This window comes from Lygodium microphyllum, chromosome 17, assembly GCF_053477565.2.
Source record: "Lygodium microphyllum isolate KBCC chromosome 17, Lygodium_microphyllum_v1.1.10, whole genome shotgun sequence".
NCBI classification, from domain to species: domain Eukaryota; kingdom Viridiplantae; phylum Streptophyta; class Polypodiopsida; order Schizaeales; family Lygodiaceae; genus Lygodium; species Lygodium microphyllum.
Window position 1 is genome coordinate 22473219 of NC_141151.1, and position 105917 is coordinate 22579135.

General features: G+C 40.3%; 1 protein-coding gene across 1 annotated transcript; it reads left to right on the forward strand.

Moving 5' to 3' along the window:
* The first annotated feature begins 39618 nt into the window (after window positions 1–39618).
* Window positions 39619–89414, forward strand: STN8 (Protein kinase superfamily protein). The gene is made up of 4 exons (XM_087697169.1): window positions 39619–40482; window positions 70833–71006; window positions 87701–88105; window positions 88533–89414. The coding sequence occupies exons 1-4, from the start codon at window positions 39841–39843 to the stop codon at window positions 88878–88880; spliced, it is 1569 nt and encodes a 522-aa protein (XP_087553295.1). The 5' UTR covers window positions 39619–39840; the 3' UTR covers window positions 88881–89414.
* Window positions 89415–105917: the final 16503 nt, after the last annotated feature.

Genomic DNA, 105917 nt, shown 5'->3' on the forward strand with positions numbered 1-105917 from the left:
TGATTCTTATACATATTTAGGGGTTTTATTTATAAATCTCTATTTCTCTATGAAAGAGGTAGTTGAAACAAAACTTATACATGGATGTATGGTTAGAAAGAATGTCCTCACACATATAGTTCCAAGAGAATTGCACTAAGTGGCTATTGATACTCGTTGCATCCACATTCTTGTATGGAGTACAAAATTGGAGATCCTGCCTTGATCACCATAATAGAGTAGGTCGTAGATACGATGGTGGACGTTGATGGAGAGGCCACTTATATCCATGATTTCCAAGTTGATGTAAGGCATTAGTCCCAGGTGAGATTGTTAGAGTTGAGCTAAGGGATCCTTTGATAGTGGTAAATGCTCTTACTAGATTAGTTTCATTCATACAAAACTTATGGGAGCTCTCTAGACACAAATATGTATGATTGCCCCTTGAGCCCTTGTGAGAACTTCCTATAGAGAGTGATAGATCATGTTGGTATGCTCAAATGAAATTGTGATTTGAGTTAGATGGTCTTAGATGGATTGATTATCCAACATTTAGAACTCCCTTGATGCATCATCTCTTGCTTTTATTCAATGAGAGATTAGCATGATTATTAGACATGATCTTATTCAATTGGTGAGTAGGAGGACATGGCTGACATTGGTAGATAAGATGGGGATGAACATGGTTTTCTATCTAGATCATTTTATCCACACCACTAAGGATGGTTTTATTATACACCCAAGGCACATGGATACTCACATATCATGTGGGATTAGGTTGTTATTGGTCAAATATGCACCTCTTCACACTAGCTAGAGACCAAGACTTATGCGAACATGCACGTATGGTATTGGTCACATTATGTTGCATCGATAGATGGAATGATACTAATGTATGTTGTGTTGTGGTGAGCAAATAATTAGATGAAGTTTTGTGGAATTATTATTTTGGAGTGTGTAATTTAACACATGGAACTTTTGCACTCTACAACATGGAAAAATATTACTAAAAGAACTATATTTTATATGCACCTATTATTGCAAGGATTTTGTGAAAGCATATACACAATAGATTTATTTTGATGTATTTATTAGAGAAGATTGAAAAGCTATTAGAATAGGGTCTGTTTTGATTTATTTCCACAAAAGCAAGTTGTGCAACATGAGGAAAAGTAAGAAACACAAAAAAGGATGCTTTCAATATAATTTCAGTACAAAAGCTTACTCTAATATTATAAATACATGCATGGGGGAGGTGCTCACCCATGTATGGCGGGAGATTGTATCCTTTCTTGCATCATGCAAGCTTTTGGAGTTTTCTTTTCTCATGCTATTTGTTCACTTCTTATTTTATTCTCAATTATTGTCTATCATATGGTGAAGGCAAGCAACATTGGTATCAGAGCGAGCTACTTGGTCTATACGTCAACATCAACAAGAAAGACATCCAAGCATCTATAAGACTACATCCTCATCCACATCAAGTGTCACCTGAATAACCAATGGACAAATAGTTTATCCAAAGCTTTCTTTCTAAAGTTTGGAAGGGTCTTTCTCCAAGGAATTAAGGTTGAAAAAGATATTGCAAAGGTTTCATAAAAATACTTTTTTAATCTTTATTTTTCAAAACCCACACGATTGGAAAAAACACTTCCTTGGTGGTTTTGCAATCCAATGTGGTTATGTGCAAGAGAAGGAGCCGTCAAAATCAATGGATGCCGATCTATGCATGCTGCCTTGAGATCTTCAAAATTGCCCTTCAACCATTGTGACTTCGCCATCTCAGCCACACCATAAACGGATAGTTGCTGCCATCATTGCAGTCATTTTAGATCATCAAGTTTCTTTGTGATTTTAAGCTTTTTAAAAGCTTAAAGCTTTTTTGTAATGGGTAGCCAACTAATTCTTAAGAAGAGGGAGAGGCCATTATAAAGCCCCCCTTTCACATTGATATTTTCTTTTTGAGTTGACCTTTTTAAGGTTCTCCCTATGCATGGGCCTAACAGTGATTTCTACCATTAAATATATTTGTTATTGTGTGGGTATGGCTCCAAAATTTAATTATGTTCACATGCAGGGGGTTCTATTATTGCACACTGAATTATTTCTATTATGTCAGGTTCTTCTAACACTAACAATGTCAATATGGAGAATATGGAATCGCCTCTTTTGAAAATTTTCATACAACAAGAGATCGATCTTCTTCAATATTGTGTTTATGTGGAAGTTCCAAGAGTGTAAACGTCAATAAAATTCTATGGCTCAAGACAAAGATGATCGTATTACTCAAATCTTGAGTGGTATAGTTGATTCTCAACAAATAATAAATTAAAAAAAGGAGCAAAAATAAGTGGTATATCTTTCCAGTTTTCTAAATTTGATGGAAAACTAAATGGAGAATTATGTCTTAGTTGAGCTAGTTTGATGATTATTTTGACAAAGAAGTTTTTCCCGAGAATGATAAAAAGAAGTGTGTAACTAGTTATTTGACAAATAAAGCTTTGCTTTGGTGGAATGTCCTACACCATAACACTGATCAATCAAGGACATGGGCTGATTTTCAAGAAAAAGTTAAAGAATATTTTTCTTTCGCTCTAGTTTCATTTTCAAGCAAGGGTTCTAATTTATATTGACAAGAAGGTAATAATGTTTTCTACCTACACCAAAATATTTTGGCAGAGACTTTTGCTATTATATATGCTCGAGAAAGTTCCCAAGAGCGCATACCACCTACACTAAGGCATGGGTATTTGATGCATTGGTCATGTCTACACTATTATGTGGAGTATAGATATGGGAACCTAGCCTTCGTCACTACCTTGGTTCCATGATTTCTAAGATGATGAAATGTATGGCTTCGATTCCATATGAGATCATCTAAGCTAAGTTGAGCTTCCTTATTGTGATAGAGACTCTTACTAGATTTGTCTCATTTATATGTAGGTTGTGGGAGCTAGCTAGCCATAAAAATGCATAACTAGCCCTTGACTCCTTGAAAAAACTTGAAGTTGAGGTGGCACTTGATGTTGGTATGCCAAATGCCAAGCTGGTTTGAGTTACATGGCTTTAGCATGGACATACTACCACAATATTCTCTTGATGGATCATCTCACACTTTGAGCCACTCAAAGATCAGTGGGATCGTTAGCTAATAACTTTATTCAGTTAGAGACTCAAAGCAAATGCCTAACACCACTACACAAGTTGGATTTAAAGATGGATTATGCCCTCTACATTATTCACTTGAGATTCATGGATGCTCATCTATCTCATGGGATGAAATGTGTCATTCTTAAGTTCCATTCTTCATCACACCAATTAGATATTGAGATGGGCTAATATACATGCATACACCCTAAGAATATGTAAGATCTGTTGGAAGATCAAGAGACAAATGAACATTACATTTCCTATTACTTGGCCTAGTATGAGATTCAAGGCTCCTTTCATTGGATGTTCAAGGATGGTAATCTCTTTCTTTTGGAGACACGAGGGCTTATTTAAAGTTTGAGAGCCAACGAAATGAACTCTTCTCATGGATTCAATGTAAGGTTCTTCCTCATATCCTCTTCTCCTTAAATTTCTATCATTGATTAGGCTCGAGAGAGTGCATATGTATGCAAGTGAGGGAGTGCACTTGAAGGTACCATCTACCATTTTCTTAATCTTCCCATTATCTTCTCCTCTTCTCCTTTACTCACTTTGTGGGTAGAGAATGGACAAATAGAAGGTGGCACATTGAGGAGAGCTTACAAGGATTAGAGACCACCTTAAGCTTCCTCACAAACTAATCATAGGCAAGGGAGTCATGGTGAGCCTTTTGTTCATCTCTTGTTCTTCTTTTTTGTATTCTTTGCATCTTGGAAGTAGATGGAGTAGGATGAAAGGGAGAGATTGAGTGGGATGTGTGCATTGTAAATGAGACGTAGGAAGAGCAAAACTAGAGTGAAAACTTATAAACAAATAGGATATTAATCAAGTCCTTGTTGTCAAGCCTTGGTCAAAGACTGAGGCTTAATTATATAATGAGCATAGTATGCTTGGAATCCATTATGGTTAGTCTAGGATCAACTAGAGAATTATTAAAATATTGAAAATCACAAAAATGTTTATCAAAAGAGCAATTTCATTGCTATGTGAACTCATTTTTAGCATTTATATAGTTGCATTGATTCATAAGAAAGGTTATAAGACACATAGCCATTGTTTTTAGACTTTGCTTATTAGCAACCATTATTTGCATGCTAGTGAATATTGGCCACAAACACTGTGGAATTTCAATACCTTGAGTGAAAAATGTGTACGTTGAGGTTAAATATGCGTAGAAAAATATCGTACAAGGAGTCATTTCTTAGCCAAACTCTAATACAATTGTTACAAAGCAAATCATGTGGCAAAGGCATGATTTGCCATCCTCCATAATGGAAGTACTACATTAAATGAACAAAATAAAAACTACTATTAACTTTGAGTTCTAATCTCAAATGAGTGAAAAACAAAAAATCTATATATTGCCATGTTCTCCAGTACGTGCACAATCCTCTTGCTTTGATAAAGAAATATAGGAAAACGTTCCGATAATAGATCCAACATGTGAGAAAATGAATGCAATAAGGAATAACCACGTGACTCATGACTATAAACTGGGCCACAAAGCCTTTTGCATGTTGTTCCATTTGTCCATCTCTTTTGTGAGTTCCTTGATTCATCTTTGATTCAATGTCACACCTAACCCATCAACATATGCAATAGTCTCAAACTTTCTTAGGTGTTTTGACACTCATTCTCTAAGATCTATTAGGGGGTCTTTTATTAATGTCTTAATACATGTTTTGTTATGGTTGACTCTTGATGCATGTGCCAAGCAAAAAGCATGCAAATAGTTCAAAAAAGTGGTTTCAGACTTCTCATCATTTGCTAATGGTAGGATTTGTATCCTTTGAAGAGAGGTTAAGCATCGTGCGATCCTTGTTAGAATTTGGGAGGGCAATGCTCTTGATGTTCCCTATATGGTACTCATATTCAATCAACCACCCATGAGCGTTGACTTTTTGAAAAGCAAGAGTGCCATGGGACATCCTTGCCTGATTGATCTTCTTAGGGGAAAGGAGCAAAGAGTTCTCCATTAACAATACTCTTATTGTGCATATTTTCAAATAGTATGATTTATATTTTTGATGATTTTCCTACCTAACCTCATATCATAATGATTGAAGCATAAGATCCCACTCAATTTGGTTGCAAGCTTTGTCAAATTTGATATTGAGGAAGATGTAATCCTAGTTGGTCTTCTAGGTGTAGTCAAGACCCTCCCACAAAGCTATGATTACATCTATAATGTACTTGTCTTTTATAAAACCATTTTGTTCCTTTCTAGCCCAATAATTTAAATGGTTGCTCAACCTCCTAATAAGGAACATGGTGAAAATATTGTTGGCCAAGGTGTACACATTATAGTTCTCTAATTAGACAAGCACTCCTTCCCATCCTTCTCAGTGGATAAGCTCCACAACACCTTGGTTGATCAAACATGGTAATGCATTGCAAGTGATATGCTTTTTCCAAATTGCAAGAAAGGGAGACTAAGGACCTTCTTGAGACTTTGGAAGTGTTCATTTGGAGACCAATGAGCCTAAGGACTTATGCTTTGTAAAAGAGTTTGCAGTGTCCCTAATTTCTATCTCAATCAAGCATCTTAGCCAACTCAAGGGGGAAAACCTTCTATATGCAGAGGGCAATCTTGGCTTTGGTACCAATCTTATCATTGTTATTGTGAGAGGGATCACTAAAAGTCATGGATGGCTTCAAGTACTCTTATTGTCTAGAAGCTATAGTCCCATCCGCTTTTTCAAGCATAGGGACCAACTCATTTCCTTTCTTTTTTATAAGGAGTTTAAGGTTTTATTTAGTTGGACAATTAATTTTACTCAATCCTTGCTCTTTAAAAGATCTTGGGACTTTTTGCATTGATCAAATCTTGCCTCCTAAGTTTTTTTTTTCATTGAAAGGATCTTTTCTTGTAACATAGGTTCTCAAAGGGTGTTTCAATAGGAAATCGTCCATATCATGTGCACTCAAATGGTAAAAAATCATATTTACTAACATTTTATGAGGCAATAAAATGACCTCTTTTTCTTAGGAAACTTACAGGGTTTTTCAAATTGCAATTAAAAATTCCATTTTATAAATGTAATAATGTAGATTTATCTAATAAGATAAGTCTTCTATTGATCACACATCATACATTTACATTTTTTTAGGTGCACCCCTCGAGCTCAAGCTCCCCATCTTCTAGAAGGCTTACAATCTCTCTCTCTCTCTCTCTCTCTCTCTCTCTCTCTCTCTCTCTCTCTCTCTCTCTCTCTCTCTCTCTCTCTCTCTCCCCCAAAATTGGCCACATTGTCTTTGCTTCTCAAAGGACAACATGGGACTCCTAAGTAGCTACGAGCTCTAGCTAGGCTATTTTAGTTATTAAAATTCATTTCTTAAATTTTCTAATATTGTATTGTAAAGTGGACTATCAACTTGGTGGCAATGGTCTATTTGCAAAATGTTCTATGTCATTTTTGTGGCCTATCAGCTATGGACCTTGAGGGACTGGAGAGACTCACTCTAGTATCCAAGTGTGGTCATTGCCATCATAATAGCCTTATGCCACTAGGAGAGACTTGGGCACCCATCAAGCAGAGACACATTGTTGGAGGCAATCTAGCTTGCACCCCTTGGGGTACTTTTGTATCCTAGGTGGGGTGTTAAAAGTTTTCTTCTACAGTTTTTGATGTCATTGAAGGTGGATGGAGGCATATATAGGGTTGCTAGTTTGGGAGTTGCTCCATGGCATTAGATTCCTTTCCTAGGTGATCACCAATTGCTCTAACAGGACATAATTTTGTTTGTTAGCATGCATGACTACTTGGTATTTATTAGTAGTAGTTGTGCAATAGCACAATCCCTCTTGCTGAAGGCAAGAATTATATTGGCTCTTGGAAGGCTCAAGTGAACTCAGTCTTCCAAATGGTCAACTTGACATTTGTTATGGAATTTAAACAATCACCCTAGTAGGATATCCTATCCATTCTCTTCCCTATTAGGGAGAATTTAGAAGATCATGGGGGTGCTCTTTGAGCTCTATTGTCATCATCAACACATTTTCCCAATATAGTGTAAGTATATCACCCGTATGGATTGAGTTGAGCATCAAAAGGCACTAGTGAGGGCTAGCCCACTTGGCTCCAAAACCAAAAGGTTAGCATGTTATAGTCAGAGCTCTGATTAATGAGAGTGTCAAAACAAGGGTCCCTTTGCTAGTTGCAAGCCTAACTCTAAGGTAGGCTGGTGGCACTACTAATTCCTAGTCCTTGTCTAGATCATCGATTGTGACTACTATGACTATAAAGTTTCTAGGTTGACTCGGGTCTACATAGTTTTGTTTTTGAGACTTTGGTTGTGCATTGGTGGTGGCTAGAGTGTTGATGGGTTCTGAGGGGGGTTCATGGCAAGGGTGCCCTAGGGGGCAGTGTTTCTTGACATGACCACTGTTGAAGTATCTAATTTCCTCCCCTTCAAGGGCTTCTAGTTCTACATTCCTAGTCCAACTAATTGCACGAACTTGGCATGGTCCCATGCCCCTAAATTTTAGCTTTTTCTTGTAGCCTTAAGTGATTACAAGAGAACAAGGTCTTATTCATCAATGATTTTATTAATGGACATGTTTGTCAAACCATGCTTTGCAATGCGCTTTTTCAACTATCAATGCATGGGTAGCTAGTAGCATGGTCTTCATAAGATGTCCCAACTCAACCAAACAGTGAGCCTTGCCTTGTTTCCTTCCCATAGATTGCTATGTGTAGGTTGGGGATGGGGAACTCTATGGGCATGATTTTGACCTATAGTTCTCTTATATGCGATTCAATAAGCCCACAATGCTTCAATGAATTTGTTGTCCTACTCAGCTCGTGATGCAAAGGTTGTCTTAGTCCACATGTTGATTAGGGTTTTGTTGGTGGACTTAGATTGGCTCATGATTGGCTATTGGTCTCCTGCAAGTAGTAGGTGGGCAACTTACAAGGGATGATGTAACATTGAGAGCATATACTCCACGACAGTATTGATAAAGTGCATCCCTGTATCATTAATGATATCAATGGGACATCCAAATCGAGAGATGACCTATTACCATTGGAACTTAGTAGTGGTCCTAGTGTCATTCTTTCGTGTTGCCCTTGCCTTTGCCCACTTTGACATGTAGTTTGTAGCAACTATGATGTATGAGGCTTCTGAGCGTATTGAGCTATAGGGTTGATGGGCCCCATCAAGTCAATTTCCCACTTCTCAAAAGGTTAACATGCCAAGATTGGTACCAACTCCATGTTGTCCTTCTTAATTGGCACTTTGGTGTGCTAGCATTCATTGTTGCAATGCTTCACAAATTTTGCAGCATCCTTGAATAGGGTCTACCACCCTAAGATTAGAGCACCTTTTTGAGATATGGTTCTAGCATCAAAATGATATTCCACTATTCCTTCATGTGCTTTCTCAACATTTCTTCCATTTCATGTTCACAAATGTATCTACTTAGTACACCATCCTATCCATTACATATAATTGTCTTGCTATCAATTAATAAAGCCTAGTCTTGATGAGGAGGCATATGAGGTGGGTCTTTTCTATAAGGCATTTGGGTAGCCCATGCTATTTCACCACTTTGTCACTCTTGATATGTGCTTGGCCATCTAATGTTGTTTCCCTTTTCTTATAACCACATAAACTTGATTTCAAGAATGAGCAATAGCCATTGAGTGCATGCGAGAAGCGAGCTTTTTGAGCAAGCTTTTCTAGGCAACCTCCATTTCTTATTCTACATAGCCCATTTATTCCTCCTCTTCTCCTGGGCATATATGAGGCACCACTATTGCCCACCCCCCCCACTACCACCACAATCTCCACCATCACTTCTACCACCACCTCCATCGCCATTGTTACTACCACCTTCACCATTTCCACCACTACCATCCCCACCCATGTTTCTCCCCCCGTGTTAATTACCTCAAGTGCAACTCTCTCTCTCTCTCTCTACACACACACACACACACACACACACACACACACACACACATACACACACACACATATCTCTCTATTTTCCCTCCTCCCCATCTCACACACACACAATTAGCAACTTCTCACTTTCTCCCTCTCTTACACTCACCCTCTCTCTCACTCTCTCTCTCTCTCTCTCTCTCTCTCTCTCTCTCTCTCTCTCTCTCTCTCTCTCTCTCTCCTTGTGTCACTCGCAAATATACACACACACGCACACACACACTCTCTCTCCCTCCCTCTCTCCTTTCCTCTTCTCTCTATCTCTCTCTCTCTCAAATAGTAGCTCCTCTCTTTCTCCCCCTCTTACACACACACACACACACATATCTCTCTATTTTCCCTCCTCCCCATCTCACACACACACAATTAGCAACTTCTCACTTTCTCCCTCTCTTACACTCACCCTCTCTCTCACTCACACACACTCTCTCTCTCTCTCTGTCTCTCCTTGTGTCACTCGCAAATACACACACACACACACTCTCTCTCTCTCTCCCTCCCTCTCTCCTTTCCTCTTCTCTCTATCTCTCTCTCTCTCAAATAGTAGCTCATCTCTTTCTCCACCTCTTACACACACACACACACACACACACACACACACACACTCTCTCTCTCTCTCTCTCTCTCTCTCTCTCTCTCTCTCTCTCTCTCTCTCTCTACACACACACACACACACACTCTCTCTCTCTCTCTCTCTCTCTCTCTCTCTCTCTCTCTCTCTCTCTCTCTCTCTCTCTCTCTCTCTTAATTTTGCAAGGGTCATCCATCTATTTTTCACAACCCTCTTAATTTGCAATGGTCAAGGGTTTGGATGAGGTCCATTGTCTTAGACACTTTTAGTTGTTAATATCAAGACAAAAAGCATATCACATTGTTACTCCCACATGCATATACACATTCACATACCTCTCACTTTTATGTGCATGATTTGATATTAGATCTTGATATATCACTTCCATTGTGCGCACATAAGCAAAATTGCATCGCGCATGTTTTTGCTACTTTCAATTGAGCATTATTGTGTGGACTTACTACTACAAGAGAATATGATATCAAATAATTTGTTTGGGAGTGGGTATATGAAGGCATTATTTGGATTCCTCTGCATCTTCTCCATGCTATCATCTACAAATAGAGTCGTTGTTGGGTTGAAATGTGGTCAATCAATGCCATCAAAAAATTTAAGGAAAAGGGACTTTATGTAACTCCTTCCAAAAAAAGTGGTTATGTGAGTTACTCTGCACTTGCCTTGTCCATATTGAAATAGAAAGACAGGTGCTTGCTTTGACGACTTCACACATTCACTTCTAACTAGATGGAGTAGCTCACTTAAATTGTCTTTCTTCATAGAGCTCAAAATGGCAATGTCAAACAATGTAGATATTTTCCTTCAAAAACCTTGCGAGCCCTCGCTGCAAAATCAACCAATACCTCCCCACTTCTAGGGGCTTCACTGATAACAATCCCTTCTGCTTTGGCTACCCATGTAAAAGCACCCCATTCATATTGAACACAATTAATTTTTGGGTTGTGGGAGGTAGCTATACATGTGCACATGGAAGGTTGAGCACCAATATATTGGTATGACAAAAAAGAGCACTACATTACAATCAAATATTGTACAAGTTTATGTAAACATGTTACCTTTGCTCTTAGATATCCATATTGTGTAAAGCAATATAAACATGCAATTTGTCTACTGGAATTTAGCTCTACATATGCAAGGTCACAACATCACGCATTGCAATCTAAAATGGTATTTCTTTATTTTGTGTATGTTTGCAATGACAATGAGCTCCAAAAAGCCTTATCACATTGCATACCACCTACAATATGTGGTATTCATATAACGGATTATGAATCTACTAAATGTCTCCAAAACATCTCAGTTGTAGTTTACCAACATTGAATCACATATTGACCTTTCAACGGGGATCCTTCCTCTCTCTCTCTCTCTCTCTCTCTCTCTCTCTCTCTCTCTCTCTCTCTCTCTCTCTCTCTCTCTCTCTCTCTCTCTCTCTCTCTCTCTCTCTCTCTCTCTCTCTCTGTGCATGCAATATCACCCGCTTGCCCACCTCTATTGCTCACGCTTGCACCTCCCACCTACCACCACCTACACACTATGACCGTCTGGATGACCGTTGACGCTTGTGTGTGTGTGTGTGTGTGTGTGTGTGTGTGTGTGTGTGTGTGTGTGTGTGTGTGTGTGTGTGTGTGTGTGTGTGTGTGTGTGTGTGTGTGTAGCATTGCTTTTTTTCAAAAGGAATTAATAAATAATTAATTGCTAATTATTAACTAATAAATGGCTAATTAATTACTTGGAGATATTAAATTAACAAATAAGTAGTAATCAATGTAATAATTAACTAATTAGATAATTAATATTTCTAATTATTTAAATTAATATATTACTAATTAACTGATATTTAATTACTAATTTTAATTATTTAATGGATTAATTATTAATATATAAATTACAAATATATTAATTACTATTTAAATGATTTAATATTAATTACATATATTCAATTAATATATCAAATATTAATGTAATTATTTAATTGGTTATTTTAATTGATTAATCAATTACTAGTTAATTAGATTATCAATTCAACAAAGTAATTAGTTAATCATATATTAAATAATTATTTAGTAATTAGTATTATTAATTACTCAATTGATTAATATTAATCTATTAATTAAATTATTAGTAAGTTATTTTTATTAGTATTAAAATTAATTAACACATGTATAAATCAATTAATATGTAGTTAGATGGTATCAATTAGGTTATTCATTAGTTAATTAGTGTATCAATCAAATTATTAATTAATTTGTTAATTGATGTTAGTTAGTTTATTCATTAGTTAATACATATCAACTAATTAAGTAATTAGTTAGTATAGTAAAATCAATTAGTATGAAGTTATCCCTTGGTATATTAATATTAATTAACTTTTATATTAGTTTATATGTTAGTATTAATCATTTTATATAAATCAATGTATTAGTATAGTACTATTAATTAATTAGTTAAGATGACACTACATAAATATGTTAGTTGTATGGGAATTTTTTTGGAGGGGATAAAGAGAGAGTGCAAGTGCATGTAAATTAGGATCCTTTTGTCGACATTAGAGGGGTCATTAGTGCCTACATCTATGTTAGTTATTTGGGTTTAGGTTCTAGGGTATGCTAGAGAGAGTGCATGTGTGGGCCAAGATGGTTGAAGAGAGAGAGTTCATGTGGATTGGGATCATTCTATTGCCAAAGAAAGGATCGCCGACGGCCCCATATTTTGTGAAGAAAAATATGATAAGCATCCCTCTCCCCCCTTGCAACTCTCTCTCTCTTCGTATGATACATGTCTCTCAATCTTCCTCTCTCTCTCTCTCTCTCTCTCTCTCTCTCTCTCTCTCTCTCTCTCTCTCTCCCCCTCTAACTAGCTATTTGATATGCATTTAATATGTTAGAATATTAAGCTCCCGTTACTCTTTAGTCAGTCTAGCTTTATGTGTGTGACCGGCATTAGCTAGATACAATTGTACACATGTGTGACATTCAATAAGTCAGTGTAGTCAGTGACTTAAACCACAGTTAGTCTTGGTTAGTCATACCTATGTGTGTAAGTCTCTTTCAGTTTGTATGATGGATGAATAATGGAAGAAGAACAACAATGAGTTGAGGCTCATCTTTCGCTCCACTCTGTCTCTCTCCCTCTCTTCCAACATGGTATCTAAGCTTAAACATCTAAAGCCTAAAGGCTTGGTAGTGGCCATTTGACATCAAGACATCAGATCTGAAGAAAACGTCATCAAAGGAGACTGTGCCTACAGCCCGTTTTTTTGCAGAAGTTATATCTTGCTACATAAATGGTTTTTGGATAAACGGCTCTACCCTCCTGACCTTTTCGACGTGATCTACAACTTTGTAGAAGAAAGTTTTTTCAAATTCCTCACAGATTTTGAGATATTCAGCACAGACCTGTGCAAACTAGATGTTTACTGCAATAAACAACAGATGATTCCAGGGCACTGGTGGCTTTCATCCTAACAACGTATATGCCCTTATTATCATGCATTTGAGCATGATATTGGAGTGTTAAATGCTCAATTTTGGAGCCTATTTGTAGGCCAAAAACTGTGAACTAGTTGCTATCTTGAATTTGGAAACAATATACATATAGGGTTGAAGTATCTGTGATGCTTATTTGCTACTCACAAATGCTTAGATCATACCACTTGAGTGGTAGATGCTTTTTGGGATATTGTGAGCGCTGAAAGTCCAAAGTTTGGACTAATTTGTTGCTGGTTATATCAGGGTATTGACTAATTATTGTTTGTTGGAAGGATACCTATCATCTCCACTTGACATACATGCAATATATTTTGACCGGTTGGACATGTATCAACTCCTACATAGAGTGGGACTGAATGGGATGTTCTAGGGTTGTTTTGAGGTCTGAATACTCTTGTTTTAACAAAGGAAATACTGTTGGTTATAGCAGTGGGCTGGCTGTATTTGATACTGCTACTTGCATACAATACAAACATTACTTATAGGTTGTATACATCACTGAATACCTAAGCTGTAACTGTGGCAAATGCTCAAGGCATTGACAATATCACTCAAATTGTGGGAGAAAAGTTGGACAACAAAAATTTTGCTTTATGGAAGTTTCGTATGAATAATTTTTTGATTGCCAAAGGTTATTAGGACTTATGTACAGGTGATGAGGCTTAACTTGAAATGCATGAAAGAAATCTAATAAATGATTAGAAAATGGCTCATAAGCTATGGACTGAGAAAGCATGCAAGGTGTTACATTGGTTTTCCTTATGTATATTAGATGCTATGGTTATACAGATTACTGGGGATGCAGTTCTCCAAAGGATGCATGGGACATACTCATGAAGAATTATGAAAATGTAACACATGTAAGAAAGATTGAGCTAAAGCAGTTCAATAACATGTTTAGGAATGGCAGAAGCATTCAAGCCTACACTACAGAGATCAAGAACATAGCGGATCAGCTTGCCACCATTGGATCTTCAATGTGTGAGAATGATATAATTGCTGTGACATTGAATGGACTTGGCAAAGAGTATAAAGCATTTAATACGTCTATTTCTATGAGAGATGAATCCCCTGATTGGGATGAGCTGATTGCTTTGCTGATGCATGAGGAAGTTATGCTTGGGCTGAATACAAGTTCTAGTACATCTCAAAGTAGAGACACCCTTGTTTACTCTAGCCAACGTGGTAGAGGCGGTAGAGGGCGTGGCTCTTTTTGAGGTCGAGGAGACACTCGAAATGCTTATGGACAACATCAGTAGAATCCTTGGCATGGCACAAATACATAGGACTAGCATGGATCTAACGGATTTAGAGACAGGGGGAGATCACCCCATGGTAGAGGTGGTGGATCTGGTTCATGGCAATCAAATAACCAGTCAAACAAAGATAAGGACTATCATTACTGCGATAGATATGGACACATTGCAAAGGATTGTTACAAGAAGCAGGGAGATATGAAGGCAAAGGGCAAACAACATGGGCACTATGCATCTTCTAGCGATGCTCATGATGAGCAGGTTGACAGATTGTTTGCCATGCAGCATGTGTCTAAGAATGCATCTAGGCAGAATATAGATGAGAGATGGTACATTGATTCAAGGGCTTCAAATCATATGACACCCCATGGAGAATGATTTGATGAGATGGTTGCAGGTTCACATGGTTATGTGTGTATTGGGGATGACACCCAACATGACATTCAACACACAGGAATTGTTCAATTGTTAATGCCTGATGGCAAGAAAAAGAGCCTGCATGATGTACTACATGTACCTACAATAACTAAAGAATCTTTTGTCAGTTGGACAAATGGCATAGCAGAATCTACAGATGAGATTTAATAGAGATGGATGCTTTGTTGAAGAATATGGTAATGGCTGCAAATTGATTGTTAGAGATCGAAGAGATGGCAGAATGTTTACTCTTGATGCGTCAATTCCAGAATTGAAAGAAGCCATGTTTACACATGATGATGATGTTATACGGGATGTTGAGATATGGCATAAGCGGATTGGCCATGTGAATGTACAAAAGCTGAAATCTATGCAATAGAAGGAGATTGTGCTTGGACTACCTAAGTTCAAGTATCATGACTTTGGACATGTATTTGATACATGCTAGTTTGGAAAGCAAGTATGGTTTCCATTTATGAGACATGTACGGAATAGCTCACGACCCTTGCAATTGGTATATTCAGATGTATGGGGTCTGTCTCATAATGCTTCATTTGGTGGTGCTCATTACTATGTATCCTTCATTGATGATTTTAGCATGTATACTTGGCTTTACATACTGAAACATAAGGATGATGTGTTTGATGCATTCAAGGACTTCAAGAAGCATACTGAAAATGAATTGAGTTGTAAAATTTCATGTCTTAGATCTGATGGAGGTGGAGAATATGTCTCTAATTACTTTGACATGTATCTTGCTAAATATGGGATCAGAAAACAGTTAACTTGCAGCTATACACTGCAGCAAAATGGTATAGCAGAAAGGAAAAATAGGGTATTGATGGAATCAGTAAGAGCTATGCTGAATGAGAAGAGTTTGCCAAATGGTTATTGGGCTGAAGCAGTAGTGACTGCGGTCTATGTGTTGAATAGAACCCCTACAGCAGGGATTCATGATGTAACTCCATATGAGAGGTTGTATGGTCATACGCCTAACATTTCACACTTGAGGTATTTGGCAGCATTGTATATGTGCATGTTCCTGATGAAAAGAGGAAGAAATTGGATCCTAAAGCTGTCAAGAGTGTGTTCCTTGGTCATGCACAAGACCGGAAAGCTTACAAGTGTTATGTATCGTCTACACATGAGACATTGATTAGCAAAGATGTTTTTGATGAGTTGGCATCATGGTATAGTAATCCTATTGTAGTGGCTACTGATGGAGCAGCTAGCACTAGTAATGCTAAAAATACACCTACAGTGAATACATCTATGAGTGGTCCTACAGGTGATGGGTCACCTACAGTAAGTCCTTGGTCAGGACACTTGCGGAGTCATACTTCTATGTCCACTGACACGGATATGTCAGTGAGGGGGAGATTGGATAAGGAAAAAGAAAAGATGCTTGAGGATGCAATAGGTCCACTTATAGCAAGTTATAAGTCATCTAATAGCAACAGTTTGGATAGTGAGTTGGGCATTCTGTCTATTATGACGCTTAGAGCAAGGCAGAGTCGTTATGTACTGCCTCATGAGAGGCATGAACCACAGTTACAGAGATCTAAGAGAGTTAGAAAACCAGCTGACAGGTTTATATACACTGTTTATTTAGCCCGCCATTATGCATATATGGCTAGTGTGACAGGTTATAAAGAACTACAAAGTTTGATGATGCGGTTACAGATGATAACTGGTGTGCTACCATGGATGAGGAGTATGTACCTTGGCTGAAAATAAGACATTAGAATTGGTTGAGTTGCCTGAAGACAAAGTCCCCATTGGCTACAAATGGGTGTATAAGGTTAAGTGCAAGTCGAATGGTTCGTTAGAACGCTATAAGGCCAGGCTAGTTGCAAAAGGGTATGCACATCAATATGGCCTTAACTATGAGGAGACTTTCAGTCCGGTGGCAAAAATGCCAATAGTCAGAACTGTCACTGCTTTGACAGCATGGAAAGGTTGGAAATTATGGCAAATGGATGTCAAGAATGCTTTCTTGAACGGTGATTTGGTTGAGGAAGTATATATGGAGCAGCCTGAAGGCTATGTTCACCCGAACTTTCCTACACATATATGTAAGCTGAAAAAGGCTTCATATGGACTGAAATAGGCACCTAGAGCATGGAATGCTTAGATCAGTAGTTATTTACAGCGACATGGATTTAGATTGGGTGATGCAGATCACAGTCTGTTCACGAAGGAGACAGATCATGGATATGTGTTTCTAGTGGTTTATGTAGATGATCTTATCATCATTGGAGTTGATGAAGAGGGCATTGCTGAAATTAAATCATATTTACAGGCTGAATTCAGAGTCAAAGACCTTGGTGAACTAAAGTATTTTCTTGGGATTGAGGTAGTCTCTATGCCTCAAGGTATATGGCTACTACAAAATCTGTATGCTCATGACATGTTACATAAGTATGGTACGGCTGAATGCAAGCCTATGGAGACACTTCTTGATCGGAATGTCAAGCTGTAGATTGATGTTGGGAATGACATAGAGAATGTGACCATGTATCAACAGATGGTGGGCAGCTTGATATACTTAACTATTACACGTCCTGACTTATGTTATGCAGTGGGACTAATTAGTCGGTTCATGTAGAAGCCTCGCAAACCACATTTAGATGCACTCAGGAGGATCATGAGATATATGAAGGGTACTATAGATTATGGGTTGTTTTATGCATATGGAAAATCCCTTGACTTAACAAGGTTTACTGATCTTGATTGGGCTGGTTGTGCCTATGACAGGAGGTCAACCAGTGATTATGCATTTGGATTGGGCAATAGTATGATTAGTTGGCAGAGTAAGAAACAGCCTATTGTTGCATTGTCTAGCACAAAAGCTGAGTACAGAGGAGATGCCTTAGCAGCTTGCGAAACAGTTTGGTTGATGAAACTGTTGAAAGACTTGGGAATACAGCTGAAAAGCAAACTGAGATTGCATTATGATAACCTCAGCAGTGTTATGTTAGCTAGCAATCCTGTCTACCATACTAGGTCCAAACATATTGAGGTTCACTATAATTTCATCAAAGAAATGGTTCTTACAAGGCAGATTGACTTGATTTATGTGAAGATTGCAGACCAGGTAGTAGATATATTTACCAAGACACTTGGTAAAGAAAAGTTCATATACTTCAGACAGCTATTTGGAGTTTATCAGATGGTTTGAGCTTGAGGGGGAGTGTTATAATATCAAGCTCCCATTACTCTTCAGTCAGTCTATCTTTATGTGTGTGATCGACATTAGCTGCATACATCTATATACATTGTTACATGAGCAGTGATCGAGAGCAAGCCTCACTCACAACCCGATAACGAGACGTTAAGGAGTGCCAGTTGGGATAATTGATTTTGATGGATGCACAACACAACTTGAAAAATTCAAATATTTGACAAAACACCATGAACCACACATGAAAACAAGACAACACACAATGCCTCTTAAGATAATTTAAACCCAAATTCGGGTAGAGCATCACAACACCACAAAAAAAAAACCTAACAATTTGAAAATAAACAAAGTGAAATATATTTTCGTACCTTAACAACCTTGAGCCAACACTCGGCACTTGGATATCCAAAAGCTCCAACTTTCAAATTGGCATGACAAGAGCTCACTCTAGTATGCGACCCTCCACTCTCCTCTCTCACAAAATACAATTGTAATCAAGAGGGAAGGCCCTTAACTCTCCATTCTCATCTCCTTATATAGTTTTCTATCCACACTCACACACATTAGGCTTTTTGCTTTCAGCGTTTGGCTTTTGCTTTTCTACTGCTTTTCACTATTTTCATTTTTTCTACTCTATGTCTGTTTGCAACTTGTTTGGATCATAACTTCGTCATTTGAACTCCGAATATAGTTATTCGGATACTCAAAACAATCGGAACACATCTGATCGACAAGCCATCGTGGGAAGAATTACGAAAATCCATCAAAAATGGGCAAAAATACTGATATTCGTAAATCGCATCATTTTTCTCCATCTTTTATCTTGGATGACTTATTCCCTTCATTAGCCTATTGTTCTTGTAATCGCACACACTTTCAGCACATATGTCCTCTTTTTCTTTAAGAAATACTCGCTGATGATGTAAAACGTATAACCTTTTCCTTTGATCCTTGAGTCTTCAAAATAAACATTCTCTGGATATGAATCTGTTTTTTATGAAGTGTGCCGTAGCAGGAATATGCTATGAAAGAGAACTCTGTGCACAACCATACATGATTTGAGAAAACATGCAATTGATCGAATCCATGACATGCTACCATTCAAACAATGCTCACACAAAAAATATGGATGCACTGGAAGAATTGTGCCTAGCCTATCTAGATGTACTAGTGCGTCATGCAAAATGCAAACATAATTTCTTGATTAATTAAATCCTTATCCTCACCTCTCAACTCTCAGCAATAAGAATATAACATACTCCGCTCCTCCAATCCAATTCTCACAATCACTCAAGAAATGATGGTCCTCAAGATGTTGACCAGATATGAACAACCCATCTCACAATTGGTGGCGTCCTTCACGACCCTCGAACTCACCCAACCACTTTACACTCTCAACCAGAGGTTCCTAACTTTGTGATGAACATTCCAAATATCGTGCGTGCAAGAAATGTGCATGCTCAATGACAGGTGCTCTCTCATGTGCGCGTGCATCTAAATTTTACTGTATATAGTTGCAGCGAGCCTCATGCCGTGCTAGTGCTCAACGATGGTGCAAAACGTGCATAATCCCAACCCATGGCATGGAAGTATTTGATAAGAACAGGAGACGACCCTCGAGTGTAGTGCATCAACAAGTGCAACGTGAAGTGCTCGTGAACCCATAATCCCTGTGATGTGCAAGAGTCTTGACAAGAAAACATACCTTGCTCCACAATGTTCAGTAGCTATTGACAAACACAAGCTTCATCTTGCTCAAAAAATACCAAGCTCAAACAAGGCTATCAAGTTTCACACTCAACAAATCAAACAAAATGACAGACGCAAATCCTAAACTAGACAAACACAAAAAATTCAATTACGAAACAACAAAACAAATTGTCACGCAAACAACTAAGCTAGCAGAAATCAAACCTAACTACAATTTTACTAGGGCTTTTTCATTTTCACAAAAACGCTTGACAATGTGTGTGACATTCAATAAGTCGGTGTAGTCAGTGACTTAACCACAGTTAGTCTTGGTTAGTCATACCTATGTGTGTAAGTCTCTTTCAGTTTGTATGATGGAAGAATAATGGAAGAAGAACAACAATGAGCTGAGGCTCATCTTTCGCTCCACTCTATCTCTCTCCCTCTCTTCCAACATAATGCTCCACCATCTCAAAGTGGTTATATAAAGCCAATCAACCCCTATGACATAGCACCTCCCCCTCCCCCAAGTTGTGGAATATTTACTCAATCTTGCAAGTACATACACCTCTCTCCCTCTCTCGCCCCCTTCCCCCCTCTATACATGCACACACACACACACACACACTCTCTCTCTCTCTCTCTCTCTCTCTCTCTCTCTCTCTCTCTCTCTCTCTCTCTCTCTCTCTCTCTCTCTCTCTCTCTCTCTCTCTCTCTCTCTCTCTCTCTCTCTCTCTCATGCACACGCTTTATATATCCTCCTCTCCCTCTCTCCCTCTCTCACATATGACACACACCCACACAGTCTTTAAATGACACCCATATTTGACATGCGTATTCGTACATGTGTAAATAACTTTGGAAATGGATCCAATGTCAAGTGCTATACCAAACACCGAGGTTCACATATATGTATCCTCCCTCTCTACCAAACCTATTATGCACTACACAAGTAATCAATTCCTGATGTTGAAGAAGGAAGACATTTGCAATGGCATTGGCTACCCTATTCTTACTATCACCCATGCAAATGGCCAAATACAAAGCATGCCAATCCATTGCAATAATGATCATGAGGCTAGCCATGTATATGTTCTGGATACCTTGATCTTACAAGACTATCTTGTCAAACAAGGAAATGGGCCTAAATTGCAGCCTTCCCCCACCATAAACCTCACCTAGAGCCCTTGCAGCATTGGAAAACAACAATCATTGTAGAAGCCTCACCACCCCCCTAGTGGACATTATAAAAAACAAAACCATCCCTATCATGCTTGATGTGTAAGAGGAGGGGATACGACAATCCTCTTATGATGTAAGTGTGGTTGAGTACATAATGTCTTTGGGGGGCCGACGCCGAGTGTTATGTCATTTGCTTCAGAATACGAGCGCTCTAGAGAGAGTGAAGGAGATTCTAGTTTTGTACTATGGCAATGTGGCGTACGAGGTTCCATCAGTAGCAAACAATGTGTCCCATGGAGGGTATGGAGCAAAAGTACGCTCGCCATTACTAGACAAAGGCCGCATCAACATTGATGGCATTCCCTGGTACTGTTTACCAAATCAAATGCATTGGAGGACTAGAGTTTCCAAATAGAAATTGTGTTGTTTGATCAATTTCTGGCTCCCCAAACTAGGTGGCATGGACAAGTACAAGATTCTTCATTCGCTCCACTATCATTAAAATGATTGCAAAGTTGCAAGACATGGTTTTGGTATCCTATTACAAGTAAATCATACTAATCAAGTCTGATCACATGCATGCATGCATGTAAACTTAATTCTAGCATACCGATTGTTGAAATGTTAGTTGATGGTCTCAGAAGCCTTGGATGCTTCTATTATAAGAAACCCCCCATCCTGCTCTCCAAGTGTGAGTGTGTAGTGTATTATGTAATGTCAATGAGTCCAATGTCAAGATAGTTCATCCATTAAGGCACATGTAACCATCCTACTCTCCAAGTGCGAGTCTGTAGTATATTATGTGATATCAGCGAGCCCAATGTCAAGACTGTTCATCCATCAAGGCACACATGACATGAGGTGTAAAGAGGCACATGCAGAGCTAATGTCAAAGAGGTGAGAATGACCATAGAAAAAATGGTAAGAGACTTTAGTGTAGCTTGACCTCGACACTTGCAAATGACGATGGCTAGAAGGCTAGTGATGAGTGCCTTGGTTTGTGAGCAAGGTGTTCCCATGTCCGACATTGAACTCTTGACAATGCTCAAGGAACTCCAAACACTCATTCAAAGGAACATGTAACATATTATTCCATTCACAACATATCCCAAAATATCATTAAACCGCCATGTATATGAAGATCAATATTCCGTGCATGTAGATTCAAACACATAGTCTTTGCAACACTTGTTGAGCGATTAGGAATGGAATCTCATATTCTAAAGTTAAAGCAATGTTGTGCATAGAGATTTTTCCATGGTAGCCTATTTTGTGGGCAAGCCATTGATAGTGATAGCATGTGCTTTATATTCAAAATGTCAATGACTAGGCTAGCCTCAAGGGTTGACTTAGTGAATCATATGCGAAGGAATGGCACTAGGGACCTACGCAATAGTTGGATATGCTTCGACCACATGCATCGCATTAATGATTGGACCACCATGGCAACACATGTGTATAACCCAAGGTAGTTTCCCTTACACGATTCTACCATCACAACACGAACTTAACAAACATAGTTCTCTTTACTATTCCATTTCTGTCTTGTGTTTCTGTAGTGTACAAGAGTTGATGACTTTGGCAATATGTGAGATGAAGGAAGAAAATATAGATACACAATCACTTTTTTGGACAAAGACGAATGAAGTGATGGAGAAGTGTGGCCTTTGAAGTGCTGCTTTTTGAGGATTCATGATAGACGAGGTAACCACCAAAACTAAAGGGCCATCTGCACATTGTTCAATGGTGGTCTACAGACAACATAATGCAAGGAAGGAGAGATCTTTCTTATTTCATTCAGAATAAATTCTTGAAATACACATATCACAATATGTGTATAAGAGTTTTCAATATGAGCATAAGCGACTGTGCCACATGTGGAGATGTGCAACCACGGAAGATGATGCAACAATGAGATATTGATTCATTTGGGCTTGGTAGGCCTCAAGGAAAGTTGTGGATTGCAAATATACCAGCAATGGATTGTTGGTTTAGTTGGTGGCATATTAGATATCCACATTAGAGGCAATACTTTGCCGATGTAAGAATAATTCGCAATAGTAGGATGTGAAGTGTAGTGAATTTGATTTCTCACACTCCATACCCTCTTATACTACATTTTTACCTAGGTGGTGGAGAATATTGCTCATACGCCAACCACGAACCTAACAGAGCCAATGCATGCAAGTTGGTTGGCAAGGGAGGGATTGAATGAATCTATCAACTTGTACAACACATGTGTTAGTGATTTGGCCAATCCTCTACTACAGAGCACAAAACGACATGCATTCATTGGTGGAAAGTTCCATGGTGTAGGTCCCAGTGCAAAGAAGCTTTTGAGTCGACTGGAACAAGGAATTAGCCCCACACCTTGAGCAATAGCAAGGATGGTTAAGGAGGTGGCAGGAGGAATTGAATTGCATCAGTGTCCTGATTTTCAAGGGGACAATGTGACTGTAGCAATAAAATGTAAGGTTGATGGGAAAGTGGGGTCAGAGAAAGCCAACACCTCTCACATGTTTGAGTATGTGGCCGAAGAAGAAAGGACACAAGAAAACTAAACTTTGGGACCCTTTACCTTTTGAACAATCAATGGTAATATAACCAATTTCTTACATGGTGGTGGAGTCAATCCTTCATGACACTGTTTATAAGAAGGATTCCACCTCACAATCATGTGCAATGTCAAGGATGGTTGGGAGTTAGAGAGGGAAAATGCAAAAAACCAATAAAAAACATGACACATGAGGTGCTTGCACCTTCATTTTGTGGCCTCATGGAGTGGTCCGGCTCAAGAGGAGAAGCTAGCAATCAACATGGAATGTCGCATTAGTTCATGTGGTTATATAATGATAGTGTGGACCATACATGGAACATTTGTTCTTCCGTTCATCATGCATCACCCAAGGTTCCATAACTATGGCTAGTGGCATGAGGCACAAATTTGACAATAGAAGAAATCCACATGTTGGAGGGTGGTGGATTTGTTTTACAAAAGACAGCACAAGAGGTGTATGCTAACGAGGGCTCGTGTAAATATCGAAGAGATGTTTCATAGGCTACAAGGAAAATGATAGACTCGGCATTGGCTCTAGATGCAACTATGAAGGGCCATATAGTGGTGAAGCCCTTGAAGCATGAGCTTTTCAAACTAGAGACACCTAGCTCAAGTGTCTTGCAGGAGTGTTATGATGTGCACAATGCAAAGAATCCAACATGTAATTGCTGGGATCTCATGGGCTGTGTCATAGAAGGAAAATCATATTTGACATGCAAGCACATATACTATATGTACCTCCGAGTATTTAGAATGAATGCAAATGCCAACATGTTTATAGACCAACCCATACTCACTGAAGAAAACTTGCACATTGTATTTGGAAGTAGAACTTTCCCAACACCACCTACATTCTGGCCAGCAATGCAACGCCAACGCTACCTCTTAGCACAACTACATTTTATTTTGTCAAGAAAGTACAATTATACAATTCAGTTGGATAGCTTATGTCAAAATTTTAACAAGCCTTTAGTGACCTTGTCTCTCTTAATTTGTCAAGAAAAAGCACTATTTCCAAAGTTAACGCAATATAAATATGCATTTGAATTGTTTGTATGAATTGTCTTGTATAAATGTACTATTTGTTGGGGGGAGGGAGGGAGGGGAGGGGGGGAGGGGAGGGAGATATTTGTTTGTATGAATTGCCTTGTATAAATGTACTATTTGTTAGGGGAAGGGGGGGAGGGGAGGGAGATATCAATCCATTACAATTAAAGTTCTAAAAACACAGAGTGGCCACACATGTGTTTGCATTATATGAGAGAGAGAGAGAGAGAGAGAGAGAGAGAGAGAGAGAGAGAGAGAGAGAGAGAGAGAGAGAGAGAGAGAGAGAGAGAGAGAGGTATTTAGGATTTAAGAGAAGTGTTTGTTACAACACATGCCATAATCTGATATGCGACATTATTATACGATGTGGATTGATCGCATGCATGAGAGAGAGAGAGAGAGAGAGGGAGACAAACACGAAGAGTGAGTGAGTGACTGAGATTTAATACATACATATATGTGTGTATGTATATATATGAGATAGAGAGACAAAGACACACACACACACACACACACACACACACACAGAGGTGGACCGTGGTGTACTTTTTTGGGGTGATCTCATGAATGTACCCACGTTATGTGCTACAGAGAGAGAATTGGTTACATGAGATGTATTATTTGATCGAGCGTGTTAGAAAGAGAAAAAGGGAATACGCACATAGAGAGAGAAACTAAGAAACTGAGAATGAGAGATGAGAGAGAAAGAGAAAGAAAGAGAGGTACACAAAGTGAAGATAGTGGTGGCGATCGTGGAGGTGGTGAGGGTAGTGGTAGTGGTGATGGAGGTGGTAGTGGTGGTGGTGGTGGCAAAGATGGTGGTAGTGGGGGTGAAGGTTGTTGTGGTGGCGGTGGCGACACTGGCACACAACGGTGGTGGTGGTGGAGGTGGAGATATTTAGGGGGTGGAATAAGCGGACTATGTGGAATAATAAATGGAGGTTGCCCATAAAAGTTTGCTCAAATGCTTGCTCAAAAAGCTCACTTTTTGCCCTTCCCCTAGCCATATGGTGATACATCTTTTCATATAGGGTTTCTTCACAAGATAAAGCAAGGCTCAATGATGTATCCAAAATGTGAATGGGATAGCTAGCAAGTAATGACAAAACTTCTTCATAGCACATACCATACCTAGCCCCTCCTGCTCAATAATAGAGTAGTTCATATCAAACTTATGAGTCATCCGCTAGTAAAACTCACTAGAAAGTCCATATTATGTTTACCAGTGCAAAGCACACCGCTCTAATCATCGTAGGATGGATGCACTAATGATAGAATTTAAAGAGCTTTGTAAGATTTCTAGCACTCCTTGGTCTACTTCTAGTTCACTGAGATCTTGTATAATGGTCTAGCAATCAATGCATAGTTGAGCACAAAGCGTATGTACTAACCAATGTGGTCCATGAAACACTACGTGCCCTTGGCACTTTTTGGTGGTGACAACTCCACAATAACTTTGATCTTAGGCTTATTGGTGGCTGTTCCATTCTTGGGTACTTCATGGCCCAAAATGATATTGTGCTTCCCTCAAAACTAGCACTTGATAGGGTTGAGTGAGAGTTGATATTGCCTACGTTGCTCAAAGACTATTTGAAGTTTGCCTAAGTGCTCGTCCCATGAGGAGTTGATACAAAGGTCATCGACAAACACTTTGAGGAGTTGCGGAGCATGTCCTTGAAGATTGTGCACATTAAGATTTTGAAGGTTACTAGTGCATTTGCCAACCTGAAGGGCATAACTATGTGCACGAACACCACCCCCATTATGTGGCAAAGGCTATCTTGTGCTTGTTGTCCTTTGTGAGGTTTACCTCCTTGACCTTTTCTGGTTCTTCTATGGGTTCACTAGATTTCCCTTCTTGCTTTTGTGTCAAGAATTACAACTATGCGATCTTCTTTTTTGAATCATATGAAGCACTTACAAATAACCTTTGGCTTCTTTCGATATTCCTCTTTAGAGTCTTTTTCTTTTGTGTGTTGGGGTCCCACACTCTAAATCTATCAAGTTAGATTCTCGAACTAAGTCTTCTTCATTGTCCTTTTCTCCCCTGACCTATAAGAAATTTAAGAGTAGGAACCAAGTCTATGGGCTTGAACCTTGTTTATTTGTGATCAAGGACCTCCAAATGTTCTAGCCATTCTAGCTTTGACTTCACTTTAACTACTATAGCATCCACTTTCATCTTCTCGTGCTTGGGTTGTTCTATCTTCTTTCTATCAGAGCATACTTAGTTGATTTGCAGTCATCTCATCATCATCCTTGTTGGTCAATTTTGAAGAATTCCTCATCGTTGTCACTATATTCTTTGCTTTCAAGTTCTTTCTACTCTATAGAGAATGGGTATTTTCAACCTATTGTGCTAAGCTTTGCCATGTGCGCAATGAGTCCCTCACACTCTTCCTTCCTCAATCCCTCTCTCACTCACTTGCCCTCTCCTTCTCTCTCAATCTCTCTCTTTTCCTCTCTCATAATGGAGGCAACATTCAAGAACATGATGCAAGAGTGTAATAGATCAATGAGCTTTTTGTATAGACAACAATGAGCCTTTCGTTATTTTTTCGAGCTTATATACACTGAGAATTTATAGATCTTCCTTTTACATTGTGTAGAGGTGAGCTCAAGCTCAACCACCAAGACCCATGAACCGCTTATTGTTTCAAGCATTCCAAGCTGAGCACTAAAGGCTACCTCTCACATAGCCAACGTACTATCTATCTCCGAGTGTAGTGAGCTTAGCTCCATTCCCGATTGAGTTGCCTCCTCTCCCAAGTATTCCGGTAGCTCCACGATCCAAATGCAAGCTTCCTCAAGCTCCACGCTCCAAGCTCCATTGCCGCGAGCAAGAGAAGAGAAGAAAAGAGAAGAGAAGAAGTGAGGAGAAGATGGAAAGCTTCTCCACCATGGTCCCTCACCCTCACACACTCACTCACTCACACTCTCACACTCCCTCTCTCAAGCACAAGCTCAAGCAAGCAAGAAGAAGAAGAAGAAGAAGAAGAGGAGAGCTACTTTTGGCCACACACAAGAATGAGCTTCTCATTCACTTTTCAACTTTATATACAAAACCCTAAATCCCTTTTGGACGGTCATCCCCTTATCCCCTTTTTTACATGGCTAGCCATGGCCTTGGCCCTTTTCCCCATTGTCTTTCTATTTTCTTAGCTTTCTTCCTACCATCAATTTACCTTTACAATTTGCATGGGTGAACCTAACACTCTTAAAATAAATCATGGTGTGCGCCTTACGCTCTTTTACATAAGTATTGACTTGCACTTTTTCTTGTGTGCCTTTCTCCTTGATTTAGGACTTTTCTACACTCTTGGGTTTCCATATTTTTCTTGGCACGCCTTCGTCTTCCGTTTCACTTTTGCCTTGGCCTTGTCTTCTGCTTTAGATTTTTCAGATTTTTCACCTTGTTCGTCTGAGGGTTAACACATTGAGACCCCAATTTGTGGTTGGCTCTTTGAATGGTCTCTTGGCCTTGAGACTCTAGCTTTTAGAATCACTCTTCCATTGGATTCATTTATAACTTACACAAGTATATGGTTGCAACCCAAGAAATTACATTTTGACTAATTAATCCTTTGAAAATATTCCAAATTTTTGTTGCCTTTGTCCTTGCACTTTTCTTCACCGCCCTTTTGTTTTGGTCGTTGCTCTCTTTTTTTGCGCTTCTTCCAATATGGGTTGACAAATGGGGAGGATGGTGGTGCTACCAAGGGTGGCTAGTAGAAAGGAAAGGCTACTAAAGGATACAACAAGTTCTCATCTGAGAAACTTGTGAGAACTTATTTGGTTGATTACAACTTCTATGCTAGTATTGATGGTGTGTGTGGATTATTGTCTAAAGGTTGTGATGGATTCTATGAGTTGGCATCAAGAGTTTGCTGAGACCAATCTGGTCACATGAAACATAAGAGGTGTTTGCTATGAAATGTGAAAACACCTTTACGAAATTAGAAAGTATTAAGTTGCATAGTTTTCCTCTAGGAAATCAAACTGAATGAGGCCAAAGTAAATGTTCCATTTCATGGTTTTCTAATTCTATAGGTGCATGTTGTAAAGGAAAAAGTAGGACCTTGATCACTATGAAGAATGATTATAACCCATATTTGTCTTGGAAAATCAACAATTGCACTAGGTGGTGGTAAATAGCTAAACTAGTGGTGAAGCTCTTATTGTAGCTTTGGTGTACACTCTAAATGCATCTATGAGTAGCGGTGAACTTTGGGGCTAGATTAAGGAGGTCATGGCTATCCAGGCTACCTTGCTTGCCAACATGACCTACATGGATGGATATCTTACACATGGTGCCTATTGCTAAAAAGAAGCCCTTACTAGAGCTTTGGCGTACTTGTTGAAAATTTGAACAAGCCCTACATGGATGGAGATCGCATACACTGTGACTATTGTTTACTTTAACCAAAAGGGAGGCATGTGATGATTGTGTCAAGATGCATGAATTATGTGATTTCACCTAAGTATCCCAACGTGGAAGTGACACAAGATATATATGACATAACAAGCATATTTGTGATTCTTGGAGAGGATATTGATTGGATAGAACATATGCCAATCTTGATGCACAATGGCTAAGCAATGGTGCAAAGGTGAGAAATCTTGTAAAAAGAAAAATGGGCTATCATCATGTTCCAATCTTGTTGTCATTTAGAATGCTTATTGTTGGGGAGAACATCCAATGGTGTCCCCCTCAAAACCCCCCTCGCCCCTAAATTCAAAAGTTCATTCTTGCATGATCATTGACTGGTGGAAGTGCTCAAGAGGGAGTGGTGTAAGGCAAGAGAACCCCTAATGCAGCCAACATATAAATGGATGCAATGCATGGGGGCCATAATAAAGGCTATGAAAAACATTGAAGAGCTATTGCTATCGTCGAAAGGAAGCACTAGGATGTGGTTGTCTGATCTTGTGCAGCCTTGCATCCTTTTGTGTATGTCTTTGCTAGCTTAACATCATGCTATTATAATATTAATATTCCTAGGCTATAAAATATAGTTATACTTATTTGAACCAATCATATGTGTGCACATGTATGTGTGCGCATGTCAGGGCTTCCATATATACACACATAAATACATGCACATATACATATGTATATATATAGCTATACTTCTTTGAACTAATCATATGTGTGTGCATGTTAGGATTTTCAATATACACACATAAATACATGCACACATACATATGTATATATATTAATGAGAGAGATGGAGAGAAAAAGAGTTTTTTAGTGACAATAGTTTTTGAAAAAGAGAAATATAGGAACAAGTTCTTAATGAAACACGCACGTGCATGCATGCATGTACATACACATATACATAGAGAGACAAATACATGTGTGTGTGTTTAAAAATTTCTTTTAACTTTCACTTACAATACTGCATTTGGATCTTTACTACACATTAATAGCTTTGGATCTATCAAAACACACACACACACACTATATATATATATATATAGCTTTGGATATATATAGCTTAAAACAATTATAGCAACTCTCTCCTATAATACTACAATACTACCATTGGGCTTCTCTTACATTAATAACTTTGGACCTTTATCAAAACATACACACACACACACACACACACACACACACACTCTCTCTCTCTCTCTCTCTCTCTCTCTCTCTCTCTCTCTCTCTCTCTCTCCAACTTGAGATCAACTTCCTCTATTTAAAAGTCTTTGGTCCAAGTACAATTAGACTAAAAAGTCACATTTTGATTATAACTTCAATAGTATAAACTTTTTTAAATATTCATTAAGTCTTTATTTTTCGACATACACAATGCAAAAGACGATAGTCATTATATGTTATGTTAATTATTAGTTTTCTATGTTATGAGAAAAGAAGTCTCAAAAGATAGAACTACTTATTGTCCATAAGATCCAAACGTTTCAATATAGTTTATTCAAAAAGTCTCAATCTACTATGTCTTACATTAAAACATACCATAAATATACACATAATTTGATATTCCTAACTAGTAATTATTTTTTTAATCTTTTATCTCATCAAGTTTTATTTTAAAATTTTCTTAACATCTTCTGTCTCTATTGAGTCCTAATGACTCTAAAGAGAGAGAGAGAGAGAGAGAGTTGAGAGAGATACACATAGTGAGAAATGAAGTTAAGGGCCATAAACAAATACATACATATACACATATAAAGAGAGAGGTGCATATACACATGCACTACTTAATTTATTGCTTAGTTAATAATTTAATTACTATTTATTTTAATTAATTACTAAATAAAATATTAAAAAATGGGAGAAGAAGAAAGCGAGATAAAAGAGAGAGAGAGAGAGAGAGAGAGAGAGAGAGAGAGAGAGAGAGAGAGTGTGTGTGTGTGTGTGTGTGTGTGTGTGACTTGCTTTACACATAGTGAGAAATGAAGATAAGGGCCATTAACAAATACATACATATACACATATAAAGAGAGAGGTGCATATACACATGCACTAATTAATTTATTGCTTAGTTAATAATTTAATTACTAGTTATTTTTAATTAATTACTAAATAAAATATTAAAAAATAGGAGAGAGAGAGAGAGAGAGAGAGTGTGTGTGTGTGTGTGTTGCTTTAACTTTTTTTTTGGTCAAGAAGGGGGTTGCTAGCAGCTCGCTAAGAAGAGAGAAGAGGGTTGCTTGCAAACCCTTCTCGAGATGAAGTTTTTTTTCACAAGTCTTCTCCATCATTTCTTCGAGGGGACGTGAATTTTCTATTCGTCGAACAAGGGGTTGCCAACAATCCCTTCTCAACGAAATTTTTTACCTCTCTAATTTTTCTTTTCACTAAACATGGAGTTGTTAGCAATCCCTTCCTAACCAATTTTTTTGCCGAGAAGGGTTTTCCAGCAACCCTTGTTTGGCGACAAAAAATTTCACATCCCCTTAGAGAGTGATGGCAGGGAGTTGTGATATATACATATATATATATTACCAAGAAGGGCTTACTAGAAACTCGTGTTTGGCAAAAAAAAAATCACGTCTCCTTAGAGAGATGATTACAAAGTCACATAATCTCTCTCTCTCTCTCTCTCTCTCTCTCTCAAAATGAGGAAACTACCATAACATTTAAGTGAACAAATATTTTTTCTTCTAATTCACATAGAAAATAAAGAGAATTTCAAACCAAATGAGATTGAGCCTCAAAAGTCATGCAAGTTAGCAGTATGGAGACTTCTCTATAGGCATAACTTAGTATCCTTCTATTGAAGTATATTTGCAATGGTATTTTGTCGATGTGTTCTCTATATGTAATAGAATTGTGAATGGTAGGTTGATGTGTGGGCAATTGGAGAAGGGGGTGCTGCAAACTTTGCCAGGGAAATGCAATAGATTAGGTGCACTTGAAGGAGGAGTAGATCATATAGAAGGATCACTAGATTGAGCAGCAATGGAATGAGGAGGTATAATAGAGATGTTCTAGCTTTCTCGACTACCTAAAGGTGAATTCCCCTCTAACAAGAATGCATTACACAAAAAATATTCGAAGAAAAAAATGTGCAAGAGACATAAGGATCCAGATTCTTGGTAAGTAATTCCACATGTATTCTTTAAAATATGTCACGCTTTTGTGTCTTCTTCTAAAGAGAATATGGCTAATTGTAGAAAATTGGTACCTCTGGTGCATTTGTTCTCATAATTCATTCTTTAGTAAGGAGTCAAGGTGAAGCCACAATTTCTAAAATGTTTTGATGATATTGATTAGTCACACATTAGCCCTACAATGATATTATTTGTGGATGATAGCATAAAGAAGATGCAATGTAACCCACCTAAATCCTTTACATATCCATTTACATTTCAAGAAAATCCGAGGGATACCATCCCTCAAACACATGTTTCCTTATTTGATTGAGGAAAATCCCTTCAATATTATCTTCTTGGAATACATACTTTCATGTTTGACTGAGCTAGCATGTTTTCACGCGAGTCTAGGAGTTTGTTAAAGAACACCCATTTCACCCTCTAGCAATGGACAACTAGATTGATATTTAATATTTGAAATAAATATGTTTATTTACTTTGCATATAGAAGTTTACTAACTTGCAAATGCATTTGTGGATTTAATATTTTTTGGGTAGTTTATGTAGTAAGTTCATACATTACAATGTGAAATATATCACTATATTAAAATATTTGATTATTGAAGTTTGTAGTTTAAAATGAAGAATTCTTGAAATGAATAACAAGTACAAGTAATAAAGCAATATGAAGCTATATTTTATGGAAATTGTGAAGCAATTGCTTGCAAGGGTCTATTGTAAATGAATGCATAACTTCAATCCATATGCAAGTTTAATCAAAAGAGGAAGAGAGAACAATGTGCAAGTATAAGTCGATGTGTGTGTAGTTTGCTTGTGTGTGCATAATTAAAATACTAACACATCAAGATGTAATTATAAAATGCATGCAAAGAAGGGAGAGAGGGAGGATGTGAATGTATATGTAATGTGATATCTCATATGTATGCATAATTAAACCACTAACATTGTGATAATATTATCAAAGATAAGCAAATAAATTTAATCTAGTGATGTAAATAAGTTAAGGAGAGAGAGAGAATTACTAATGCATCATTAGAGAGAGAGAGAGAGATGTTATTGAGGGAAGTGAGATATTGGCGGTTGGTCTCCAATATATGAGAGAGAGAGAGAGAGAGAGAGAGAGAGAGAGAGAGAGAGAGAGAGAGAGAGAGAGAGAATCAAATGTGGTTCTTCTAATAAGGAGGAGGAGAGTAAGATGTGGCGATGCTAGTGGTGGTAATGTTATTGAGGGGAGTGAGATATCGGTGGTTTGTCCCCAACATATGAGGAGAGAGAGAGAGAGAGGAGAATTGGTTGTGTTTCTAATGAGGAGGGGGAGAGTAAGATGTCATGGTGATGGTGGTGGTGCTAGTGGTGGTGGTGGTGGCAATGGAGGAGCAGCATTGATGTTTGATATATGCCCTAAAGAAAAAGAGGACCAAGTGGACTGTGTGGAATGAAACTCAAGGTTGCCAAAAAAAAGCTTGCTTCTCACATGCACTCGGACGAGGAGTATTATTGTATTAGATCCAAGGATCCAATCAAAGGTGCATTGTAATTGTTTAATGATGGCCCTAAAACCCTTTGTTCAATGCTCTTAAGGCTAAACACAAGAAGAAAACCATTATTTTATGCGAGGATCAACATGACAACCTTGTTGACATATGATGAAGGAGTTGCCAAGGTTTTCAAGGAGCATATTGCTGCAATCATTGGGAGTGAGTCCCCCACTTATCGTAGACTATGATAAGAAGGTAGATGAGCTCTTTCAATAGGTTCTATTGCCTATTCCTTATGAAGTTGTGCTATTGCCAGAGAAGTGTTTCATTGTAAGGAGATCAAGTCACCTCTTGATGTATGAAACATGGTAAATTAACGGTGCCAGATGGCCTTCCCACAGAGCTCTCTCAACAAATTTGGAATGTATGCTCTATGGATTTAATTGATATGCTCAATGTAGCTAGAAAGTCTAGTGTATTGCTAGAGGAGTAGGGAATCAATTAACTATGTTCCTAAGACTAATGATAGAAGTAAATTGTCTCCTTAGAGACCACTTACAATGCTGTCCCTCTCTTACGAAAAGCTTGCAAAACTGGTAGCATTGAGAGTTAAGCACTTACTAGCTAGGATTGTCCACCTACACATATATGGTTTCATCTTTGGCCATAGGATTCAAGTTACAATATTAATTCCAAACTTTTTAATTAACCATGCATTGTATATGCAAGATGCCATTGTCTTGGTCAATGTGGACTTTAACAAAGTGTATAATAGAGTGAGCTGGTGCTTCGTTATTTCTATTCTATAGGCCTTTAGCTTTGGGCCATTATTCATAAGGATGGTTGGAGCATTGTTCAATAATACCCCTACATTGGTGAATATCAATGGTCTCATCTCTTCCCTATTCCCGCATGGACATTTATTAAACATGGAAAAATGGTAGTCATGAAATCTATTCTCACCTCATCTATAATATATATTGGCTTTATTATCCCTTTCAACAAATAGCTCACGGGAGTGTATTGAGAAGCTAGTAAAGAGATTCATATGGTCTCGTGATGAGAAAAGAAGTATATATTGAATTTATTGGGCCACATTGACTATTTACAAGATAATAAGAGCCTTTATGGCCTTAAGTAGGCACCTAGGGAATAATACCACAAGTTTGATGCTTTTATGCATTCACTGGGATATAGTTATAGTGCTCTAGATCCGTGTTTATACACGAAGAAGGCTCATGATGGAAGCCTTATGATTTTGTACTTTATGTGGATGATATGCTTATTGCTGGGATAGCCCATGATAAGCTGGATGCTTTGAAAACTTAGTTCAAGAAGAGCTTTGAGATAAAGGATATGGGAATAGGCCTAGCATATTCTTGGGATACATATTACATGAGATCACTCTAAGAAACTCCTTTATATGTCATCACAAAAGGAGTATATCTAGAAAGTCCTTGAGTGGTTTCACATGCAGGATGGTAAGCCTATCAACTGCCATCTACTTTCTCATGTGAAGGTTAGTTAGGTCGGCTATTTGTAGTCTGATAAGTACAAGGCTGAGATGGCCAGTATCCCTTATGCCTTCGTTATGGATAGTTTGATGTATGCCATGATAGCCACTCGTCTTGATATAGCATTTGCAGTGGGAGTTGTGGCATGCTACATGGCTACACTTGGCAAATGGCATTGGGATGCTGTCAAGGGTATCGTGAGATACTTGAAAGGCATAGCAACTATGTGCATATGTTATGGGTGGCCAAGATATAAGAGTCATGGGGTACACTTACTTTGATTATATAGGGTATGTAGATAGTAGAAAGTCCACCTTTGGCCATGTCTTCATCTTTGCCAGATGTGTTGTTTCTTGAATGTCTAGGGTGTAGAAATGCATGGCCCTCTCTTCTATCGAGGCCAAGTATGTTGAAGCCATGGAGGCTTGCAAGGAGGCTCTCTAGTTAGGCAGACATTGGTATTATTGACGTGATCCCTACATTGCATTTGAATTGTATGAGTATTATCTAGTTAGTAGCTAAGAATTTGGTCTTCCATGTGAAGACAAATCACATTGAGATGCACTACCACTTTAATAGAGAAATCATTGGTACGCAAATCGGATGTTGTATGCACGCGTGGTGAACATCGGAAGGTCCCCAAGAACAAAGAACTCTACCAAAAGCTCATATTAAAGCAAGAAGAAAGATTTGCATGACATGAGACAAATAGAAAATTAGGTATAATCTCCCCCCATGCCTTGTGTAAGTGCTCCATAAGGCATATATTTATAAATTTATTAATCTCCAAGCTAAAAATTTACCCAATTTATTAACATGCTTTGGCTTTTTGTGTTTGCTTTTGCCCAAATAAAGGATGAGCGGTTGGGTGTCCAAAAAGTCAAGCTGTTCTCAAATACAATGTCCAGTAATGAAATATTTAAGCCGAGCGCTTATGCGCATACAAAATAATAAATGTTTGTCAAACGCTTCAATAAATAAGTGCGCCTAAATAAATATTAGCGCCGCGCCTTTAATAATAAGGTGCGCGCTATCAGCAATAATAATTCCTTCTAGGTAATCTGAATACATGCCATGGTTCAGTGCTTCCCAATGCCACTATTGCCTGCTCTATATATCAAATGAAGCATTCACAATTGTTAGAAAATAATAAAATTAAATCGACAAAAGTGAACACCTAGTAGTCTTCAGTTACAAAATAAATAGGTTGGAACTCTTTCCTAACCTTAATTTAATATAAGTATTCTCTAAACTCATAAATGTTCATTAATTTAAATATGTATTTTGTGAAACCACCCACAAGCACATTAAATTAATATGACGCTCGAAAAGGACATGCGTCCTTGTCAACTTCTCGCACAAGGAATCCACCTTGTGTACGAGCCTCGACAAATAAATATAGTTTTATGGAATCCATCGTGGGATAAAAAACCTCACTGAATTCACCCTGGTCTCATGGAATCCACCATGGAATATGCCTCCTGGCATCAATCATTGAGGACAAGTCTATTGAACTTGTCAAGATCTCAATAGACTAAAATTCTACAGATCTAGTTGAAAAGCCTCTTAGGGAAAGTTGATGGATGTTGGATGAGATGATGGCTTTTCTCATTATGCTGTACTTATGTATATTTGTAATTTGTCACTTTTTTTTGTTCTCTCCTCACTGGGGATACATTTGCCTTTAAGTGGGAGGTTGTTGGGGGGTAAAAGCGCCTATGCCTAGCCACCTATGTGTTACTACACTAACAATATCCACACGCTCGTACACATTGCAAGTGGTGGATGCCAATCATTGTCACTTTATTCTTTATTCTTTTAGTGACATTTGAATAAAGAGAAGGCCGATCACATATTGTAACTATTGGATTTCTCACATATTGTGTGTGTCCTTCTCTCCCTTGCTCTTGCTCCTTCTACCATTGCTCTTTCTTCCACTTGTGTGCTTCACTCTGAGCTCACTCCCTTTAAGAAAAGAGTAAGAAGAATCTGGAAGGCTATCCAATCTAACAAGCTCAATGTATTTATATGTTGGCTCGTCATGAATAAGCTCTCAATGAGGAGTTACTTATCTAAAGTCTTGAAGTTTTCCTTGTATTGTGTATTGTGCAAAAGAAAAGAAGAAACCATAGTCCATCTCTTTTGGGATTGTATACAAGTTAGACTTGTTGGGAGGAAGGTCAAAGCTTGGTTAAAGGCTACCAATTTGAAGGATTTAGTGACTAATATGAAAATGGCATTTTTTGATGACAAGTGTGTGGGATTGATGGGACAAAATGAAGCTCACCAATGTGCTTAGAGTTGGAGTATTATGGTTTATCTGGAAGTGCAGGAATAATATTGCTTTTGGCTCTAGATCTTATGGAACCCCAATGGATAGGATTAACCATATCAGGGATAACCTACGAGCCATTCTTTCAAAAACTCATAGTTATGCATTGGATATTTAGATTGTTTTGTAAACAACTTCACAAGCTTAGTACTTAGCTCTCTACCTTAATCATCAATGCAAACATATTCTAATTATTTTATTTTAGTGAAGTTGTCACTCCCAAATATCTTTCTAGCCTTGAGAAGTCAAAACCAAAGTGTGAAGCTTGAAGAAATAAAGTTTCATTTTCTGTCGAAGCTATTCACACATACTAAAATTTTAACACTTTCAATAGCTTTCTCACAAAAGTATTGGTTGCAATTGCCACATAGGATTTGTGGTTCCCTTGTTGGTTAGGCGCTGATTTAGGGAGGGATCTTATAATGAAGAGAGTACATCTCACTACTATATAATTTTCGCTATAGGTTCAGAAAGCCTTGAACCTCCAGAGGGCTTCATGACCTACCCCTTTTCCAAACCTCCATTTTTCAATTAAAACCCTTTCCGTTCCCCTCTTTCTCATGCATAATCTCTCCTTTTCTCTTCTCCCTCCCTTTTTTTTATTAAAGCTTCCCCCCCAACCCCCCCCTCCTTTTTTAAAGATTAAAACCTTCCCCTCTCTCTCACTTATAATCTCTCTATTTCTTTTTCCCCTTCCCTTTTTAATTAGATTCCTTCCCCCTCCCCCTCCCCCTCCCCCTCCCCCTCCCCCTCCCCCCCCTCTCTCTCTCTCTCTCTCTCATTTGTAGGGCCTAGGTTCTCTCTCTCTCATTTAATTAAATCAATCTTCTTTTTAATTCAAAACTCTCTCTCTCTCTCTCAGATTAAACTTTGTAAAATTAAATATTTTTAAAAATTTCTTTTTAATTAAAAATTTTTCAAACGTAGTTTTTCACACACTTTGAGAGAGAGATAAAAGAAGAAGGATAAAAAGAAGAAGATGAGAGATTAGGGGGGGAAAGAGGAAAGAGAATAATATTTTTTTAATTAAACATTTTTCTTCTCCCCTTCCCTCCCTCTCTTTCATGTGTAGGGCCTAGGTTTTCTCTCTCTTTCTCTCTCAGATTAAATTTTTTAATTAAATACTTTTAAAAGTTTTTTAAATTAAAAAATTTTGACATAGTTTTTCATGCACTTTGAGAGGGAGATAGAAGAAGAAGGAGGATTAAAAAAAGAAGAAGAAAGAGAAAAAGACGAAGAGAGGGGGAACATAGAGAAATAGAATTATAGAGAGAGAAAATATAAAATTTAAAAGAGAGAGGAAAATAAAAAAGGAAAAGAGAGGAGAGAGGGGGGAGAAGAAAAGAGGGGAGAGAGACAGAGAGAAGAAAAGGAGAGAGAGAAAAGAAAAAAGGAAGAAAAAAAAAGAGAATTTGAACATAGAGAGAAAATTATAGAGAGAGGAAATACAAAATTTAAAAGAAAGAGAAAATAAGAAAATTAAAGAAAGAAGAAGAAAAAAGAGGAGAGAGAAGGAAAAGAGAGGAGAGGGGGGAGAAAGAAGGAAAGCGGAGAGAGAGAAAATATAAAATTTAAAAGAGAGAGAGAGAGAGAAGAAAAAAAGGAAAATTAGAAGAAAGGGGAGGACAAGAAAAGGGGTGGAGAGAGAGAGAGAGAGGAGAAGAAGAGAGAGAACTATATATAGGGAAAAGATAAAATTTACATATTTTAAGAGAGAGAGAGAGAGAGAGAGAGAGAGAGAGAGAGAGAAAGAATATGTAGAGAGAATTATAGAGAGAGAAAAAATAACATTTATAAAGAGAGAGAAAGAATAAAAAATAGAGGAGAAAGAGAGAGAAGGAGGAGAGAATTAGACAAGGAATTTGGAGGGGGAGAGAGAGAGAAAAAAAGGGAAAAGAAGAGAGAGAAAGATAAAAAGCCAATTGTTGAGCGAAGTTCGCACGACAACTTCGCTTGCTGCTTCTTCATTATTGCGAAGTGACCTAATGCTCCATGAGCACATATATAAAAATATTGATTACAATTGCCACATAAGGTTGGTGGTTCCCTCGTTGGGCGGGTGTTAGCTTTGGAAGGGATCTTTCAATAAAGAGAGAGTATATACATTGCCACATAGGCTCGGTGGTTCCCTCGTTGTGCGGGTTCTAGCTTATCAGAAAGGGATCTTACAATATGAAGTATAGATATTCTATATTTTTGCTTTTTCTATTTCTTGGTTTTTATGGTGGTGCGATCGGCAAGCACCTTCTCTTATCCCAACACGCACACCAAAGCCAGCTTCGATTTCCGCTCGCTCTCGCTCGCTCTCTGACTCATATTCTCTGTCTACCCACGCGTCAGCTCCAGCCATACTGGAGCTTATTCCTGCGAGCTGCTGGAGACTCGAGAGTGTATAAGTCTCGAGCTGTGACCTCACCATGGTGCATTGCAACACACCTGCATGACAAATCAATGGCCTCGCGCATAGGCCCCGTCACCTCCAGCATGGCGGAGCTTCCCTTCGCCATCGCCATCCCGTCCGTCAAGTCACCCTCGCTGGCGCTCTCTGCAGCGGCCAAGTGGCGATGGCAGGCCCATAAGCTCTCCGTGAAGTCCTGCCGGCACCCTAAAGCAAGCTGTGTCTGTACCCTGGCCCTGGGAGACATTGTTACGGACGCGCTTGGGGGCCTGCCCTTAGTGCCTGTGGATGACATACAGCGCGTTCTGCAAGAGGACACCGCCGTAGCTTCGACAATCAGGACCGGTATAAGCACGATCGCTGCGCTTCCGGAGTCACAGAGATGGCAGTACATCGGGACCTCAGTTGCAGGATGGGTGTACCTGACCGCGAGGCCAGGAGTTCTCTGGGGGGCCCTTGATGCTTTCATTTTTTCCCCCCTTCAGTTCATAGCAGACAAATTGACAGGCCGCCGGAACTTGAAGAGAACAGACTTTCTCATTGAGCAAAGAATTGGGGAAGGCTCGTTTGGCACTGTGTTTGCAGGTGCTATGGTTCCTCGCAATGTAGACACCAATGAGGAGCTTGGCAGAAGGTCAAGGCGTATTGAAGAGTATGACAACTATAAATCCTTCCAGAAAGTCATTCTAAAGAAGGTTTGAATTTTTTGATCAGTTTTCAGAACTACTCACTTGATTTTGACATCTGCTTCAATCATGCACAAGCTTTCATAACCATTCACATAGCCACTTTGAGCAATGTTGACACAAGTATTGGACGTCATTGCGTGTGTAGTTGAATCTTGCAACTTCTTGATGTGAGGTGGCCATTCTGTTTCTCCTCCATCGAAAACAGCTCATTGCCATGGAATTAGGTTTGTGTTCTTAAGTGCATTTTTCAATCAGCTCACTCTTTGAGGTGTGAGAACCTTGACATATATAATCAGCAGGCTGTACATGCATGACTGAGACCTGAGGTGAATTCAGTCAGCATAATGGAATGGTTCCCTGATGAAGGTACAAACTTAAGGGAAAGGTTGTGTTGCTTCACTTTCTCTCTAGTATATGGGAGTGGGCTTCAACATGCTTTATCTTGCTTTTCAAAATGGGGTTGCCTGTAACTGTAGTGGCACTCTAGTTGTCACAATATAACACTGTAGGAACCTCACATGGGAATTGCAATTGTGCTAATAAACTCCTCAAGTAGATGGCCTTGGTGGTACTATCCTATGAAGTTCAATATGTAATGCACTTGGGCATTACCCACATACATGTGCTTGTATCCTGGGTATTGCATATTGGATGAGATTGGCAAAGGTGAATGATGTGGTTGAGGGAGCATGTGAGAAGCAAATTGCGTGAGAGGTGAGAGATGCGTGCAAAAGGTGAGACATGTCATGGTGTGACTTGAAGATGGTGTGCGAAAGATTGTGGTAGTAGCATCATGGCTTGATTGGTTGTGGGTTGCAAGTCATCACTTCTTGGAAGTAGATTGATGTTTCGGGAAGGCGGAATATTAAAGTGTGGATAATGTGGCACTTTATTAAAACGTAAAAGCTAGCTGTTTTCATAAAAAATAAAAAATTATCGATTTGTTTTTATGAGTTGGCTACAAGTATGCTTGATGCTGTATTAAATGGTTGTTGGTGATTGTTGTGGATCATTTTCAATGTCAACCTGGAGTGGATCAGCAATCACACATCTTCTTTTTCTTTCTCTCTTCATACCAAGTTGCAAGGAATAGTAGAGAGCAAGTGTACTAGCATGTTGAAGTGCATATGAGATTGAGGCGAGCTAGATTATTCATGGCTTGATTGAAGTGAAGATTGTTCAAGGTACATTGAGATGGAGTGAAGGGTTGTCCCAGATAGGATAGTTAGGCAATTACGTGGATTCAAAATGTTGGTTCATGCTTGGGTTCTTGGAGTTGTTATTTGTAGAAATCTTGATTTGACCGTTGTAATTAAGATTTGAGGATTTCTTCCGCCTTCTTGGGTTCTCTCATCTTCTATTGAGCTATGCATTAGGACTAATAGTTTGACACAATAGTCAGTCTGGCTAAAGATTGTTAACAAACATGGATCTTGAACATAGTTTAGCTATGGAGGCTTGAACTCGTAACCAAGAGATATGAAGAAGACTAATGACTAGACACAGACTTTTACTCAAGTGAATTAGGTTCCAAGATAGATTAGCTTGGACTCATAAATACAATCTTGAGTGGATAAAGTTACAGGCTCTAAGTACAAACTACAATAGCATTCATTAAAAAAAATGGACCAAGTACATGCTTTTATAGCTTTCTAGCTTCTCCACTATTCTCATTGTGCATATGGGATTCAGGACAGCTCTTCCTGGAGTATACATCATTTGTCTATTTCTCAACACCCCCCCCCTCAAATGATGAGTCCCTATACTTGCTGGCTTTCCCTCCCCCCCCCTCTACATGATAATATGGCTTGGAAGACTAGCTCATAGGCAGCCTAGTCAAGTTAAAGCTTGAGACTTTACATTTTTGGCAAGGGTTTTACAAATCAAATGCACTAAGGGAAACATAGAGATCCACTATGGGAACAAATTCCTTAAAAACAATCTGTCAGAGTTGTTGATGGTAGCGGAAGTATCTTTTTCTTCTTCTTCTTCATTCATGAATTGACTTTGATGGTGGTTATTCTGCATCTGCTGTGCTTTTTTCTTGTGGAAGCATTCACTAACAATATGGCCAGTTTTATCACAATAATGACATGTCATCCGACTCCTGTTGTCGGTATTGAATCCTCGACCTCTTTCCTTGGGTCCAGTAGCTCTTCTAGTGTATAAGAGGTTTTCCCTTGAACTGGTATCTTTTACATCTTTGCTTTTTCCATCAAGTAGTGAGTGCTCAATATCTTTGAGTGAGAGACTCGGAATATTACTTAGAGTGGAACAAGGTTCTCATATGGATCATTGTTTACACTTGCAAGCAGTACGGCTATTGCTTCATCTTCATCAATATTCTTCTTGAGAGTTGCAAGTTGGGTTTTTAGGCTCTTGAACTTGTTAATGTGCGTGGTTAGAAGCACTGCCTTTGATATCTAGTTTATAAAAATGCATGAGTCTCTTACTCAAAGATATTGAGCACTCACTGCTTTCTTCATCAAGCAGTGAGTGTTCAATATCTTTGAGTGAGAGACTCGGAACATTACTTAGAGTGAAACAAGGTTCTCATATGGATCCTTGTTTACACTTGCAAGCAGAACGACTATTGCTTCATCTTCATCAATATTCTTCTTAAGAGTTGCAAGCTGGGTCTTTAGGCTCTTGAACTTGTTAATGTGCGTGGTTAGAAGCACTGTCTTTGATATCTAGTTTATAAAAATGCTTGAGTAATTTTACCTTTGAGTTTTTTGCTTGGGTACCAAATATTCTGTCAAGTTTCTTCCAAGCGTTTCTAGCATTTCTAATGCCAAATATATGATGTAGCATATCATCACTTAGTCCCCAGGCAATGATGTCTAGTGCCTTGTTATTCATCTTCTTCCATTCTTTGGTTTTGAATTGGTCTTCTTCAATGAACCCGTCTTCATCATCTTTCTTCTTGTTATCTTCATTATCTTTAAACAAGTCCCACAAGTCTTTCCGCATAAGATGGTACATGGTCTTCTGTTTCAAGTCATGAAAGCCTTCACTATTAAACTTTGCTATCTATTCCACTTAGTCATCTTAGTAGGAGGTCTTACCATGAGAACTCTCGGGCAGTGTCTATCCTTTTACAAGAAGATTGAGATTTACAAGGGGATTTGATAATTGTGACTTTAAATCATTACACAACCTGAGAATGTTCTTCGAAATTGAAATCAGAAGGTGAGTTACTTTTGAGTAAGCTGAAAGACTCAAGTGCCAAGAAGCACTATTTGAGTATCAATAAATACTATGTCTTGAAGATCTTGATATTTGACTCGATGTTACTAGGTAATCTTTGAACTTCCTTGGATTCTTCCAGATTTGCAGTTGGCTTCAGAGATAATTTCAAAGTGATCAAGGTTACTATTGATGATGCCAATGAGAAAAGACAAGGTTGCCAAGCTTTTTAATTTCCTGGCTATGGCTTCCACTGTTTAGGGTTTCAGACAGCCTTGATTTTTTTGTTGTAGCAGAAGCTAGGTGCAGCCATTTGGGCCAAGGATTGGATAGGGGATAGCCTATAGTATAGGCTTTGAATGTCCCATATGGGCAAGACGAGTCGCAGCCTCCACACATCACGCAGACTGTACGACTGTCATAAGGCGCAGCAGAGACAATGATGTTTGATTTTCGTAATGCTGGGCTCCACGATGGATATAATGTCACACTCTGATGTGATAGGGAGTTGCATTGGGAGCAGAGGAAGAGCTTCTCAGAAGACATCTTAAGTTGAAATTGTCTGTATGATAAGATCTAAGAGCTCCACTGAAGGTAGGGGCAGTCTGGCTATGGTTGCCAAGAAGAGGTGTGTGAAAATAAAGTAGGAGATAAACTCAACCACTTGTCCTGAGCTGGAGTTGAGCTATGATAAGCTGGAGAAGTAAGAGGAAGAGCTAAACTGAGCTCACCATGGCTCTGATACCATGTTAACAAGCATGGATCTTGAACACAATTTAGCTATGGAGGCTTGAACTCATAAGCAAGAGACATGAAGAAGACTAATGACTAGACACAGACTTTTACTCAAGTGAATTAGGTTCCAAGATAGATTAGCTTGGACTCATAAATACAATCTTGAGTGGATAGAGTTACAAACTCTAAGTACAAAGTATAATAGCATTCATTTAAAAAAATGAACAAAGTATATGCTTTTATAGCTTTCCAGCTTCTCCACTATCCTCACTGTGCATATGGGATTCAGAACATCTCTTCTTGGAGCATACATCATTTGTCTATTTCTCAACAAAGATGTAGCTGCAATCTCTTGTTTTTTGCTTGATCAAGAGATGGGAGCCAAGCTCTAGGAGATGTAATTACTATGAGAATGTTGATTGGCATTCATGTCTTCAGTATTGGTGTAGTAGTGCAGGATTAGTTTGTGACTGAAAGACAATTCATAAGTATAAGTAGCACAAATCTTCCTAACTACATGTGCACATGGATTTTAGTCAGATTGTTTTGATGCATTAACATATTAGCCAAGATAGAGACTGGATATGAGAGGTCAATGTGGCTGGAATGAGCTACAAGAGTCTCCCAACTACTTGGCGTTAGTTATGCTCATTGAAGGGAGGATCTTTTGAGTCCTTAGTTAGCTTCATTGTAGGAGTTACCTATTGGCCATGTACCATGTGGAAATCAATTGAAGAGTGTGCTTTTGTTGCGACACAAACATATCTTGAGAATGTTGCAGAATCTCCATATCCTAAAAGTATGAGAGAGGACCAATGTTGATCATCTTGAAAGCGGAGCTAAGCTTTGCTTTAATGTACTTAATCTTGGATGTGTTCGAGCTCGCAATCAAAAAATCATTAATGTACAAAAGCATGTACCTTATACCTCCCTAAAGTAGATCATCTGTATTTGATCTAAGGGGAAGAAATGGAAATCATTAGCTAAGATACAAATTGGATAAGAGAGGTTAGTGTAGGTGTGAATGAGCCACAAGAGTCTCCCAACTACTTGGCAATAGTTATGTCGTTGAAGGGAGGACCTTTAGACTCCTTAGTTAGCTTCATAGTAGATTCTAGCTATTGGCCATGCACCATGTGGCTTCTAATTGAAGAGTATGCTTTTATTGTGATACAAAACTATCTTGAGAATGTTGCACAATCTCCATGCCCAAAAAGTATGAGAGAGGACCAAGGTTGGTCATCTTGAAAGTGGATCCAAGTTGTGTTTTTATATGTGCAATCATGGATGTGTTTGAGCTAGTGATCAAAAGATCATTAACATACAAAAGCATAAGCCCCCCAAATCTGGCCGACCAACATTAGAGAGTGGCAAATAATTAGGTTGACTATGGTAGATGTAGTCGGCAGCAGCAACTAATAATGTTGAAAACGTTGACGTGGCAGTCTAGAGCCCTCACAATGTGGTAGGGGCAACATAATTACTGAAAACTATTAGACAATCACTCCTAAATTGGCTGAAAGAAGAAATGGAGACTCTAGAATGAGCTGCCTTCTCCATCAAAGCACATGACAGACATTTTAGAGCTCCTAATGTCCCCGTTTGACTTAGATTGAGGCTCATAGGCAAGAGATGACAATACATGACAAATGTGACTACTAACAAAAATATGGATGCAGCCTATGCAATGGTTAAGTATACTCTTCAGAGGTCTCAAGAGAAGGAAATGAAGGTAGTTGATCACCATAGACATGCTTTGTTGTTTGCAAAGGGTGATCATGTGTTTCTGCGTTTTGAAAAGGGAAGGCTGAAAAAGATGAAATGTAAAGGGAGGTTGTATCCAAATGTAAGTATGCGATATTATGGGTTCTTCTAGGTATTGGAGAGGATCAACAATGTTGCTTATAGGCCGAAATTGCCTCCATACTAGCGGATACACAATGTCTTTCATGTGAGCTTGTTGAGGCCTTTTTACAATTATGTACTTGAGGATATATCTTTTGAAATTCAGCCAGAGGTTGAGGAGCTGGATGAGATATTGGTACTTGAGTAGATTTTGGCATTTAAAGAGAGAAGTCAAGGGTAAAGTTTCCAGAAGGTATTTGGTGAAGTTTTATAATTATTCACCAATGGATTCTGAGTGGATGACTTGGCAGACATCCTTAGTTGTTGTAGCTTAACCTCGAGGCTTTTCAATTAGAGCAGACCTTAGATTGGGCTTAGTCAGGTTGAGCAAAGCAAAAGTCTAGGGCTTTGCGTGATGCTCAAGGGGGAGGTAGCATTTTCACTCTAGTGATGGAAAGCTCTCGTGTATAGTGGATCTCAGATATATTCAACATGCATCCAGGGTAGTGTGTTCGTAGTGTGTTTGCCATAAGGTCACTATTTAGTGTGCTAGTCACTGCAATTTGATATGATAGCTCTTGATCCAAGAGAAAAAGCAAAACTTGTAGTGGAATGTTGAGTGTCGACATCTCTAGCCCAATTGGAGTCACTCCATCTAGCTAGAGTGGCTCCCTCTTCGTACAAATTTCCGAAATGTAGTGAAATTCTAGGACTAGAATTGAAATGCATAAATAATCAAACTCCTATATATTTGTTTGATTTTAACGGAGCTCACAACAAGAAGATGTGAAGTGGAAAACAAGGAATGCTTGCACTCCCTCTCTGAACTTGGGGGTTTTCTGAAGACCCAACAATCTTGTGTGATAGAGCATAGAAGTGTGAGACAAAGGCTTTGTGAATAGATCTGGTGCATTGTTCTCCATGGGATAGTAGATCATTTTGAGTTCGGACTCTATGATTCCCTCTCGAACATAATGGTATTGAACCTTGTGTTTTGGATTGGCATGAAACACGAGGCTCTTTACCAAACCAAGAGTACTCTAGGTATCTACTTGTAGCACTGTAGGTTCTATGTATGGAAAGCCAATCTCTACTAAAATGCAACGGAGCCATATAGCCACCTACGTGGTAGAGCAAAGGGTATGATATTTGGTCTCCATCGAAGATAAGGCCACAGTAGGTTGCTTCTTGCTACTCCAAGAGATAGCTCTTGATCCAAGGGAAAAAGCAAAACTTGTAGTGGAGTGTCGAGTATTGAAATCTCTAGCGCAATCAGACTCACTCCATCCAGCTAGAGTGGCTTCCTCTCCATACAAAATTCTATAGGATTGAGTCTTCTACAGGTGGCATAGAATATGCAAAGTGGCTCTCTAGTGAGCCATCCGAGGTGTCTTCATAAAAGAAGATAGGAATGCCACCATATAGGAAATATCCAGCCTTGTATAAATGAGCCAAATAAGAGAGCGAATGAGGCAATTGTTTCAAGTAGTATTTGGAAGAAGATGACTTACAATAGTCAACTTGGACTTTGGGTCCATGGGGAATGAAATGGGCTTATTTAAATCCAAACTTTGAGAGAAGCTTGGATATATACGTGTGTTGAGATGAAATTGCCTTGGAATGAATAGATACAATGTTCAATCGAGAAACACACTATGCAAATTGAATTCAAAACCTTGAACTCCTGTGTCTTTGAAGGACCCAGGTAGAGAGTATGAGCTCGAAGTGTGTCGTACTTTGTACAGATCCCGAAATACAGCAGGCAGCCTCCGGATGTGATCGACTACAAACACAAATTTGGAGAGTTTGGATCAGGGTGAACACGTAGTGGCAGCGACAGCTGTTGGCTGGATAACAGTTTGTTAGTTGCCCTTGGAACAGTAGGTGACTGCTGGAAACCATCAAATGCAGGCTGAAAGGAGCTTGGCGCTATCTAGAGCTTGGAGACTAAGGTGATGGCTGTCAAGCAATGGAAACAGGTTGTAGAGCTGTTGCCAGCGGCAAACACATTGATAGAAGGCTGAAAGTTTGATTGCGAGGTGCTGATGATGACCTGTCACCACCTCAAACTCAGGTATCTGCTAGGGAAGTGGGCACCAATAGGAGGAAGACATGAAAAATGAGATGGGATGAGTGGATAGGCTGCCTCCTATTCGTAGATGAGTGGATTCTCCCAAGTTAGGGTTTGGCTTTTGGGACACAAATACTCTCTAGGAAAGTTTGGTAATTTAATGAAAAGTGTAGTAAGGAACATGTTTTGGGGTAATTTGAAAGAGCTACTCAGTTTATAATGCATGTTTTAACTCAGCAAAATCCATTTGAAGTAGAAGCACCATTAGAGAAGGGTTAGAGGCCATAGCCTCATCAAACACAATATCTTGACTCAACACTATCTTACAAGGCTTGTAGCCTTTCATTACCTGATTGTAACCAATAAAGATGTGCTTCTTGGACTTTCTGTTGAGTTTTCCCCTGTGTTTTTTGTCGACATGGACATGGGCATCACATTCAAAGATGTGAAAATGGGAGATGGATGGCTTCTTGCCAAAGAATGCTTGATAGGGAGTCATGTCCTTCAAAGTTGCGGTCAGAGACTTCTTGTGGATAATGCATCGTGGTAGAGATTGCCTTCCTTCAAAGTGTGTGAGAAAGTCCTCGACACTCTAGCATCTATCTAGCCATTTCCACTATGGTTTGATCTCGTTGCTCCAAGATATCATTCTTGGATGGTGTGTTCAGATGGGAAAACTCCATTTGAATTCCATATGCATGTAAAACTTACCAAACTCTTTGTAGCAAAACTCACCTTCATGATTGGCTCGAACCCCTCAAATTGAAAATTGTTTGCTTTTTTAGCAAACACTTTCCACTTGCTATAGCTGGAAAATATCTTGGATTTGTACTCCAAGAAAAAGGGCCACATGTATGTGGAAAAATCATCAATAATAAGTATTAAATATTTAGCCTTTGCATAAAGGGGAATGATTCCCACTTCTTGAACTGGCACTAAAGAGTTGCCACCAATCATGACGTTGCCCCCTATGGAATGAAGGTCTTGGATCTAATCTTGATGATAGGCTAGGTGAGATGATGTACCGCTATCCACAAGCCAGGGCTTCTCCAAGGAGGAAGAAGCAAGAGCAGTGTTCTCAACCTCAACAAGATGGGACAAAGATTGATTGTTGGTGTAGCCTTTGTCTCCTCGACACCATCCTTGGCTCTAGGCTTCAAATGGGGTTATTTTTGCTAATACTTGTCTTCAAGGTGTGTGCCTTTACCATAGTGTGGGCACTTGGTCTTCTCTTTAGACTTCTCATCCTACTTGTCCTTATGCTCCTTCTTCTTGTTCTTGTCCTTCTTGTCCTTCTGTAATGTGCTTGGTTGAGGACCCCCTCAACGACATGATTTAGTGGCCCATCAAGAGATCATTCTAAGCGACGCCGCCTGATACTCCTTAGAATAACATAGGGTTTGTTACCTATGCTCTCTCAAGTCCACTTTGCAATGGAAGGTTCTGGCCGTAACCCATAAGGATTGACTTGAATTTGGGTTCCTAATTCAATGCTAATGTTACCTATGAGCTTACTACCGTCGGCCCTTGAGCCATTGTATTTGCAAGTCAACCCAACCTAAAGCAAATCAATGTTGCACCTGGTTCATAGTGAGTGAGAAATGAGGGGGAGTGATTCGTGTTGACCTCTATCCGTAGGATATAGTCTTGACTCTGGTACTCTAAAACGACATTGATCGGGATCTAAGATGACATGCTATGCAATCAAGTACTCGGCTCTTTCGTAATTACATTGCCTTGAAGGAAAAATCTTGGCTCATTGAGACCACCCATTTGTAGGATGGATCCGTCTAGGATCTTGCCCTCCCGCTTTCCTCAAGGGTGTGTTTTGGTTATCTAATTATCCTAACACACTTGTGTTTGACATGTAAAGACAGCTTTCTTAATTAACCATTAAACACTAGTTTCTTTACGTAATTTATTGTCATAGACACAAATACAATGTTAAACAATCCTTGGAAAGGAGTTGCAAAACAATGTATTTATTGCATCTTCTCCAAAGCGTGATGCCACCTTGGCATTTTGTCTCTTAATTTGGGACTTCCGCCCAAATCTTAGGCACATGATCCACCAATTCACCCTTATTTAGTGTCAGAGCCTTCCAGGAAGTCCATCTTGGGATTGTAGGGGTTAGGCTAGTCCTTGATAGACCCAAGGGATTTATGGCTAGAGCCCCTTGGTACCCTTGTTGCTTTAGCCTAACATTCTCCCCACGGAGGGACCTCTCGCATTTGGGGCCGGTCCTAGCCTCGAGCGCAGTCATACCAGCCCCTTGATGAAGGGCTCTCGCCACTTATCTTGGCGGAGGTTTAGTGCATAATTAGAAATCCACCCATACATGGGCCACAAGAACTTTTGTACAAATATACAACCAAGCAATTAGACTATTATTATCAGCTAGGAAAACATTCCTTTTTCATTGCATAAATCCAAACAACCATTTTGAATACTCTTTATGAATCAACCAACTTATCTTGGTTTCCTAGAACAATAAACCTTATCTTAAAGTAATCACTCCAACAACCTGAAACGATATCCTTATTTGTAAAACAAGATATGAATGCTTTAAGACATAACAACTAACCAACCTCTTTGAGTATTTCTCAAGGGAATACTCAAGGGATGATACACCTCACAATATATTCCTCCTTAAGGACATAAAATTCAGTAGTTTTTTGACACATGAAGATCATCCAACTACAAGTTCCTATTTGCTAATTTACCTTAGCTTCATGTGTTAGTTTCCCCTTTCCAATGACCTTTTAATACCATTGGTCTAAACTATTCTTATTCAATTCAAATCAAGATAACACACCTCTAAGCTCTTTTTTTTTTGTCACAAGCATTCCTTTAAATGATTCAACAATTTATTATCCACAATCCTTTCGTCATTGTATTAAGAGACATCTACCTTTATTTATATCTTCCACCTAGGTCACTAAGATTCTCTATAACATGACCAATTTGAGTATTTTTTGGCAATATGAGTTGCTACTTTTACAAGGCTGTTCCATGCACAACTCATTGTGTTTCAATCCCATGAACAACCTTTATTTCTATGCAATAGCAAAGTGGTCTAGATATTAAGGCTATGATTTATGGGATAAGAAATTCTTTGATTAGGACTATATGACAAAACTCAGCTTTATAACCAATCGAAATCAATGAAAAGGAATATAGGGGGGGCATTTGGGTCCTTTGCGAATCCTGGGTTGATTGTTGCTTGGTTTGATGGAGTAGCTAAGGTGTCATCTTAAGTTTCCAATCCCCAGAGCAGTTTTGCAATAGGAGACCTTCGCTCTATCTCTCTCTACTTCTCTTCCTCTCTCTCTCTCTCTCTCTCTCTCTATCCCTCTTCTTCTCCCTCTCTCTACCTTCTCTCTATGTCTAACTCTCACTCCCTATCTTTCTCTCTCTTCCTACCCATCTCTTTTTCTCCTCTATCTTCTCCCTCTCTCTTCTTCTCTCCTTCTTTCTTGTCTTTCTTCTTGCTCTCTACACTATCTCCTCTTTTTCTTTTTCTTCTCTTCTCTCTCTTCTTCTCTTCCTCTACTTTTCTCCATCTCTCTCTCCCTATATGCCTTACCTCTTCCCTCTCTATCCTTCTCTCTCTCTACTATAGCTGCATTGTGTTCATAAAAAATAGTGTGTGCTTTAAGGCTTTGCCATAAGCCTTTATATAGGCTTAAGGGGGGAGGTGGGCAATAATAGTCCCCCTCCTTGCTGGTAACGTCAACTTCCTCTCTTCATTGTAGACAAGGCTGCATTTGCGTGTTTGATTGAATGGCCGAGGGGGTGTCAGTTATTGTGGTGTAACCTGCGTGTGATGCTTTCAAAGGGGTGGGAGTGTGCCACTCAATAGCAGTGCATGGAGTCAATTGGTGCATCACAACGGTGGTGGAGTTGATGATGAGGGGTTGACGGCGATGACGGTAGGTAAGTTTCTCTTTTTTCTTTACTTTAAAAAAAGGTTTTTAAATCTTAATTCCCCCCTTCCCTCTAAGTCCCCTTTCATATGCGAGAGCGGGGGGTGGAGACATTACATCCTCTTTCCCTCAGAGAAATCGAGATGTCCTCATCTCAAGAAAAGCTTATGGTTATGTTTTCTCGAGGACAAGTTTTTAGGGCATCTAGGATCTCTGTGGGTTAGTATACAGTATGCTTCTGTTACACTACTCTGATCATGTAGCACTAGTCTTAGCCTCTTAAGTATTCAAGTTTTTAGGGCATCTAGGACCTGTTGGTTAGTATACATTATGCTTTTGTTGCACTACTCTGCACTAGTCTTAGCCTCTTAAGTATTCAAGTTCTAAGCAAACTCACCATGATAACATTAACCCATAGTTTTGTCTCATTTGATGTTTTTGCTTTGATATACCACATGTAATATGTCTGATTGAGGATCCCTTAGTGACATGATTTAGTGGCCCATCAAGAGATTATCTTAAGTGATGCTGCCTGATACTCCTTAGAATAACACAGGGTTTGTCACCTAGGCAAACAATCCTTTGAAAGCAGTTGCAAAACAATGTATTTATCCTGCACCTTCTCCAAGGTGCAATGCCAACCCGACATTCTATCCCTTAATCGGAGACTCGTGTTCAAATCTTAGGCACACGATTCACCAATCCGTCCTTAACTAGCATCATGGCTTTCCAAGAAGTTCATCTTGGGCTCGCAGGGTTTATGCTGGTTCTCGATAGACCCAAGGGATTTACAGGCAGAGCCCCCTGGCACCCTTGTTGCCTCCTAGCCTAATGTCCTCCCTACGGAGAGACCTTTTGAATCTGGGGCTAGTCTTAGCCTCCATTGTCGTCATACCAAACCCTTGGTGAAGGGCTCCTACTATTGACCTTAGGGGAGGTTTAGTGCGTAATAAAAAATCTGCCCACAAGGGCACAAGAACTTCTGTACAAATATACAACCAAGCAATTGATCTATCATCATTAGCAAGGAAAACATTCCTTTTTCATAGTATCAATCTAAACAACCATTTTGAATATTCCATATGAATCAACCAACTTATCTTGGTTAGAAAAACCGGCTCTTTTTTATAATAATAAACTTTATCTTAAAGTAACCACTCCAACAACCCAAAACAATATCCTTAAAACAATTTGTAAAATAGATACGATATTCAATTTCCCTTGGGTTTGCTCTTGCCCTTGGTATTTCCCTAGGATTTCTGAGATATGGACGCTTTAAGACATAACAATAACTAACCAATCCCTTTGATTATTTTTCAAGGGATGGTACACCTCACAACATATCCCCACTTAAGGACATAAAATTCAATAGTTTATTGACAAATGAAAATCATCCAACCGTAAGTTCCTATTTGCAAATTTACCTTAGCTTCACGTGTTAGTTCCCCCTTTCCAATGATCTTTCAATACCATTGGTCTAAACTATTCATATTTGATTCAAGTCAAGATAACACACCTCTAAGCTCATTTTTTTTTTTGTCACAAGCTTTCCTTTAAACGATTCAATAATTTATTATGCACAATCCTTTTGTCATTGTATTAAGAGATATCTATCTTTATTTCTATCTTTCACCTAGGTTATGAACTCTCTACAACATGATCAATTTGAGTCATCTTGAGTTTTTGATCCCCGTAGCACCTTCGCAAGTCTCCAAGGGTTATATGTACAGTTTGGCTTTTCAACCTTCGTTAGGAGACCTTTGCTCTCTCTCTCTCTCTCTCTCTCTCTACGCCTCTCTTCTTCTCCCTCTATCTCTACCATTTTTCTCTCTTTACCTCTCTTCTCTCTCTCTCTCCCCCTATATATCTCTCTCCTCCTACCCATCTCTTCTACTCTCTCTCTCTCTCTCTCTCTCTCTCCTATCTTCCTTCTTTCTCTTTGCACTATATCCTCTCCTTTTTCTTCTCCTTCTACTATCTCCTCTTCTTCTCCTTTTCTCTACTATCTTGTCCTCCTCTTCTTGTCCTCTTCTCTTTCTCCTCTTCTCTTTCTCTACTTCTCTCCCTCTATCTTTTCCTATATGCCTTACCTCTTTTCTCTCTATTATTCTCTTTCTTCTCTTTCCCTATGTGACGAGGACGTGAAATGTACTGCTTTGCTTAGCATTTGATTAAAAGTTAACCAAATGTGCTAATATTGCTTGCATTGAGGTTTGCACATGTGAGGTGCAAGTTAATCATTTCACAGTGTGGGACTTAGAACCTCGAGATATTGGTTGGTGCCAAAGGTAATAGTTATAATAAGTTATGCTTGATAGGTACTAGGTGGTGCTCGGGGTCAGATTTTGGCCTAGACCAATTTATTAGCCATTAATGTTAGTGGTGACATTAGAGACTAGGTATTAATTAATTATTAGTATCGGTCTAAGGGCTAATAATTGCTCAGGGATACTTGGAAGATAAATTGGCCTAGCTAATTTAATTATTGGTTGGTGAAATTATTTTTTTGAGCATTAGAATAATTATCAAATTAATTTTTAAAATTAATATTCTAAAAATTAAATTATTTGTGAAAATTTATTTAATAAGTTCAAAATGTTAAGAAATGAGATTAAAAGGTTTTCAATTTGGCAAAACTTGCCCATGAAAGTGGGAAAAACGTTTTTAGGGACTGGTGGAAGTCTATTCTAGCCATTGTGAGAGAGAAGGAGGCTATTAGAGAGCAAGGAGAGTTGCTGATGTGCTTTGCAGTCTCAAGATGAGTCCTTTAGCATGTGATAGCAGTTTGGAGCTCGCTAGGAGTAGGTGATAGCAATCCAAGGTCCTTTTGGTGTAGATGATAGCATATAGGATGGGACAATAGTCTGTCTAGTAGTCCTAAGCTGTAGGTGACAATTTCCATGGTTGTTTGAGCAAGGCAACATCAGTTTTTCAGTGTTTCTTGCAATGAAACTCTGAAATTTCTCTCTTTACAACATTCTTGCTCGTCCCTTAGCAATCTCTCAAGTTATCTCAGCATTTTTCAGCAGTGTGAGCCATCAGAGGGGAAAAGATTTCAGTTGATCTCTGCTGTAAATCCTAACTTACAACAAAAATTAGGGTTGACAGCCTCCTCGGGATGCATGCTCAAATTGAGGGCATATGACTTGAGTTCTAATAGCCGAAATTGAGGAATTTTAGGGAGATTCAAGAGGCCAACCAGCCAATATTCGATTTGGGGCTGAATTTGTCTTTTGAGGAGTAGGGTGAAGGTTAATCCCCAAGCAAACGAAGGGGTAAATTGGTTTGGAGGCTTTTGACAGCAAGAGACACTTGGAATAGCGTAAGAGATCGGAGGATCTTAGTTGTACTCCTTCCATTTGCAATATAATATAAAGAAATACTGCAAGGGGCGTTAACTTTGGGACCAACAAGGTTTTCAATGTCGAAGATTAAAGTGGTAAAGTGTGCATTTTCAGTTTACATGAATTTTATGCTTGCTGTAATTAGTGCTTAATCAGGTTATTTGCCTTCCTATCCAAGGAGAAAGACCGGTATCATAGTTCCATTGCCGGGATACCATCAATGCTCTTGACTTGGTGGGCTTGAGGCACTTGATTAAAGGTCACAAGCTTTGCTCTAGTGCTGAAATTGTATTCAACTGAGCATTCCAGCAAGAATGTCTTTAGATAGTGAGATGGGATCAAGCGGGGATGATGTCTCTCGATGAAAATTCACAAAATGTTGGGAAAAATGGAATGTTCGATCTTGGATAAGGCACATAGCATGGACAACAAGCTGATAATGTTGGTTTGGACCAAAATGTGGGTCCTTCTAGGCCTTTAGAAGTTGATGATTAGCAAGAGGAAGAGAAATTTGATGACCAGTTTAAGATTAGTTGAAGACAGCAGCTAAAATGTAACCCACTGTGTTTGGCAACGTATATATGCAACCCACTGTGTTTGGGACTCATGGTATTAATGCTGGTCATGCAAATGCTTCGTATAGCGTTGGCCATGAGGAAAAATGCAGCTAGTAATGCATGCAACATATGGGAAAATGTATCTTGGTATGGCTGGTAGTATGCAAATTCTCATGCACAGTTACATTGCAATGGTTCAAAGTATGGAAACAAGAATGTTTCCTAATGCATTTGCAGCTCCTAGTATGTTAGGTACACACGAGGGGCTAGTCAACTAGATGCAATGTTGCATATTTGTTAAGTTGAAATTGTAGCAATGTGAAAGTATAAAGTACTGCGGTGCTTAAGGAGAAGAAAGGCCTACAACCTAGTGGAGATTTTGAGGCAAGTAAAGTTAGAGGTAAAGTTTTTATATGTTTCTTGGTGAAGCTTCAACATTGTTTCACTAATAGATGCAAGCAAAGTGGATGGAAGAGGATGACTTGATGGACCATCCACAGTTGTTGCAACTTTACCAAGATGCCTTTCAGCTAAAACCAACTTTGGTTCGGACTCAGCTAGGTTCAACAGAGTAGGGATTCGGAGCATTGCGTGATGCTCAAGGGGGAGGTAGCACTTCCACTTCGCCAATTGTGGACAACTCTCATATGTGGTGGATCTTGGATATATTCAATATGCATCCAAGGTACTTTGTTGACAGTACGTTTGCCATGAGGTCACTACTTAGTGTACTAGTCATTGTGAGATGTATGTAGATGAGTGTGAGTTTCGCCTGGACATTGAAACTATACTTTTGCATTAGTTTATGATTAGTTGGGCATGAGTTTTTACTTCAGTTTTGGGATCAAATTTTGATCAGTTTCAGCTTAATTTTTGGTCAGTATGAGAACCATTTACAGTCACTTTTAGGATCAGTTTTGCATCAGTTTTTGCAATCAGTTTGTGATGAGTTTGAGGTCACATTTGCAGCAGTTTGTCATCAATTCTCAGATCAACAACTGATCAGTTTTCACTAGTTTATAGCTAGTTCCATGGACAACAGCACCTTAGTAAATGCCATTTATAGTTTTGGCCATGGTTTATGCTAAGAATATGCTTTACTTTGATTTTGAAGTCAGAACAGTTGAGAAACATGAGTTATGGATGTATTCAATGGGTTTCTAGCAATAGTTCTGGACTGATTTTCAGTTTTATGTTATGTATGTGTTGGTTAGAAGTTTTCAGCAGATTTGGAGCATATGGCATGGTTGGACAATAGTGATCAATGTTGTGATTGTGATGCCGTATGGAAATTCCAGTGTAGTATGTTTTTTCTTTGGCACAATGTAGTGCAATCAAGGACGATTGTAGAGATTTCAAGGGGGTTGTTTGTGTCAAGGACATGCGATTTTATTGCCTTGCTTAGAATTTGATTAAAAGTTAATCAAATGTGCTAATGTCACTTGCACATGTGAGGTGCAAGTCAATTATTTCACAATGTGGAACGTAGGACCTTGAGATATCAATTGGTGCCAAAGGCAATAGTTGTAATAAGTTATGCCTGACAGATACTAGATGGTACGTCGCGACAAATTTTGGCCTAGACTAATTTATTGTCCACTAATGTCAATGGTGACATTAGAGACTAGACATTAATTAATTAATTAGTGCCAGTCTAAGGGCTAATGAGTGCTCAGAGGTTCTTGGAAGACAAATTGGCCTAGCCAATTTAATTATTGGCTAGTGAAATTGATTTTTTGAGCACTAGAGTAATTATTAAGTTAATTTTTAGAATTCATATTTTGAAAATTAATTTAATAAACTAAAAGTGCTGAAAAATGGGATCAGAAGGCTGCCACTTGGCAAAACTTGCCCATGCAAGTGGGAAAAACGTTTTTAGAGGTGCTGTAAACTCTAACTAACAATAAAAATTAGGGTTTGACAGCCACCTTGGGATGCGTGCTCAAAATTGAGGGCTTGGGACTTGATTTCTAGGAGTCAAAATTGAGAAATTTTAGGGAGATTCAAGAGGTCAGCCAATCAATATGAGATTTGGGGATGAATTTGTCTTTCAAGGAGCAAGGTGAAGTCCAATCGTTAAGCAAACTAAGGGGCAAATTGGTTAGTTTTGACAATGAGGCACTTGAAATAGTGGAGGAGATCCAAGGATCTCAGTTGTACTCCTTCCATTTGCAATATAAGATAAATAAATACCGCAAGGGGTGCCAATTTTGGGGCCAACAAGGCGTCCAATGTCTGAGATTAAAGTGGTAAAGTGTTTTTTAAACCTTAATTTTCCCTCTTTCCTCTGAGCCTCCTTTCATATGCGAGGGCAGAGGGTGGAGACATTACACCTTCTTGTCCTTCTTGTTGCCCCCTCCCGAATCTAAACTTGCAGCAAAAGCATGACTAGTGTATTCGGCAGATCCATGGATCTTGTCTCCTTGTATCCAACATCCTGTTTCAAAATGAGTGGTTCAAGCTCCTCCCAAAGAATGAACCCTGGTGGAAATAAAATTTGTGTAGAAAACATCACTTGGGTGATCGGAGATGAGTCGAGAGAGTCATAGCCATGTCTTCAGATGATATTTTCCTATCAAGGGATCCAAGCTTATTCCGTAGTTCTCTATTTTGTTGATATGATCCTTAATGGAAGGAGTATCATCAACAAACAATATTTAGAGTTTCTCCTCAAGAGTAATGTGGTCTGCAAAGGTCTTCACTTGGTACAAAAAAGACAACTTGGTCCAGACCTTCATTGCGGAGTGGATTCTTTTGATATGCACAAGGATTGAATCATCCCAGCTCATAAACAAAAAGGAGCGGGCTTGTGAGTTGAGTTAAGCGGAAAGAGCTGCCTAATTGATAACTGATCCAATATTAAGTCAAAAGTATCTAAGATGCACTTCACTTTGCACGACCAAAGGGAGTAGTTATTATCATTTAAATGATTCTTCTTGGGCAATGTGGGAAGAATAGATACTTGTACATAAGGTGTTATGATGGCTAAGTTGTCAGAGTGAAGCAATGCGGAAGCGAATGACCGTGACAAGGAGTGAACACAGAGAGAGAGAGAGAGAGAGAGAGAGAGAGAGAGAGAGAGAGAGAGAGAGAGAGAGAGAGAGAGAGAGAGAGAGAGAGAGAGTATGATCCTTAATGGAAGGAGTATCATCAACAAACAATATTTAGAGTTTCTCCTCAAGAGTAATGTGGTCTGCAAAGGTCTTCACTTGGTACAAAAAAGACAACTTGGTCCAGACCTTCATTGCGGAGTGGATTCTTTTGATATATACAAGGATTGAATTATCCTAGCTCATAAACAAAAAGAAGCGGGCTTGTGAGTTGAGTTAAGCGGAAAGAGCTGCCTAATTGATAACTGATCCAATATTAAGTCGAAAGTATCTAAGATGCACTCCACTTTGCACGACCAACGGGAGTAGTTATTATTATTCAAATGATCCTTCTTGGGCAATGTGGGAAGAATAGATACTTGTACACAAGGTGTTATGATGGCCAAGTTGTCAGAGTGAAGCAATGCGGAAGCGAATGACCGTGACAAGGAGAGAGAGAGAGAGAGAGAGAGAGAGAGAGAGAGAGAGAGAGAGAGAGTATGGTCGTCGCCTGAGGGTTTCACCCTCCCGTCGGCCGTCTGACCTACGGGTCCTGGTCGCCATCGTCGCCCGTCCGCCTGTGTGTCGGGGTCCCTGCCGTCGCCATCCGACTTGGGTGTCGTCGCCTGTCAGCTCGCCACAGAAATGCGAGAGAGAGATAGCGCGTGCTTCCCCGCCTGCGATTGTGGCCTTGGTCGCCCTGTTCCTGCTCCGCCAAAGCCGCCCCGCCCCGCTGACTATCCCTTTGTGGCTGCCGTCCGTCTACGCCCGCCTGCTGTGGCCAAGGCTTCGCCCCGCTGCCAGCGCTTGCAGTGCCCTGCTGTTCGTGCTTTCCCCACGGCCTAGCTTACGCCCATCAGCTGCCACCGGAATCTGCAAAGCAGTTGCCGTCCTCTCTGGGTCCTGGTTGATGGCGGCCATGTGACCTGCCCCTTCATCTTTGTCGTCGTCCCGTCTTAGCTCAGGTAACAGATCAAGTGTGACGGAGCAGGGTAAACAGATTTCTTCTTCGCCTCAGCGAGAATTAGTATTTCGTGACAGAGGAGAGAAGCATGGCTGGCTTGGATATGGCTTTTATCGACCAAACGGTAACAGCCCTTGGTTCGGATTCTGATAGAGAGGAACCAGAGGATATGGTTCCTTGCACAGAGGAGATGCCTCCTGCTCCTGACTTTCAGCCTGCGGGCAAACGCTCCAAGCATACGCTCGAAGAGACAATGGGTCATCAGGAACGTTCTTATGCTCAGGTTGCCTCTGACTCTGTGGATTCTTAGGACATTGACTGGGAGCATTTGCTGGAGTTTGCCAACACTCTGCTTGGCAAGTATGTCCAACATAATCATGAAGCTTTTTCGGACTCTGGAACTGAAGATGTTCTGGAAGCCACGGTAGACCCGAAAACTGTCTTGCGTTCTTTTTCGGTGTTTTATGACCGGGCGGTTATTCTCTTCTTCACTGGTAGGATTCTAGTGCTTTCCCATATTCGCCAGTGGCTGCACCATTTACTACAGGGGGAGTGTGTTGAGGAGATTTTTGTTGGGCCCGAGGCTTCTATGAGGTGCTGTTTAAATCTGAGAAGCATCGGGTTGATCTTCTGTCTAAACTGCCATTGTTCTTTGATCACCGCTTGGTCCATGTTGTGCCTGATGGCAGACTTTCAACGCCTGCTTCAACGTGAATGCTCGGTGTGGGTTGAAGTGGAAAATTGCCCGGCTGTCTATTGGCCTTTGTTAAAGGATGCCATGGCCGCTGTGGGAACTGTGCTGGTCCCCTCGAGCCTAAGGGCCATGAATCGCAACCATTTATGTATGTTATGGGACACTGCTAGGAAAAGGCCTGCTTGGCTTCGTATTAATTGCTCTGGCATGCATCCTTTGCACTTTTGTTTGAAATGGGGCAACTTTGTAGGACACTGCTTTTCGTGTGGAAAATTGGGGCATTTTATGGCCGAATGCCCAGAGAAGCAACCGTTTTCAGATGCTGAGAATGTTGTGTTGCCTATGGAAGACATGGTGCTTGATGCTCCATCACAGGATGCAACCCAGCCACCTAAAGTTCTGGATAAAGGTAAACAACCGGTTTCGGGTTTGGATTCCCGTGGCAATGACTAGGTAGAGGCTCGTCCCAAAAAAGGTAAAAAGGTTGACACTGGCTTGGCGGCTACTGGGCCTAATGTTTCACAAGATTCCATGCGCACGTATATGCGCAGGAAAGAAATGTTGTCTTCCGAGCATGCTGCGCATACTATGGTTTCTTCTGCTCCCCGTAATCAGTCTACTAGGACAGTCTATACCGACGGTCCAAAGGGCCCACCCGCTAAGTTGGCTTTTGATTCTCGAGGGAATGTGATTACACCATGGGGTCGTCGTTATCCCCGTTCCATCCTCAAGACAGTGGATATTCTGTCTATCTCTAAAGCTGGCCGTCAGAACTCTTTTGCTGTGTTAGCTGATTTTTTGGATGAGGGTGTCCTTGATATTCTAGCAAAAAAGGTTAAATCGAGGTAAGTGGTGCCTCGTTCGTGATCTTCTCTTTGAATACACATGAAGATAGCCACGTGGAATGTGCGAGGCATTTGTTCTTGCCATAAGCAACACGCCATGTGGACTATATTGCATGAGAATCAGTGGGATATCTTGTGTGCGGTAGAGCACAAGAGTCATAGTGAAACTGGAAAAGTTGTGGATTGCCATGGGTTTCACTTGTTTTATGCAGGGACACACACCGGGCATTATTCTAGTGTGCTTATGATTGTACACGAGAAATATCAGTTGGTTCTTATTAAAAATGATGTGCATGGCCGCTTTGTGGTGGTTGAAGTTTTATTTGAAGGAGAGATCTTATGGTTGCCAGGCCTATATGCTCCGAATGACCCTTTATCCCGTCGGGATCTTTGGAATACCTTGAAGACCTCCTTGTCACTTGGCAGACGAGGTTTTTTGATAGGAGATTTCAATATGTGTGTTGATTCTTCGCAGTCCACTTTAGGGCATTCGGTGATGGACGCTCCGGAAAGTCGGGTATGGCATGAGTTTGCTCTTGCTGTACTTAAGCAAGATCTATGGTCCTGGCTACACCCTTCTGCTACAGGGTTTACTTTCCACTCGACGCAGTATGCAACTACATGGTCGTGGTTGGACCGCATGTACATTATGTAGGATAATGATTTTCTTCCTGAGATGCTGGAAATGACAGTCTTGTAGCAATATGCCTTGTCGGACCATTTCCCTCTCCAGCTTGAGATGCTTGCACAACCCATTGCACCTTTTATGAAATTGCTGGATAGACTCCCTTTACGTTTCATCTCCTCTTATTTGAAGCATTCACTCTTTCAAGGTTATATGCAGCAAGTGATTGATAGATTCTTATTGGACTTCGCCTCGGAGGGCACTGCTTCTTTTGAACGATTGCTCTCTAATGTGCAGCGGATTGCTCGGCAGTATGGGATCCACCATGCCTCTCTTTGTCAGCGACGTCGACACGTAGCGGAGGACTTACTGGCTTTGGTTCGTTCGCTGCTGGTGGACACTCCAGATGATGAATTTCTGCTGTCACTGGCAATGCGTTTGGCTAACCTTATTAAAGAGTTTCAGTTGAAATCTTATCAGAAGGCCAAATTGCAAAATTTGACTGAGAATTTGCAAGATAGTGCTTGTCAAACTCATAAGTTCTTTCGCGCTCTGCATGCCTCTCCTGCTCGAGAAAATATGACTAGACTCTAGACTTCAGAAGGTCAAATGGTCACTGACCCTTAGACCATTGTCAATATGTGCATGAATTATTTTCTAGATCTTCTTGGTTCTTCTCAGGCACCTTCTGATTAGGTTGCGCATGTACGTTCAGTCTTCTATGATCTAGTCCGACATCAGGTTCCACTTGATATGCAAACTACTTTGGAGACAGATATTTGTGAGGAGGAGGTTATGGATGTTTTGTTGCACCTGCCTAAGGATAAAAGTCCCGGTCGGGATGGTCTCACCAATGAATTCTTTGAGTGTTCTGCTACCCAACTGGTGAAGCCATTGACGGCTATGTTTCAGCAGGTTTGGGAAACAGGGTTCGTGCCTTTCTCATGGAAAGAAGGGCTTATCAAATTGCTTCCAAAGGTTCCTTCACTGTCACTGTTGCAACATTGGAGGCCAATCTCTTTGATGGGTTCGATGTATAAAATCTTTTCCAAAGTACTGGCGAATCGGCTCCACAAGCATCTTCCAGCCATTGTGCATCCTCTTCAATATGGTTTCATTAAGGGCCGCAACATTCTGCATAATATCTTAAATGTGCAAATAGCTATTGACTATGCAAGGCACTCTAGTCAGGAAGTGGTATTGGTCCAATTGGATCTGGAAAAGGCTTTTGACTATTTAGACTGGTCTTTCATTGCAGAACTTATGTCTACCATGGGCTTTGGCACTCGGATGTCCCGCTTGATCTACACCATAAGTGCTGCGGCTTCTTCGCGAGTTATGCTAAATGGTGGTGTTACAGAGCCCTTTGTCCTTGCACGCTCTGTGAGACAGGGTTGTCCTCTGAGTCCTCTCTTCTTTGCCCTGGCGACTCATCTGGTTCTTTCGATGTTATCCTCCATGGCAGCTTCTGCTCAATTGGCCGGATTGTCTCTTTCTTTTGGTCAGCACTTCATTAGTCAATCTTTGGCTGACGACAGCTTAATGATTTTACGTGCGGACAAGGATAATATTCACAAAGCATTAGATGTTTGGACGCTCTTTGGCCAGGCTTCTGGTCTTTGTATCAATACTTCCAAATCAGCCATTCTCAGTTGCACGGAGCTCGATTTACAGTCACTGGACTGGCAGGGTCAGGTTATTCCCCGTGGTTCCATTGTCAGGCATCTTGGGTACCCGTTGGGTGTTGATGTTCGGCCCAAACAACTACTACAGTGGATTTCAGAGAAATTGGCGGCGAAGTTTCTGTATTGGAAGTCGCAAGCTTGGCCCTTCCATGTTCGCCTCAAAGTGGCTCAGATAATTATGCTGCCAATGCTCACATATTTCTTGCCATTGCTGCCTTGGACTCCTACCACTTTGAATGCTCTCACGCGGCCCATTCGTTTCATGTTATGGAAGAAGGATTCATTGCAGGCAGGTATTTCGTGGATTTCGTGGTCGCATACATGTACTCCCAAACGCTTGGGTGGGGGGGCCATTTTGGATGCTGAAACTCATATGCTGGCCCTTCCTTGGTCTCTTTTTCGTGCCATGTGTGTGGAGCATCACCTGTGGGCCGTGATAGCCCGTTATTTTCTTGAGGACCGCGGGCTTCTGCATGGTAATACTCAAATTCGAAGCTCCTGGTGGCATGTTCTTAATGTAGACTCTCGGTTTTCGAGTCCTTCTTCATCCCTGCTTATTCACTTGGTCGGCTCCTGGCAATTGGTTCTCCAGAAGGCGCGTTGGCATCCAGCGGAGGCCCGCTTACATACTAACTCTTTTCAACTGGAATTGTTGGCAGCCTCGAGATTACTTTCATGGAAAGGCAAATAGGAGCTCAGGCCAAAATTTAACCGCATGGCTCATTTGGGCTTGACTTCTGTTGCAGATGCCACCCTTGCCAGTCGTAATGTCTTCATATCGTTTCGCATTGCCAGGCGGCTTTTCCGAATCCCTCGGGGATACCATGAGTTGTGGGAACAACTTTTGTTAGTCCTCCAGAGCAGGCAACCCTTTCTTGCCCTTGCTGTGGATCGCCCTTGGCAGGATTGGGTCCTGGCAGGCCGGTTGAATTTGGAAAAGGCCTAGGCTAACCAAGTGTACCATCTTCTGATTAAAGATCATCAATGGCTTGTCACTAAAGCCAATACTGTATGGGGGTTGCGGAAATCTCAGTCATGGTGGAAGGCAACTGTGATGGAGGGCTGGGTGAACAAGACACCTTTCAAATGCAAGGTCTTTCTTTGGAGGGTAATGATTGGTGGTCTTCCTCTTGCCTCCGCCCTTTCCAAGTGTCGAATCTCTAACGGCGATTGTTTCTTCTGCACCACTATGGTGGAATCGGCCCGTCATCGATTTATCTCTTGCCCTCTCGCTAAGAATATCTGGTCGTTCTTGTCAGCGATTTGGAGAGCGGTGGTTGGTTTCTCGCTGAGCCCTTTCGATTGGGTTTTTGTACGCCCAAAATACCCCACACCGGCACAGTTGCATATGAAGATCTTGTTCCATTTTCTTAGATATTGGGGATGCTGGCACATTTGGACCACTCGGAATGCCTTTCTTTTTGATTCGGCATCTAATGTTCTGAGACACATTGCCAGGCTTAAAGGCCTTTTGCTTTGGCAGATAGATCTCATTCGGCACTCTGACTTGCTCCCTCGGGAAGACTTACTTCCCTGGCATATGGCAATTTCCACTGTGTCTTTGCCATGACTTGTGTATCGCTGTCCGGGTTTTGTACTGACAGTTGACACACGCTGGCGTACAGCCATCGTGTTTCTTGTAATCATGTAAACTTGTACCTTTTTTCGTAATTAATACAATTACCTTTTACGAAAAAAAAGAAAGAGACAGTGAAACATAGAAAATCTGCAGTGAAGAATGCTGTATAAGAATGCAGAGTTATACACGGGTGCAGAGAGAATATCTGCGTATGTCTCCGCCTTGAGGCCCGAGTGCTGTCTTTGTCAGCAGCAGGCTGTAATCTTTCTGATACAAGTGAGTGACAATGTGCTGGAGGGCTGCTATAAATAGCAGAAAAGAAAAGGCAAAAAAGGACCAGGTTGGCAGCATTAAATGCAGCTGACTGGTGCAGAACTGTCCGACTGCCCTTGCTTGGCCGACTGCAGACTGCCACATGGCATCTGCCTTGGCTGTTGATGTGGCTGTTGACGTGACTACTGTGCTGTCCTGCTCTGGCCTGCTCTGCACATGGTAACACTCCTAGCTGTCTAGAGAATGACAATCTCTAACACAAGTGGGGGTCATTCACTAGGAACCCGTGTAGAAACAAAGAGAGAAGTGTTAGTAGTCTAGTCAGCTCATGTGTGAGTTTGGGCCATGCTTGACATTATTGGGTAATTTAGGCATTTTATAGTGGTCATTTTAGTGATTATTTAGGCATTTATTGCTGGCCGACCAACTTCGGAGAGTTGTGAGGGATGATGACCGTATCACCGATACTAGAAAGTAGCTAAGGAAGGGGCAATCAAGCTCTTTGCGCGGTTTGAAGAAGTGGGTCCCTTCCATGTCGCGGACTTCTCCTTGGCCGAAAGATCGGAGTCGGAGTTTGAGGAAGAGGATGATGCGTTGGAGGAGGCTGCATTCCGCTTCGTTGTCTTCTTCCGTGAGGTTGCTAACTCCTTGTAGTCCTTTCGCAAAGTGACTCTTCTTACCACAATGATAATATTGGGCCGTCGACTTCTTCTTCTTGTCACCTCTCTTTGAAGCTGTAAAGGTCTCACTGGTTCCGCCATAATGAAATGAGAGCCTCCCCTATAAGCACAAAGATGTCTTATGCTTAAGTAGCATTGAGGACATATGTAAAGCTCACATGTGTAGAGGATGTCTGTGCCCTCAAAGCATTTGCCACTCCATCAAACTTCGGTGGGAGCTTGTAGAGTACTGTGCCCACTAGATGTGCCTCTAGAAGGGCAGACTGCATGTGTCGAAGCAGGTCCTGTACCTGTGTAACACGGAGCAAAAATGATTGAATGGTGTCCTTGGACTTAAACTTCATCTACTGAAGCTGTCCACAAAGGGTCATAAGACACATAGGGGAAGGTGCCACGTACATTTGAAGCTTTGATCATATCTCTAGTGATGTCTTGTAGGAGGTAACCATCGGTAGAACTTCTTTAGAAATACACCGAAGCAATGTAGAATACGCACATGCATCGTTCGAATCCCATGTAAGCACAACTTCCTCATGGTTCTTCTCATCAAAATCTCCGGGAAGAGGAAAATGACACCGGGACCAAGGAATAGCTCCACATACAATGTACCAAATTTTCTTTGGCACAAACCAAGCTTTCATCATAGCACTCCATGTAAGATAGTCAAGTCCATGCAACTTATCATCTGTAGAAGTGCACGGAGGAGCCATTTGGAGAGGAGAAGAAGAGAAGATAGAGGATAGAGGGTATACGGAGAGGGAATACAGCCAAACCAACAGCAAAGACTTCACAAAATGAGAATTCACATGCAGTGTAACCAAAAATCTGACAGAAAACGAAAGCCAACTGTTGCAAAATGAAGAAAAAACAATCAAAAACTGTTAAAACGGCTTATACAAAGAATTGCCCAGCCACGGCTAGGGGCAGAAGACAAAAAATGCAGGCTGGTGTAGCATTGAATGCAGCAAACTGACGATGATAGGCTGAAATCCAGGTGCAGGCTGAAAATGCAGGTTGCTGGTTTGAAAAAAGCAGGCCTGATCAGCAGGGGGAGAAAGACTTGTAATCAACAGAAAAATTGCAAGAGGAACTGAGATCTTGCAATCTGATACGATGTTAGAAGTGGTGCAGCAATGGAAGCATAGACAAAGTGCTGAAATAAATTGTTGAACACAAGACAGAAGAGAGAGGAAACAAAAGAACAAAATGCGTACAACAGTGAGTCAGTGGCTGTGTGGGCATATGCACTGGCTTCTCTCTCCAACAAGAAGAACACCTGAAGAATGATGATGACTAAATGAGAGGAGGAGGAGCCATTGAATACATAGGCCCAAAATATGCCAAATATGGCAGCTCGTCGCCAGCAATAAATGCTTAGATAATCACTAAAATGACCACTATAAAATGCCTAAATTATCCAGTAATGTCAAGCATAGCCTAGACTCACACATGAGCTGACTAGATTGCTAACAAGAAGGTGGGGATATATGAGGCCAAGTTTGCTCCCATCTTCTAGATGTGTCAAAGTGCCGATCTCTTTTGGATTTGGGCTTTGGTCCTTGGTTTCTTCGTGTTATTCCTTATGATCTTGACGATCATAACCGTCTTTGCAACGATCCAATTGACGAGAGCGTCAGCCTTCTAAGCTTTGACAGTCCTCATTATTGCCATTAGACCAGTTGAACTGGTAATCTGTCTATCATTCGAAGTATCTGCACAAAGACAAGAAAATCTGCTATGTTTTGATGTTGGGCTGCCCTAACAGCAGAGTGATCTGCTACACTGTTGCAAGACAGCCTGTAGATGCTCCACACATGCGAGAAATAGAATGAACACTGCAAAAAAGTCTGTATTTTCAGGTTGCTGGGGGTATAGCAGCAGTTGCCCACTTCTTGATGGCTGGAAAACACAAAAACCTGCACAATTACAGCAAGATATGTGTGGTCTCCTCTTTGTAGAAGCTCCGGGTCCTCTGCTTTGGCGATGATAGCATATGAGAGTGCACAAGGGAAGAGAAACTTGAACATGAAGGGAAGAGAGAGACTGATATGAACATAGAGAAGAGAAGGAAAAGGCTGTGCTAATCTGAAAATGAAATCTGAAGATACAACAGACTGTCCCTGTATGCAGCCCAAGGCATCAATGAAGGCACCGGATCAAGCTGATGACGAAGAAAGTGGACAAGCTGGACAGAGAGTGTGCTGGCTGCAAAACAGAACGAGTGTGGGGCTGGCGGGGGACTGCTAGTTATAGCAGCAGCCCTAGAAGATGGCCAACCTGCAGCAGGCAGCTGCAAGTAATCAGCTGACCTGCATAGTGCAGCTCACCAGCCCCAAAGCAGCTGCCTATAGTGTAAACACAAATTGGCTCACAGTCCAGCAGTGTGAACACTCTAAAACACACCAAAAACTAAAATGCACTGAAATGCTAGGGCTGGAAACGGAAATGCACAAACAGTCAGAGCTCGTATGTCTCTGTCAGACTTTGACAAAATTCACAACCAGGAGATGACAAACATCGAAAAGACAAGAATGCTAAAAATGATTTCCCAGCAGTTCTTCATGTGCAGTGGTCCTCTTGGCTTTGAATCATTTAAAGAAACAGGAGTGCTTTGTCAAGAGAATTGATCTTGAAAAGAGGGAAGTTGAAGAAATCCACAATCAGAAATGTCTTGTTTAAAAGTTGCTAGAGCAGTAGAAAAGTCTCATTCTTATTCCATCTGTCTTGTATATGATCTCAACCTTCATTTGAGACCTTGAATGCCTGAAACTGAGAAGTAGTTGCCATTTTATGAATGCAAAGCCTCTAAAAAATATCCAAAAGATGTGATATCTCTTAAATGTGTGCTTTGAGTATTTGTATGTGCACTCTTTTGGTTGGCATTTCTAGTTAATTACATACAAACTAGTGTTTTTTTTTCCAATTTCAGCCTGCAGGAGTGTTGATTTTCCGTGCATTGGAGAGGTTGGACTGTAGTTTTCTGTTTGAGAGGTTGCTCTCAAGGTCTATGGATGAAGAGTCACAAAGACTTGTGCTGGGATGCAAGACTGCTTGCTGCATTTTGACTTTTATTTTTGGTCTTGAAGGAAAGATGCATATTACTGGGGGACGGGGTTGGCCTTGTCCATTTCAACAGCTTACTGCTGTTAGTGAGACATCCATACAGCATTTATTCTTTTTGGGATACATGGTCAACCTACATCTCAGGCTTTCATAGCTGAGACTAGCAGAAACTTAAGTCAATGATGGAGGAATTGGAGTCGCATTATGGGTTTTTTGGCTATTATGTGGGTAATGAGGAAGATGATGTTGGGTCTGTAGGTCTTTTCAGCATGCAACCTGGTAAACATGACCTGCCGGGGATAGTAATGCTCTTATAGTTCATCTTTTTCATATATGTCAGATGCTACATAGTGGATTTTTATTTTTCAGATTGAAGTACTGTCCAACTTGTTAACTGTGAGAAGATCATGTAAACCACTCCAAGGTAACCTTTGCTTATTGGTCAATATATTCCAGATCAAGTGTTTCTAGAGATGGGCTCTTGTAGGACCTGCTATTCACCAAACTGAATTTAGAAAAAACAATGAGAAACTGCCCAAAAACTACTGAAGAATCTAGACCATCATAGAAATTCCTCACAACTGTTGAAAATTACAAAAAGTTGGAAGTTTAAGCTCTGTGACCTTTGTACAAGTGAACTATTGAGCTGGAATGAATCATATAAAAGGTTTGCTAGGTAGAAGCCATAGACGTAAATGGGCAGCCATTTAAATAGGTTAGGAGGGAAGCCCTGGGGCCTCTGCTTTCTAGTAGTGCCGGTCTCTTCACTTGGCTTTGCTTGAAAGCACAGATCTTGCCATGTTGATTTTTTTTTAGGTGACCCAACTGTGCTTCCCATATAGCTCACCTCACTAGACATCTCCATGTGTTGAGTTATTTGGGTGTTCATTTATGTAAATGTTCTATGGCTTGTTTGAGTTGGGCTGGCAAGTGTGTGTTTGGTTTATTTACTTTGGACCAATTTTGCAGTGTATAGTACAAAAAAGTTTTCATCTTCACCACTTTTTGGTGGTTGTTGTTGTTTTCTCTTTTTTTTTTGGTGGTTGTATCTAAGAGGTTGCAGACTACTTGCATTCTCTCGATTATGTCAATGTGTTTTGCTCTACTGGTATTCTATGAATGGAACATAATTTTCATATAGGATGCAGACAGCCTTAATATGAGTGTGTAAGTTGAGCTTTGCATTATGCAGGTGAAAGTTGGAATACTTGGAGCTGAGGAGTGTGGAGAAGTTGAAGAATGGTTTAATTATCGTATGTCACGAGCTGCACCCGATGTTTGTGCAAATTTCCTCGGGAGCTTTATCGCTGATACGACCCGTGGCCAGTTCACAGAGGGAGGAAGATGGTTAGTGTGGAAGTTTGAGGTGATTTGGGTTTGAAACCTTGAAACTTTTTGGTCTTCCTTTTTTCTTGTATGCTTAAGGTGGTGCAATGCTTGAATATGATATTGATTTGATTGCCGGAAAGTTCCATTGACTATATGAATGAAAGGCATCTGATCTAAATGAATGTACAAAGATTAGAAGCGTTAGATGAATGTGTGTTTGAGTTGTTAGAAGCGCAAGATTTCTTGGTAGTTGTAATACATGTTGGTCGGTAGTTAGTTGGATGCTTGATAAAGGCTTCTCAACAAATCAACGGACAGACTTGTGGTGTGAGGGTTAGTCTTTTTGTATAGAATTGAATAGTGACTGAGCTAAATTCCTCACATCATCCACTAAGATAGAATAGCAGAACTCTTAAACTGCTTTGTATAGGCCTGGGTCAAAAGTGTAGTCCCGTTGTTTGGTATAGTCCAACTAATTGGGCTGATCACAATTACACACATACACAACATCATACAAAATTTACATCAGCAAAACACAAACAAGTTGATTGGATTGTTTCACCCAGTGAGTAGTAATCATGAAGTGATTATTTTAGAGACCTGTTAAAGAAAACTCAAGGCTGAAGCATCCTGCAGGTTGCTAGGGTGGCAAGCAAACTCATACAGGAGTTTGGTACATCGTGAATCTTATCCGAGATACTAGGGACTTGGATGTCCCAATGCCATTGGGCATGTGCCATGAGTGTTGGGATGTGTCAAGCATGGAACACTGAGCCCTGTAAAGAACTTTGACCTTTGGACAGTCACATGAAATCCTTCATACAATAACACTTTGAAGTATCTAGCATTCTGAGGCATGTGCAAGACCAGAACAAATAGGGGGTTGCAGTGCAATCAATGCTGAGCTAGATTTAGAAAGATTTATCCTCATGAGATTGATAATAAGTAGGTCCCTTTGTTTGTATAGGCTTCTCTTAGAAGCCTTGCAGGTTTTTCATTCAGGACTAGTAGTAGTAATGAGATCTTACATATCCCTAGCAAACAATACTAGAAAAGCATAAAATGTTAGTCAAGTATATTGTCAGACCATGTCTGGTTATTGATCAGGCAAAGTGAATGATGGACTCGAGGATTGATAATCTTGACGTCCCTTATGACTTTGAGGACCAGTCTGATTAGGAGCAGATTACTTGATATTAACCAAGAAAAACTAACTATTTTAAGATGAACAAAGAAGTTCAATTATGGAGGTATCTCATGCACGTCAAGATTCAGCCTACATGATCCATAAAATAACTCCAAATAGGATAAAGAGGCCATATGATGACATTTAGTGGGCACCCATTGGATCTGTTTTATTAAGGTGATTTTGTCAACATTATATTACACTTAAATTAAAAGACGTGGGGCAATTTGATATTTTAATTGAGTAGACTTAGTTAGAAATGAAGGGTTCACAAAAAGAGTGACAATGAAGAGCCAATAGAGTGATACTCAAGGATGGACTGTTTGAGGTTTTACATAATCCAAAACATAAGAAATCTTACATGACTCAATTGTTTAACACACATTAAAACATATATTTAGTATATATGGACACTTGTTTCATAGCTTCAAGTGGCTAAAATGATGCATCTTTTGTGAAAAATTTTCATTATTGGGGTGGGGCACAATTTGCTTTCAAGGGTTATCACTTTATTGGCCCCTTTACCTTATCCATTTAGTGGAACCCAAGTTGGCTCTTGGATAAAGGCAACCAGTCCCACGTATTTGACCAAGTTAAAGGTTTTGTCACAAGCCACATGCTACTTGATCAAAGGACTATTTGTCCCTTGTGTTTGATGAAGTGAACATGTTGTAATAAGGCACAAGAAACCTAGGAGTCGATTTGAAGTTTCATGATGTGCAAACACATGCTAATTGCTCTGTCTCCTTTAGTGTATGCAATATGGGCTCCTGCAATAAAAATGCCTAAAGAGTCAAGGAGGATAATTGCTTGTTGAATTGACTTTGCACACAATATTTGCACTACATCTAATTGTAGGGAACAATTAATCTTGTGATTTGTGAGCTATGGAAGTTCGAGTGCTAAAGTTGTGCAGTGGGTAGTCAAGAACCATATCCAAACAAGATGTAGAACACAGCTAATTTGTTCCAAAATGGTATGGAAAATGGAGTGAGAAAGACTATAGGTCATATCCTATTTAACTTGAAAATCTTTATATGGATGTATCTGAGAGGGAAGTAATGGTGGGATGCAAGGTAGAAACTATGGAGTGCAAGAGGGTTGAGAAAGAGAACACAAGAGAGTTATGTGGGTACAGAATGAATGGCACCCTTATTCTTTATTATTTTCACATGTACAATTTATGCATATACAAGGGGTGCACGCCTGCTATAGGCCATTGGCTTTTATCCTAGCAATCTCCCATTTGTGAGAAGATTTGCAAAGTTATCATCCGTTTGAATCTTGACAAGCTCAACATGCTTGTTCTCAAGCACCTCCTTGATGAAGTGATACTTCACTTCAATGTACTTTGTCTTTGCATGCAAGCTAGGGTTCCGTGCCAAGTGAATGGCACTTTGAATATCACAATGCAATGTAGGCACCTCTCCTATAATGCCAAAGTCTCCCACTAGATGAGTAAGCTATATAGTTTCCTTAAAGGCCTCAGTGGTTGTAACATATGCTGCCTTAGTGGTAGGTAAAGTTGTACATGGCTACAATTGAGAGACCAAGAGATTGCACCACCTGTGAAAGTGAAGATAAAACTTGTTGTAGAACTGTTAGAGTCTATACTCCCTACAAAATCATCATCTTCATATTGAAGAATAGACGAATCCTTCCTTCCAAAGCATACACACATAGATCTAGTGCCATTCATGATTCAAGTATCTTATGATACTCTTTAGTACCTCCCAATGCATCTTACTAGGATTTGCTATATATCTACTAACCACTCCTACTGCATAGGCAATGTTTGGACATGTAGCAACCATAGTGTACATCAAACTACTAATTATGGAAGCATACGGAATCTTGGCCATTTCAGCCTTTTGCTCATTTGACTTGGGGTTGTTCTCTTGGCTAAGTTTTAAATATAGAGGCAATGGAACTCTGATAACCTCGTCTCCATATTGAAATGCTCCAATACCTTCCCAATGTATTTCTTTTAGGATAAATAGAGTATCTTTTTGTCTCAATCTCGCATAATGGGCATATGAAGAATGTGATGAGTATTCATTTCAAAGGTTTCATGCAACCTTTTCTTTAAAGCATCCACATTGATGACTAACTTTCCAACAATCAACATGCCATCCACATAAATAATCAAGATCATAAGGCTACTATCCCTAGCCTTCATCGTGTATAGGCAATAGTCAGTCTCGCTTCTAGTGTACTCTTGAGATTGCATAAAGGCATTGAACTCATGACACCATTCCTTGGGAGTTTGCTTCAAACCACATAAGCTCTTATGCAGCTAACACACCAATTGCTTCTTGCCCTCCATAATAAACTCCTCAGGCTACTGCATGTAAATATCCTTATGCAAGTCCCCATGCAAGAAAGTGGTCTTTATATCCATCTGAACTAACTCCATGTCCTGTTTAGCAACCGAAGCAAGGACTGTACAAAGGATGGTCATCTTGACTACGGGTGAGGATATCTCATCAAAGTCAATTCCATTCTTCTACTTGAATCCTTTGACCACCAATCTTGCCTTGTACTTAGGCAATGCATTGGATGGAGAACACCTTTAGCTTGTAGACTCACTTACATGGCAATGCATGTTTACCTTAGGCAAAGGAACTAACTCCCAAGTAGTATTCTTTTTCAAAGGACTAACTCCTAGGTTATATTTTTTTTCAAAGAATCCATCTTTGACTGCATCACTCTCTTCCAATTATGATTGTCATCCCTAGTCATAGCATCAATATAACAAAAAGGCTTACCATAATTTGTGGCCATAACATAGTCTATAGACGAAATGTATTTATTTGGCAGTTGAGAAACCGTCAAAGACTTGTGTAAAATTGGCTTAATAGGAGTCGTTGGCTGCCCTACTTGTCTATCTTGTAAGACATGAGGATGTCCACCATCTCATGGCACTTCCACCTTAGCATTAGTAGGCTGTCCTAGTTTTGCATCATGTGAAACATGTCATATAATATGCTTAAGTGCTAGTTGCCATCCTCTTGAAATATCACTCTGTGGATCTCAACCGTTTTGATGGGCTACTTATGCATCTTATCCTCATGAAATATGACATCATGGTTGTGTATTAACTTCTTTGATTCAAGATCCCACAAGTGATAGCCCATTTCACCGGATTCTCCATAGCAAAGAAATAATAGCTAGGTCTCTTGCCAAACTATAACTCCTCTAGTATCTTGTTATCCAATGGCTTGCTAGGAGACTTATTGATCAAATACATTGTTGTTTTTACAATTTTAGCCCAAAATCCATCAGTGAAACTAGCATTAGAGAGCATACTACAGATCCTTTTTTGAATGGTCTTGTTCATTTACTAGGCCATGTCATTTTGAGTAGGATTCTTAGGAGTTGTCAACTCTCTTTTGATACCACGGCTTGCACAAAAGTTCATAAAGGCATGCAAGGTCTACTCTCCACCTTTATCAGTCCTCAAGCACTTAAGCTTCTTGCTTGACTGATTCTCTGCAAATGCCAATAGTTTTTGAAATGCATCCAACACATCACTGTTCTTGTGAAGAGGATAAACTCAAATCTTCCTTGTGGCATTATCTATAAAAGTGACAAATTATACTACTTTTTCCAATGAAACTATGGGTATTGTGTCAGAGTGCAGCGGTGCGGAAGCGTAGGACTGAGAGAGAGAACGCAGAGAGAGAAGGGAGAGAAAGAGACAGTGGACAATGAAGATCTGCTGTATAAAGAATGCTGAATACAAAGATATACACGGGCGCAGTGAGCTGGACTGCGTGTCTCCACCTCGAAGTCTGCTGCAATCTGCACTGTCTGCTGTCTGAAATCTGTGAACAGAGACAGAGACTGCGCGTCACCGGTCTGTAATCTGCGTCAGAGAAGAAGTGTACAGACTGCTGAAAGTGTCGACTATTAAATAGTCGAAAATTGCCACGAACTGGGGCGCCAAAAACAGGGCGTAGCCTGGAAACAAGTCGGCTGCATTAAATGCAGCCGACTGGGCTGCAACCAGTCGGACTGCCACGTGGCAGTCCGACTGCACAGTCCGACTGTGCAGCTGCCCTCCAAAACAGGCGATGATCTGGACAGGGCAGAAGCCTGAGGGATTTGGAATGTTGCCGAAGTAGAGCCTGAGGAAGCGCCTTCGTAAACAAATCTGCAAGATTGTCCTCCGTCTTGCAATACTCCACAGTGATGGTCTCATCCAGAAGCTTTTCTCAGATGAAGTGGTACTGAATCTCAATGTGCTTCGTCCGGGCATGAAAAACAGGGTTCCTTGCCAAGGCAATGCAACTCTCATTGTCACATCGCAGCAATGTAGGACGAGACTGGGGGCACCCAAGCTCCTCCAACAATCTCCGAAGCCACACAACCTCGCATGTGGTGGAAGACGCGGCCCGATACTCCGCCTCAGTAGACGAAAGGGCTACCGTGGGCTGCTTCTTGCTACTCCATGAAATAACACCTGCACCCAAAGTAAAGCAGTAACCTGTAGTAGACCGCCTGTGGTCCACGTCAGCGGCCCAATCCGAGTCGCTTCAACCTGCAAGTACAAGATCTGACCCATCTGTCCCTGCAGGGTAATGAATCCCCAAATCAGACGTCCCCCTCAGATACCGAAGTATCCTCTGAGCAGCCTGCCAATGCACCGTCTTAGGTTCACTCATGAACCCTGCCAAGAGCCCAACAGCAAAACATAGATCAACCCTGGTGTTGAGAAGCCAAATCAAGGACCCTATCAACTGTCGATAGCGGGACGCATCCGCCAAAGGAGAAGCTGAATGGGAAGTGGCCTTCCAGTTCGGATCCATAGGTGTAGAGAGGGCCCGACAATCTTCCATCTCAAAAGACACCAAGAGCTCCTGTATATATCTCTGTTGGGAGATAAAGATCCCCCTCTGAGACTGATAAATCTCATGGCCTAAAAAGAAATGGAGTAGCCCCAAATCCGTCATCTCGAACGTCCGATGTAAAGCTGACTTTGTCTCCTGGACTTGCTGTGCATCATCACCTGTGACAATCAAATCATCAACATATAATACAAACAGCACACAACCATCCTCGGAAGTGTGAACATACAGCTGCGAATCGGCCTTGGACCGCCGATATCTCAACTGAGACTGGAGGAACGAATCAATCTTCTCGTTCCAAGCTCGCGGGGCCTGCTTGAGGCCATACAGGGCCTTTTTCAACCTGTAGACTTTCCCATCTGAAGAACCAAAGCCAGGAGGTTGCTCAACGTAGATCTCCTCCTTCAAATCACCATTCAGGAAGGCCGACTTCACATCCAACTGATAAACAGGCCATCTCCTATGGCCAGCCAAAGCAAGAACAGCTCTAATGGTTGCCATACGAGCTGTGGGGGCAAAGGTGTCATGACAGTCAATCCCTGGGCGCTATGCAAAACCCTTAGCAACAAGGCGAGCCTTGTGCTTATCCAAAGTACCATCACTGAGATATTTGGTCTTGAAGACCCACTTGACTCCAATCACCTTCTTCTTCGGGGGGCGTGGCACAAGTGACCAAGTGCCATTCCTCTCAATAGGCTCCAACTCAGCTTCCATAGCTTTCTTCCATGGGGCGGACTGTAAAGCCTCCTTCACAGAGGTGGGCTCTCGATCCTGCATAACACGGGACATCAAACAATAGTTGGAGCATACAAGCTCCGAAGAATGCGCCTGGTGCCTCCGTGACCGCCGCGGACCATCCTGCGGTCCCCACTCCTCAGGAACCCCCTCGATCCCTGAATCACGGAGTGTGTCACGGGCCCAGCGAGGAGGAGGCCGAACCTCCCCTCGTCGTTCTCCATCAGCAGAAGACTCTGGAATATCCACTGGTGGAACAGTAGACTCTGTGTGAGAAACAGAATCATAATCAAAAGGCACGGGCTCCAGTGGAACTGTAGAAGGAGCCCAACTCTCCCCTGGATCTCCAAGAACGGGATGCTCCTCACCCGTTGAAGAAGCCGGAACCTCCACAAACCGCACATCACGGCTAGTGTACACATCCCGCTTGACGGGATCATACAGTCGATAGACTTGGGACTGGGAGCTGTAGCCAACAAATACCTGTTTTCGAGAAGCCGCTTCAAATTTATCACGGTGAGCCTTGGGAATGTGAACATAGGCATCACACCCAAAGACCCGAAAGTAAGAAACATCTGGCTTCGTCCCAAAATAAGCCCACGGCCGAAGTAGGGGATCGATTAAGGATGTGGACTGCAGTAGCCATGGCCTCGGCCCACAGAACCTGAGGGGTCTGTCGGTGCTCCATCATGGTGCGCGCCATCTCGATCACACTGCGGTTCTTCCGTTCTAGAATACCATTTTCTTGAGGAGTATTGGTATTGGCAAACTCCTGGTGAATTCCTCTATCTGCACAAAACCGAGCAAATTCATTAGACACAAATTCACCTCCCTTGTCGGATCGCAAGGTCTTCAACTTCCGGCCTGATCGGTTCTCCTCAAAGAGAAGCCAATCCTTGAAGTGCGAGAAAGCTTCTGACTTTAGTGCCAAAAAGTAGGCCCATGTCATCCTGCTGTAGTCATCCACGATCAGCATGAAGTACGAGCTCCCACGCAGGGACTCATTCCTCGTAGGGCCACATAGATCCGTAGATACTAGCTCCATCGGTGAAGTAGACCGCCGCGAAGCTGTGTGGGGAATGGCATCTCTATGCTGCTTCCCCCGTATGCAGGAGACTCATGGCTACTGGCTCACCACTATATCCGGCAACCCTCGAACAAGCTGTCCACGTGACGCCCTCCGAAGATAGTCATAGTTCAGGTGACCAAACCGAGCATGCCATAACTCAGACTGTGACTGTGAGGTAAGAAGAAGAGTAGAGAGGGCAGTGGAAGACTTCAGTTTGTAAATGCCGTTCTCCTCATATCCGGATGAGAGAACCTTCCTCGATCCACGATCAAGGACTCGCACAGTAGAACTGTCAAACTCCACCAAAAGACCAAGGGAGCAAATCTTATGAACTGAAAGGAGATGGTACCCTAATCCAGGTACATGCAAAACCTCTGAGGTATGGGTGCCACCTCGTCCATCTGGAATAAGCTGCATCTTACCCCGTCCTGCAACAGAAACTGAAGAGCTGTCTCCAATGAGAACCTGCCCACGCGAAGGTCGCAGCTGGGCAACACCATCTGATGAAGGAGTCATGTGCCGTGAGGCACCACTATCAACAATCCACTCTCGAGCCTGGGGAGCCGTCATCGCAGCATCAGAAGCATTCGGTGAAGCGTCCTCAATGACAGCTAGATGAAGAAATGCAGCTGATGAGGGTGCAGCCACTGCTCCAGAATCCTTGGTATCCTTCTTCTTGGTGTCCTTCGTGTCTTTGTCAGGGCAATCTTTCTTCCAATGGCCAGTCTTTCCACAAATATGACATGTGGAGTCTTTGTCCTTGTCCTTGTCCTTGTCCTTCTTGGACTTGTTATCCCCCTTCTTCTTCTTTTGGTCCTTCCCCTTCTTCTGAGAGGCTTGACCTGTCAACGCCTCCGACTTGGAAGCATTCTGTCCCTTTAACTGTTCCTCTTGGTCCAAGACCATAGGAACCAACTCTTCCCAGCGAAGAGTAGACTCTCACCCCGAAGTAATGAGGGCAGAGTAAAATGTACCGAATCGTGGCGGCAACTGGGACAATAGTGTGATCGCCATGTCTTCGGAGGAAATCGGCTTCCCCGCATTCTGAACCTGCATCTGTAGCTGCCTTAGCTTGTTAATGTGCTCCCGTAGCGAAGAAGACTTGTTTACGGACAAAGTCCGCATCTGAACCTCCAAAGAAACCCTCTTCATCAGGGTCATCCGATTGTACATTTGATCAAGCTCCAGCCATATCTCACGAGCCACCGTCAAGTGCTCGATGTGAGCGATCACGGCTGTAGTGCATGATAGGAAGAGAAAGGATCGAATCCTGGCATTCAGTTTGTCCCAATGAGACTGGGCCCTGGCCAACTCCGTACGAGCATCGGAAGAGAGTTTGGACTCATCTCTTACCGAAGGCCGGTCAATATCCTCCTGTACCAACTCCGCCAAATCATAGGACTCAAGGATGGCCAACATCATAACGCGCCAAATGCGGTAGTTGTCGCCGTCGAGCTTCTGATCTGTAGGAAGAGCCGGTAAGACAGGCACCTTCCGGTCCATAATCGCCTGGAACTCCAAGTCCATCTCTGTAGACATCTTCACCTGCAATGCCTTCTCAAATGCAAAAGCAGCCCCCTCTGACTGGGTAAACGCAGCCTGCTAAGGCTCTTCCGCGTCCTGAAGTTTCTTCACCCGCCGGAGGCGATAAAAAAGCAAAACCTGCACTTTTAGACTGAAAACTCAAACTTCCTCCGCGTCAAACAGCAGTAAACAGCAGCAAATCCACCACCTGTACTCCTTTCCTGTGCGCCCACACTCGTTTCAGCCTTGTTCCAAGGTGCAGCCCTCCTGTCTGCCCTTAAACGCAAAAAACGCAAATTTGTGTCGCGATGGAAACTCCTCTTCAGGTTGATTCTGCGCTCAGTCAGCCCTCAAACACTGCTCTGATACCATGTCAGAGTGCAGCGGTGCGGAAGCGTAGGACTGAGAGAGAGAGAACGCAGAGAGAGAAGGGAGAGAAAGAGACAGTGGACAATGAAGATCTGCTGTATAAAGAATGCTGAATACAAAGATATACACGGGCGCAGTGAGCTGGACTGCGTGTCTCCACCTCGACGATGCGACCTGCTGTCCACCTCGAAGTCTGCTGCAGTCTGCACTGTCTGCTGTCTGAAATCTGTGAACAGAGACAGAGACTGTGCTTCACCGGTCTGTAATCTGCGTCAGAGAAGAAGTGTATAGACTGCTGAAAGTGTCGACTATTAAATAGTCGAAAACTGCCACGAACTGGGGCGCCAGAAACAGGGCGCAGCCTGGAAACAAGTCGGCTGCATTAAATGCAGCCGATTGGGCTGCAACCAGTCGGACTGCCAGGTGGCAGTCCGACTGCACAGTCCGACTGTGCAGCTGCCCTCCAAAACAGGCGATGATCTCTAACATATTGTTCCATGCAAATCACTATGAACCAAATCAAGTCATTCTGATCTTTTACTTCCTCTACTTCTCTTATACGATATTTTAGTTTGTGTTTCAAAGAGTGAATATTGATAAAACTCATAATTACCAAGATAAAAAAAAGTTAGACAAGGGGCATAAAGCTTTCATATTGAGTAACTGACATTTGTTTTCAACGACGATGCCATAAATAAATAGATGGCTATTTAGTGATAACTAGAATATGATCTATACCACCAAAAACATGTAAAGGATACAAAGTACTAGATTTCAGTCCTTTGGTCACAATAAAAGATCTCTTGCAAATCTTCCACACATGATTACCAAAGGTCACTCTATAATCACAATCATCAAGCAATTCTATACAAATTAAACTTTTTGTGAAGTCTGGAATATGCCGTACATTTTGCAAGCCAAAAGAAGAACCATTTGGCAATGACAAATGTATATCCTCAATGCCAACAATATTATATGCATAGTTATTTTCTAGATGGATGTATTTTCTCTTTCCAACATCATAAGTAGAAAACCACTCCTTATGTGGAGTAACATAAGTGATGCTCTAGAATCCATACGCTAGTTTTGAGACATGTCACTATTCATGGTAACCAAGAATGCGTCACCAAAAGAGGATACAAATAAAACATCACCCTCATCTTGGCACATGCATTAATCTCCTCAATCTTTACCTTGCTTTTCTCTTTGCTATCATTCTCATTTGCCTTCTTGCCCTTTTGCTTGTTTTTTCATTTGAAGCAGTCATTTTTATGTGTCACTTCTTGTTATAGTAGTAGCATTCAGCATCCTTTTTATTACATGACTTACCTTTTGACTTGTCTACTTGTCAAGATCCAAGGCTCGTGACCACTCGTCACTCAACATTGGCAAGAGCATGGCGGAAATGGCCGTTGCCGTCCCCTCTGTCCCCTGTTACTATGGTGAGCTGCTATCCAAACCAAAATAATTTTATTCTGTGTAAAAGTGAGAATTGAAAACTGCACAAAATCAACTCTTTGATTGCTTAGATTTGTAGCTCTCATCGTGCTCCTCATTTTGAGCTATAGAATTGTTAGAAGTGGAGCAGCAATGGAAGCGTAAACATATACTGTAATAAACTGCTGAAACACAATACAAAAGAGAAAGGAAAAGAAAGAACACAATACAGATGAGAACTCAGATGTATGCTCGGGAAATGGAATCCATATATCAGACACGAGACTGTCGCATACAATAGTGAGTCACTAGCTGTGTGGGCACTGGCACAGACACCTCTCTCCACGGGACCTCTAGGTGGTGAATTGAACTAACTGAGGAGGAGCCCAGAATATATATAGGCATAAATAATGCCATAAAATATGTCAAGTCGGCCAGCATTTAATGCTGGCCGATTGGCAGCAATAAATGCCCCAATAGCATAAAATGCTACACACTAAAAATGCCTAAAATAACTACATAAAGTGCCTAGCCATAATACATCTCAGACTCACACATGAGTTGACATACTCTGCTAACATCCTCTCTCAAATCATGGGTGATTTGATACAATACAATGGCACTATGAGAATGAATCAAAAACCATACAACATAGAACCACCAAGTAGAACCATGGATACCCAAGCAATGGGTGATCAAGCCACCACCAAGGTGCCTCGAAGAGAACCTGATGTCGATGTCGATCGCTCATCTCCTGAAGATAGAGAAGATCATAGCAACTCTCAATGTCTCTCAACGATGCCTTTGATTTAGCACACATGACCATTTTGTCACCAATGCCGCAGTGCATAAATAACCATGGATTCCCCTTTTTTGGATAGACCGCCAAAGTGTCCCCTCATGTGAGCTCCAGATGAAAGCCACCCGCTCTCTGTCAAAAAATCAGCCCATCATGAATCTAGATGTCAATCCTAGTTCCAGGATTTGTACCTGCCAAACTGTGGTCGATGCGTCAGGGATGTCCCTCTTTGGATTTTGTGCATTTGTATAGAAATATAGATGAGGCACGACTGTCCCATATCACCACCCTCTCACACCTCCTCTTTGGCACTGGAGAGTCGTGAGGGATGACCTCATCACCACCACTAGAAAGCAGCTGAGGAAGGGGCCACCAAGCCCTTGCCACGATCCGAAGAAGAGGATCCCTTCCGTGCCTTGGACTTCGCCTTGGCTGGAGGATCGGAGTCGGAATCTGAGGCAAATGATGACTCATTGGAGAAGTCTGTATCTTGCTTCATTTTCTGCTCCTTTTTCTTCTTGGAAGCCGCTAACTCTTTGCAGTCCTTCTGTAAATGGCCCTTCTTGCCACAGTGGTAACACTGGGCCTTCGACTTCTTTATCTTCGAACCCCTCTCTAAAGTTGCAAGAGCCTCACTTGAACCTCTATAATGTGACAGAAGCCGTCCTTGTAGTCGCAAAGTTGCCTCATGCTCAAGGAGTATCGAGGACATATGAAGAAAATTGACAGGAGCCGTAGATGTTTGCGCCGGTAAAGCATTCGTCACTCCGTCAAACTCTTGAGGAAGCTTGTAGAGTACCATACCAACAAGATGTGCCTGTGATAGGGCAGATTGTATAATGCGAAGCTGGTCCTGGATTTGGGTAACTCGAAGTAGGAATGATTGGATCGTATCTTTGATTTCAAACTTCAGTTGTTGGAGCTGGCCATAGAGAGTAATAGCCCTCATGGTGGAAGGAGCCTCGTACATCAACTGCAACTTTGACTATACGTCTGAAGCTGTCTTGTAGGAGGTGACCGCCGGTAGGACTTCTTTGGAAATACATCGAAGTAAGGCCGAATAAGCACGGGCATCATCCGAATCCCATGTAAGCACTGCTTCCTCATGGTTGTCTTCATCAAAATCACCTGGAACAGGAGAAGGATGTTGAGGACGTGCAATATCTCTACCAACCATGTACCATAACCGCTTCAGGATAAACCAAGCCTTCATCACCGCACTCCATGTGTAATAATCAGGTCCATGGAGCTTGTTATCAATGGATGTGCATGGAGGAGCCATCTATAGAGGATTTAGAAGAGAAGTAGAGAAAATAAGGTATTTGGAGAGGGAACATAGCCAAAACACGAGTATAGATTGCAAAAAACAAGAGTTCACATACAGTGTGTAACCCAAAATCTGACCAAAAGAAGACAAAAGCTGTTGCAAAAAGTCAAAAAATCAGTCAAAAACTGCCAAAAACAGCAAAAACAGCCCAAAGGTAGAGTCACCCAGCTAGGAAGGAGTCAGGAATACCAAAATGCAGACTGAGTATTGCCACAAATAGGTTGTAAAACTGTCACAGCAGCTTGAAAACTGAAAACGCAGGCAGTAGAGGGGCTATAGACAGCAAGCGATGGCAAATCTGCAGAAAGCGCAAGGAAAACAGGTCGCTTGTATGGAGCAGTAGTCACCTGATCAGCGAGGGTGAAAACAGTCCTGAAATCAGCAAGAAAACACAGCAGGAGCACAAATCCAGAAATCTGATACCATGTCAGAAGTGGAGCAGCAATGGAAGCGTAAACATATGCTGTAATAAATTGCTGAAATACAAGAAAAAAGAGAGAGGAAAAGAAAGAACGCAATATAGATGAGAACTTAGATGTATGCTCGGGAAATGGAATCCATATATCAGACACGAGATTGTCGCATACAACAGTGAGTCACTGGCTGCGTAGGCAACAACACCGGCACCGGCTCCTCTCTCCACGGGACCTCCAGGTGGTGAATTGAACTAACTGAGGAGGAGGAGCCCAAAATATATATATGCATAAATAATGCCATAAAATATGTCAGGTAGGCCAGCATTTAATGCTTGTCGACTGGCAGCAATAAATGCCCCAATAGCATAAAATGCTACACACTAAAATTGCCTAAAATAACTACATAAAGTGCCCAGGCATAATACATGTCTAGACTCACACATGAGCTGACATACTTTGCTAACAAGAATATGCCAATCCAATATTGAATGTAAAAGTTATGGCTAAAATATGAAAGTGTTGTCAAGCTACCATAGTTGTCCACGACTTTTGCAACATGCTTTGTATCCACTCAAAATGGATAGAATGGCTCTAAAGTGAATGTTTGAAAGGTATTCTCACTTTTTCCTTTGTTGTACATACATTTGAGAGAAGAAAATAAAAGAGTTTGCTTGTTTCTCTTCTCTTGGAAAGCTTCAATGTACATCAATCTCTCTAATCATCCAAAATCTCTTTTTGAGCATTCAAAGCCAAGTTGTTTTGCATCAATTCCAGCTGCTAATGGCTGCCCAAATGCAATTGAATTGGGCTGTTGCAATCCCAAATTAGGCCTCAATGGCTTAAGCACTTGCTTGACTCAAATCCAGATCCCAACAATGAGAATAGTAGCTCTATCAAGATGCGGACAGCAAGTACCAATGTTAAAGAAGAAGCTCAAATTCTCAACCTTTGCAACACTTCTCGCTCCAAGCATGAGCTTCCATGAATACCGAATGTTGCTCTAATACTAATCGAGAGGGAAGCTATCGCGGGATGCAAGGTAGAAGTTATGGAGTGCAAGAGTTGAGAGAGAGAACAAAAGAGAGTTATCTGGGTACAAAATGAATGGTACCTGTATTCTTGGTTATCATTACTTATATATGAGTGTACAGTTTGTACATATACAGGGGTGCTCGCTCGACTATAGGCCATTGGCCTTTACCCCAATAGTATCCATTCTAACTTGTGAAACATGAGACTTTCTCAGGATACAAGCATGCATGAGTAGGCTATATGCAATTGATGGCTAGACTAACCGACCGTACCTCTACTCCAGCAACATGCATGTCACATCGTAAAAGTGTGCCTACCACATCCCCTCCTGGTAAACTTGCTGGTTGTGCAACTTGCGATGCTTGCAAATGAGCTGGAGCAGGATTTGCCAAGGCAGATGCTTGCAATGGTGCTTGCTAGGTGGGAACTCTGATGATGCCATTCCATGGATGAACATGAGAAAGGAACTCAACCCTGTGAGCCATGCAACCAATATTCTGATGGGTGTAAAGGCAAAAGGCAGAACTCATTGTGGAAAGTATACATTAGATTTGAGGCTTTTCTGTAATTGTTGGTTGAATGAAGAATACTAATCATATGTGCCCTTTAAATGAAGAGAATAGATTGACTGAGTGACATAGAGTCTTATGGTGGAACATTTCTGTGCAGCACTTCACAGCAAACAAGGTCAATGTGATGTCCTATACACCTCCATGGAAAGAGCTTGTGCCAGTAAAGTTTGGCACATGAACGGACCTCAGGCTGGTGGATCAGAATCTATGATATGTCCAAAATATGAAACGTGGCTCTAAAGTAAAAATTGTTCCTGGTGATGAACTTTGCAACAATAAAAGAGCTTCCTCATGGAACACGAGGGAAAAGGTTTCACATAAACTTTGGCAATGTTGTGAAGATTTTTGGCTCTTTGGCAAGGTGTAAGGCACATGCCCACCTTTTGGGCTTCTACAATATTCTGAGCATTGTGGATCTACAAACAGCTGGTGTTCATGCTGCCTTCCATTATGCTAACTTTCAGCCTTTTATTCCAGCATTGCAATTATCAGTTTGTGATACCTTTTCTCCAGGAGAGAGAGCTGGCTAAAACTTTGTTGCGTTTTCCCTACGTTTTTAACATTCCTTGGCTGTCACGCCCTTATCCTGCTTGTAAATTTACTGGTTTCACACACACACACACACACACACACACTATATATATATATATATAGAGAGAGAGAGAGAGAGAGAGAGAGAGAGGTGTGCGAAAAAAAAGGGAGGGAGGTGCAAGCGCAGTTAGCATGTGTTTATGTATGTACATATAGGAGAACCTGAAATTTTACCATAGCACCCAGCATAGTGATCATGCTACAACAAATGAAGACTTTGTAATTACGCGACTCATGTCTATGAGATGAATTATTGCAGAACTGTGCTTTTCTTGTTTTGGAAGGTACTTGACAGTAATTGGAAAATTTTCTTATGGGGTACAATGTTTTTGAAAGTTTGCATTGAAGTGAATTTAACCTGTCCAAGCATCTGAGACAACAATCAACTGGATTCAAGCTATATTCATATAATGCTAGAAAGGATATTCAAATTTCATTACCTCAGCAAGCTTCTACATACTTCTAAGAAGATGGTTTGCTCCTGATCGTCACTGATATACTTGATGTATTTGACACCAAACGTCTATATAATATTTGCTCATGGTCAAAGGATGAATGATACTTCAATCAGGCGTGTATATTTGTCACATTTGTAATCTGGGAAAATGGTTAAATATATGGAAATACCTTACTATATGGCTGTGATGTAAGCTGTTTCCCTGGATTCAAACTTGTATTGATGTGTTGTTGAGGTTCTTCATATTAAGTGGTTGTGTGTTTATTTGTCAATGGCTGCTGTGCTCTGCACTTGATCATGGATGGTGTTGATGCTAAAACACAGCATATCACTATAAGACTTCTAAGCAGATGTATTTGTTGTGTAGGGAGATTCGACTTTGGCAGATTTTATGAGGGACCGTAAGTTTCCAGAAAATCTGTCAGAGGCAATGTTTGGGGCAGGCCTGAAGAATCGGGATCCTGTGCAGCGAAATGCCCTGATCATAAAGAAGATTACACGACAAATTATCACCTCATTGAAAAAGGTTCATGACACAGGCATTGTGCATCGTGATGTGAAGCCTTCAAACCTTGTAGTAACAAACAAGGGAAAAGTTAAGCTTATCGACTTTGGAGCAGCTGCAGATTTGCGAGTTGGTAAGAATTATGTTCCAAATCGTGGAATGCTTGATCCAGACTATTGCCCCCCTGAGCTCTATGTCATGCCTGAGGAAACACCAACACCACCTCCTGCACCTGTTGCAGCTGCTCTGTCACCCTTTCTCTGGCAGGTGAGTATTAGCTATATATTTATGTTAAGAAAACTGTCAATCTCTGCACCTGTTGAAACAGAAAGTATTCATGGAAGCAGTGACTGGCAAAATGTCCTGGAAAGGTCATACACAAAACTCCAGGCATTAGCATTCAAGAATGTTCAGGATCATAGTAACATTGTAGTCAGTAGTTCTGAAGGAATAACAAGAAGGTGCAGACCTCTTTGCCTATGACAAACCAAAAGAGAATTGAAAACTTGTTAGAAAGGATGAGAAGTGGGAACAGACTACAATGGGCAGGCTTATATTTCCTTTCTGATGTTGGTGCCCCTAAAGTTGTCTACTTCATGTAAAATCATAACATATTGCACATGAAAGTTCCTTTTATGTAGCGTTTAGACTGCAAAGTGAAACCTGTATTCATTCATTCGTCAGTGTCTCGCAGTTCAACAGTCCAGATCTCTTTGACATGTATTCTGTGGGAATCATCTTCATGCAAATGGCTTGCCCTGGTCTGCGGACATCTCTAGGTTTGCAGTCATTCAAATCAGAACTTGAGGGAGCAGGTTATGATTTGAAAAAGTGGAGACAAAACACTAAACTAAGGCCGAATTTGGATATCCTTGATATGGATGGAGGAAAAGGTTGGGACTTGGCTACAAAGCTTATTTGTGAAAGGGGTTTCTTGCGGCGAGGTCGGCTCTCTGCTGGGGCAGCTCTGAGGCACCCATATTTCTTACTTGGAGGTGATCAGGCAGCAACTGTTCTTTCCAAGCTGTCTGTGACAAAATAGTGAAGGAAGAGCAAGGATGCAGCATATGTAAGTTTGGTCCGACACACTGATGTGGAGTTCCTGCTTCTTCTTGGGCAAGAAAAATCATGTGCAGCATGACATTGGAATGTAAAAAATGTGACATATCCCCACAATTTTGGGCATTTCCTCAATTTGAGATTGGGCAGTTTGTGATGTAAGCTCTGTTTCAAATAATGGAGGTGCCAGTATCAAGTGGTATGCATGCATGTATATGTCATGGTGAGATATCTCTCTCTCTCTCTCTCTCTCTCAACGAGTAACTCTGTTAATCTCTCTCTCTCTCTCTCTCTCTCTCTCTCTCTCTCTCTCTCTCTCTCTCGCTTGCCTCATGGGCATTTTGGGAGCCCAATGCCGACATCACCACCATCTTCTCGACCATGTCTAGCAGGCATGGCGCCAGCTTTGTATCTCTACAGCTGCTTTGCTTTACCATCATTTCTTCATTTGTCTCCTCGATTATTATTGTGTTGAGTTGTGGTAATACAGAAAAGCACTATTACTGTTGCTGGTCAATGCTATGGAGGGAGGCAGTCAAACAAATATTCTTGCAGTGGTCTCTGGAATAAGTGACAAATAAATACTTCACAAACAGCCCACAATGCCTGGTATCATACCTAATATAAGTTAAGGCAGAGGAAACAAACCCAATATTTGGAAGGTTTTCCCAAAGAGCGCGAGGGAAATGATGCTTGCAAATAACTTGAGAGGGACTCTAGTAAGCTTGTGAGTAGCAGGACAGCATGATACAGTTTCCTGAGGAGACTGACAACATGCACAAATCAAACTTGGCACGTCTCGCTTGGCCAGAAAATCGCCCCCAAGCACTCTGGAGAATTGGTAGAATCTGAAGACGGTACAGTAGGCATCACTTTGAATTTGGAATCTGATAATGTTGGCTAAGTACTGATGGGCGATGGTTCTACCGACCAAACATCTTTATAAGAATGCCATGATTGGAGAGGAAGCCTGCCTTTTCATATCTATCCGAGGGTTTTCTTCTAGTTCAATGATTTGACAATAAGCTACAAAGTATTAGCATGCTTAAAATCCACAGTAGAAAAATGATATACCGATAAATTGCTTTAGCAGTCGACGTTGGGAGAGTCAATGGCATGGCACTAGGTGCAACATGATGCAGGTTCCAATCTGCGAACTTGTACTGATGATCTAGAGAAGAAATTGGTTGAAATGGCATCAAAAGCTCTTTGACCTTGCATCATGCCGACTAATAATGCATGGCCAAACCATACTTGGCAGAAGCAGCTCCGAAGAAAAAGCGCACAATCGTGGTCATTCACCACATATTGTATGGTAGCAGTGCCTCTTGCAAATGAAGTACACTCCCTTGGCTTCTTACACAACGAGTGGTTCGCTAAAGATTTTTGCTCCAATAAATGCTTTCCATGTGCAAAGAATTCGATCATTGTGTTTGTGGAGGAGTTCGTTGAGATGTAAAAGGGTCTTTTTTCAAAATGCAAAAATTGGGCAGGCAGGCATTTTACCCTCATAAGTGATTGAGAATAGCTTTCTAACGAGTATCCGATAGCTAAAGATGGTCAGTGGCGTAGGTACACATTTTAACAAGCTTGAAGCCTGAGACTTTCAAGTCACAAACTCTTAACGATAAGTGTAGTTTGAATGCCAATGCATGGCAATGAATGATCAAGATACTACATCCACCGTGCATCCAAGGAGTCGTCCCTTTTTGTGAGCTTTCATTCTCCTTAAAAACTTGATGGCCACAGACATTTGTTCCAAATGATGAGAGCAAGAGTTGGATGTAGGTCATTACGATGGATCTGACAAGCGAGGTGGACAAATTTTATGTAATGTAAGTTTGACACAATTTTGTTATGGACTATGGAGACATTTATTGCATCATGTGATTCCAGCCCCGTGGATATGCCACGTGAACCAAACAGCCTTAAGATATTTCAATATGCCAAAGTAGCCCACACCAAATTTGTTCTATCCTTTCTAGCAAGCTATATTTATGGAAATTAACCTTCAAACATGCTGCCAAACCAAAAGTTTGCAATGTTTGGATGAGAATGGTAATGTCATGTTGATCATTCCTAGGCATAAAGTAAGAATCATTTGCATATGCTTATAGTAGAATTGATGTGTGGTGGTAACTCCATACTTGACAAAGTACTTGCGGTGGTCAAATGTTCCAAGAATGAAAAGGATGTTGCATATATCAAAGCACTCATATGATAGCTATGGTGAACAAATTTGCTTAAGGACAATGAATTAGATAATCCAATTCTTAAAATTGCTTTAGCTTTAAGAAAGGTTGAAAATAACATTCTCTAATTTGAGGTTGGAACCCACTTCTATCAAAATTTGAGCTATGTTATCCCATTCATCACAAGACTTATTAGCAATGTGAAAACCATATTGAGTGAGGCAACCCATCATTGAGAGACTCTTTTATGATTGGCCAACATTTTGCTAGTTAAATTGTATAAAATTGGCATTAATGTTATGCGCCCCTAGTTAGAAATCAATTTTCACCATTGTTGTTTGGGGAACATTGACCTTATACCTACATTACTCGTACACAGTATTGTCTTTGAGGAAATTCTGGGAAGCCATGAAGCATTCCACTCTAGGTGATTTCTCTATCCCCATTGAGTGCAAAGCCTTGGCCAACTCGACATAGCAACAATGTTCTCTAATCACGAGGCATCCTAGTAGGAAATAACGAGTTGAACAAGTCAAGGAGTCCATTCGACTTCCACTCTCTTGGATGTGTAATACAAGGTGTAGTACAAACATCTATCCAAATAAGCATTAAAGGTTGTAGCACACATAAATGACCACCCTTAACGAAACCAACATGAAAGATGTTGTAACTAGCAAAACGAATGAGAGAGAGAGAGAGAGAGAGAGAGAGAGAGAGAGAGAGAGAGAGAGAGAGAGTTGGATTGTTACAAATAACTTTTTCTTTGCTATCATTGTGCAGCTTCTAGTCTTTTACTTCACACAATTAAAATAACATTGAAAGTGTAAGCTTGAGTGTAACATTTTTTTGCATTTGCACTAGCACACTTTATGTTAAGACTTTTTGAGTTTGAGGCTACTATACTAAGATAATACAAAAAATGTTGATAGATCCATAGTCACGCTCCACCAAACACACGCATGACACATGTACATGTACATTGAACATGAAATGATGGCAATGTACAGTGTGCTCCATGAAAGCCTCCATATTGTGTAGCCCTAGCAATGCCATGGTGTTATTTAGATACTATATATGAGGCAAAGCTACAGTGGGAGTGGAAAAAGAGGCAATAAGGTGTAGAAAGATAAATAATGATAAAGGAAGAAGACATTCACTAAAAATAACAATGAAGTATCATGCAAAAGTTAGAAAATGAACTGGGCAACTTTCTTGAATTTATTTTAAGCTCCACTTTGTGTAAGCTTAAAAACTAGCACCAAGTCCCACTAGCTCAAGTGACAATGAGATGGTGTGTTAAACCCAAGGTTGAGGGTTTCATTCTCATGGGTAGTGGTAAAAGCATCTTGTATCTTGTAGAAAGTGATTATGGCTCCCCTTGGTTGGTCACCAAGATGGATGTTGTGATGTAACAACGTGTTGAGTTGATAGTGAATGGCTTGGGTACCCCTTCGATCAAGAATGTACACATCAGCTTGACAGTGGTTGAAGGATCTAAAGTAAAACTAGTGGGTATACTAAAGGACTAGTAGTATATAGATTATAGGAGTGGAATTCTCAATCAACTTTATAATTATGGAAGGGTTGACTATGACTTGCTCCTTAGACAACCTTGGATGACACATGCTAGACTTATAGAGAACTAGTGAAATGGCATATCGTTCTTTGAGAATAGGATGGAGGAAGTGAGCCAAAATGGAATGTGGAATACCTCTTGTGAACCTACATGTAATCTCAAGAATCCTCATATGTTAGAGAGATGATACTCTAGCCCCTAATCTAGTTAGTAGATCCACATCTATACCCTAAGACTAGCAAGATTGGATATATATTCTTGCCACCTTACCATTTATGAACAAGGGAGAGTTCAAAGCTACTAGTTGCGAGCTTAACATTAGAAGATTTGAGGATAACAATCAAAGACTCAACCACATCACAATAAGTGAAAGTAGATATAGAAAGTGAGGGAAAAAAACATTCCAATCCTCACGATGAAATCTTTATACTATCTAGGCAAGAAAGTGCTCTCCAAATCCTTTAAACATGTACAAGCTAAGTACTGCACGAAAGATACTATGTAGATGGCGATCAAGAGATAATGCTTTAGCACCTTTGTCACCTAGAACAACTCCTAGAGGCTAGCAAGTGGGATAGACTAGGATCTAGGACCTCAAGTTTTGATACAATTGTGCCCTTTTGGCAAGCATGAACAGAAACATAGAGAGGTTACTAGCCTATGTGACAAATGCTTTGAGTGCCTAGGAAATAATTGACTATGACATGAATGGTCACCTCATTGAACGAATCCAAGTTGATCCACAACCCAATAGTTATTTGGATGTACCAATTTGAGTAGGCAAGAAAATGCCTTTCAAATCCTTTTAAACATGTATGAGCTAATGCTACATAAGAGACACTATGTAGATGGAGATCAAAAGATAATGCTTTAGCAACTGTGTCCCCTAGAACAACTCCTGGAGGCTAACAAGTGGGATAGTCTAGGATTTAGGAACTCAAGTTTTGATACAATTGTGTACTTGTGGAAAGCATGGGCACAAGCATAGAGAGGTTATCAGCCTATGCGACAAATGCTTTGAGTGCTTATGAAACAATTAACTATGACATGGACGGTACCTTAATGAACGAATCCAAGTTGACCTACAACCCAACAATTCTTTGGATGTACCCATCTAAGTAGGGGTAAATTGAAATGAGATTTTGAGTGGTTGGAGGCTATGGAAGCATTAGATCATAATGAGGCTGAAACCAAGAATAGAGAATATCTCTCCCAGATGTGGAAATTGAAGCAAATGGGCTACCAACAAAAGATGATTCCTTACCTAACTCATCTACCTTCAAGGTGGATAGTAGTACAATTCAAATGGATAAAGAGGTAAAAAAGGGACTTACATGTCCATCTATGATGATGAACCAGGTGTAGAGAAGACAAAAGAGGAGAAGGATTGAATGAAATCAAACGAGTGAAAGAAAAACCCAAGAATCTTCCTAAATGCTTCATGAGATACAAAAAGAGATATGATAATAGTAAAATTAGGAGAAAAAGAAGAGCGACAACCAACAAATTGATTTGACATCACACCTTATTGGGAAAATAATATTTGTTCAAATACTTAAGGGTGGACTATCCAAAAGGTCCATTGAGAAGGAAAAATTCAACTAATTGCTAGATCTCTATATTAATTGGGTTAGTATGGATATTTAAGAAGATGTACATGCAAGCACAAGATTGATAGTATTCTACATTAAGCACATGGAGAAATAGTAGGAGGTTGTTTCAAATATGAGACAACATTGTGGAAAGTACTACAACCTAGTCTTAATATCCTACCTTATTGAAAGATGTAGCACACTTAGCCAAGAACTATGACAAGAGTTAGAGCACTAAAGTGCCAATCATACATCATAATAAGAGTAGTTTAAATAAAGCTAATGTGCAAAATCTAAAGTTAGTCAATTTCAGTCATGGATAGTAAAATGGTGACATCCTTTTAGCTTAAACCCATCCAATGATAGGCCTAAAAAAAGTAAAGCACACTTGATTCCCCATCACTATTTGCAACCATTTGAAGATGTGCTAGATCATATTTCCAACCTATTGACATAGCAAAATTATACAAGACTATATACACTATGCTTATTAAGGTGAAGCAAAAGACAAAGGCAAGCATTTAGTGGTGCTTAAGGTTACCAACAAGGGCATGACAAAACGAAATTAACATGAACAAGACACAAGAACCAAATCAAACCGAACCTTGAGCATGTGTAATCAAAATTGTTGGCAATAAAAATTGTTTACTTCCACATATTGAAAAGACCATTGTTTACACTAGTAGGTGACCTACAAGAAAGTTTATATATTAGTCTAAATTAGTATATGTTTCTCTTGATCTCTCATCCCTCCCCCTCTCTAACTCAAAATTATTCTTTCTCACTCTTGTTTACTCATTCTCTCGCACACTCAAATTTTGCCCTAATATTCTAGTTTGTTTCTTATATCCTCTACGTGTGTGTGTGTGTGTGTGTGTGTGCATACATACATACATACATACATACATACATACATACATACATACATACATACACATATGTATGTATGTAGACTAAACTTCTCTACCTTCTTTAACACACACACACACACACACACACACACACACACACACACACACATGTATATCTGTGTGTGCAGACTTAGCTTCTCTCCCTTCTTCAACACTCTCTCTCATGTTGGGGGTAAAGGCGCATGTGCCTAGCTATCCATGTATTAGTTACACTAATAGTACCCACATACCTGCACACCTGTATACTACGATAGCGAGCACCCATCTCACTGTCACTTCATCCTTTATTCTTTCAATGACATTTAAATAAAGGAAAGGCTAAGCACACATTGTGACTGTTGGAGTTTCCACATCTTGTGTCTTTCTCTTTTGCTCTTGCTCCTTCCACCATAGCTCTTGCTTCCGCTTTGTGCTTCCACTTCAGGGCTCACTCCCTTCAACTCGTATTAGAGCCATCTTTCTCAAGAGCTCAAGCTCGAACTCGGCATTTTCTCAGCTTGCATTCAAAGGTTTCTTCATTGAAAGCCATGGCTTTCCATTCGAATGTATGCTTTTGATACTCCGTGTCTTCCAAGCAACTTCTAGCTACATTGGACCTCTTCTAGGCCTTTCTTGGAAACCCTTGGATCTTGCCTTGCCCCCCATTTGCCTCAACACACCCTGCAATGCCCCTAGGATGGCTCAAATTAATTCAATTACTCCCCTAGGATAGTGACCTAGCCTGTGGCCCAGATCAATTCAACTACTCCTCCAGCCTCTAAAAGACTCTTGGTACTCTTGGCAACCATGGTGATCATTGGCAACACCTCCGAGCACTTGTATTCACTATTGGGCATCGGTCTTGAGCCCTACATTCAATATCATTGTTGTTCATAGTTTTGGGACAGCTTGCCCTGAGTTCTACGGTGCCTCTACATGCTTATATTATGCTTCTATTGATTCTCATTGGTATCAGATCACTTGTGGATGCTATGTCAATGCATTGGAGATAATTTTGGGTTGATTGGAGCACTTTATTTGCTTAGTTTGGACAAAGATTTGCTACTATTCATAACAACGTTGAAGCTTATTTTATCAGTGAAAGCATATGCCTATTGCTCCTAGGTGCTTACCGATTATTCGGGGTGATGTACTGATGCTTATGGTTCATGTTACATACTTGGTTATGCTCCCAGATTGCTTTTGAGCTGAGATTGGAGCTTTGAATCTTGACATTGGCGGCTATTCATTGTTATGTATGGTAATTTAATGCTTTAGTAAGAGCTTTGCAAGTTACTTGGGTCGAATGCTCCCGCTTATACGCTACTTGGATCTTGGGTGTATGGATGCCTTCCACATGATGTTTTAAGCTTTGTTTTCTCAACTCACATTTGGCTTTTTTTCCAGTGGGAGCCGCTACTTAAGACTTGGATGTTACATTAAGAATTTCATTATGCAGTTGAGCTTGAGGGTCTTACAGTGAGATTGTGGGACTTGGTGATGTGTACATGCTCTTGTTATGCTTTATGTACACAGTTGATGCTTAGTGGGCTGATCTGACATTACTTTTGGAGCGGTACCTATCTCTGCCCCACGATGTTGTCATAGTGATGTAGTGGTTGGTTATGTATTGAGCTTCCATTACATTGTTCAATCCATTGTGCCTTTGGTTGATCTCTTCTGTTACCTGTGAGACCTAAATCACGTGGCAAAGATGTTGAATGCCATCATTGTGGTAAGAAGGGTCACTTTAAACGTGACTGCTAGAAATGGAAGAAAGAGAAAGGAAAGGGCAAGAAGCTTCTTCTCCTTCTTCTCATCCCTCTTGTCCCCCTGCTTCTTGTCCTTGGCTTGCACCTTCTTCTTCTTCCCTCCACCTATACCTGCAATAAATGCCTTGGTGGAGCCAAAACCACTAGCCCCAATTTCACTGGGTCACTTGTCATGATTTCCCTTGAGAAGAAGTTGTGGATACTCAATCTTGACGATTTCTCCTCTATGAAGGAGCATATCACGAAGATGGAGGACATGAGAGGTGAGCTTGCCTCTCTTGGTTGGATGACATCCTTTAAAGACATGGCTATGACTCAATTGCCATCTCCTTGGTTCGATGTCTTCTACACTAGTCTTATCACATTGAGGACCTGTGAGACACTCCAACTCACAATCTGAAGGAGATCCAATGAGAAGACACAAACAAGAAGAGAAGAATAATTAAGAACCAAAACAACCTCACATGGAAGGAGAGAGCAAATCAACCAAAAGAAGTGGATCAACAACATCAAAAATGAACTCAAGGGAATGTCATCAAAATTACAAGAGATATGGACCAACACGAAGAAGGAAGAAGAGCAGAAATCAAAGTAGAAAGCGAGGAGAAAGCAAAGAACTCCAGGAAGAAGAAGAAGAAGAAGAAAAAGCCCATAGAAATGAAGATGAAATTAAAGACTCTAGTTTTAAAACATGAGTTTGACACATCCTGCTAACATATCCAGCTCTAGCCAACCAACTCTAGCTAAAGAGTGAAACAGGCACCTTTTGGTAGTTATTAGCAAATTGTGAGCCTTTAATCCTAGGGGAGGAACCTAAAGAATGAAGTTACACTATGCCTAGGTGGGGAGGTTGTTAGGATTAGCTTGCCCAATTGAGTGAGCACTTGTTTGCACTCAAGGAGTTATAAAATGTACCTAGCTTTGCAATAAGTAAGACACTAGTTTTACTCTTAGTATGACCCTTAAGTGGTGTTGAGACCCATCTCTCAAAAAAAGACGTTTGGCCAACTCGACCACCGTTTTAAAAAAAAGGTCGTGGCTACAAAAGACAAAACAACTTGATCTTTAAAAGAGATAACCACAATGTGCTAAAACTTTAGGCTACGAAGCCTTACCAAAGCTAGGAGTTGCAACACTAGCAATGGTAGTCATAACACAAACATTTGCCGACAATAATAGTGACTACCATAGTAATTCCAATAGCAATGATGGTGCTATACAATTAATAGTAATTTCTATAGCACTAGTATTGTTGATGGCATCTATCATGATCTTAATGGGTAAAGGTGGTGTAATAATTATAATGCTAATAATAATTACATAGTAAAAACAAAAAATGATAGACCTTATAGCAAGCTTAAAGCCTCTTGCTATTCATCGCCATCTTAGTGTTGATCTCAAGCCACCAAGTAGATGAAACTCATAGAGTTTGAAGGCAATGTAGAAATCATATCTATGAAACCAAGATCTGCAACCAAGTGGCCTAACCATAGGGCCTCCTTGGAATCCTGAGTGGCTACAATGTACTTAGCCTCAACAGTAGACAAGGTAATAGTGCATTTCTACACCCTACACATCCAAGAAATAGCACCTATAGAAAAGGTGGACATAGCCAAAAATTTGAGTTTATGTAACCCATGACTCTAGTGTCATAAATGCCATAGCAAAGGCACAAGTTTGCAATGCCCTTAAGATATATCATAATACCCTTCATGATATCCCAATGTCGCATGCAAGGTGTTGCCTATAACAAGCCCCACAACTTTCACTACAAATGTTATGTTAGATCTAGTAGTAGCTGCCATGGTATACATCAAGCTACCCACTACGAACACATATGGGATCTTAGCCATCTTTTCCCTCTCATCATCTGACTAGAAATAATCTATCTAACTCACCTTCATATGCAAAGGTAAAGTGGTGCCAATTAGCTTACCATCCTGCATATGAAACCGCTCAAGTACTTTGTAAATGTACTCCTATGGTAAGTAGAGGATTCCATTAGAGTGATTGCGCATAATGTGCATACTATGTGAGAAACATGTCCCATGACCTTCATCTCAAAGCTCTTCTTGAGCTGATTCTTCAAAGTATCCAGCTCCTCATGAGCACTTCCACAGCAACAATCAACATGTCATCAATATATAGTACCAAAATGCTAAGGCATCTCATCCCTTCTTCATATTATGGATCCTGGTCATTGTAAGAATATGATTGTAAATGCATAAAAGCATTGAACTTGTAATACCATTCCCTAGGTGCCTACTTAAGTTCATAGAAACTCTTCCTTAGCTAGCACACTAGGTATTCCCTACCCTTTTCCACAACGCCCTTAGGCTACGTACATATAGATGTCATCATGCAGGTCCCATGCAAGAAAGTCATTTTTACATCCATTTGGTACAAGTCCAAATCCATCTGCATAGCCACGGTGGCCAAAACCAAGTGAAGGATAGTCATCTTGACTACAAGAGAGAATATATTATCAAAATTAACTCCTTTTCCTATTTAAAAGCCTTACCAACGACGGGGGCCTTATATGTTGGCTTAGGGATACCAAGGGTGCTCTTCAACTTATACACCCACTTGCATGGCAATGCATATTTTTCGATGGGGTAATGGAACCAAATCCCGCATATGATTCTTTTGCATTGAATCAAACTCAAACTATGTGGCCCTCTACCAAGAGTAACTATCATCTTTGTGCATACCCTCCTCATAAGTAAGGGCCTCACCAAAATCTATCACCATGACATAATACATAGAGAGCTCATAGCGATCAAGAGGATATGAGACTCTAGTAGAGAGTCTCAAGACTAGTTGGGGGAGCCTATATGTCTTGTTCTCTCTATCCAACATCATGATCCTGCACAATAAGTAGATCCTGGGCCACTATATCATCAACAACTAGAGGTTGTTTAACTGGGAAGCTCCTCGTGAAAGATCACCATGTGCACATCAATCACTAGCTCTAACTTTGCTTATGCATCTTACCCTCATAAAACACAACATCATGGTTGCTAATAACCTTTCGAGCTTGCAAATCCCAAAGGTGATAGCCCATCTCACCTACATCACCATATCTAGGAAAGATACATTTGAAGGACTTCAGATCCAGCTTGTTGCATTTGTATGTGGGAATATGGAAAAATACCTCACAACTAAAGACTCTCAAATGAGCATATAAAGGAGGTTTATCATACCATACCTCCTCTACAACTCTACCACGAAGATCATTTCATAGGGATTTATTAATTAAGTGAATTTCAGTGAGTGTAGTAACTATCTTAGCCCAAAATGTATGTGGTAAGTCTGCTTGACTAAGAATATTGTGGACTCTTTCTTGAATAGTTTTATTCATACACACTACAACACCATTCTCGAATGGGTTGTTGTAAGGGGCGCTCAGCTGATACTAAATATCCTTCTCATCACAAAATTTCTCAAAAGTGTGTGAGACATATTCACCCCCATTATCAAACCTTAGGCATTTCATCCTATGCCTAGACTAGTTCTCAACAACAGCAAGAAAGTGCTGAAAGTGATTAAACTTCTGACTTTTGCTTCAAGAGATAGGCCTAGACTTTATACAAATAGTAATCAATGAATGTAACGGAAGACACAGCACTACCCAAGGACTAACAGGGCATGGGATGACAAATATCCAAATAAACAATAACCAAAGGTTCACCCATGCACATAGAGTCAAACTTTTTATGTGTGTTACAAGTCTATCTACCATCTAAACAATGATCACATGAATCAAAACATCCAGATTCTAGGGATGCAAGATAATATAAATGAGTCAAGGCTTTCATTCCTTTGAAGGACATATGCCCAAAACGGCGATGCCAAAGAGATACATGTGAAAGATCAATCTCACAACCAAAACATGATCAATAGTGCCAAACAAACAAGGGATTTAGATTGCTGGTCTTGGCACATCTAGCCAAAATGAGGTTGCACGAATGATTTTCCATGCAGAATCACCGAAAACAAACATGATATCCAACATCAACCAACTATCATGCAAAGATAAGACATTTACTCAAAGCCAGTACATAGCATACATCATGCAAAACAAATGAAGTACTAGTAGCAAACCACAAACAACCATCACTGATGCCAACAATATCACAAATATGATCATGTCCCCATCTCACAAAACATGTCATCATAGGATGATAGGTATAGAACCAAGCATGATGTGGAATCACATGAAAGGAAGCTCCGAAATCATGCAACCACATTGGGAGAAAAAAGACTAAGTATCAATCAATTGGACATCACGTGAAGAAGCAACCAAAATTTACTCATCGAAATTGTACTCCAATGCATTTATCTCCTCAATCTTAATAATAGACTTTGGGATGCGACGATCATCCAAAGTATTAGCATTATCTAGCACTTTTCCCTTGTCTTTAACTCACCTATCCTGGCACATTTTATGGCACTATGGCTAAATATTACATTGCTACCCACAATAAGGACATGCAAAGATGACTTGGGCCATAAGATTTACTACAACCCTATCCACAAGATCTAGACTTTGACCTCCCTTGTTGTGCATCTTTACCATGATGGTCATTACTTTATCTGCCATCATTGCTACCTCTAACAATGAGTGTATGAGAGGCACAAGCTACATCAATATTCTTTATATTTACTTCCTCAGTAAAAGCAAGGCACCCTCTGCATCTTTAAGCTTAAAACCATCTGCAAGAGCATTAGTGCTTATGGAAATGGGGAAAGTATCCCATGACTCAGGAGTGTGACAAGCAAGAACATAGCCCTGACATTCTCCTTAAATGTGATCCTATGTGAAGTAAACTAGCTAGAAATAGAATGAGACTCATTCAAATGAGAACACATAGCATTGTCTTCCTTAATACAAAGATCCATGATTTTCTTAAGCCAATACAATTGCAAAGTAGGGTTTTTTTAATCATAAAGGTTATATATTTTCTCCCATAACTCCCAAGCACCACCCTCACTCTCAATGAGATTAAAACAAACATGCTTTGATAAAGACAAGATGATAGTGGACTTGCATAACTCATCAAGATCAATGCAAGCCTCTACATCATACTCATTGAACTTTATTCATTTAGTTTTCAATGGTCTAATTTTCTCCTTTTGAACCAAAGATTGCTATATCTAGGTCTTTCAATAGTCTTGTCTATGTTGAACATGGCATTATCCCCAAAGCACTTGAAGCAAACGCCATTATGACTGCAAATTAAAGAAATAATAGGTTGTTGTAATAACAAGAAATTAGCTCCAAAACAAACCCAAAATTGAATGCAAGAGGTGGGGTGCAATACATGTATGATTGTTCACAAAATAAATGCACTAAAGTGCTCAAACCAAGTGTCTACTCTCCAGAAAGAACTCAAAACTAAGTTTTAGCATTATTTTCCATAAAATTGTAGTAAAAGAATATGCAATTGTAGGCAAAAGTCCAAAATGACAAGCTTCAATTGCCAAGGAAATTGGGGTAGCAGCTCCATGCAACTAGCAATGTCAAGAAAGAGCATAAACCACCAAGTACCAAATGATGTCAAACATCCAAAGGTGTTAGGTAAATAGATGCATACCAAAGTGCTTAACAAGCATGTATCCACCACACTGACAACCCGCTACAGGAATAAGAATCAAGCATCCAAAGCAAAAGTAGATCAGTTCACAGTAGGCGATATCTATAAAGGCAATGTATTCATAAACCAACTGACCATGTACATAAACAAGAGACTCCCACTGCCTCTAATGAACCAAACTCTACAAAGAAATGCCAATGCACTCCCACTAAAGCAAATCCAAAATGTCAAATGTCATAGCGTCCAAGAAGCCTAAGTACATCAAATATACATCCAAGAGCATATACATACAATTGGTCTTCAAGCCCATAACTAAGAAATTAATGAATCAAGTAGTCACTACAAGTGGGCATATAACCGAGCTCAAAACCAAATCTCATATCTAAAAATAGCATAAACATGAATGTACATCAATGGCAAGCATCCATATGTATACATAGCATCTCTAGGAAGCATGTAGGCATTAAATACATAAGCATAAAAATTGTATTCTTTTTGTCTAGAGGATATTACAACAATTAACTCTCAAATGGAGGAGCTACATGAGCTCTAACGAATCTATAAGGCTTTCGCAAGCATCAATGCATCATCTAAACATCACAAACTTGTCCCATAAGCATCAATTAAGCATTAAATGATCAAATAGTTGCTGTCCAAAATAGCGAGCGGCTGTCTATCCACAACTATGAAGCGATGGTTGAGCTATACCTCTTCAAAGAATGCTAAAGATTAAAAAACAAAAAATCGATTATTGTGAAAGTTATAAACAAAAAGAGCATAATATACACAAAAGGGAATCCACTAGTGTGTAACATGACAATATGTAATAGTCATGACCATAGTAAAGAGGAGTAACAATGGTAATATCGCATTCACATAAAAGATAATAGTAGTCACATCCAAAGTATCCACAATGAGATGACAAAGTACAAGGATCCTAGGACTGATATATATGGATAAACCCAAATGAGCACCCATAGGAAGAACCAAAAAGTGGCCCAACTCATCTAAACATATATGAGGTGCTAACGTAATTTCTAACAATTTGACTTGGTCTATCTTGACCTTTGCCATACACCTAGTAGAAAGGAGCACAGCTACAATTGTGACTGGCATAATTGAGTCACCACCACCAAGGAAATAAATTATTACACTTTGTGTTTTCTTTATGGTTTGGTCATCCTCCAATGTCACATTTGAAATTTTTTTACTCTTCTTATTCCATTGTATTCTTAGAAGACTACAAGAAATTGGATCATAAGTCAAAACTCTACATTTTTGGGGATATGAAGATAGGTTCATTATGAAAGCCTATCGGCTACATGCTCTTGCAACTCCAAAAACATCTCTTTCTCAAGCTTTATCTTCATGGAAACACCCTTGTTCTCTTGGCTTTGAAGTCCTCATTCTTGGAGATGATTCTCCTTGAGTATCCTCTTTAGACAACCCTCTATTGGGTATCTCAAAGCTAGGGGACCGTAATGATATTAGGTACAATGCTACGCTCGATTATGAGACTATTGGCACATGTTCCTCTAGTCCCTAATCCCCTTTCCATGAGAACACACCATCCTGCCCTCTTTTTACATTGACAACTTTCCTAATAATATCTCGTCCATCCATTGTAGGACCTCCCCCTTCATCTATAAACAATCTACCCCTCTCTTAGTGGGAACAATCTCCCTCCAAACCCTAAGAGGCTCATCACCTACACATGTGGTTCCCCTCATTTAACCCACTTTTTGTGGCCACTTCATTCTCTCCACGTGGCCAATTCTTGCACCTCAATACCTCACTATATTCACTCTCTGTTCTTTTCATCTATTTGGCCTCTCCCTCACCACTATCATCCATGGTGTTAGTGCCTCAAACTTCCCCTTGAAAACCAAGCTACATAAGTTGTACCCCTCAACTTGACATATATTCGTCTTGAATTGATAGCTCTTGCATAAGCATCATCTTGATCTTAATAGCTCTACTTTGTCCTTGACCAACAATTTACTAACATACTCTACTACCTCAATTGTTGGTTGTAATTCATGATCAAATTCTACTTGGAAAATAATTGCTTGAGAATCATTTTGTTGTAAATAGTTGTAAACAAGTCATCACACTTTGCGATTTTTATTGGCAAACACTAAGTTGCCTAAGAAGCATATGTGATGGGCCAACATTTTGTCTATGTTCCATTTTAGACATCCAATGTTGATAGTGGGAGAAAATGTCGTGGTTGATGCATTCTCAATAAAACCATGGGTTTTAATAATATCTATAGCATATCATTATGAGCTAGATGACACAAAGACACAATATGCAAAGAATAAGGATTTTCTAGATCTAATCTCTTATCATACAATTAGCATCATGATATTATATTCTTACATGGTGCTTTCTCATGATACATAGTCATTTTACATGTTTAATAGCAACTGAAGGGCCAAGGTTATGATCAAAACCTATGCACCATCATATGTAAGACATAAAGGCATCGATGCTACAATTGAATCGATTGAGACTTTCTTTTATTGGTCAACTTTGAAATGCTACATAGATCACTCTATGAGGATATGCATTATTTGTTAGAAACTCAAGCTTAACCAACACAAGGCACCAAATTTGGTATAATTTTTACCTATTCCAAATAGATAGTATGACAACATAGCACCGATCTTTGTTTTTCAACTTACTTATGATACTTAAAAACCTCTAACTTGTAAATCTATATAATCCCGAGTGTGATCAATTCTTGTAGATGCATCCACTAAGTTGACACTCGGTAGCCACCACAAATGAAACTTCTCAATTTACTAAATTTTCAAAACTATCCACCAAGTGATGCAAAGTTGATAAAGGTTTACCTATTCAAACATAGTTGAACTAATCACATATAAATGGGATCAATTGGATTGCCCTAAAGCTCCACTTTCTAGCATGGTCTATTGTTGATCTTCTTCTTTCTTTGTTGAATTGATTTATCTTGGTTCCAAGCCTAAGATCTCCATTAATCCTCAAATATCTCAATATTACAACATTATCTTAACACTTTTAACATTTTAAAACCACTTTTGGACAATTCTATCAAGAGCACAGCAATGTTTGAGAGAGAATCTATAAAGAGGATTACATAAACAAAGTTGATGCCCAAGGAAAGAGTGACTACAAAATTAAGCACTAAGTGATGGTGTCATTTATAAGGTTTAGAGTATTGAAGCCTACAAACCGACCTATAATACTTGATTGGAATCCAATAATACTAATCTCGAGGTGGTTAAGTATTATAACAAGAAGCATGTAGTGAGAAACTACCAAATGATTAATAAGGTGTACACCAATTTTGAGAATCATCAAGTAATTTAAAGAAATACTTCAAGGTTGCCAAGCTTAAGGCCAATACACTTATG

Coding starts and splice junctions, on each gene's coding strand:
- STN8 (XM_087697169.1), top strand. CDS start 39,841: ATGGCCTCGCGCATAGGCCCCGTCACCTCCAGCATGGCGGAGCTTCCC. Junction 40,483..70,832: donor AGAAAGTCATTCTAAAGAAG/GTTTGAATTTTT, acceptor TGCATTATGCAG/GTGAAAGTTGGAATACTTGG. Junction 71,007..87,700: donor GGTTAGTGTGGAAGTTTGAG/GTGATTTGGGTT, acceptor TTTGTTGTGTAG/GGAGATTCGACTTTGGCAGA.